The following is a 144,179-nucleotide window of genomic DNA, read 5'->3' as shown; positions in this document are numbered from 1 at the left end:
TAAAAGCACTTGACTGCATGGTTCTGAGTGTGTCTGTGTGTCCAGTTTGGCAGGGATTACAACAGCTCAGTCCTCTTCCCTATTTGCTGTTGCAGCTGCAGGACAAGCTGTTTCACTGCTGGGGGAACATTGCATCGCCATCATCCACGTCATCTATGCAGTGTTTATGCAATGTCCTTTTTTATTAAAAAAATATGTCATGAAAAAAGATCACACTTATAGCAGGACTTTTAAAAATCCCACCTCAGAATCCACATTTTGGTCAGCAAATGCAATGCCCCATTTTACGGTAAAAAGCAATATTTCATTATGACAGATTGCCCTAATGACAGCGAAAAATGTATTTGTAGAAACTTCTTGATAATAAAAGACAAAAGTGATTGACAAAGTAATTTGAATGATTTAAAATAACATACAGTCAAGTTCAAATTGTGATACAAAGTTCGTCATAGGCTTTCAAAACACATATGAACCTGTAATGTGCATCCCACGGCAAGCAGCAATTCTGGGGAACGCTAGTCATCAAAATCACTTTTTGTCAAAATCAGTTAATATCACCAAAACCACCTGTCCATACTGTGTGTGCGTTGAAATACAGTCCAGTGTGAATACATAGGCTCTGTAAACGGGCATGTTGCTAGCTACAGTGGGACCCTTTTGTTTACATACCAGTTTACAGAGACTAGGCTATGTAATAACACTGCATTGTTTTTCAGCGCACACACAGCTATTCACTGAATTTAACAAAAGGTGGTTTTGACAACAAGCGTTCTCCAGAATTGCTGACCCTACCCCAACTCTACTCCAACAGTATTCCATTACAACATATCTTTTAATAATAACAATGAAACAGTTATTTGTAGATCATTCTTGACAATAAAGGCGAAAAAGTGATGAAAAAATCATTTGAATGATCAAAATATTATATGGTGATAAAAGGTTTGTCAAAGGCTTTCAGAAAACATATTTACCTATAAGGTGCAACACATTGCATGCATATACACAGAGCTCCTTCTTAAGTCACAACACATATACACACATACAGTATGCAACCCATACTCATTACTAGTGAACATTCCCTCAGCACTAGTCTACAAACACAAAGAGGGCCTTTAGGTATCCCATGCATCCATTTCTATGTCAAACCGACGTGTCTCTGTAAGTTTCCATTGGGGAGGGCCACAGCTGTCTCCGTGCTAGGATCCTCTGTCCACCTTCCATTCCTCCTCTTGCTATACGTTCTCTGTCTTCTTGTCTTGTCTTGTCTTTCTTTTTTTCCCAGTTTACACAGCGTCTTCCCTCGGTCCGTGCAGTCATAGTTCCCTCCAGCTCCACCACTGACCGGATCGCTCTGTCTTTCCTCCCTTTATCTGGAGATAAGAGACTTACTTTTCAGATAAAGCATATTATGATAAATCAAATGAGCTTTGTCGGTTTTGTGCATCTGGGTGTTAGTGTGTGTGCGTTTGTGTGTGTGTGTGTGTGTGTGTGTGTGTGTGTGTGTGTGTGTGTGTGTGTGTGTGTGTGTGTGCAGCTGTTTTGGATATAAATGTAATCTGTCAATTGTGTGTTAGTGTATGAGCTGAAGCAAATGTGCAGTAGGTTGATTGATTAACAGGAGGAAATGAACAAAGGCTTTTAGCTTTTCATATTTTTAATATTCAACATTATCATTCCCGATAGGGGAAGGTGGGGTGATTTGTGCAACTTTTTACTCAAAGTGATTTTAAAGTGAGGCCTTGACAGTTATGTCTCCAACTCAAATATGTACATATATTTCAGGATGTTGTGCATCCCTGGCAATAAAAACTTTGGATCTGGAATAAACTGTTTAAGAAATATAGCTTTCGGAAAAAAAGTTGTCTTGTCGCACAAATCACCCCACGTAGTGGGGTGATTTGTGCGTCATTGTGTCACAATGACAAAGTCACCATCATCATCTTTCTGGCCATCTGAACTCTCATCAGTGGTGTCGTTAAGTGGAATTGAGATGTCACTCTCTTCTGAGCTACTGTAGACAATCACTTTCTTTTGCTGACCAGCGTATACAGCCATGCCACTGGCACGACTCTCAGAAATGTACTTTGCACCAGTTGCTCCGTGCTTGTGGAACCAACTGCCACCTGACAAATGTGATTCCCCCTACATTTCTGCCTTTAAATCAAGGCTCAAAACCCATATGTACACCCTGGTGTTTCCTCCCCATTAACCTCTGCATTACTTACTTACCTCTGCACTACTATCTGTGTTTATGTGGATATATGGGCTTTACGTCTTTTATTTTGGTTATTGTTATTTTACCTTCATTGTTTACGTACTGAATGCACTATGTACAGCACTTTGGACAGTGCAAACTGTCATAAATGTGCTTTTATAAATACATTTTACTTACTTACTTACTTATAACTCACCCAGGCCCTTGCGCACAAATCACCCCATCCCCAGAATTTTGGATAATAGGCATGATGCAGCAATTTAGGGTTGACATTGTGCTAACTATATAGACTCAAAGTGTAGCATACCAAAGCACTAAAACATGTGTCAAATGTTTTCAAACGTGTCTATAATTGTTCAGACACAATAATCAAAAAACCTTGATCATGGAAATTTTACTTTGAAAGGCAAAACACCGTTTTTTGAGCTTAAATGTGCTTATATCTTATTCCTTGTGTCTCCCTTCTTTACAGGATGAGTCAAATGGATGGCTCTTCTTAAATATGTGGTCACATTTCCAATTTCTTCCACGGTTTTCTAGAAACAAGGGGTTTTGCAACTTCCAAAATGCACAAATCACCCCACCTTCCCCTATATCATTTCTTGATGTTCTTTTAATCAACAGTATATTAAAAAGTATTTCATTATAACTTTATTTCACACATTTTGCAGGTCTTGCCAGACTACGTTGTGTTTTTTTTAATATTCTGTTGTGTAGGGGTTGATTAAATGAAAAGAAAAATATTTTGACTTTTATGATATGAGCACCTTATCAACGGCTTTAAATAATATATAATGTGAATACAACATTTATTGAAACTGGAGAGGTAGACTTAAAAAGCTCTTGAAGGTTTCAGTCCAGAGAGTGTCTCTCTTTCCAAAGCCCACTATAGTTGAATATTGAATTTGTTTTAGGAGCATCCATGCCGGTTACAAAAAGAAAGGAAAACAAAACAAAAATTAAGTTGTAATTCTTGAAAGATACCAGTTTTGTTATTATTATTATTATTATTAGGGGGCCAAGCCCGAGCAGGAGCTGGGACCGCGTTTTGCACAGCAACGCGGTTCCCAAGCCCTGCGGGGCAGGGAACCCTATTGTTTTTGTAAGGATTTTTTTTATTATTATTATTTGTACCTCCCTAAAACTGCGTGCACAGCCCAAACCGTAAAGGGTGCAGACATGCCAATTGCATGACTAGATCCAGGTCCGCCCGGACTACGCATACGACAAAAATTCAGACATGCCGGCCACTAGGTGGCGCTACAACAAAGGAAAACGCGTTTGGGGTCATAACTCCCAAACCGAACGTCCCACAGTCAAAAACTTTATATCCACATATTCACTGGAGTCAGTTGCATCATTTGGCATAGGCCACGCCCATTTGCGATATTATAGATTTTTCGCAAAATCGTGAAAACTGAAAAACATATTTTTCGCTACTCCTCCCACAATTTTTGGACAATTGACACCAGACTTTGCACAGAACATCTACCGACCCACACGGAAAGAAATTATCACACAGAATTTTGATCCGACCATCGATAACGAAACGGTAGCGCTTTGAATATTTGTTGATTAGCTACGTTTTACGAAAAAATTAATAAATCCAAAATCATAAGTCGGATCAAGTCCAAATTTTAAACATATGTTGGAGCTACCCTTAATTGCGTTCAATAAAAAATTTGGAGAATTTCGCCACAAGGGGGCGCCATAAATTAGGAAATTTTATATCTCCTAATTGGCCAGAGGAATTTTCTTAAAACTCACGGGAAACCATCAAGGGGCATACACGAGTCTATAGAAAAAATATGGCCAAGAAATATTAATGTTTAAGGGACTTTTTAATAAAATTAGATTTTTTTTTTTCCGTCAAAGAAAAAAGGCGGGAATGTTAGCATGTCCATTGACATTACATTGTGCAATTAGCTCCGGCGGCCATTTTGTCAAGGCTGACAATCTGCTTTTGCTCATAACTCGCCAACCAAACATCGCACATTAAAAAACTTGACATCCGCTTGTTCTGTGAATTGAGCTGCATCGTTCCACCTTGGCAGTTTCGCGAAATTCATCCATAAACAGCGATACCTATAAAACTCCCGCACCGAACATCCCACGGTCAAAAACTTTACATCCACAGACTCTGCGAAGTGAACGGCCGGCGCGGCGGTTGACGACGAGTTGCGTCGGAGGCTTGGCCCCCGGTAAAAACTGCTTGCAGTTCTAGTTAGGGGGCCAAGCCCGAGCAGGAGCTGGGACCGCGTTTTGCACAGCAACGCGGTTCCCAAGCCCTGCGGGGCAGGGAACCCTATTGTTTTTGTGGCGATTATTATTATTATTAGGGGGCCAAGCCCGAGCAGGAGCTGGGACCGCGTTTTGCACAGCAACGCGGTTCCCAAGCCCTGCGGGGCAGGGAACCCTATTGTTTTTGTGGCGATTATTATTATTATTATTATTTTAATTTTTCTCCGAGTAAAACTGGTGCTGCAGCCCAAACTGTAAAGGGTTGGGACATGCCACTTGCATGACTAGTTCAGACCCCCGGCCTCCCGGCCTACACAAAAATTCAGACATGCCGGCCACTAGGTGGCGCTACAACGAAGGAAAACGCGTTTGGGGTCATAACTCCCACACCGAACGTCCCACAGTCAAAAACTTTATATCCACAGATGCACTGGAGTTAGCTGCATCATTTGGCATAGGCCACGCCCATTTGCGATATTATAGATTTTTCGCAGAATCGCGAAAACTGAAAAACTTATTTTTCGCTACACCTCCCACAATTTTTGGACAATTGACACCAGACTTTGCACAGAACATCTACCGACCCACACGGAAAGAAATCATTCGAAAGAATTGTGATCCGACCATGGATAACGAAACGGTAGCGTTTTAAATATTTGTTGATTAGCTATGTTTTACGAAAAAATTCATAAATCCAAAATCATAAGTCGGATCAAGTCCAAATTTTAGATATATGTTGGGGCTACCCTTAATTGCGTTCAATAAAAAATTTGGAGAATTTTGCCATAAGGGGGCGCCATAAATTAGGAAATTTTATATCTCCTAATTGGCCAGAGGAAATTTCTTAAAACTCACGGGAAACCATCAAGGGGCATACACGAGTCTATATAAAAAATATGGCCAAGAAATATTAATGTGTAAGGGACTTTTTAATAAAATTAGATTTTTTTTTTTCCGTCAAAGAAAAAAGGCGGGAATGTTAGCATGTCCATTGACATTACATTGTGCAATTAGCTCCGGCAGCCATTTTGTCAAGGCTGACAATTTACTTTTGCTCATAACTCGCCAACCAAACATCGCACATTAAAAAACTTGACATCCACTTGTTCTGTGAATTGAGCTGCATCGTTCCACCGTGGCAGTTTCGCCAAATTCATCCATAAACAGCGATACCTATACAACTCCCACACCGAACATCCCACGGTCAAAAACTTTACATCCACGGATTCCGCGAAGTGAGCGGCCGGCGCGGCGGTTGACGACGAGTTGCGTCGGAGGCTTGGCCCCCGGTCAAAACTGCTTGCAGTTCTAGTTATTATTATTATTATTATTATTATTATTATTAGGGGGCCAAGCCCGAGCAGGAGCTGGGACCGCGTTTTGCACAGCAACGCGGTTCCCAAGCCCTGCGGGGCAGGGAACCCTATTGTTTTAGTGGCGATTTTTTTTAGGGGGCCAAGCCCGAGCAGGAGCTGGGACCGCGTTTTGCACAGCAACGCGGTTCCCAAGCCCTGCGGGGCAGGGAACCCTATTGTTTTTGTAAGGATTATTATTATTATTATTATTATTAGGGGGCCAAGCCCGAGCAGGAGCTGGGACCGCGTTTTGCACAGCAACGCGGTTCCCAAGCCCTGCGGGGCAGGGAACCCTATTGTTTTAGTAAGGATTATTATTTGTAGTCACCTAAAACTGTGTCCACAGGCCAAACCGTAAAGGGTGCAGACATGCCAATTGCATGACTAGATCCAGGTCCGGGCCGTGTACGCATACAAAACTATTCAGACATGCCGGCCACTAGGTGGCGCTACACCAAAGAAAACGCGTTTGGGGCCATAACTCCCACACCGAAACTCCCACAGTCAAAAACTTTATATCCACATATTCACTGGAGTCAGCTGCATCTTTTGGCATAGGCCACGCCCATTTGCGATATTATAGATTTTTCGCAAAATCGCGAAAACTGAAAAACATATTTTTCGCTACTCCTCCCACAATTTTTGGACAATTGACACCAAAGTTTGCACAGCACATCTACCGACCCACACGGAAAGAAATCATGCTAATGCATTTTGATCCGACCATGGATAGAGAAACGGTAGCGTTTTAAATATTTGTTGATTAGCTACGTTTTACGTAGAAATTCATAAATCCAAAATCATAAGTCGGATCAAGTTCAAATTTTAGACATATGTTGGGGCTACCCTTAATTACGTTCAAAAAAAAAATTGGAAATTTTCGCCATAAGGGGGCGCCATAAACTAGGGAATTTTATATCTCCTAATTGGCCAAAGGAATTTTCTTAAAACTCACGGGAAACCATCAACGGGCGTACCCGAGTCTATATGAAAAATATGGCCAAGAAATAGTAATGTTTACGGGACTTTTTAATAAAATTAGATTTTTTCTTTTCCGTCAAAGAAAAAAGGCGGGAATGTTAGCATGTCCATTGACATTACATTGTGCAATTAGCTCCGGCGGCCATTTTGTCAAGGCTGACAATCTGCTTTTGCTCATAACTCGCCAACCAAACATCGCACTTTAAAAAACTTGACATCCACTTGTTCTGTGAATTGAGCTGCATTGTTCTACCGTGGCACTTTCGCGAAATTCATCCGTAAACAGCGATACCTATACAACTCCCGCACCGAACATCCCACGGTCAAAAACTTTACATCCACGGATTCCGTGGAGTGAGCGGCCGGCGCGGCGGTTGACGACGAGTTGCGTCGGAGGCTTGGCCCCCGGTCAAAACTGCTTGCAGTTCTAGTTATTATTATTATTTGTCGCCGCTAGAACTGCGTGCACAGCCCAAACCGTAAAGGGTGCAGACATGCCAATTGCATGACTAGATCCAGGTCCGTGAAATCTCAGCATACAAAAAAATTCAGACATGCCGGCCACTAGGTGGCGCTACAACGAAGGAAAACGCGTTTGGGGTCATAACTCCCACACCGAATGTCCCACAGTCAAAAACTTTATATCCACAGATGCACTGGAGTCAGCTGCATCATTTGGCATAGGCCACGCCCATTTGCGATATTATAGATTTTTCGCAAAATCGCGAAAACTGCAAAACATATTTTTCGCTACTCCTCCCATAATTTTTGGACAATTGACACCAAAGTTTGCACAGAACATCTACCGACCCACACGGAAAAAAAAATTGCTAAAGCATTTTGATCCGACCATGGATAACGAAACGGTAGCGTTTTAAATATTTCTTGATTAGCTACGTTTTACGAAAAAATTCATAAATCCAAAATCATAAGTCGGATCAAGTCCAAATTTTAGACATATGTTGGGACTACCCTTAATTGCGTTCAATAAAAAAATTGGACATTTTCGCCATAAGGGGGCGCCATAAATTAGGAAATTTCATATCTCCTAATTGGCCAGAGGAAATTTCTGAAAACTGACGGGAAACCATCAAGGGGCATACACGAGTCTATATAAAAAATATGGCCAAGAAATATTAATGTGTAAGGGACTTTTTAATAAAATTAGATATTTTTTTTTTCCATCAAAGAAAAAAGGCGGGAATGTTAGCATGTCCATTGACATTACATTGTGCAATTAGCTCCGGCGGCCATTTTGTCAAGGCTGACAATCTGCTTTTGCTCATAACTCGCCAACCACACATCGCACATTAAAAAACTTGACATCCACTTGTTCTGTGAATTGAGCTGCATCGTTCCACCGTGGCACTTTCGCGAAATTCATCCGTAAACAGCGATACCTATACAACTCCCGCACCGAACATCCCACGGTCAAAAACTTTACATCCACGGATTCCGTGGAGTGAGCGGCCGGCGCGGCGGTTGACGACGAGTTGCGTCGGAGGCTTGGCCCCCGGTCAAAACTGCTTGCAGTTCTAGTTATTATTATTAGGGGGCCAAGCCCGAGCAGGAGCTGGGACCGCGTTTTGCACAGCAACGCGGTTCCCAAGCCCTGCGGGGCAGGGAACCCTATTGTTTTTGTAAGGATTGTTATTATTATTATTTGTACCTCCCTAAAACTGCGTGCACAGCCCAAACCGTAAAGGGTGCAGACATGCGAATTGCATGACTAGATCCAGGTCCGTCCGGACTACGCATACAACAAAATTCAGACATGCCGGCCACTAGGTGGCGCTACACCAAAGAAAACGCGTTTGGGGTCATAACTCCCACACCGAACGTCCCACCGTCAAAAACTTTATATCCACAGATGCACTGGAGTCAGCTGCATCATTTGGCATAGGCCACGCCCATTTGCGATATTATAGATTTTTTGCAAAATCGCGAAAACTGCAAAACTGACTTTTCGCTACTCTTCCTACAATTTTTGGACAATCGACACCAAACTTTGCACAGAACATCTACCGACCCACACGGAAAGAAATCTTGCTAAAGCATTTTGATCCGACCACGGATAGAGAAACAGTAGCGTTTTAAATATTTGTTGATTAGCTACGTTTTACGTAGAAATTCATAAATCCAAAATCATAAGTCGGATCAAGTCCAAATTTTAGACATATGTTGGGGCTACCCTTAATTGCGTTCAATAAAAAAATCGGAAATTTTCGCCATAAGGGGGCGCCATAAATTAGGAAATTTCATATCTCCTAATTGGCCAGAGGAAATTTCTTAAAACTCACGGGAAAGCATCAAGTGGCATACACGACTCTATATAAAAAATATGGCCAACAAATATTAATGTGTAAGGGACTTTTTAATAAAATTAGATATTTTTTTTTTCCGTCAAAGAAAAAAGGCGGGAATGTTAGCATGTCCATTGACATTACATTGTGCAATTAGCTCCGGTGGCCATTTTGTCAAGGCTGACAATCTACTTTTGCTCATAACTCGCCAACCACACATCGCACATTAAAAAACTTGACATCCACTTGTTCTGTGAATTGAGCTGCATCGTTCCACCGTGGCACTTTCGCGAAATTCATCCGTAAACAGCGATACCTATACAACTCCCGCACCGAACATCCCACGGTCAAAAACTTTACATCCGCAGATTCTGCAGAGTGAGCGGCCGGCGCGGCGGTTGACGACGAGTTGCGTCGGAGGCTTGGCCCCCGGTAAAAACTGCTTGCAGTTCTAGTTATTATTATTATTTGTCGCCGCTAGAACTGCGTGCACAGCCCAAACCGTAAAGGGTGCAGACATGCCAATTGCATGACTAGATCCAGGTCCGTGAAATCTCAGCATACAAAAAAATTCAGACATGCCGGCCACTAGGTGGCGCTACAACGAAGGAAAACGCGTTTGGGGTCATAACTCCCACACCGAATGTCCCACAGTCAAAAACTTTATATCCACAGATGCACTGGAGTCAGCTGCATCATTTGGCATAGGCCACGCCCATTTGCGATATTATAGATTTTTCGCAAAATCGCGAAAACTGCAAAACATATTTTTCGCTACTCCTCCCATAATTTTTGGACAATTGACACCAAAGTTTGCACAGAACATCTACCGACCCACACGGAAAAAAAAATTGCTAAAGCATTTTGATCCGACCATGGATAACGAAACGGTAGCGTTTTAAATATTTCTTGATTAGCTACGTTTTACGAAAAAATTCATAAATCCAAAATCATAAGTCGGATCAAGTCCAAATTTTAGACATATGTTGGGACTACCCTTAATTGCGTTAAATAAAAAAATTGGACATTTTCGCCATAAGGGGGCGCCATAAATTAGGAAATTTCATATCTCCTAATTGGCCAGAGGAAATTTCTGAAAACTGACGGGAAACCATCAAGGGGCATACACGAGTCTATATAAAAAATATGGCCAAGAAATATTAATGTGTAAGGGACTTTTTAATAAAATTAGATATTTTTTTTTTCCATCAAAGAAAAAAGGCGGGAATGTTAGCATGTCCATTGACATTACATTGTGCAATTAGCTCCGGCGGCCATTTTGTCAAGGCTGACAATCTGCTTTTGCTCATAACTCGCCAACCACACATCGCACATTAAAAAACTTGACATCCACTTGTTCTGTGAATTGAGCTGCATCGTTCCACCGTGGCACTTTCGCGAAATTCATCCGTAAACAGCGACACCTATACAACTCCCGCACCGAACATCCCACGGTCAAAAACTTTACATCCGCAGATTCTGCGGAGTGAGCGGCCGGCGCGGCGGTTGACGACGAGTTGCGTCGGAGGCTTGGCCCCCGGTAAAAACTGCTTGCAGTTCTAGTTATTATTCTTATTTGTCGCCGCTAGAACTGTGTCCACACCCCAAACCGTAAAGGGTGCAGACATGCCAATAGCATGACTAGATCCAGGTCCGTGAAATCTCAGCATACAAAAAAATTCAGACATGCCGGCCACTAGGTGGCGCTACAACGAAGGAAAACGCGTTTGGGGTCATAACTCCCACACCGAACGTCCCACAGTCAAAAACTTTATATCCACAGATGCACTGGAGTCAGCTGCATCATTTGGCATAGGCCACGCCCATTTGCGATATTATAGATTTTTCGCAAAATCGCGAAAACTGCAAAACATATTTTTCGCTACTCCTCCCACAATTTTTGGACAATTGACACCAAACTTTGCACAGAACATCTACCGACCCACACGGAAATAAATCCTGCTAAAGCATTTTGATCCGACCATCGATAACGAAACGGTAGCGTTTTAAATATTTGTTGATTAGCTACGTTTTACGAAAAAATTCATAAATCCAAAATCATAAGTCGGATCAAGTCCAAATTTTAGACATATGTTGGGGCTACCCTTAATTGCGTTCAATAAAAAAATTGGACATTTTCGCCATAAGGGGGCGCCATAAAATAGGAAATTTTATATCTCCTAATTGGCCAGAGGAATTTTCTTAAAACTCACGGGAAACCATCAAGGGGCATACACGAGTCTATATAAAAAATATGGCCAAGAAATATTAATGTGTAAGGGACTTTTTAATAAAATTAGATATTTTTTTTTTCCATCAAAGAAAAAAGGCGGGAATGTTAGCATGTCCATTGACATTACATTGTGCAATTAGCTCCGGCGGCCATTTTGTCAAGGCTGACAATCTGCTTTTGCTCATAACTCGCCAACCACACATCGCACATTAAAAAACTTGACATCCACTTGTTCTGTGAATTGAGCTGCATCGTTCCACCGTGGCACTTTCGCGAAATTCATCCGTAAACAGCGATACCTATACAAGTCCCGCACCGAACATCCCACGGTCAAAAACTTTACATCCGCAGATTCTGCGGAGTGAGCGGCCGGCGCGGCGGTTGACGACGAGTTGCGTCGGAGGCTTGGCCCCCGGTAAAAACTGCTTGCAGTTCTAGTTAGGGGGCCAAGCCCGAGCAGGAGCTGGGACCGCGTTTTGCACAGCAACGCGGTTCCCAAGCCCTGCGGGGCAGGGAACCCTATTGTTTTAGTGGCGATTATTAGGGGGCCAAGCCCGAGCAGGAGCTGGGACCGCGTTTTGCACAGCAACGCGGTTCCCAAGCCCTGCGGGGCAGGGAACCCTATTGTTTTTGTAAGGATTGTTATTATTATTATTATACTTCGCCGCATAAAACTGTGTCCACAGCCCAAACCGTAAAGGGTGCAGACATGCCAATAGCATCATTAGTTCAGACCCCCGGCCTCTCAGCCTACAAAAAAATTCAGACATGCCGGCCACTAGGTGGCGCTACAACGAAGGAAAACGCGTTTGGGGTCATAACTCCCACACCGAACGTCCCACAGTCAAAAACTTTATATCCACAGATGCACTGGAGTCAGCTGCATCATTTGGCATAGGCCACGCCCATTTGCGATATTATAGATTTTTCGCGAAATCGCGAAAACTGCAAAACTGACTTTTCGTTACTCCTCCCACAATTTCTGGACAATTGACACCAAACTTTGCACAGAAAATCTACCGACCCACACGGAAAGAAATCTTGCTAAAGCATTTTGATCCGACCATGGATAACGAAACGGTAGCGTTTTAAATATTTGTTGATTAGCTACGTTTTACGAAAAAATTCATAAATCCAAAATCATAAGTCGGATCAAGTCCAAATTTTAGACATATGTTGGGGCTACCCTTAATTGCGTTCAATAAAAAATTTGGAGAATTTTGCCATAAGGGGGCGCCATAAATTAGGAAATTTTATATCTCCTAATTGGCCAGAGGAATTTTCTTAAAACTCACGGGAAACCATCAAGGGGCATACCCAAGTCTATATGAAAAATATGGCCAAGAAATAGTAATGTTTAAGGGACTTTTTAATAAAATTAGATTTTTTTTTTTCCGTCAAAGAAAAAAGGCGGGAATGTTAGCATGTCCATTGACATTACATTGTGCAATTAGCTCCGGCGGCCATTTTGTCAAGGCTGACAATCTGCTTTTGCTCATAACTTGCCAACCACACATCGCACATTAAAAAACTTGACATCCACTTGTTCTGTGAATTGAGCTGCATCGTTCCACCGTGGCACTTTCGCGAAATTCATCCGTAAACAGCGATACCTATACAACTCCCGCACCGAACATCCCACGGTCAAAAACTTTACATCCGCAGATTCTGCGGAGTGAGCGGCCGGCGCGGCGGTTGACGACGAGTTGCGTCGGAGGCTTGGCCCCCGGTAAAAACTGCTTGCAGTTCTAGTTATTAGGGGGCCAAGCCCGAGCAGGAGCTGGGACCGCGTTTTGCACAGCAACGCGGTTCCCAAGCCCTGCGGGGCAGGGAACCCTATTGTTTTTGTAAGGATTATTATACTTACCCCCCTAAAACTGTGTCCACAGCCCAAACCGTAAAGGGTGCAGACATGCCAATTGCATGACTAGATCCAGGTCCGTCCGGACTACGCAGACAAAAAAATTCAGACATGCCGGCCACTAGGTGGCGCTATATCAAGGAAAACGTCATAGCTCCCACACCGAACATCCCACAGTCAAAAACTTTATATCCACAGATGCACTGGAGTCAGCTGCATCATTTGGCATAGGCCACGCCCATTTGCGATATTATAGATTTTTCGCAAAATCGCTAAAACTGTAAAACAGACTTTTCGCTACTCCTCCCACAATTTTTGGACAATTGACACCAAAGTTTGCACAGAACATCTACCGACCCACACGGAAAGAAATCATGCTAAAGCATTTTGATCCGACCATCGATAACGAAACGGTAGCGTTTTAAATATTTGTTGATAGCTACGTTCTACGTAGAAATTCATAAATCCAAAATCATAAATCGGATCAAGTCCAAATTTTAGACATATGTTGGGGCTACCCTTAATTGCGTTCAATAAAAAATTGGGAAAATTTCGCCATAGGGGGGCGCCATAAATTAGGAAATTGTATATCTCCTAATTGACTTTTCGCTACTCCTCCCACAATTTTTGCACAATTGACACCCAACTTTGCACAGAACATCTACCGACCAACACGGAAAGAAATCATGTAAAATGATTTTGATCCGACCATGGATTACGAAACGGTAGCGTTTGAAATATTTGTTGATTAGCTACGTTTTACGTAGAAATTCATAAATCCAAAATCATAAGTCGGATCAAGTCCAAATTTTAGACATATGTTGGGGCTACCCTTAATTGCGTTCAATAAAAAATTTGGAGAATTTCGCCATAAGGGGGCGCCATAAATTAGGAAATTTTATATCTACTAATTGGCCAAAGGAATTTTCTTAAAACTCACGGGAAAGCATCAAGGGGCATACACGACTCTATATAAAAAATATGGCCAAGAAATATTAATGTGTAAGGGACTTTTTAATAAAATTTGATTTTTTTTTTTTCCATCAAAGAAAAAAGGCGGGATGCTAATCTCAGCTAGCATGTCCATTGACATTACATTGTGCAATTAGCTCCGGCCGCCATTTTAATCTGTTTTTGCTCATAACTCGCCAACCGAACATCCCACGTTCAAAAACTTTACATCCACAGATTATGTGAAGTGAGCGGCCGACGCGGCGGTTGACGACGAGTTGCGTCGGAGGCTTGGCCCCCGGTAAAAACTGCTTGCAGTTCTAGTTAGGGGGCCAAGCCCGAGCAGGAGCTGGGACCGCGTTTTGCACAGCAACGCGGTTCCCAAGCCCTGCGGGGCAGGGAACCCTATTGTTTTTGTGGCGATTATTATTATTATTATACTTCGCCGCATAAAACTGTGTCCACAGCCCAAACCGTAAAGGGTTGGGACATGCCACTTGCATGACTAGTTCAGACCCCCGGCCTCTCGGCCTACAAAAAAATTCAGACATGCCGGCCACTAGGTGGCGCTACACCAAAGAAAACGCGTTTGGGGCTATAACTCCCACACCGAACGTCCCACCGTCAAAAACTTTATATCCACAGATGCACTGGAGTCAGCTGCATCATTTGGCATAGGCCACGCCCATTTGCGATATTATAGATTTTTCGCAAAATCGCAAAAACTGCAAAACATATTTTTCGCTACTCCTCCCACAATTTCTGGACAATTGACACCAAAGTTTGCACAGAACATCTACCGACCCACACGGAAAAGAATCATTCGAAAGAATTTTGATCCGACCATCGATAACGAAACGGTAGCGTTTTAAATATTTGTTGATTAGCTACGTTTTACGTAAAAATTCATAAATCCAAAATCATAAGTCGGATCAAGTCCAAATTTTAGACATATATTGGGGCTACCCTTAATTGCGTTCAATAAAAAAATTGGACATTTTCGCCATAAGGGGGCGCCATAAATTAGGAAATTTCATATCTCCTAATTGGCCAGAGGAAATTTCTTAAAACTCACGGGAAAGCATCAAGGGGCATACACGAGTCTATATAAAAAATATGGTCAACAAATATTAATGTGTAAGGGACTTTTTAATAAAATTAGATATTTTTTTTTTCCGTCAAAGAAAAAAGGCGGGAATGTTAGCATGTCCATTGACATTACATTGTGCAATTAGCTCCGGCGGCCATTTTGTCAAGGCTGACAATCTACTTTTGCTCATAACTCGCCAACCACACATCGCACATTAAAAAACTTGACATGCACTTGTTCTGTGAATTGAGCTGCATCGTTCCACCGTGGCAGTTTCGCAAAATTCATCCATAAACAGCGATACCTATACAACTCCCGCACCGAACATCCCACGGTCAAAAACTTTACATCCGCAGATTCTGCGGAGTGAGCGGCCGGCGCGGCGGTTGACGACGAGTTGCGTCGGAGGCTTGGCCCCCGGTAAAAACTGCTTGCAGTTCTAGTTATTATTATTCTTATTTGTCGCCGCTAGAACTGCGTGCACAGCCCAAACCGTAAAGGGTGCAGACATGCCAATTGCATGACTAGATCCAGGTCCGTGAAATCTCAGCATACAACAAAATTCAGACATGCCGGCCACTAGGTGGCGCTACAATGAAGGAAAACGCGTTTGGGGTCATAACTCCCACACCGAACGTCCCACAGTCAAAAAGTTTATATCCACAGATGCACTGGAGTCAGCTGCATCATTTGGCATAGGCCACGCCCATTTGCGATATTATAGATTTTTTGCAAAATCGCAAAAACTGCAAAACTGACTTTTCGCTACTCCTCCCACAATTTTTGGACAATCGACACCAAACTTTGCACAGAACATCTACCGACCCACACGGAAATAAATCTTGCTAAAGCATTTTGATCCGACCATCGATAACGAAACGGTAGCGTTTTAAATATTTGTTGATTAGCTACGTTTTACGTAGAAATTCATAAATCCAAAATCATAAGTCGGATCAAGTCCAAATTTTAGACATATGTTGGGGCTACCCTTAATTGCGTTCAATAAAAAAATTGGAAATTTTCGCCATAAGGGGGCGCCATAAATTAGGAAATTTTATATCTCCTAATTGGCCAGAGGAATTTTCTTAAAACTCACGGGAAACCATCAAGGGGCATACCCAAGTCTATATGAAAAATATGGCCAAGAAATAGTAATGTTTAAGGGACTTTTTAATAAAATTAGATTTTTTTTTTTCCGTCAAAGAAAAAAGGCGGGAATGTTAGCATGTCCATTGACATTACATTGTGCAATTAGCTCCGGCGGCCATTTTGTCAAGGCTGACAATCTGCTTTTGCTCATAACTCGCCAACCACACATCGCACATTAAAAAACTTGACATCCACTTGTTCTGTGAATTGAGCTGCATCGTTCCACCGTGGCACTTTCGCGAAATTCATCCGTAAACAGCGATACCTCTACAACTCCCGCACCGAACATCCCACGGTCAAAAACTTTACATCCGCGGATTCTGCGGAGTGAGCGGCCGGCGCGGCGGTTGACGACGAGTCGCGTCGGAGGCTTGGCCCCCGGTAAAAACTGCTTGCAGTTCTAGTTATTATTATTATTATACTTACCCTCCTGAAAGTGTGTCCACAGCCCAAACCGTAAAGGGTGCAGACATGCCAATTGCATGACTAGATCCAGGTCCGTCCGGACTACGCAGACAACAAAATTCAGACATGCCGGCCACTAGGTGGCGCTACACCAAAGAAAACGCGTTCGGGGCCATAACTCCCACACCGAACGTCCCACAGTCAAAAACTTTATATCCACAGATGCACTGGAGTCAGCTGCATCATTTGGCATAGGCCACGCCCATTTGCGATATTATAAATTTTTTGCAAAATGGCGAAAACTGCAAAACTGACTTTTCGCTACTCCTCCCACAATTTTTGGACAATTGACACCAAAGTTTGCACAGAACATCTACCGACCCACACGGAAAGAAATCATACGAAAGAATTTTGATCCGACCATGGATAACGAAACGGTAGCGTTTTAAATATTTGTTGATTAGCTACGTTTTACGAAAAAATTCATAAATCCAAAATCATAAGTCGGATCAAGTCCAAATTTTAGACATATGTTGGGGCTACCCTTAATTGCGTTCAATAAAAAAATTGGACATTTTCGCCATAAGGGGGCGCCATAAATTAGGAAATTTTATATCTCCTAATTGGCCAGAGGAATTTTCTTAAAACTCACGGTAAAACATCAAGGGGCAAACACGAGGCTATAGAAAAAATATGGCCAAGAAATAGTAATGTTTAAGGGACTTTTTAATAAAATTAGATTTTTTTTTTTCCGTCAAAGAAAAAAGGCGGGAATGTTAGCATGTCCATTGACATTACATTGTGCAATTAGCTCCGGCGGCCATTTTGTCAAGGCTGACAATCTACTTTTGCTCATAACTCGCCAACCACACATCGCACATTAAAAAACTTGACATGCACTTGTTCTGTGAATTGAGCTGCATCGTTCCACCGTGGCAGTTTCGCCAAATTCATCCGTAAACAGCGATACCTATACAACTCCCGCACCGAACATCCCACGGTCAAAAACTTTACATCCACGGATTCCGCGAAGTGAGCAGCAGGCGCGGCGCTTGACGACGAGTTGCGTCGGAGGCTTGGCCCCCGGTAAAAACTGCTTGCAGTTCTAGTTATTATTTTAATTTTTCTCCGAGTAAAAGTGGTGCTGCAGCCCAAACCGTAAAGGGTTGGGACATGCCACTTGCATGACTAGTTCAGACCCCTGGCCTCCCGGCCTACAACAAAATTCAGACATGCCGGCCACTAGGTGGCGCTACAACGAAGGAAAACGCGTTTGGGGTCATAACTCCCACACCGAACGTCCCACAGTCAAAAACTTTATATCCACAGATGCACTGGAGTCAGCTGCATCATTTGGCATAGGCCACGCCCATTTGCGATATTATAGATTTTTCGCAAAATCGCAAAAACTGCAAAACATATTTTTCGCTACTCCTCCCGTATTTTTTGGACAATCGACACCAAACTTTTCACAGAACATCTACCGAACCACACGGAAAGAAATCATACGAAAGAATTTTGATCCGACCATGGATAACGAAACGGTAGCGTTTTAAATATTTGTTGATTAGCTACGTTTTACGAAAAAATTCATAAATCCAAAATCATAAGTCGGATCAAGTCCAAATTTTAGACATATGTTGGGGCTACCCTTAATTGCGTTCAATAAAAAATTTGGACATTTTCGCCATAAGGGGGCGCCATAAATTAGGAAATTTTATATCTCCTAATTGGCCAGAGGAATTTTCTTAAAACTCACGGGAAACCATCAAGGGGCATACCCAAGTCTATATGAAAAATATGGCCAAGAAATAGTAATGTTAAAGGGACTTTTTAATAAAATTAGATTTTTTTTTTCCGTCAAAGAAAAAAGGCGGGAATGTTAGCATGTCCATTGACATTACATTGTGCAATTAGCTCCGGCGGCCATTTTGTCAAGGCTGACAATCTGCTTTTGCTCATAACTCGCCAACCACACATCGCACATTAAAAAACTTGATATCCACTTGTTCTGTGAATTGAGCTGCATCGTTCCACCGTGGCACTTTCGCCAAATTCATCCGTAAACAGCGATACCTATACAACTCCCGCACCGAACATCCCACGGTCAAAAACTTTACATCCACGGATTCCGCGAAGTGAGCGGCAGGCACGGCGCTTGACGACGAGTTGCGTCGGAGGCTTGGCCCCCGGTAAAAACTGCTTGCAGTTCTAGTTATTATTAGGGGGCCAAGCCCGAGCAGGAGCTGGGACCGCGTTTTGCACAGCAACGCGGTTCCCAAGCCCTGCGGGGCAGGGAACCCTATTGTTTTTGTGGCGATTATTAGGGGGCCAAGCCCGAGCAGGAGCTGGGACCGCGTTTTGCACAGCAACGCGGTTCCCAAGCCCTGCGGGGCAGGGAACCCTATTGTTTTAGTAAGGATTATTATTTGTAGTCACCTAAAACTGTGTCCACAGGCCAAACCGTAAAGGGTGCAGACATGCCAATTGCATGACTAGATCCAGGTCCGGGCCGTGTACGCATACAAAACTATTCAGACATGCCGGCCACTAGGTGGCGCTACACCAAAGAAAACGCGTTTGGGGCCATAACTCCCACACCGAAACTCCCACAGTCAAAAACTTTATATCCACATATTCACTGGAGTCAGCTGCATCTTTTGGCATAGGCCACGCCCATTTGCGATATTATAGATTTTTCGCAAAATCGCGAAAACTGAAAAACATATTTTTCGCTACTCCTCCCACAATTTTTGGACAATTGACACCAAAGTTTGCACAGCACATCTACCGACCCACACGGAAAGAAATCATGCTAATGCATTTTGATCCGACCATGGATAGAGAAACGGTAGCGTTTTAAATATTTGTTGATTAGCTACGTTTTACGTAGAAATTCATAAATCCAAAATCATAAGTCGGATCAAGTTCAAATTTTAGACATATGTTGGGGCTACCCTTAATTACGTTCAAAAAAAAAATTGGAAATTTTCGCCATAAGGGGGCGCCATAAACTAGGGAATTTTATATCTCCTAATTGGCCAAAGGAATTTTCTTAAAACTCACGGGAAACCATCAACGGGCGTACCCGAGTCTATATGAAAAATATGGCCAAGAAATAGTAATGTTTAAGGGACTTTTTAATAAAATTAGATTTTTTTTTTTCCGTCAAAGAAAAAAGGCGGGAATGTTAGCATGTCCATTGACATTACATTGTGCAATTAGCTCCGGCGGCCATTTTGTCAAGGCTGACAATCTACTTTTGCTCATAACTCGCCAACCACACATCGCACATTAAAAAACTTGACATGCACTTGTTCTGTGAATTGAGCTGCATCGTTCCACCGTGGCAGTTTCGCCAAATTCATCCGTAAACAGCGATACCTATACAACTCCCGCACCGAACATCCCACGGTCAAAAACTTTACATCCACGGATTCCGCGAAGTGAGCAGCAGGCGCGGCGCTTGACGACGAGTTGCGTCGGAGGCTTGGCCCCCGGTAAAAACTGCTTGCAGTTCTAGTTATTATTATTATTATTATTATTATTATTATTATTATTATTATTATTATTATTATTATTATTATTATTAGGGGGCCAAGCCCGAGCAGGAGCTGGGACCGCGTTTTGCACAGCAACGCGGTTCCCAAGCCCTGCGGGGCAGGGAACCCTATTGTTTTAGTGGCGATTATTAGGGGGCCAAGCCCGAGCAGGAGCTGGGACCGCGTTTTGCACAGCAACGCGGTTCCCAAGCCCTGCGGGGCAGGGAACCCTATTGTTTTTGTGGCGATTATTAGGGGGCCAAGCCCGAGCAGGCTGGGACCGCTGTATGCAAAGCAACGCGGTTCCCAAGCCCTGCGGGGCAGGGAACCCTATTGTTTTTGTAAGGATTATTAGGGGGCCAAGCCCGAGCAGGAGCTGGGACCGCGTTTTGCACAGCAACGCGGTTCCCAAGCCCTGCGGGGCAGGGAACCCTATTGTTTTTGTAAGGATTATTATTATACTTACCCCCCTAAAACTGTGTCCACAGCCCAAACCGTAAAGGGTGCAGACATGCCAATTGCATGACTAGATCCAGGTCCGTCCGGACTACGCAGACAAAAAAATTCAGACATGCCGGCCACTAGGTGGCGCTATATCAAGGAAAACGTCATAGCTCCCACACCGAACATCCCACAGTCAAAAACTTTATATCCACAGATGCACTGGAGTCAGCTGCATCATTTGGCATAGGCCACGCCCATTTGCGATATTATAGATTTTTCGCAAAATCGCGAAAACTGTAAAACTGACTTTTCGCTACTTCTCCCACAATTTTTGGACAATTGACACCAAAGTTTGCACAGAACATCTACCGACCCACACGGAAAGAAATCATGCTAAAGCATTTTGATCCGACCATCGATAACGAAACGGTAGCGTTTTAAATATTTGTTGATTAGCTACGTTCTACGTAGAAATTCATAAATCCAAAATCATAAATCGGATCAAGTCCAAATTTTAGACATATGTTGGGGCTACCCTTAATTGCGTTCAATAAAAAATTGGGAAAATTTCGCCATAGGGGGGCGCCATAAATTAGGAAATTGTATATCTCCTAATTGACTTTTCGCTACTCCTCCCACAATTTTTGCACAATTGACACCCAACTTTGCACAGAACATCTACCGACCCACACGGAAAGAAATCATGCTAAAGCATTTTGATCCGACCATCGATAACGAAACGGTAGCGTTTTAAATATTTGTTGATTAGCTACGTTCTACGTAGAAATTCATAAATCCAAAATCATAAATCGGATCAAGTCCAAATTTTAGACATATGTTGGGGCTACCCGTAATTGCGTTCAATAAAAAATTGGGAAAATTTCGCCATAGGGGGGCGCCATAAATTAGGAAATTGTATATCTCCTAATTGACTTTTCGCTACTCCTCCCACAATTTTTGCACAATTGACACCCAACTTTGCACAGAACATCTACCGACCAACACGGAAAGAAATCATGTAAAATGATTTTGATCCGACCATGGATTACGAAACGGTAGCGTTTGAAATATTTGTTGATTAGCTACGTTTTACGTAGAAATTCATAAATCCAAAATCATAAGTCGGATCAAGTCCAAATTTTAGACATATGTTGGGGCTACCCTTATTTGCGTTCAATAAAAAATTTGGAGAATTTCGCCATAAGGGGGCGCCATAAATTAGGAAATTTTATATCTCCTAATTGGCCAGAGGAATTTTCTTAAAACTCACGGTAAAACATCAAGGGGCAAACACGAGTCTATAGAAATAATATGGCCAAGAAATAGTAATGTTTAAGGGACTTTTTAATAAAATGAGATTTTTTTTTTTCCGTCAAAGAAAAAAGGCGGGAATGTTAGCATGTCCATTGACATTACATTGTGCAATTAGCTCCGGCGGCCATTTTGTCAAGGCTGACAATCTACTTTTGCTCATAACTCGCCAACCACACATCGCACATTAAAAAACTTGACATGCACTTGTTCTGTGAATTGAGCTGCATCGTTCCACCGTGGCAGTTTCGCCAAATTCATCCGTAAACAGCGATACCTATACAACTCCCGCACCGAACATCCCACGGTCAAAAACTTTACATCCACGGATTCCGCGAAGTGAGCGGCAGGCACGGCGCTTGACGACGAGTTGCGTCGGAGGCTTGGCCCCCGGTAAAAACTGCTTGCAGTTCTAGTTATTATTATACTTCGCCGCATAAAACTGTGTCCACAGCCCAAACCGTAAAGGGTTGGGACATGCCACTTGCATGACTAGTTCAGACCCCCGGCCTCTCGGCCTACAAAAAAATTCAGACATGCCGGCCACTAGGTGGCGCTACACCAAAGAAAACGCGTTTGGGGCCATAACTCCCACACCGAAACTCCCACAGTCAAAAACTTTATATGCACAGATTCACTGGAGTCAGCTGCATCTTTTGGCATAGGCCACGCCCATTTGCGATATTATAGATTTTTCGCAAAATCGCGAAAAATGCAAAACTGATTTTTCGCTACTCCTCCCACAATTTTTGGACAATCGACACCAAAGTTTGCACAGAACATCTACCGACCCACACGGTAAAAACTTATGTAAAAGAATTTTGATCCGACCATGGATAACGAAACGGTAGCGTTTTAAATATTTGTTGATTAGCTACGTTTTACGAAAAAATTCATAAATCCAAAATCATAAGTCGGATCAAGTCCAAATTTTAGACATATGTTGGGGCTACCCTTAATTGCGTTGAATAAAAAAATTGGACATTTTCGCCATAAGGGGGCGCCATAAATTAGGAAATTTCATATCTCCTAATTGGCCAGAGGAAATTTCTTAAAACTCACGGGAAACCATCAAGGGGCATACACGAGTCTATATAAAAAATATGGCCAACAAATATTAATGTGTAAGGGACTTTTAATAAAATGAGATATTTTTTTTTTCCATCAAAGAAAAAAGGCGGGATGCTAATCTCAGCTAGCATGTCCATTGACATTACATTGTGCAATTAGCTCCGGCCGCCATTTTAATCTGCTTTTGCTCATAACTCGCCAACCGAACATCCCAGAGTCAAAAACTTTACATCCACAGATTCTGTGAAGTGAGCGGCCGGCGCGGCGGTTGACGACGAGTTGCGTCGGAGGCTTGGCCCCCGGTAAAAACTGCTTGCAGTTCTAGTTATTATTATTATTATTATTATTTGTACCTCCCTAAAACTGCGTGCACAGCCCAAACCGTAAAGGGTGCAGACATGCCAATTGCATGACTAGATCCAGGTCCGTCCGGACTACGCATACGACAAAAATTCAGACATGCCGGCCACTAGGTGGCGCTACAACGAAGGAAAACGCGTTTGGGGTCATAACTCCCACACCGAACGTCCCACAGTCAAAAACTTCATATCCACATATGCACTGGAGTCAGCTGCATCATTTGGCATAGGCCACGCCCATTTGCGATATAATAGATTTTTCGCAAAATCGCGAAAACTGCAAAACATATTTTTCGCTACTCCTCCCATATTTTTTGGACAATTGACACCAAACTTTGCACAGAACATCTAACAACCCACACGAAAAAAAATCACGTAAAAGAATTTTGATCCGACCATCGATAACGAAACGGTAGCGTTTTAAATATTTGTTGATTAGCTACGTTTTACGAAAAAATTCATAAATCCAAAATCATAAGTCGGATCAAGTCCAAATTTTAGACATATGTTGGGGCTACCCTTATTTGCATTCAATAAAAAAATTGGACATTTTCGCCATAAGGGGGCGCCATAAATTAGGAAATTTTATATCTCCTAATTGGCCAGAGGAATTTTCTTAAAACTCACGGTAAAACATCAAGGGGCAAACACGAGTCTATAGAAAAAATATGGCCAAGAAATAGTAATGTTTAAGGGACTTTTTAATAAAATTAGATTTTTTTTTTTCCGTCAAAGAAAAAAGGCGGGAATGTTGCTCATAACTCGCCAACCACACATCGCACATTAAAAAACTTGACATCCACTTGTTCTGTGAATTGAGCTGCATCGTTCCACCGTGGCACTTTCGCGAAATTCATCCGTAAACAGCGATACCAATACAACTCCCGCACCGAACATCCCACGGTCAAAAACTTTACATCCGCAGATTCTGCGGAGTGAGCGGCCGGCGCGGCGGTTGACGACGAGTTGCGTCGGAGGCTTGGCCCCCGGTAAAAACTGCTTGCAGTTCTAGTTAGGGGGCCAAGCCCGAGCAGGAGCTGGGACCGCGTTTTGCACAGCAACGCGGTTCCCAAGCCCTGCGGGGCAGGGAACCCTATTGTTTTTGTGGCGATTATTAGGGGGCCAAGCCCGAGCAGGAGCTGGGACCGCGTTTTGCACAGCAACGCGGTTCCCAAGCCCTGCGGGGCAGGGAACCCTATTGTTTTTGTAAGGATTATTTTTATTATTATTATTATTATACTTCGTCCCCTAAAACTGCGTGCACAGCCCAAACCGTAAAGGGTGCAGACATGCCAATTGCATGACTAGATCCAGATCCGTGAATTCTCAGCATACAAAAAAATTCAGACATGCCGGCCACTAGGTGGCGCTACAACGAAGGAAAACGCGTTTGGGGTCATAACTCCCACACCGAACGTCCCACAGTCAAAAACTTTATATCCACAGATGCACTGGAGTCAGCTGCATCATTTGGCATAGGCCACGCCCATTTGCGATATTATAGATTTTTTGCAAAATCGCGAAAACTGCAAAACTGACTTTTCGCTACTCCTCCCACAATTTTTGGACAATTGACACCAAAGTTTGCAAAGAACATCTACCGACCCACACGGTAAAAACTTGCATAAAAGACTTTTGATCCGACCATGGATAACGAAACGGTAGCGTTTTAAATATTTGTTGATTAGCTACGTTTTACAAAAAAATTCATAAATCCAAAATCATAAGTCGGATCAAGTCCAAATTTTAGACATATGTAGGGGCTACCCTTAATTGCGTTCAATAAAAAATTTGGAGAATTTCGCCATAAGGGGGCGCCATAAATTAGGAAATTTTATATCTACTAATTGGCCAGAGGAAATTTCTTAAAACTCACGGGAAACCATCAAGGGGCATACACGAGTCTATATAAAAAATATGGCCAAGAAATATTAATGTGTAAGGGACTTTTTAATAAAATTAGATATTTTTTTTTTCCGTCAAAGAAAAAAGGCGGGAATGTTAGCATGTCCATTGACATTACATTGTGCAATTAGCTCCGGCGGCCATTTTGTCAAGGCTGACAATCTACTTTTGCTCATAACTCGCCAACCACACATCGCACATTAAAAAACTTGACATGCACTTGTTCTGTGAATTGAGCTGCATCGTTCCACCGTGGCAGTTTCGCCAAATTCATCCGTAAACAGCGATACCTATACAACTCCCGCACCGAACATCCCACGGTCAAAAACTTTACATCCACGGATTCCGCGAAGTGAGCGGCCGGCGCGGCGCTTGACGACGAGTTGCGTCGGAGGCTTGGCCCCCGGTAAAAACTGCTTGCAGTTCTAGTTAGGGGGCCAAGCCCGAGCAGGAGCTGGGACCGCGTTTTGCACAGCAACGCGGTTCCCAAGCCCTGCGGGGCAGGGAACCCTATTGTTTTAGTAAGGATTATTATTTGTAGTCACCTAAAACTGTGTCCACAGGCCAAACCGTAAAGGGTGCAGACATGCCAATTGCATGACTAGATCCAGGTCCGGGCCGTGTACGCATACAAAACTATTCAGACATGCCGGCCACTAGGTGGCGCTACACCAAAGAAAACGCGTTTGGGGCCATAACTCCCACACCGAAACTCCCACAGTCAAAAACTTTATATCCACATATTCACTGGAGTCAGCTGCATCTTTTGGCATAGGCCACGCCCATTTGCGATATTATAGATTTTTCGCAAAATCGCGAAAACTGAAAAACATATTTTTCGCTACTCCTCCCACAATTTTTGGACAATTGACACCAAAGTTTGCACAGCACATCTACCGACCCACACGGAAAGAAATCATGCTAATGCATTTTGATCCGACCATGGATAGAGAAACGGTAGCGTTTTAAATATTTGTTGATTAGCTACGTTTTACGAAAAAATTCATAAATCCAAAATCATAAGTCGGATCAAGTCCAAATTCTAGACATATGTTGGGGCTACCCTTAATTAAGTTCAATAAAAAATTTGGAGAATTCCGCCATAAGGGGGCGCCATAAATTAGGAAATTTTATATCTCCTAATTGGCCAAAGGAATTTTCTTAAAACTCACGGGAAACCATCAAGGGGCATACCCGAGTCTACATAAAAAATATGGCCAAGAAATATTAATGTGTAAGGGACTTTTTAATAAAATTAGATTTTTTTTTTTCCGTCAAAGAAAAAAGGCGGGAATGTTAGCATGTCCATTGCATTACATTGTGCAATTAGCTCCGGCGGCCATTTTGTCAAGGCTGACAATCTACTTTTGCTCATAACTCGCCAACCACACATCGCACATTAAAAAACTTGACATCCACTTGTTCTGTGAATTGAGCTGCATCGTTCCACCGTGGCAGTTTCGCGAAATTCATCCATACACAGCGATACCTATACAACTCCCACACCGAACATCCCACGGTCAAAAACTTTACATCGGCAGATTCTGTGAAGTGAGCGGCCGGCGCGGCGGTTGACGACGAGTTGCGTCGGAGGCTTGGCCCCCGGTAAAAACTGCTTGCAGTTCTAGTTATTATTATTATTATTTTAATTTTTCTCCGAGTAAAAGTGGTGCTGCAGCCCAAAACGTAAAGGGTTGGGACATGCCACTTGCATGACTAGTTCAGACCCCCGGCCTTCCGGCCTACAACAAAATTCAGACATGCCGGCCACTAGGTGGCGCTACAACGAAGGAAAACGCGTTTGGGGTCATAACTCCCACACCGAACGTCCCACAGTCAAAAACTTTATATCCACAGATGCACTGGAGTCAGCTGCATCATTTGGCATAGGCCACGCCCATTTGCGATATTATAGATTTTTCGCAGAATCGCGAAAACTGAAAAACTTATTTTTCGCTACACCTCCCACAATTTTTGGACAATTGACACCAGACTTTGCACAGAACATCTACCGACCCACACGGAAAGAAATCATTCGAAAGAATTGTGATCCGACCATGGATAACGAAATGGTAGCGTTTTAAATATTTGTTGATTAGCTACGTTTTACGAAAAAATTCATAAATCCAAAATCATAAGTCGGATCAAGTCCAAATTTTAGACATATGTTGGGGCTACCCTTAATTGCGTTCAATAAAAAAATTGGACATTTCCGCCATAAGGGGGCGCCATAAATTAGGAAATTTCATATCTCCTAATTGGCCAGAGGAAATTTCTTAAAACTCACAGGAAACCATCAAGGGGCATACACGACTCTATATAAAAAATATGGCCGACAAATATTAATGTGTAAGGGACTTTTTAATAAAATTAGATATTTTTTTTTTCCGTCAAAGAAAAAAGGCGGGAATGTTAGCATGTCCATTGACATTACATTGTGCAATTAGCTCCGGCGGCCATTTTGTCAAGGCTGACAATCTACTTTTGCTCATAACTCGCCAACCACACATCGCACATTAAAAAACTTGACATGCACTTGTTCTGTGAATTGAGCTGCATCGTTCCACCGTGGCAGTTTCGCAAAATTCATCCATAAACAGCGATACCTATACAACTCCCGCACCGAACATCCCACGGTCAAAAACTTTACATCCACAGGTTCTGTGGAGTGAGCGGCAGGCACGGCGCTTGACGACGAGTTGCGTCGGAGGCTTGGCCCCCGGTCAAAACTGCTTGCAGTTCTAGTTATTAGGGGGCCAAGCCCGAGCAGGAGCTGGGACCGCGTTTTGCACAGCAACGCGGTTCCCAAGCCCTGCGGGGCAGGGAACCCTATTGTTTTAGTGGCGATTATTATTATTATTATACTTCGCCGCATAAAACTGTGTCCACAGCCCAAACCGTAAAGGGTTGGGACATGCCACTTGCATGACTAGTTCAGACCCCCGGCCTCTCGGCCTACAAAAAAATTCAGACATGCCGGCCACTAGGTGGCGCTACACCAAAGAAAACGCGTTTGGGGCTATAACTCCCACACCGAACGTCCCACCGTCAAAAACTTTATATCCACAGATGCACTGGAGTCAGCTGCATCATTTGGCATAGGCCACGCCCATTTGCGATATTATAGATTTTTCGCAAAATCGCGAAAACTGCAAAACATATTTTTCGCTACTCCTCCCACAATTTCTGGACAATTGACACCAAAGTTTGCACAGAACATCTACCGACCCACACGGAAAGAAATCATTCGAAAGAATTGTGATCCGACCATGGATAACAAAACAGTAGCGTTTTAAATATTTGTTGATTAGCTACGTTTTACGAAAAAATTAATAAATCCAAAATCATAAGTCGGATCAAGTCCAAATTTTGGACATATGTTGGGGCTACCCTTAATTGCGTTCAATAAAAAATTTGGAGAATTTCGCCATAAGGGGGCGCCATAAATTAGGAAATTTTATATCTCCTAATTGGCCAGAGGAATTTTCTTAAAACTCACGGTAAACCATCAAGGGGCAAAAACGAGTCTATAGAAAAAATATGGCCAAGAAATAGTAATGTTTAAGGGACTTTTTAATAAAATTAGATTTTTTTTTTTCCTTTAAAGAAAAAAGGCGGGAATGTTAGCATGTCCATTGACATTACATTGTGCAATTAGCTCCGGCGGCCATTTTGTCAAGGCTGACAATCTACTTTTGCTCATAACTCGCCAACCACACATCGCACATTAAAAAACTTGACATCCACTTGTTCTGTGAATTGAGCTGCATCGTTCCACCGTGGCAGTTTTGCGAAATTCATCCGTAAACAGCGATACCTATACAACTCCCGCACCGAACATCCCACGGTCAAAAACTTTACATCCACAGGTTCTGTGGAGTGAGCGGCAGGCACGGCGCTTGACGACGAGTTGCGTCGGAGGCTTGGCCCCCGGTAAAAACTGCTTGCAGTTCTAGTTATTATTATACTTCGCCGCATAAAACTGTGTCCACAGCCCAAACCGTAAAGGGTTGGGACATGCCACTTGCATGACTAGTTCAGACCCCCGGCCTCTCGGCCTACAAAAAAATTCAGACATGCCGGCCACTAGGTGGCGCTACACCAAAGAAAACGCGTTTGGGGCTATAACTCCCACACCGAACGTCCCACCATCAAAAACTTTATATCCACAGATGCACTGGAGTCAGCTGCATCATTTGGCATAGGCCACGCCCATTTGCGATATTATAGATTTTTCGCAAAATCGCGAAAACTGCAAAACATATTTTTCGCTACTCCTCCCATATTTCTTGGACAATTGACACCAAACTTTGCACAGAACATCTACCGACCCACACGGAAAGAAATCATTCGAAAGAATTGTGATCCGACCATGGATAACGAAACGGTAGCGTTTTAAATATTTGTTGATTAGCTACGTTTTACGAAAAAATTAATAAATCCAAAATCATAAGTCGGATCAAGTCCAAATTTTAGACATATGTTGGGGCTACCCTTAATTGCGTTCAATAAAAAAATTGGACATTTTCGCCATAAGGGGGCGCCATAAATTAGGAAATTTCATATCTCCTAATTGGCCAGAGGAAATTTTTTAAAACTCACGGGAAAGCATCAAGGGGCATACACGACTCTATATAAAAAATATGGCCAAGAAATATTAATGTGTAAGGGACTTTTTAATAAAATTAGATATTTTTTTTTTCCGTCAAAGAAAAAAGGCGGGAATGTTAGCATGTCCATTGACATTACATTGTGCAATTAGCTCCGGCGGCCATTTTGTCAAGGCTGACAATCTACTTTTGCTCATAACTCGCCAACCACACATCGCACATTAAAAAACTTGACATGCACTTGTTCTGTGAATTGAGCTGCATCGTTCCACCGTGGCAGTTTCGCCAAATTCATCCGTAAACAGCGATACCTATACAACTCCCGCACCGAACATCCCACGGTCAAAAACTTTACATCCGCAGATTCTGCGGAGTGAGCGGCCAGCGCGGCGGTTGACGACGAGTTGCGTCGGAGGCTTGGCCCCCGGTAAAAACTGCTTGCAGTTCTAGTTATTATTATTATTTTATTTGCCTACATTGTCAAATTTGTCTGTACATAATTTCCATTCCTATGTAACTGGATTCAGTTTTCAACTAAATATGATGCAAATAATTAAATAATTAAAATTATTTAAATATGTCACTCTTTGATCTAATGTTCACACAAAAAAACAAGTGCATTGTTTACACCTAAACCACTTTCTTTTTGTGTTTGTTCCTTTGTGTTGAATCAGAAGTAATAGTGGATATTAACTTTGAAGACTAGAATCAGAAAAATAATTCACAACTTATAGAACTTGTGCAAGTATAGTTTGAGTTATTTTTAGCTTGTTGTCTTGTAAAGTAAGTTTACCTAGTGCTGTGGCAGTGTGTGTGTGTGTGTGTGTGTGTGTGTGTGTGTGTGTGTGTGTGTGTGATTGCGTGAGCGTGTGTGTGGTGGGAGTGGTTTTTGCTGGAGCAACTTGCTCCTAATTAGCAGCGCGTGCCGGTAAAGAAACTCAGTGGAGCGACCTCTCCAAGGCGCAAAGGCATAGGCATCCGGAGGCCACTTCACCTGTGAGATGACTGGTGTGTGAAATCAGACTTACAGAAGTCAGTTCGGATGCTCAGTGCGCTACAGTGTGCTCTGCTGCAAAACTGACTGGCGGACTAAAGCTAGAAATTCTAGAAGTAAGTAAGAAAAAAACAAAACCACTTTAAGTTTTTCTGGTGAACTTTTACGCGTTGGATCCGGCGCAGCGACTTGTTGCCCGGCTGAGCTGTGAGGGGCCGTTGGCTGCTGTGTTGCGTGTCCGACATACGAGTCCGCCACAGGACTTAACAGGCTGCTGCAAGGATGATGTCCTACATAAAGCAACCCCATTACACCATGAACGGGTTAAATATGGCTGGTCCCGGGATGGATGTCCTACACACAACCGTCGCTTATCCCTGTAAGTATGAACTGTTATCATTTTTAAAAACTTTTTTTGTCTTCTTCTGCTTTTACTCTTTATCGCCTAGTGTTGTAGTAGTGTATTAGATTGTACATTAAACACAATATGATGCGTAAAGACAGCCGGGCTGTGCGTAACGCCGTGGCGCACAAAAATACATGAAAGATGATAGCAACAATAACAACTAGTTCTATCAGTATGTTGTTTAATAAATTGGATAGTGATGATGACATGGTGAAATCTACTTTAAAATGACAATTGCTTTACTGATTTGACTCGAAGAAACGTACAATAGTCTACTACTTGATTGATGAAAAAAATTAAATGTAACCTTTTTATTTCTGCATGCTATGCTCTTGTGGATATAGATTCGTTACGAAGTAGATACATTGAACTCTTTAATCAATCAAAATTGATTAAGATAAAATATTCTGTTATTTTCGGTTTCTCTCTTCTTTTTTTGCCTCAAAAGGTCTGCATATATAAATACATATATTGACAGTAGATAGAGATACTGAGTGTGGATAAATGAAAAATATCAATGGCTTTATTTGTAATCTCTTACTATAGCCTACTTGTTCAGAAACAGGCATTTAGCTGTGCAACATAGAGGGCAGATAGATATGACTTTGAGAGTAGGCCTACGTACTTGTTACATAAATAAAATCCTCTCCTCCTGCTCTTGGAAATGGAAGTCTGAGAACCAGTGACTGGATTTGATATAATGAGCAAATGCACTTTGTCTACACACATGCCATGAGCAGCCTGTATATAAGTTGATAAAGAAATCAGTTATAAACCGTATGACAATGTAGTGTGTGATTTCCATTCATGTTTTCTTTTATTGTCATCCTTATAGCTTGAAAAACAAAAAAACAAGCCAAATAAACACTTACATGACTCATTTTCCCTAACAAATGTGTATGTGAGTTATATTTCATGCCATCTTTTTGTGAATGCAAGTCAATTAAACCCTTATCTCTTTACTGTTGCTTTTCAGCCACTCCCCGGAAGCAGCGTAGAGAGCGCACCACCTTCACCCGCACACAGCTGGACATCCTGGAGGCGCTGTTCTCCAAGACACGCTACCCAGACATCTTCATGAGGGAGGAGGTGGCCCTCAAGATAAACCTGCCAGAGTCACGTGTGCAGGTACTGGGAAGCTGGCTGCAGCCTAAGATGGAGGCCATTGTCTGTTGTGGGTTACTTTTAGTGACAAACAATTAGAAAGGCAACAAAGCAGCATATTTCAGATATTATCTCCAGCATATTCATGTATGGTTCAATACTTTAGTTACATCAGCAGTCACACATGTTGTTTTCTCACCTCTGTATCCCACACCTTGCAAACCATTCAAACATAAAAGGCTACATATTCAGGGCCGTGCACAGACATTTTAGGGGGCAGAGAGGGCACTAACCCCACCCACACGCACTATTCCCACCCTGACACAACAGCTCACCGCTGCTTTCCATAATCTTCACTTGGCTCATAACATGGGACCCGTTTATATTCTACTGAAACACATTTTATCACCATTAAACTGCAGATTTGACATGTTTTCATGAAAGTAATGCAGTCAGTGTTCAGCTGTTTAGACTAGTTTAGTCAGTCACATTATATAAGTGGTTTCTTTGAGAAAGACAGTAAGGAAGGATGCAATTAAATTAATTAATGGAATTCAAACAGAATGTTCAGTTCTTTTTTTATATTTGATAGAATTAAGAAAATAAATATTTAGATTTATTATTATTTTATAATTTTTTCAAAATAAGGGCACTTTTGGTGTCACACTTTTAGGGGAACAAGGGCAGAGGTTCAAGCCCCCCTCGGGTCCTTACTATCTGTGCATGTGTCTGTACATATTGCCGGTTGTCTGACAGTTACCTTCTGTACTGACATGCTGTATCTTTTTCTCTGCCTCTCCAGGTGTGGTTTAAAAACCGCCGTGCCAAGTGCCGTCAGCAGCAGCAGCAGAGCAGTGGGCAGTCTAAGCCCCGCCCTCCCAAAAAGAAGTCGTCTCCGGTGCAGGAAGCCAACTCTGCCCCTGACCCTGGTTCTAACCAGCCTGGATCCTACAGCCCGTCCTCGGTCCAGACCGGCCCTGGCCTGGCCCCGAGCTCCGGCAATGGAAACGCGGCCGTGTCCATCTGGAGCCCGGCCATCTCTCCTCTGCCCGACCCTCTGGCCTCCTCCTCGGCCCCCTGCATGCAGCGGCCCACCGCTTACCCCATGAGCTATGGCCAGCCGTCGGCCTACGCCCAGGGCTACGCCAGCACCACCTCCTACTTCACCGGGCTGGACTGCAGCGCCTACCTGTCCCCCATGCACTCACAGCTGTCGGGCACGGTGGGAGCCCTCAGCCCCATCGCCGTGCCCTCCATGGGGGGTTCCCTAAGCCAGTCCCCGGCCTCGCTGTCCTCACAGGGCTACAGCACGGCCTCCTCCCTGGGCTTCACCTCCGTTGACTGCCTGGACTACAAGGACCAGCAGGCCTGGAAACTGGGCTTCACCACCATGGACTGCCTGGATCACAAGGACCAAAACTCCTGGAAGTTCCAGGTCCTCTAGAAAGCGAGGCAGGGCGGTGTCGACGTGTGGTGCAGGAGATAGAGTGAAGCAGTGCAGCCTGAAGACTTGTTATCTTTCATTTTCAGTTTCTTGTTTGTAAGATTTTTTGTTTGGTTTTCTAAAGGTGACCTCTGTAGAAATGTACTAATGCATTTATTTGAATGACTTTGGGGATGAGGGGACCAGTGACTGTAACCGACTGCAAATCAAACCTGTTGTCTTCTTCGTGGTACGTTCAATGAGAGAACAAAAGCCTTTAGAGAGTTTGTAGGAAATAAGACTGGAGTCACGCGTATAGAAAACACACTGAGCCATCTTTTCTTTTTACCACGACTGTGTGACTTGGGTTCCATTTTGTTTTAATCTGGCTTTGTCATAGAGTGAAAGGAGAGCTTTTTTGACAGGAAGGAGTTATAAAGTCCTGTAGGTCACTTCCTCCTTCAGGGTTGGATTATTTTTAAGTTATTTATTATTATTCGATGCTTCATTTAAATATGTAATTTGGTTAGATATTATTCAGCATTTGTGTTGCGTATTACAGTGTTATCCACTAGTGTCATAATCCCATTCTGTTTGATTGAAAACATTGTTCTGTTTTAGTTGTGTGACATATTAAAGTGATTTATTCTTTACATGTTTGTGCTTTGATTATCATTGACGTTCTGTGCTTTGAAACCCATATAGAGTTTAGGAGTTGTGCTGATTCTGACACAGGTTCTGTAGACAAATGAATTGAACCACAGCCTGAGGTCAGTCTGAAGAGTGGACAAGGTGTGGATGTAAGGTGGCCACGTTGTGCTGAGGTCTGGACCCGTGGTGTTTGTCGCATGGCCTGCACGGCTCTCACTGGTCCATCCTGGTTATTTTAGCTTATCTGATTCTGGGAGTGTTCCCAATCCTCTTACCTTCCCTTCAGCAATGCCCTAAGTGAATTAGTTAGGATTATTGCCCTGTCCTCCTCTGTCACTGTCTCACCCTCCTCACCCTTCCCTTCTTTTCTCCATCGTTTCTATCTTTGTCTTTCTTTCCTTTTTTGCTGTTTCTCTCTCTCTCTTTCCTCCACCTGTTTCCTCTTAGGTGATCTGCAGTCTGCTTCACTTGGCTTGTGTGTATCCCACTCATCCCGCTGTACAACCCACATATGTTCCCATCAAAATTCTAGAATCACTTATTAATAATCAGTTAAAAACATTTCTAACTAGTGCTTCCATTTTGAGCCCATTCCAATCTGGTTTTAGGGCAGGTCACAGTACTGTCTCTGCTGTGACTTTGGTTGTAGACAACATTGTTACAGCATTAGACAAGAAAAAGCACTGTGCAGCACTTTTTATTGATCTTTCAAAGGCCTTTGATACTGTTGACCACCCTTTGCTTTTACAGAGGCTGCATGACATTGGCTTTGATCATTCTGCATGTAGCTGGTTTAGGGATTATCTCTCTGATAGACAGCAGTCAGTTAAACTGGGAAGATACCAATCTGTGTTTTTAACTGTTACAAATAGTGTCCCACTCAATTTTAGGTCCAGTTCTTTTCACAATTTATATAAATAACATTGTTTCATCGCTAAAAAACTGTCACGCCCATCTATACGCTGACGACACAGTACTGTATTGCATTTCCGATTCGGTGCACCAATCTATTCAGAACCTACAAAGCTCTTTTAACACCCTGCAGGACTGTCTAGTGGACCTCAGGCTTGTTCTAAATACAGACAAAACCAAATATATGTGTTTCTCCAGAGCAAGAACTACAACTTTTAATGATTTTAATATTTTTACAAAGAATAGATTTTTAATTGAAAGAGTCACAGAGTACAAATATCTCGGCATCTGGTTAGATGATAAACTCACTTTTAATTTTCATATAAAAAATCTTGTTTGTCGACTACGACAAAAAATTGGCTATTTGTATAGGAACAAAACCACCTTCCCTTTATTTAGTAGGAAAAGGATTATTGAGGCAGTTTTCATGTCTGTCCTTGATTACGGTGATGTGGTTTACCGGCATGCATCACATTCATGTCTTAAACTCCTGGACTCTGTTTTTCACTCTGCTTTAAGGTTCATCACAGGAGATGCTTATGACACACACCATTGTCTTTTATATGAAAAGGTTGGGTGGTCCTCCCTTAAAGAGAGACGTGACGCACATTGGCACATTTTTATTTACAAAGCCTTGACCGGGAAGCTTCCTCGTTATTTAACAGAAATGCTGCAAATTTCAGATGGGCTTTATCAGACCCGCTCCACTGACATGCTTATGTTTTATGTCCCACAAGCCCGGTCTGAGCTGGGAAAGACAGCTTTTAGCTTCAGTTCCCCCGACTCCTGGAACAACTTACAGCAACAAATTAAACTAAATACCTTCATATCTTTTAACCAATTTAAACAAACTATCTTAAATCTGCCAAACTCTACCTGTAACTGTTTTAATTAGACTATATTGTACTTTCACCCATTTAATTTTAATTGCTGCCACTCTTCACCACTATGTAAATGTTTCAATTGTTTTTTTTTCTCTTCACCTGTTGTTGTGTATTTGATGTTTTTGCATTGAATATTGTTTATGTATTGTTGTTTTTCCTTTGAATTTGCTTTGAACTCGACATCATTGTAAATGGGGGTCACCCCTCAATTGGTCTCTCGAGGATAAATAAAAGTTAAATAAATAAATAAATAAAAATTCATCAAAATCACTACAATAAATAAAAATTCATCAAAATCACTACAATGCAGTTTAAGGTGAGACATAGCAGGCAGAAACATTGTTTTTTTCAAGCACTAGTCAATTTTGAGATTTTCTTTAGCTTTTTTGCTTCCATAACATGTCTTCATCCATACTTGTAGAAATAAAAGGTCCAAATTGTACATTCATGTGTTCATTTGACTAAACCTTGTCAGTTTGCGTCTCCTGTACAACCATCTTAAAGGCCATTATCTCACCTTTAGTTTATTTCGATACTCTGAACCAGAAATCTCAACTTCTAAAGCACTTGCATCTTACTAGCACTTACAATAACATTTGTTAATATGTTATTGTCTGATTTATGAAACATTTGTTCTTAAAAACATGCAGAAAAGGATTTTTAAACCCTGTACCATAGTATCTTTTAATTTATAAAATAAAAAAAGACTGTTCTGTAAAGACTTAGGACACTTATATGTTATACAAATTAAATAAATATGTTAACTATGGCTTTATCCAACATCTAGATATATGTTTTTTTAACATGATGCAATTTGGGCATAATCAGTTGGATATTTCAAAATTTGCACATTCATTCAAACATAAAATAAAATAAAAATTAGATACAAAAAATAATACTTTTAGTGTAAGCAATGAACTGGCAAAGTTTCATGATGATATCTATAAATTAAAAATGATATCCTATCCACCTGCAGTGTCTATTACAGTTGTTTTTCATGAATTGCTCCAGCTCGGAGACATCTCTCTATCAGCTCAGTGGTTCCCCTTCTTTCATCCCCTCCTGACCCCCACCCCCACCACTCCTTCAATGTCCCCAACTCCTCTGACAATTTGCTAATCCCCACATGACCTGATTACTGCCACGCAACTTCCACTACGACATCAAATATGTGGAAAATATTTCATCGCAGTGTGTGTACTTGGTCATCTTTTACAGCAAAATTGTGTGATAAATTTGTAATTTTAGAACAGTTCTCATTAACAGGTCTCACGGTATAGATTGTTAGAATCTGATTATATTTGTACAAGTGATATTATAAATGCTTTATGTCATTTTAATGAATAACGTATCATTCCTGAGAGATTTCTGATGTGATATAACTGTGTAAAATGTCACGAAGGTTTGGTCATTAATGCAGATCCTTTCTGCACTGAAATAAATAAACGGGTAGCAAGGGACATTTCAAAGCGTTTTCCTGCACTCAAAACGGGCCTAATCCCACTCTGTGCTCGGTTTAATCCCGCTGCCCTCCCTCTCGTTGCGTGATTGGTTAATCCCTGTGTCTGCCTGCCCTGATTGGTTAACCTCTCCTGCAGGGAGCAGTGCAATTCCTAATCTCCCCCCTCAGCACTGAGCGTTTCAGACAGACATTTGTGCTGTAATCCTAGGGAGGAGCAGATGTGATGGGGGATGGACGGCAGAGAGCAGACCTTGAGGAAGGTGAACACTGGAAAACAAAAACACGGAACATGGACGGAGGAGGAGGAGGAGGAGGAGGAGGAGGAGGAGGAGGAGGAGGAGGAGGAGGAGGAAATGATGAAAGAAGAGGCCACACACTGGTTGGTTGGTTGGTTGGTTGGTACAGGTCCGCAACAACGTTAAAATTCATCATTACAAGTAACTCACTTTACCCACAGTACAAACTACCAGCAAAATAATAATAATAATAATGATGAATTCATACCTTAACAGCTTTTTATTCTCATTTGTGCTAATTAGAAATCTGAGGATATAGAAAAATAAGGGGGAGCTCCTCAAGGCTCCATCCTTTGGCCTCTTCTGTTCGTCCAGGAATAAGGCTGGATTCAATCATTTATTTTCCTCAACATTCTACACACAATACCCCACTCAACATTCTACACACAATACCACATAATGACAACATGAAAAAAGTCATTTTTAAATGTTTGCAAATTTATTAGAAAAAAAACTACTAAAATATAATATGTACAGAAGTATTCACAGCTTTTGCTCAATACTTTGTTGTGGCACCTTTGGCAGAAATTCCAGCCTCAAGTCTTTTGGAATATGAAGCCACAAGCTTGGCACACCTATCTTCGGCCAGTTTCGCCTTCCTCTTTACAGAACCTCTCGAGCTCCGTCAGGCTGGATGGGGAGCGTCTGTGCACAGCCATTTTCAGATCCCCCCAGAGATGATCAATGGGCTTCAAATATGAGCTCTGGCTGGGCCACTCTAGGACATTCACAGAGTTCTCCTGAAGCCACTCCTTCAATATCCTGGCTGTGTGCTTTGGATTGTTGTCCTGTTGAAAGATGAACCGTCGAAGATGAACCGTCGCCCCAGTCTGAGGTCAAGAGCGCTCCTGAGTAGGTTTTCTTCCAGGATGTCTCTGTACATTGCTGCATTAATCTTTCCCTAAATCCTGACTAGTTTCCCAGTTCCTGCCGCTGAAAAACATCCCCACAGCATGATGCTGCCACCACCACGCTTCACTGTAGGGATGGTAAGGGCCAGTTGATGAGCGTAGCCTGGTTTCCTCCAGCACTTGGCATTCACGCCAAAGAGTTCGATCTTTGTCTCATCAGACCACAGAATTTTGTTTCTCATGGTCTGAGAGTCTTTCAGGCGCCTTTTGGCAAACTCCAGGCGGGCTGCCATGTGCCTTTTACTAAGGAGTGGCTTCCGTCTGGCCACTCTACCATACAGGCCTGATTGGTGGAGTGCTGCAGCGATGGTCGTCCATCTGGAAGGTTCTCCTCTCTCCACAGAGGAACCCTGGAGCTCTGTCAGAGTGACCATTGGGTTATTGACCACCTCCCCAACGAACGCCCTTCTCCCCCGATCACTCAGTTTAGAGGGACGGCCAGCTCTAGGAAGAGTCCTGGTGGTTCCAAACTTCTTCCATTTACAGATGATGGAGGCCACTGTGCTCATTGGGACCTTTAAAGCAGCAGAAATGTTTCTGTACCCTTCCCCAGATCTGTGCCTTGAGACAATCCTGTCTCGGAGGTCTAGAGACAATTCCTTTGACGTCATGCTTGTTTTGTAGTCTGACATGCACTGTTAACTGTGGGACCTTATAAAGACAGGTGTGTGCCTCTCTAAATCATGTCCAAACAACTGAATTTACCACAGGTGGACTCCAATTAAGCTGTAGAACCATCTCAAGGATGTTCAGTTGAAACAGAATACACCCGAGCTCAATTTTGAGCTTGATCGCAAAGGCAGTGAATACTACAAGGGATTTCTTATTTTTTTATTTTTAATAAATTTGCAAAAATCTCAAACAAAGTTGTCACTACGGGGTATTATGTGTAGAATTTTGAGATTTTTTTTAAATCCAGCGTTATTCTAGGCTGTAACATAACGAAACGTGGAAAAAGTGAAGCACTGAGAATATTTTCCATATGAGACACAAATCAGAACAGAAACTTTGGTGATGTCATGCACCTACATTCTAAAACCGGTTTACAAATTAAAATCCACCTACTATCCACTGCAGAGGCGGATCGTAGGCTACTATGAGGCAAACCAGGCAATTGCTTGGAGCCCCCAAAATGCCCTCTTTATATTTTGTCCCCATATTTAGCCTATTGTTTTTTATAAAGATCTCTTTACAATAGTATCATCATCAGGATGTATATTTACTCACGTTTTAACGGTCTTTCTGCCAACCGTGAACCCCCTTCAGACTGCACTACATGCACGTTTACGGCGTAAAATCGAAAAAAGTAAATAGCGGGAGAAGATAGAGAGATACGAGATAAACCTATCTATATGCTACCAAAATTAAGCGAACATATGAGAGCGGGTCACAAAACAAAAAGAAGGACCATAGGCAGTTGACTTGATATCAAAGCTGCCAAAGCTATCAAGCCTTTTTTCTTTACAGCGGGACCTTCGGCGGAAGTACGGCCGTCTACGTCGTTGCCAGCTGTGTGTTCACGTGATCGGCGATCGTGTAGGCTATTACAGAAGGGTTAGTGGCGATTGGAGCGCAGAATCTAGGTCTACTGTAGGCTACTGACTAAAAAAACACAACACATTGCCTGTATTTTAGTAACAATATATATTAGTTTAGGCTATATTTGGCTGCTCCTCCTTAAGTCAGCCCAGCCAGGTCAGGACAGTTTTGTTTAAATTTCGTTTTCACCTCCGTGTCCAACTAGCCTGGTCCAACCAGACCATCATACTTCATTTCATAGAAAGTCTGGAACTGCTGTAATTGGCAGGGAACTGTAGCCAACTATAGTTGGAACTCGGAAATTTCCAACTTCACTATATTGTAGTCTCTGGATCTACCGGTACAATTAGCTAGAGCAGGGGTCTCCAACATGTAGATCGTGAGCTACCGGTAGCTCGCGGGCAGGTTTTAGTAGCTCGCCTGATAGGTTGACCGACTGTGTTGTAAAAATATAGGCTATATACACTCAACAAAAATATAAACGCAACACTTTTGTTTTTGCTCCCATTTTTCATGAGATGGACTTAAAGATCTAAAATTAATTCCAGATTCACAATATTACCATTTCTCTAAAACATTGTTCACAAATATGTATAAATGTGTGATAGTGAGCACTTCTGCTTTGCTGAGATAATCCATCCCACCTCACAGGTGTGCCACATCAAGATGCTGATCTGACATCATGATTAGTGCACAGGTGTACCTTATACTGTCCACAATAAAAGGCCACTCTGAAATGTGCATTTTTTTGCTTTATTGGAGGTCTGGGGACTCAGAACCAGTCAGTATCTGGTGTGACCACCATTTGCCTCATGCAGTGCAACACATCTTCTTCGCATAGAGTTTATCAGATTGTCAATTGTGGCCTGTGGAATGTTGGTCCACTCCTCTTCAATGGCTGTGCGAAGTTGCTGGATATTAGTGGGAAGTGGTGCACGCTGTCGTATACGCCGGTCAAGCACATCCCAAACATGCTCAATGGGTGACATGTCCGGTGAGTATGCTGGCCATGCAAGAACTGGGACATTTTCAGCTTCCAAGAATTGTGTACAGATACTTGCAACATGGGGCCGTGCATTATCTTGCTGAAACGTGAGGTGATGTTCATGGATGTATGGCACAACAATGGGCCTCAGGATCTCATCACGGTATCTCTGTGCATTCAAAATGCCATTAATAAAATGCACCTGTGTTCTTCGTCCATAACAGATGCCTGCCCATACCATAACCCCACCACCACCATGGGCCACTCGATCCACAACATTGACATCAGCAAAGCGCTCACCCACACAACGCCACACATGCTGTCTGCCATCTGCCCTGAACAATGTAAACCGAGATTCATCCGTGAAGAGAACACCTCTCCAACGTGCCAGACGCCATCGAATGTGAGCATTTGCCCACTCAAGTCTGTTACGGCAACGAGCTGGAGTCAGGTCAAGACCCCGATGAGGACGACGAGCATGCAGTTGAGCTTCCCTGAGACGGTTTCTGACAGTTTGTGCAGAAATTGTTTGGTTATGCAAACCAATTGTTTCAGCAGCTGTCTCAGTGGCTGGTCTCAGACGATCTTGGAGGTGAACCTGCTGGATGTGGAGGTCCTGGGCTGGTGTGGTTACACGTGGTCTGCGGTTGTGAGGCCGGTTGGATGTACTGCCATATTCTCTGAAACGCCTTTGGAGACGGCTTATGGTGGAGAAATGAACATTCAATGCACGAGCAACAGATCTGGTTGACATTCCTGCTGTCAGCATGCCAATTGCATGCTCCCTCAATGCTTGTGGCATCTGTGGCATTTTGCTGTGAGACAAAACTGCACATTTCAGAGTGGCCTTTTATTGTGGACAGTCTAAGGCACACCTGTGCACTAATCATGATGTCAGATCAGCATCTTGATGTGGCACACCTGTGAGGTGGGATGGATTATCTCAGCAAAGCAGACGTGCTCACTATCACACATTTAGACAGATTTGTGAACAATGTTTGAGAGAAATGGTAATATTGTATATCTGGAATGAATTTTAGATCTTTAAGTCCATCTCATGAAAAATGGGAGCAAAAACAAAAGTGTTGCGTTTATATTTTTGTTGAGTGTACAGTATATATTGTTTAAGTTAAAAATCTGACGAAGGTAAATGCACCTCTTCCCATGGTCAAAACTTCACGAAGGGCTGCGATTTGCGGTAAATAAATGTTCACATGTGTCTCAAAGGGTTTCTCTATCAGCTCGTGTGTGTGTCTGTGTGTGTGCTGCTCTGCATGCGGCCATGCGTGACTACGGCATGCACGCGGGAGAGCTGAAGCACTGAACTGGTGGCGAAAATAAACGCAGCGCAGTTCTATGGGGATATTTAGCTGAACAGAAAGGTGCTCTGCAAAGCTAGAACAGTTTAGACTCCTCATCACCGAGGCAACACAACCTACTGTATCTATCAGCTCAGACAGGGCAGAGAAAAGTTTGAAGAATGTATGAGAGTGATGGACCAGGCACCTTTCAGTAAGTTTACAGAAGTGCCACACTGTTACTGTCTTTGACCTTTGGATAAATGTATTTAATCATTTTAAGGGGAAAACACATTGTATTTATTATTTTAACCATTGAGTTATTTGTAAAGCAGCATGCTAGTGTGGCCATACAAGATTGATTTTGGGTCAATATCCCTGTAGGGTGCCTTTTGGTGTCCCATGCACAAACTAGTGAATTACTGTCTTAATTTAACTTAAAAATAATATGAAAGAGGTTTGTTGTACTGGACAATGGTTTTCTATCCTTGACAAAACATTATTTGGCTCTAAAGATACATATTTTAGATTTTATTCAGTTTTGTAAAAGAAGATATGTGCTATTTTCCCTTGTCCCTCACAGTGAACATTAATTTACAATTCAAGTAAAATGTGGTCTAATCATAAAAATTATATATTTTTTTCATACAATTATATAGCCTACAATAGTAATAATATTCAACTAAGGTGTATTTATAATTTGAACACACATTTCTAATTTTAATTTATTTAAAAAAAAGATGTTTGTTTGTGTCCCTTAAAAATTGTCCACCCTGTCATGTTGGAGAATCCTTCCAATTAAGAAAAGTTCATCCACTCCAGGAACACCACAACACCAGTGATGAATGCATTTCATTGATGGGGAATGTAAAAGGCTGAGTTTAGTGTTTAGATTACTTTCCTACATACACATTTCCTTTGTAAAAGTTTGCTTACAGGTTTGTCCGAAGCTTAACATGTCCACCACGTCGGCATGAAATACACTATAACTGTTGATAATTCAATAGTTTAAAAATGTGTATGTTTAACTATAGACATTTCTCTTCAACAACCATACCAGCCATATTTACACAACTTCAGAGTCCACTATTTATGATAAAGCATAAAGGATATGGAAATTTAGGACTAAAATTTTCAAGTATTGTGAGGGTGGAAAGGCACCCCACAGCGATATTGACCCTTTTCCGAATTTTCAATGCTGCTTTATTTTTACGTTTTAAATAGGGAAATACATGTTCCAAAACTACCAATAACCTCTGTATTTAAAAAGAAATCAAGCAAGTAGGCTAATAATAACCGTTAATGAATTATAGGCTATCACATCACAGTAGCCTGGGCCAACCAGACCATCGTACTTCATTTAATTTGTACAGAAGGTCTGGAACTGCTCTATTTTTTTGGCGCTTTTCCACCGCATGGTATCAGCTCAACTCGACTCAACTCAACTCGCATTTTTGGCGTTTCCACCGCAATTTCATGGTACCTGGTACCTGGTAGCTGCTGCTTTTTTGGTATCGCCTCGCTCTAGGTTCCAAGCGAGCTAAGCCGATGCTAAAAGGTGACGTCGGCAGACGGCCGGCCACTGATTGGCCAGAGACTATTGTCTGGCCAATCAGTGGCCGGCCGTCTGCCGACGCGATGGGCCAGAGACTACCGCCTTCATTCTGTTGTTTATTCTCCCCAACTCTCCGGCATTTTTGAGTGTTTACGCAGCGTGCAGCCTTCGCTGGCTCTCTTTCATTTGATTTGCATCACAGATCCGATTTTTTTTCCATATATTCGCTAAGCTCACCCAGTGTTGGTTGTTGGGGAAGTTACTTTTAACATACGAGAGGAGACATGTAGGGCAGCTAGCAGCTAGGCTAAATAGTAGCCAGCTGGGACAGACATGATAGCGATCGATTACATTACAAGCCTCGGACTGAACTGATTACCTCAATAAAATATTCAGGCTGAGACACGGCTTGCATTTGAAAACACGTATCCTGAAACAAGCACTAAACAGTCAACTTTATCATGCCCGTGTTTACGTGATGTACGTGACGCATCCCTACAGCTGACTGTGTGGCAGAGTCACACATCGGGACAACAACCATCCCTTTTAATGGCCCGTAGCAATATTCTTCTACTTCTTTTAGCAAACAGATACAAGGGGGGTATTTCTTAAACATTTTTCATCCGTGTTTTTGGCAGTTGGTTCAGTTAATAGTGCAACAACTGCTCGTAATTTCTGCTTTGCTACTTTGCTCCGGAGTAGGCTTTCAGCCCCTTACGACAACACCGCCCACGTTCAGGAGGTACTATTTGCGGTGGAAAACGACCCATGCTGCTACCAAACCAAGTTGAACTGAGTCGAGTCGAGTCGAGTCGAGCTACATGTGCGGTGGAAAAGCGCCATTAGGCAAACGTTCACTCACTTGGAGGCGGGTGTCTGTTGCAGTTTAAAACTATTGGATCTGGGGGGCGCCCTTAGCTCAGTTGGTAGGGCGTCCCCCCCATGGGCCTCGGCCTGCAGCGGACCCGGGTTCGATTCCAGCCCACGGTCGTTCTCTGCATGTCACTCCCCTCTCTGCCCCATTTCAACTCTGTCTCTACACTATCAATAAAGCATAAAAATGCCAAAAAAAGGGCAACGACATTGTTTGGGGTCCGCGATCTGACAATTGTATGTGCAGTCATTCATAAACTCTTACAATAGATAAGAGATGAAGATAAATACCTAACAACATTATAGACTAGCAGGAGGGGCCCTCAGATTTTCAGGTACCCCTACCCGAGGTAGAACAAACCTCAACAATGATTTTTTTTATCTTTAGAATGTCCTGTTCATGAAATTGATTCTTGAGCACTTTTATCTTTGGGCGAAATATGTTTTTTTGGTTATTCTTTAGAACTACCCCAGTCCCTCAAAAAGAGCCAAATTAGGCCATTCCGAATAGGGGATATGTGACAAAAAAGACCATAACTTGGTAATGCTCACTCTTTTCTTCACCAGATTTGCTGAGGTACTAACCAGGTGTCTGTCCCACATCACCAAAAAGTTAGAATGTAATTTACCAAAACATTTATTGAAATAGAGTCCTGTATACATAGCTTTAGTCTAGGCGGAAATGGTACTTTTGTGGTGATAGGAAAAGAGGGTTCCTTTACTTTTCTCTCAAATATCACCAAAACATAAATCCCTGTCAAATATACCATTTATGTATTGTCTAGGATGCTATTTAACAATAACCAGTGGTTGTATGAAGATATCTATTACAGTTCACACTAGGACACACTGTTAGAGCATGCCCTAAGGAAGATTTTTGGCTATAGGGCCATCGCCAATTTTTCCTATGGCGCCCACGGCGGCCACTTTTAAAAATGGCCACCAGCAGCTCTTATAGTACCAGTAGCTTGGGTTGTAGAGCACCTAGGATCTTGATTATGGTCAATCCTACATTATCCTACATTTTCAAGGATGGACAAGGCAGTGGTGCTATTTAAACCATGCTAGAAATTACCCAACTTCATATATCTGGCATTCAGGGAACAAAATTGTGGTAAAACCTCCAAATATTAGCGGAGTTATGCATATTTTCATGAATTACAGAATCAGTTCATGAGTTGTATGCTGACCTTATATTGCTCTAGGTTCCGAAGGAGCTAAGTGATATAAACAGTTACCACAATGAAAGTACCAGGCAAGGTAAGTTGCAAGCAGTAACTTTTACTCACATAAAGTTGTAGGTAACACCCAAAACACATATGCATATACTGTTCATTATTTGAAAATAAAAACATGGGCCATTTAAAATAAACAAGTGTTGTCAATAATCCTTTTAGTCTGTATGTTTTGTGATCCTTCGGTTAATCAATCACAGTGGTCAGTGCTTCTCTGTTAAACTGTCTGTAACTGGTCCTGTGACAGTTCTTGGAAAGGATGTGTGTAGCAGTCCAATGGATGTGTGTATCCTGGCGACTGGTACGTCCCTACCACATGTGGAGTATTTCATGAGTCGGTTCCTCGTCCTGGAAGGATCACACCGGGAGCTCTGAATGGAGAGGGATCTTCACAGTGGATCTCACTAGGTGTAAATGTTATACAATAATCATACTGAAGCATAACAACATTGTTAACACCACATAATGTAGTGTCTACCTCCCCTTTTCTATGACCAAGCCAAAACCGTTTGCCATGATTCGTCATTCTATGAATGTGGTGAAGAAGGCAGTGGATATTCTGAATCCTGGTCAGGTATCAATCATCACTCTGGATCAACCTCTGTATGCAGTGGCAAAACAAATCCAGTGGACTTGGCCAGCAGCTCATGGTGAAGATAACTTTATTGTGATGTTTGGTGGGTTCCACATTGAGATGGCAGCAGTCAAGGTACTTGGCGTCATCTTGGAAGGTAGCGTGTGGACAGGAGCACTTGTGCAAGCTGGAGTTGCTTCAACAGGGACAGCCGATTCCTTTATGAAAGCCTGTCACGTGACGCCCCTGCCATGCTCATCAGGTCACAGCCAGCAGCCTATATCTTCTCCTGCAGAGGGCTTTCACCGAGTAAATAAATTACCTGGAGGAGGGTAATAATCCTCTGTCCTTAGAAGACTGGTGTAGTGAAAGAGCTTTGTCATGTCCCCAGTTCCACTTCTGGTCCATTGTCCTGCAGCTAGATTAAATTATCTATGTGCGATCAATAAGAGAGGCCAACTTCCTACTCTATATAGATGGCCTGACCAAGATTGTGCTTTGGTTCTTTGCTTTGGAACACATCCACTATGCCAGATGGATACCAGTCCACTTGTAGGACACACATCCTGATGTCGAGTAGACCAAACATGCACAATTGGCGTTTGCAAGAGAAGGGAAAGTGACTTTGAACATGTTAATGTTGATAGTGCCAAAAGTGCTGGTCTGGGTATTTCAGAAACTGCTGATCTACTGGGATTTTCATGCACAACCATCTCTAGGGCTTACAGAGAATGGCCCAAAAAAAAAATATATCCGGTGAGCGACATTTGTGTGGATGAAAATGCCTTGTTGATGTCAGAGGTCAGAGGGGGATGGGCATACTGGTTCAAGATGATAGAAAGGCAACATTAACTCAAATAACCACTCGTTACAACCAGGGTATACAGAATACCATCTTTGAACGCAAAACGCAACCAACCTTGAAGCAGATGGGCTACAGCAGCAGAAGACAGGACAATAAAAGATTAGAAAAGTCATGCCTGGTCTGATGAGTCTTGATTTGGTTGCGAAAGTCAGATGGTAGGGTCAGAATTTGGGGTAAACAACATGAAAGCATGGATCCATCCTGCCTTGCTCCATCAACTATGCCATATTAAAAGTCGCTTAAACCCCCTTTTTCCCCATTCTGATGCTCAGTTTTAACTTCAGCATGTTGTCTTTTGTTTTTATAAGCAATTGAACAGGTGTACCTCATAAAGTGGTCGGAGAGTGTAGAAGACATGGGCAATCCATTCTGTGAAAAGAGCACTGTAGATCTTCTTGTATTAGATACTAGGGACGTTGCAGATGAAGCAGTCATTGACACTGTCAACCAGGTTGAGAAACTTGGACGGGACCAGTATGACGCCTATGTCAGTGAACGCCTGATCAACCAGACAAAGCCAATCAAAGATCCCATCAAAAGGAACAAGCTCCCTTTATTCAGCCGGCCTCCAGTCCGAGAGAAGTCCAGGTCTTAACAACAGCTCTCATCCCTGAAGAGTGACTGCTCCCTGTTCTCTAGGCTTTATATTGTATCCCAGATACGTGATGGAAGTCTGGATGAGTTTCTTTTAGCTCGAAAAACCAGGCATGTCCACTGGCATTGTCACAAATGGGCAAGCTAAGAACTGGAACCAAGTCAGACTTGGTGGACTGTTTGGCGAACCTGATTTCATCACAAGAGAACAAATCCAACCCCATTGTACAGGTCAACATACTTGATGGGGCTCGTAAACATGCTACGACCTGGTGCTGCTGAGACCTTTTCTGAATATGCACAGAAGGTGTTCTCACCATACATCCTGTCTAAGCTGGAGCATGTCAGCAGAGTGGATGTTGTGTGGGATCAATATGTGAAGGTAGGGTATAACAGTGTATCAATATGCATAGTTGACACAGATGTGTTAGTACTGGCAGTGACTGCAGCCCACTCTCTCAACATCAATGAGCTGTGGGTTGCCTTTGGAGCTGGAAAGAGTTTTCAGCATGTAGCAGCTCACGAGATGGCAACGGCACTAGGTCCAGAATGATGTATCACCTTGCCGGGGTTCCAGGCCTTTACTGGATGTGACACAGTGTCATCTTTTGGTGGCAGGGGTAAGAAAAATGCGTGGGATACATGGAGGAGCTTTGAAGATGTCACAAAAGCCTTCTGTGCATGTGCTGCCACACCTGACTCCATAGACAACTGGATGGAGCCTCTGGAGCGATTTGTTGTATTGCTATATGACCACACCAGCAGCCAGGAATCTGTCAATCAGGCAAGAAAGCAGCTCTTCACCCAGAAAGGAACATCAATCGAGGGACTTTCAACACAAGCAGCACTGATGCAACACAAAAAGAGGGCTGCCTACCAAGCTGTTCACTGTTGGGGACATATGATGGTTTCAGCCCCTCAACTCCCATCACCAGGTGAATGGGGGTGGAAGTGGAAGGCCACAGGCAGATGGGAATTTCACTGGGCCGCACTACCAGGATCAATACAGGCCTGTTGTGAACTCCTCTGCTGTGGATGCAAAAAGTGGTGCAGTGGACATTGCAAATGTGCCAAGGCAGCACTTCCGTGCACTTTGCCCCTGTGGTGGACTGTGTTTTCAGAAATAATTATAAATGTGTTGATGGTTTTATTGTTATTTAATTCCCTGAATGCCAGTATGTATGTAGTTTAGCATGTTGTAGTAGCACTGCATTCCTCGTTCTTGTACAAGTAGAATTAGGCCAATTTTGTAAAATGATTTATATGCATATGTGTTTTGGGTGTTACCTACAACTTTATGTGAGTAAAAGTTACTGCTTGCAACTTACCTTGGTACTTTCATTGTGGTAACTGTTTATATCACTTAGCTCCTTCGGTACCTAGAGCAATGTTGACTTACTCAGAGTGGGTTACACGGATAAAATATCAACCTATCAAACAGGCTAAACTGATGTATTGTTCAGGCTTTGAAAAATATATTTACTTTAGTTGTATGCTGACTTTATATGCTTACAATATAAGGTCAGCATACAACTCATGAACTGATTCTGTAATTCATGAAAATATGCATAACTCCGCTAATATTTGAAGGTTTTACAACAATTTTGTTCCCTGAATGCCAGATATATGAAGTTGGGTAATTTCTAGCATGGTTTAAATAGCACCACTGCCTTGTCCATCCTTGAAAATGTAGGATTAGACACCATAATCAAGATCCTAGGTGCTCTACAACCCAAGCTACTGGTACTATAAGAGCTGCTGGTGGCCATTTTTAAAAGTGGCCGCCATGGGCGCTATAGGAAAAATTGGCGATGGCCCTATAGCCAAAAATCTTCCTTAGGGCATGCTCTAACAGTGTGCCAAAGCTCATGTTTGTATCATAAAAAGCACAATGCATTCACATATCTGCTGGACTATAGGCTATTAAGCCACCTATCCCCCATTCGGAATGTCCTAATATGGCTATTTCAGTGGAGGAGTACTTCTAGAAAAATCTCATTAGAAATTGAACTGTAATAGATATCTTCATACAACCACTGGTTATTGTTAAATAGCATCCTAGACAATACATAAATGGTATATTTGACAGGGATTTATGTTTTGGTGATATTTGAGAGAAAAGTAAAGGAACCCTCTTTTCCTATCACCACAAAAGTACCATTTCCGCCTAAACTAAAGCTATGTATACAGGACTCTATTTCAATAAATGTTTTGGTAAATTACATTCTAACTTTTTGGTGATGTGGGACAGACACCTGGTTAGTACCTCCCAAGTGAGCATTCCCAAGTTATGGGCTTTTTTGTCACATATCCCCTATTCGGAATGGCCTAATTTGGCTCTTTTTGAGGGACTGGGGTAGTTCTAAAGAATAACCAAAAAAACATATTTCGCCCAAAGATAAAAGTGCTCAAGAATCAATTTCATGAACAGGACATTCTAAAGATAAAAAAAATCATTGTTGAGGTTTGTTCTACCTCGGGTAGGGGTATCTCGAAAATTAAAGCCTTTTTTGAGCACTTGCCGCTAGACTTTTAGAGTTACTAAGTGAAATGAGTCATGCCAGTCTGATAGTGGAGAGAGATCAGAACTGAATGTTGGTTCCACACACCGCGGCTCGTCCAGCTCAACTGACAGACAGCTGAGCTGGACAGGGAGCGTCGGAGGTAGGCTATCCTCCGCCTCAAAACATAAACGTGTGAAAAAATTAATGAATAATCAATTAGAGCTTACCTAAAAATATGTGTGCCATGTTACTGTTTATTAGTGTGAATGCTGGAGCTTCCAGCATTCACACTATTGTTATCCAAATCTTTATTCCGCTACTTCTTCCGTACGTTTTTTGGACCTTCATACCTCCTTCAAATCTTCAGCTATTTTAACCATACAAATACCAAAATGTTCAGCTCTTTAAGGACATGTGGGGTCACCTTTCAGCTTTTTTCTACCTTTTAAACTTTTTAAAATATTCAGCTTTTTAACAAATTATTTTAACATTGAAGCGGATAGGAGCAGCATTCCAAACCGCTAAAACTTCCTCTGCTTTGAAACCTATCTCCTCCCGCATTTTTTCAGCTAGAGACTCCATTCAAACGTTAAACAATTCACATTAATTACAGCTATTAAATTCCTATTCAACTTTTTAAAATCTTCAACTGTCTTTGAACAAACACAGTTTTAGTTTTAAGCTTTTTTCAACCTCTTTCTAAATTTATAATGGGATCCGGATGGGACGGAATGTTCAGAGGCACAGTGGGGAAACCAACTGTTACAGTGTAGAACTGGTGTAAAAATACACCAAAACCTTCCACATAACTGCCTCTCACTCCCACAACTTAAACCCTGCGTGGATAATTTTTACATCAAAATGTAGGACATATTCTGCCGGTCGCATAGATGTGACTACTGAAGCAATCGGACCTACACAATGGTAGGTCTGGGCTTCCAAGCTAAATGGTGTCCAACCAACTGCCGCCTTGATAACTGAGACAGGAAATTTCTGGAGAAAGGCAGACTGTACCACACCTTTAAAATAGTCTGGTTCTCATATTCTTCACATTACAGACATAATCTTCACACTGTGTCTTCATCAGATTCTTCTGGTTCTAACAATAAAATAATTTTGTCAGTTAGACTCACGGTCCGTCAGTTAGAGGCAGCGGTTTGAGGTGACGTTTTGGATGAAATGACCTCTCTGAGGCCTCTAAAAGGTGGGATTTCTGCCTGATCACAGACCCTCAATAAGACATACACTCACCTTGGTGACTCACTCTGCCCATTAAAGGGCAATTTCACTTTTTTTTCTTGATTATTTTTTTCTTTTTTCCGCTTTATTAGACAGTTTGGAGAGACAAAGTTGAAATGGGGCAAACACTCTGCTCTTTGAAGGCCTATTTCACACATAATTTTTTTTTCATGTCTTTCAATTATAATTTTATCTAGACATTTTTAAATATTCAACATCATTCCTATAAGAGTTAAATAATTCACTACTGTTCATACTTAAGACTGTTTCTTACTTTTCCACATCGTCATACTCCTTTAGCTGATTCATATGCATTCAAGCCATCAAGGTAGTTTAGCTCCAAGTCTATTCAATTACTATTTCATAGTTTTAAGATTTTTATCCATGTCTTTCAACTTCTTCATAATTTCAGCAAGAAATGTTATTCAAACCTCTATATATTCAACTTTTCAACTCCTTTTAAACTTGTTTTATACAATTATGACCTTTATAAACTTCAACAACTTTATAAACCTTTATAGACCTTTTTCAAATCTTCATACTCAGCTATCCAGTTTAGCGTAAGCTGTTTCAGCATTCACACGCATTTTCAGCAGGAAATGCATTTTCTAGTTGTATTTAGGATTATAGCTCATTTGGACGCTGTTTTGACCGTCTGTTTTCATTTATTAGCGATATTAGGCTATATCTTCTTTCAGTTTCATTACTGAGTCGCCACGAAACGTGATTAGTGTTCTTCAAGATAGACCTAATTAGATTATAAAACAAGAGGTCTAAAACACAGATGATGAACACAGGACTGTAAAAATCTAATTCAATATCTAACCTGTAGAGGGCAGTTACGCTAAACAGCGTCTAAACGGCCTGAATCTTATAAGAAGAAGAAATTCTTTACTGCTTGAGTATACTTCACTGAAAACGTTTCGACGCACCTCGCATACACAATCGATCTTTGAGTAGACAGTATAGTAGGCCTAGATGTTGAGCATGTAGGATGTAGGACGCTACTATGGCTTTCTGAACACAGCCCTGTTCTCCATGCGCCGCTTTAAACTTTTTCTTTGAGGTGTTGAACTTAAAAACACCCAGGAAGCAACACACTTATCCTCCAAATGGAGTGCCTCAGTCAGATGTAGAATAACCCAATGCTTTATATCAGGGGTGTCCAAACTTTGTTCACTGAGGGCCACATACAGAAAAATCTACGAAGGGCCGGGCCACTTTCCAAAAATAACACATTTATCAGGACATGTAGCTGCTCTGATGTTTAGTTTCATAGTGTCTTCGTAAATTGTAATCCTTCTTCACGGCAACACTTTCCTTGCAAATTAAACAGACACATTTCCCCTCAGAGCAGTGCCCACATGATTGACTATTGTTAAATGTCATTCAGACACCCAGGTTGCGTTCCGAATCGCATACTTTCTACTATAGCCTATAGTATGTAGAAAAAAGATTTAGGATGTCCCGATTCTTGTGGCCAGATTTAGGATGGTTAGAAGTACCCGGATGTCCTACTCAGTGGCGCAAAAAGTGGGTATGCACTATATGCGGCGCATAGGGGCGCCGCGCTAGAGGGGCGCCAAAGCGATCGGGGGAAAATGATTTGGAGTCGGCATTTTTCTGTATTTAACAGCGTTTGTGTAAATGATATGATCAATAACAGAGGTACGTCAGTGATTAGGCGCCCCCCGCTCCTTCGCCTCCTCCTCCCCACACTATAAGCGCTCCAGTGCGCGCCCCCTCGAGCACGCGCTGGAGCGCGAGCGCTTTCATTTGAATCGTGTTGTCATCTGATGACAGGGACCTAAAGTTGGAGAGGCAGAAAAGAAAGCTCTCGGGGGCACAAAACCGAAAACGGGAAGATTGATAAGGAGAAAGATTGCGTGTTTTATATGGCCGATTGTATTGATTAATGCACACTGATTATCGGCCGCGACTCGCGGATTGTCACTGCAGATATACGTGTCACCTCAAGTTTTTGACTATATCTGTTTTCACAGTTTTTGAATGGTAGTGTAGTGATTAGCCTATAGCAGGTCAGCGCCCAAACAACACACTCACCTGTTTCCCACTATTATCATATTTTGCACCATTCCAGCGTACGACTGAGTTGTGTGAGTGAGAGAGAGAGAGAGAGAGAGAGAGAGAGAGGTCTCCTTACAGAGGCAATGTGCCAGACTCACAATTTCAGTTGATTAAAATGTATTAATAACTAAACATGAAAAGACTGAGGTTAAGTTTGTCACCAAATTCCCTTACAATAAACTATTATATTCTCTCTCTCTCTCTCTCTCTCTCTCTCTCTCTCTCTCTCTCTCTCTCTCTCTCTCTCTCTCTCTCTCTCTCTCTCTCTCTCTCTCTCTCTCTCTCTCTCTCTCTCTCTCTCTCTCTCTCTCTCTCTCTCTCTCTCTCCTGTAATACTGTATGTGTAACTTACACACTATTCAAACCGATCCTGAATTGTAATGCTTTGGGGGATTCTGAATTGTGATGCTTTGTGGTGCCCCCCCTTCCTTCCTTAGCCTTGTACATCATACTTAGCATTGCACAACATACTTCAAACACTATACATGTACATAAGCCCTGCAGCTCACCCGCAGAAAACATTTCCTTAGAAACATTTTTTTTGTCGTTACACTCATAGCTCCAAAGAAAAACCTTTTGTTCTGGTTTACACTACCTGGGAATCTTATCTACTGTCTTATCAGGACCTTCAAATATCTCTTTATCATTCATCCAATCGAATCCATCATCTTGTTCAGTGAATTGTAAACAGAAACTAAGACAAACTTAACCTCAACTTTTCATGTTTAGTTATTTATACATTTTAATCAAGTGAAATTGTGAGTCTGGCACATTGCCTCTGTAAGGAGACCTCTCTCTCTCTCTCTCTCTCTCACACACACACACACACACACACACACACACTCACTCACTCACTCACTCACTCACTCACTCACTCACTCACTCACTCACTCACTCACTCACTCACTCACTCACTCACTCTCACACACACACACACACACACACACACACACAGTTTGTAGTGTGGTTTTTCCAAATTAACCGTTTTTCTGAGCTGTTACGTTTTTCTCAGTAAATACCTTCACACGTTGTATGGGTAAAGTCAAGAAGGTTGGCTTACAAACTTGTTTGGCTCATTTTACTATTCATTTGAACTGAAATAAAAGTTTTCTTTGTCTTTAATTCTCTTCACCAGAGTACACCAAATTGCTTATTTTACATGTTCAAATCACAAAAAAAATCTGGGGGGGAAAACCCCAGAGCCCCCTAAAGGGGTTTGTTTTCGGACATGTCACCATTTTCATGTCTTATGAGTTTGCATGCCTGACACTAATGAGGCCACAAAAACCTAAATTTATTTCTGATGACCAACCTGTTCTTCACTGTGTCCTTTACTTTTGGGAGAATCAGTGCAGGCACACATGTCATGGTTGAGCCGATCGCCTGCTCTAATATGCAACTTAAAATGGAAGTCTGTAATTGGGGCGGGGGGGGGGGGGCGCCTGCTAAGTGCCTGCATACCCCTCAGAAAGTGGGTAGTTGCGCCCCTGGTCCTACTTCATGCGGCCAAGATTGTTAGTGTTGAAAAGTGCATCCTATTTGGGCGATTCTGACCCACAATCCAGTGCGCACGTGAAGTGACGTAACATCGACGAAGCCTCCATATGAAAACAAACGGGGATGCGACGGATATAAAAGCAAGAGGCAAGATCAAGGCGCAATGTTATAATGAAATAAGAGAGAAAAGTATGTCCCAATAGTATGCCTACTGCATCCTAACTAGATTCTTTTTATCGTCGGATGTAGTATGTAGAATAGAAAAAAGAAAGAGTATGCGATTCGGAACGCAACCCCAGTGTTTTCTGCTATTGCCTCCAATGTCCAGCTGGGTGAAAATAGTAGCCAGCTGAGATCCCTACCCTCCTAGGGGGGTTTGGGGGTATGGCCCCCCCCCGGGAGATTTTTTTAAAGTGAAATGCATGAATCTGGTGCACTTTGAAAGGAAAATTAAGAGGCTTAATCTGAAGAATTTTGTATGAAAACATTTTTTGAAAACACTGTGCCAGATGAATTAGAAGCTATTGAAGAAGGACACATGGATTTTCCACAATAATATTAATTTAAAATAAAATATTATGCAGGGTCCTCTGGGATGGGCTTGGTGCTCTTTTTCTTTTATGGGACATATTTCTCTCTAATATAATGAATGCATTTAAATTATTTAAAAATTTAAATGGTCATATTACATTATATTTTTAAAATGTGCTGCGGGTCAATCAATCAGTTTTGACACCCCTGCACTAGTGGGTTAACTAAAAAAATTAATAAAATAAAATAAAAGGGCCAAATTACGTTATACCTTTAAAATCAGCCGCGGGCCAATAAAAAGCGCGGGCCGTAGTTTGGACACCCCTGCTTTATATATAATAGGGTGTTGTGGAAATACCCCATACATATAAATGTTCCCTGCCTACACAGCAGGCCAGTTACTAACTGACAACCTTTCTTTTGGATAGCCACTGTAGAGTATCAGTAGTCAACGAGTGAAGTACATCAATCACACACATCAGTTTGTTTTAACACCTATTTATTACCACCATAATATGAGAAATTTGGAAAATACAAAGATCAGTTTATTTATACGTCTGAAAATCTTGAGGAATAAGAAAAATATAAAAGAAAACAAATATGAGGTTATATTGTGTATCACAAATTTTGAGAAAAGGACAGATTAAATGTTCAGATCTACATCGAATGCAAGAGACTACAGACCCTAAACATGCAGAGTATACCTCTCACTAGAGTGTCAATTCATACTGTTTAGACAAGTCTAAATCCTAGTGGCGATAAAGATAGAGAGAGCATAATGTGTGATGACTGATTAACAGTGAACAATTGAATAGAGGAACAGATGGTAAACCATCGCCCCCATGTGGCTGCCATTAGAATTGAAGTTGCCTTGTAAACCAGAGAAGCCCTTCCTGATTTTCTATAGCAAATCAGACCCCTGTAAAACAAAAAAAAGGAACCTGATAACCATGTCGGCAATATTAATAGTTTTCTCTTAATCTAATGATTTTGGAAGTGGTAAAGAGAAGAAATGTTTATCTATGAATTATATGCGTAAAAAAAAATAGACACCATATCCACAACGATAATCAATACTCTTAAGCAACCGAAAGATTCTTTTTTGTTGAGTACAAGTGGTTTCAGATCAGAGCGCACACATGCACACAGACAGACCAACAGAGGCCCATCCCCTCCCAGTGCAGGTTACAGAGGTGAGGGGGTGTTGGGTTGTAGAGGGATGAAGTGGACAGGAGGGGACGATGCTGTTCAAACCAGGCTCAGGCCTTAGGACTAGTTTTATTAGCACCCTGCTGTGGAAGTTGCAGCTCCCCTTAAGCAGACTAGCCCCTTGGACACGTCCCTCTGCTTCAGCTCTGTTAGTCACACAAACTACACCTCCTGGCCTCCCACCACCGAGGAATCCAGGTGAGTTTAAAGGGTGGCCTTCATGTTTTCAAGCACCACCCAAACCCAGTGACACACGCTTGAGTATGTGTGCACATGTGCTTCTGATCTGAAAAACTCTTTACATGCACAAAAAGGTACCCTAAAAACATTTGGTGAAGACAAGAAAACTATGAGAGACCAGACATGAACATATTTCTATCTCTTCATAATCAGGATTACTCTAAAGTCTACTGAGAGGCTGGGGAGGGATGGGAGGGGACGAATGAGGGAGTGAGGGCAGGGACAGGTGAAGAGAACCAGGACAGAGGGTACACATTAGGGAGGCCGTCTAAGCACGCTCTCCACGAATGCGACGTGCCAGCTGGATGTCTTTGGGCATGATGGTGACACGCTTGGCATGGATGGCACACAGGTTGGTGTCCTCAAACAGACCCACCAGGTACGCCTCACTGGCCTCCTGCAGACACACACACACACAAAGAGGTCACTGTTTAGAGTTGGGAAGAAAATACTTAAGTGGTTTTTGACACAGACACACAAAATGACTAATATAATATTAATTCGTACACACACACACACACCTGCAGGGCTCCAATGGCGGCGCTCTGGAAGCGCAGGTCGGTCTTGAAGTCCTGAGCGATCTCCCTCACCAGGCGCTGGAAGGGCAGCTTGCGGATCAGCAGCTCAGTGGACTTCTGGTAGCGACGGATCTCTCTCAGAGCCACGGTACCGGGCCTGAAACACACAACCAACTCCAGCTCAATGCCTCATTCCAATGTTTAGATTCTAACAGGTCCATTTTGCATCCTACCAGGTGAACAGGATTTATCCTGCAAAGGAATAATGCCTCTAAATTATAATTAGTTGAGTCATGAGTCAAGGCTGTCCCTTTAAGCCCAGCCTTCCAAAAAGCCCAGTCTGCTCTGATTGGCCCTGAATATATCTGCTGGTTTGTATTGTACTGTCAGTTAGATTCAGGTGTATCTGGGGATGTGCTTATCACAGGTGGAGGTAGTGATAAGTCAGGTTGGTAATGAGGGGGAGTGGCTTCTCCCATTATGATGTCATAAGGAGAGGGAAATCTGACTGGGGTTATTGAATACAGGTTTTCAGAAAGATGGAGAAAAAAAGAGAGAGCTGCTTTTTTGTTCCTACTTTGGGAATCTTTTTTAGTCAAATAAATGTGTGTTTGGAGGGGCAGTTACCTGTAACGATGGGGCTTCTTGACTCCACCAGTAGAAGGGGCACTCTTGCGAGCAGCCTTGGTGGCCAGCTGTTTACGGGGAGCCTTTCCTCCAGTGGACTTACGAGCAGTCTGCTTGGTACGAGCCATTACGACGAATCACCTGAAGGAAGTAACGGAAAATATAACAGCATAATTTGCATTGTTTATAATACGTATAGTTCAAACTTTTCCTCTCTGTTTTTTCGTACACCCTCAACACACGCAGTTATCAATTATATTATAACGGGTTGTTTTTTCATACATGACTTCTGAATTAATTGTGTTGTTTTGCACTCTAAACAAAATAAACTTCTAAGTTATCAGGCAAAATATATGTAAACAATAATAATATTGTGAAAATGTTCAGCCTAAACGTGAATGCTTGTATGTTTGGAGATGCAAAACTAACAAAAAGCAGTAAAGGATTATCAGACCGGTGAAAAATATAAGTGAATACATCTATTATTATATAATCGGTTGAATACTGAAAAGTTAGTGCCAGCTCCATATACCTTTTGGTAATTATTAGATTAGATTTAGGGTTTACAGTTTTTTGTTTGTTTTTTATTATTAGTATTTACTCTTTAAATCTGCCCAAATGTCTTCATGGGGGTCAGTCAAGTATAATATTTTTTTCCCTTCATTTTACACGACAATATTTATGTTTTCCTTTCATCAAGATACAAAAGTATTTCAGGTTGGTTCAGTCTCACTGGCTCGCCTGGGAAAACTTTAGGTCCTGTCTGGCAGCTGCAGACAGACGATGCCGAGCCAATTGACACTGTCGACCCGCCTACACCAATCACACAGCTGAACAGGCCATCATTCTGAAGTTAACCAATCCGCTTCGTCTCTCTCGAATTTCAGGAGCAATGGTGTTTCATTCTGCAGCGTTGATCCCGCCTCATACCGCAAGATTATGGCCGCAAACAGAAATTAACCTACTGGAATACAGGCAGAGCTGGACCGAAACTTTGACATTTTTCTACAAAAACAAAACAACGTGCGTACATACAAGTACCAACAATACATAGGAGACATGTGTAGCTATCAAATAAGCGTCAAGGCGAGTGAAGCGATGGTATACTGAAGCAAAACAGCGAAGTAGAAATGGCCTGTGAAAGTGGAGCAGATATTTCGGCAGTGGAAGTAGCCTACTGAGCCGTTTTTCTCTCAGCCTGAGCTTTCCTCTTCTCTAAGGCGTCGAAATAATACGTTATTTCAGCACCCAAACAACTTTATTTGTCTCATTTCACACACTAAAAGCTGAATATTACTATAAGTTTAAGAAAAAATTACAAAAATGTGTCTTACCGAGGGCGAATTTAACGCTTTCTCTTCGCACGGACACAAGTGTGATGTGGTTGTCTGGCAGTGTCAGATATTTACTATCTCTCACACAATGGAAGCAGAGAGCGCTGGAGCAAAATGGCGGCCGTGTCAATCATCTGTCTCCCACAATGCAACTGCTGTAAACATTGTAACTTCATTTCCTCTATAGTAACTTTTTTGTTCCAGGCGGTGTCCGTTTTCAATACGATGCGACAATAAACCTGCTACCCCCCCTCCCCTATATTTTCATGTAATTTGTAATAACTGTTGCAGTTTAATACATTTAATTACACTACACTGAAGAGGGATAATATAGCGCATAATATATAGTGTGTGGTGAGTAGGACCCCCCAAACACGGCTATTTATTTTGCCTTTGGAGAAAATACTAGTTTCTAATTGATAGTCTCCAAGTTACCTGCCTCACACTATTGTAGACCTATTGTAGGCTACGAAAGTAACATTGTAACTCGCCTTAACGGAATTGTATTTACTTTACGTTAAGTGTTTGTCTATTCATTTGATTAAAATGTGTTCTTTTTTGTATCATCAGTGTCACAGGCCAACATTGTCACATGATACAATGTTAAAGCAGCGTTCAGTGTCTATCTTCATGCAGATATATGCTATAAGCAGTCAATTAGTGACGTGGAAAAAAATTATTATTGGTTGGGACCAGGAACGGTTGTAACACTTTTTGAATGGTTGTGCAGAATACGTTTCATCAAAATAAAGTGTATAGGCTACCTAAGCCACGGAATGTCAAGACGAAAACCAATATGTAGCCTAGGTTTTATTGTGGTAGGCATATGCACATTATTGGAGATGAAACAGTAGTAGGTATGCATGCATATTCCAACCCAGTTAATGTGGATAAGATTCGAGCAAAGGCCTACATGCTGTAACAAGTCATGTTCACATTAGGGCTATGCCAAGCTACATACTAACGACTTTGATTGATTAATCATTTCATGTCAGACCCTCATGATTCTTCGCCCTTGAGCAGTCATTTGTGTAGTGCCCCCTGTTGGCCACATATAAAGTCCTTCTTTAGCTCATCTTGCAGAGTGCATACAGAACTCTGCAATAATGTGTTTGTACTCACATCACCTCAGCAGTTTAAAATTCAATCTTTAGGATGCCAGGTATAATGACCTGTCTGAACCAACACATCTACTTCTGAACTCTGCTTCAACTGCACACCTTACATAATTCATTTTTATTCTGGACAAATCTAGACAATGTTATTTAGCACCATTCAGCTGAAACATGATAACTTGTATTCTCTAGGCCAAAATGCTGCATCAATGTAACATCTGCAGAGCTTTTTCTCTAGAAGAAGCATGTGATGGAAGCAGGAATTAATTTATGCAGCAGTGAATGACGGTCTGGGGAGGACTTGGTTGTGTGTTGTGACTGAGGGAGTTTGAGCCAACAGTATTAGGATTTCAGAATAATTGGCAGTCGACTTTTATGCATCCAGTATTTCCATGTGTTAGTAGGCAGTCACTGCAGGTTGTAAGAATGGAGCAGGAGACAGCTGGGTTACAGCAAACATGCAGAAACGGAGGGCATGATGATGTAGGATCAGAGGGGACCAAGCACAGAACCATGTTGAGAGCCATAGGTAACAAGGGCAATGGAATGTTTAAAATTAATTTTGGATGATAAATATTTGAATTCGTACCACAAGAGCCGGCCCAAGCCTTCAGGGGGCCCTAAGCGAAATGTGAATAGGGGGCCCCTCTCCAATGTTAGCGCTGCCGAAGCTATAGACCTTTGTTAAATGTCATTCACACCCAGTGTTTTCCGCTAGTGTCTCCACTGTGCAGCTGTGCGAAAATATTAGACAGCGGAGATTCAGACCTTCCTAGGGGGATCCGGGGGTATGCCCCCCCGGGAGATTTTTTTAACCTTTTTAAAGTGAAATGCATGAATCTGGTGCACTTTGAGAGGAAAATTAAGAGGCTAAATCTGAGAAATTGTGTGAACAAATTATTTGGAGACACTGGGCCAGATGAATTAGAAGCTATTGAAGGACACATGGATTTTCCATAAAAATATTAATATAAAATAAAATATTATGGAGGGTCCTCTGGGTTGGGCTTGGAGCTCTTTTTCTTTTACGGGACATATTTCTCTGTAATATAATGAATGCATTTAAATGCAGTGAGAGGAACGAAGCAGAAGAACTCTGTTGTCCAGCTACTGTATCTTTTTTCCCACAGACGAGGCTGAAATAGGCTATACACTATACACAGTGCATGGGCAACTGAGGGCAGCCCCATTTCCAATTGTTTTTAAATAAACTCAATACACACTGTGCATGGATGTGAACGCGACATGATCAGATAATTTCGGATTACCTCCCAGATGAACCGATTACACTTTTAGGCTATAAATTATTTAGACCAAAATATTGTATTCTTTTTTTTGTATGATAACTCACATTTGCATAATATTATGTTAATATCAAACACACAAACAAAAAAAATTTTTTTTTGGAGGGGGCCCCCCTGGCGGTCGGGGGCCCTAAGCGACCGCTTAATTCGCTTATGCCTCGGGCCGGCTCTGTGTACCACCAGTAATGCATTTTCAAGTTATGAGAGGGAACTGGTGTGGTTGATGGTGTCAACGGTTTTGCTGTGTTTATGATAGAATCCAGATTGGTCAGGTTGGCCATAAATTACAATCCTGGTTTAAACACAGAAAGACATTACGGCCTATTTTCCCAATATTATTAAAATAGGCAATCTGTAAAGGTGGCCTTTACATTCAGATATACTCACCAAAACCCATTGTGTGCATTCTTGAGGTCTAACAGCAATGCATTTCCTTCCTTATTATAATAAATTGCACACAGCCATTCCTGGCACATTAACACCACCAATGATAATGTAGGATAAACTCTGAAATATATTTGACTTGAAGGACAAATGAACAACTTATATCCTTTACATTTTGATAGCTATATAAAGCCTTCTGAGTTCACATACATTATTCTACCTTGAATGTTATTATATTAACTGCTTCTGTTTTGTGTTCCTGTCTCCTAAACTAGACTGTCGTTTTTATTTCTGTCCATTCTCGTGGAAAAGCCAGGCTGCACCAAGCAGAGGTGTGTTGGTAACATCATGCACATATTGAAATGACATGGATTACAGCTATTGCTGAACAGTTTTATTTATTTCATATCTAAGTTTAGATAGCTCTAGTTTGAGACAAGAGTGTTTTCACATTCAAGTACACGGTGCCTTACTTCAACGCCCCATCTGAAAAGGAAGAGGCTTTGGATAAGGCAAGAGGAGCAAAACCTGCAAGCGATATAGAAGTCAAACAGTTACAGAGTACAACCTGGATTTAGACATATTTGAAACATTTTGTAATCCATACATTATGGTTAACCAAAAGGGCATGTAGTATAATACCAGATGAACGTACTATACATTGCTTTTCAGACTGAAAATGAATGGCCCCCAGGGTATCTTTAAAAAAAGAAAATTCCCTTCCTCACCATTTTAAAGTCAGAACAAGTGAGTTGGTACAAAACTAAATAACCCCAGTAGGTCACCTGTCAACCCTGATCTGTCAAGAATCATCAAAAGTGATCTTGAATCTACATATCACAATGTTTGTGCATTATGACAATGGACTTGACAGAAATGACAGAAAGCAAAATATGGTCTGTAGGAACAAAATTTAAGGCTCATGACCAAGTTGTTTTTTTCCATAAAGCAGCGGCAAAATGTTCTTCACCACGTTGTCTGAGAGGACAAGGTTTTTAAGCCTCAGTCCAGTTCAGGAAAGTACCGTGAATGCAATGAAAGGAAATGAAAATATCCTCTTACACAGCATCTTATCTTAAGGTACAACAGGCATTCGTCCATCTTCCCCTCTTTGCCCCTTATGTGCAACAACTGCGCCAAGTCTTTTGGTCCCTCTTCCAATGAAGAACAAACAAGTACCAAAACATTCCATTAAAAACCATTGAAATCAGTTCATAGCAAAGTTACAGAAAAATGGCACAGTCACAAAGAAAATAAGACGTTGATAACCACGATATTAACTGAAAGTAACACATTGCAGCTCCTTATCAAACCTCACAGTCAGTCAGTCAGTTTCCTCCAGAATGGTGGACAAATATACCGCCAACTTGTGCACATATTAGCAGAGGACTTCATGTATCTTCCTTCAATAACTTGTGCTGTAAAATCCAAACAGACGCCCATGGATGGTGAAGTACACAGAACTGTTCTGTAAGAAATAGAGTGCATGCATTTCTAAAATGCAAAACCTTAATCCCACTTGATGCTCATACCCAACGCCTCACCTAAAAACAAAACAAAATACAACTAAAAATCCCTTTTTTCTAGTGACTCTATTCATGTACACATATATAGTATATATATTTTAAATTTTTGTGGTTCCTGTTAAAAGTACCTTATGTCTTTCATATCATATACATTTATGACTGGCTACTGTCCCAATCGATCAGAATTAATATGACCTCTTGGACAATAATTTAAGGTACATTCAGGACTTTATATATAAAAAAAGACTTACAATTTTTCTTTCATTAAAAATACACAGGAGCAAAAACGATTGGTGATACAACAGTCCACTGTCCTGCAGAGGCTGCTCCACCATAGCTCAACAGAGTCTTCTACATAGCCAAATATCATTTCACAGGCCCCTCCCCCTCCCCCATCCCCCATAAATGCTTCATTCTGTACGGATCTCCGTGTCTGGCCTCTGCATGGCCAGGTCAGTCTGGAGATAGGCTCCCTGGCCCAGTGCTGTGGAGTACGCTCTGTTGCTCTGGCTCCCTGGAAACCCTGGGGCGGGATAGGAGCTGGAGCCTCCACGTTTAGGGACAGGGGCCTGAGGCTGAGGTACTGGGTGGTAATCGTCTAAGTTATCGTAGTGGGACAGAGGCGGTTTCTGATACGAGTAGTCTCTGTCCACTTCCTGTTTGCTGTGGCTGTAGTGCTGCTGCTGCTCTCGGACACTGTGCGATCGCTCCGGTTTGGAGCGGGCCAGTTGTTCCCTGGGGGCCGATGGCTGGTTCTCTGTACTGTGGTAGCCGCTGGATGTTTTCACTTTGCTCTGGTGGTGGTCAGAATCGGGACAGTCGTAGCGCGGTGTGAAGCTCCTCTTGTTGGGATAGTCCTGCTGCTGCCAGTGTTTAGACGGCCTGTCGTCTGCGTGCTGGCCGCTCTCCTGCTGATGAAGGGAGTGAGACGATTGGTATTTCTTGGAACTGCTTTGCTTGGCTGAGCCGTCCGACCTGTCTCCCACTGCGCTGCCCTGGACGTGCTTGTCGGTCTCCATGTACATGAGGACGTCGGGGTCTGACAGCATGTGTCTGGGGAGGTAGCGGCCATCTTTGCTCTCCACTGCAACCAGCACAGCTTTACCCGGGTCAGATTTACTGCGCAGGTGCAGCGTTTCATAGCCCGACATATCTGCCGGTGCAAACAAGCCCACGTTGTCGTACTGAGATAGGACCGGGCCTTTGATCTTCTGCCTGGCTCGGCTCTCCCTGCGGATGGAGTGCATACGGAGCCTTTCTGACTCCTCTGGGTCCCAGGCCAGGTAAGCAGCGGCCTCCTTGGTGCCGTGAGCGGGGGGCATGTCCCTGCTCACAAAGCTGTGCTCCTTCCCGGGCGGGAGAACAGGACGGGCAATGTAGTGGTAGCCAGCTGCTTTTCCTCCAGCTCGAGCAGCCACAGCTCCAGGATCTCTGCTGTTGCCGTGGGAATGGCAGTGTCGGACTCTGATGGTGCCGTAAGGGTCGATGTCATAGTAAGGCCCTTCCAAAGGATTTGAACCAGAGTACGGACTGTAGCGATACTGAACACGTCCATTTTCAAAGTAAGGCTGCAGCTGGGTGACGTGGTAGTCGGCTTGTGACGACTGCTGCTGCTGTGGAGGAGGAGGAGGGGGAGGAGGAGGAGGCTGCTGGTAGGCTTTGCACTGATAGATGGGCCGGTGGTAGAGGAACATCTCGTCTTCCGGAGGAACTTCTGTCCTTTGGATGGGCACTGAGCGGATAGTGGAAGGAACGTGAAGAGAGTGCACCCTGCGGATGGTGGGATAGCCGTGGACTCTATCATGGCTGTAACCCTGATGCCCCGGCCCTGGGGACACGTACACATTGCGAGTGTGCCCTCTGGACTTCATAGAGTGGTGTTGGGACCTGGGGCCTAAAGTGCTGTATCTGTTGTCTACTCGGGCACTGTAAGGGATCTGAGGCTCAGATTTGGACACAAAGGACAGGTGTGGGGGCACACTGTCTGGCCGGTAGTGGTGAGGCATGGACTGCGGGCCCAGAGGAATGGGCCTCTGGTGGTAGTATGCAGCTTCTGGAGGCTCGATTAGCAGTGGCTCTCCTTTAGCGTGGTACAGGTAGGCTGGCTGGTGGGTGGAAGATTTACGAGGAGAGGGCGGATGGTGAGGCAGAGCCTCCTCCAGATGGCCAGGTGTGGGGCCCTCACCTAGTAGATGGTAGGAGGCTTCACTTTGGCTTAGTGCTGCTGTGGCCAGTTTGCTCTCCATGGTACGGACAGGAGGGGCCGGGGGGGCTGGTCCGTGCGAGCCATGGTGCTTTGCCGGCTCTGTACAGGGCTGTACGGGCTTTATGGCCTCCCAAGGCTTCTCAGCAGGCTCAGCAGAGGTGGGGGCCACTCTGGCGCTCGCCTTGGAGAGGGGCTGGGGTTTGGTTTGGACCGGAGTCTGAGATTGAGAGATTGGCTGTAGATGTTGATGAGGCTGTTTCTGAGGTTGGCTCTGCTGCTGAGTTTTGGTCTGATGCTGGGGCAGTGAGACAGCCTGCCTTTTGGGCTTTTGAGGTATCGGACGGGGCTGGTCTGATGGTTTGGGAAGGATAAGGGCCGGCGAAGGCTCCTCTGGTTTGACCTGGGACAAAACACAACAAAAGAGACTTTCAAAATGCAGCATTTCAGACGGACACTGAAATAGGATATTCAGAACTAGCACTGTGGAAAAAATAATGGGATGTTGAACACTACATGAAATTGAAAACAGTTTCTAGTAGAAACCCAAATGAGCATGTGACCATTAAAACACAAGAAATAACCATATTTCCTAAAAGGTTGAACTCTCCCTTACTGGGAACCCACTCATGTTAAGCTCTATTTAAAATGACTAATGTTATTACTTAGATCATGCTTACTGCAACTCATCACAATATAATGACCTCAAATAATGTAGAAGTAAAAAATCTACACGTGTAAACTCACCACAGGAACAGGTAAGACTGCAGTGTCTTTGCCTCTGCCCCTGGGGCTGGTGGCTGGGCTGCTACTAGCTGAACTACTGTGGACTTGGACTGCTCCTGTGACTGACTGTTGCCTCTCTGGACTTTTCCTGCTCGGAGAAGTCAGGCCAGATGAACTGGGGAGTGGGGCACACTTGTAAAGAGGAGTGTCTGTGGTGGAGTCTGCTTGTTGCTGTGTAGGAGATGAGACTGGCGAGGCCTTGGCACTGTCTAATGCCTCTGTAATGGCGCCTGGTAACTCTAGTGGCTGAGTCTTGTTAGGACTGGAAGTAGTAGGATAAGATGAGACTGGGCTGACAGTTGGAGCCAGGGAACTTCCTCTCCCTGCTTCCTCCTCCTCCACCTCCTCCTCATCCTCAGAATTGTGGGAATGAAGGAGCAGTGGAAACGGCAAGTCCTGGAAGTCAGAGTCCTGTGGTGACTCTAGTGGAGACACCGGTGTGTGGGGCTCAGAGCAGCGGGACTGAGACTGACTCTGGACCTGCTGGGCAGACTCAGCCAGGGCCAGGGCCAACATGCGGGCAGCGTTTTTAGGAGGGGGAGGAGGAGGATGGGTGCTGGTGGTAATGGGAGCTGTAGAGCTGAGGGAACGGAGGGTGAGGTCCTTCAGAGAAGAGTCCACAGCTACGACTCCTAGCAGGGACACAGAAATACAAAAGGGATCTATATTTGAAGAATGAATAAGCAAGAGAGCAGTAGGTGAAGCAAGGTGACGGCAGGCAGACAGGCAGGCAGGTAAGGTGCTTCAAGTTTAGGAAAAGAGGGGAAAAGTTAAGCGTGGTGCTCGGGCGTTACATGAAAAGATTTGTTTAAGATGATATCCAGGCAAAGCTGAGAAACTAAACCTAGAAAAAAAAGCATGTAATTTAATTAATAATTAATAGCACAATGTATAACTTATTTTAAATGTACTGTAAAATCCAGTGTATAAGACGCACTTTTTATACTTTTTTTGACACATACATTGACACAGGGACAAGCGAAAACAAAACTCGTTGAAAGACTCCACCAGAGCATCATGGGATAGCTAATGTGCCATTCAGCATCAAAGCTAACAAACATGAAACGATCGATAATGGATTAAATTTGGACAAAAAGACCATCAATCTTGGATCTCAGAGTATGGATTTATTGTGAACCAGTCCCTGAAAAGAAACACAAGTTCCAGGCTGGATAAAAAAGCTACTGTAAAGAAACGAAAACGGTTAAATTCTCAAATTGTGTCTGATAAACTGGTGCGTCTTATTACCCTGGAATTAACTGTACATAGTGTCAATTAGCAGTGGTGGCAAATGAGAAAATGTGCCATAACACACTTGAAAAGGTAATTCTCTGGTCCTTACCTGGGAAGTCTTGGCTTGTGGCAGCTGGCTCCTGCTGTATGCTGTCCACTCCCTTCAGCTCTCCACTGTCCACACTGTCAAAGGCTGCCAGCTTAGACTGGAGCTCCATTTGGAAAGCTTCACTTAGCAGCGGCTCGGTTGCCCTGAGCAGCACACTGCCCATGAGGGGAGGAGAGTCATGGGCTACTGAAGGAGGAGATGACGGTTGTGGAGTAGAGGCCTGTCCAGCTGTATTCTTCTCAGGTATTTCTGTAGAGAAAAGCTCTGAAGTGGCAAACGGTGTCAAACTAGTGGTCTTCCCACATTTGATAGGCGACACAGCCTGCGTGGGTTTATCAGTGTAGGAATAGGAAGTGGTGAGTTTCTTGTTGTCCGCCTTGAAGTCTGTGGTCAAAGTGCCCAAGAAGGAGGCCGAGAGGCCAGGGTTCCTCCTTAACGTGGAGCCCTCTGCCCCAGCCGGTGAGTCATCCAGGGGGAAGGCGTAGGAGGTGTCAGGTCCACTGCACTGGAAAGACATGGGGTCAAAGTCCAAGGAGGCCATGCCGATGTCTGGCGGGCTGAGGTCTACGTCTTCCCCTGCAGAGCGTGGAGGGGAGATGAGGGCGGGCACACAGATGGGCCCGTCGTCTGCATCACTGTCCTCTGTGCCGTCCAGGTTGTCGTAGGAGTTGCAGTGCTGCCGGCTGTCCAGCAGCTCACCGTTAAAGGAGGCCGACAGGGCATCGCTGCTGGAGCGGGGCCGCCGAGGACGGTACACCTTAGACTCTCCTGAAGGTAGCGAGAGGAGAAAAATTGGATTATTAATCAACAATGCATTTTAAAAGGCTAAACCTTTGTGTTAGCGATGCACATGACTAGTGGGTTGAACGTTTAAATGCTCACTGCCTCACTAGTCTGCTCCAGAAACACTAGTCGATTAGAAAATAAATTGTCCAGCATGTGGAAAAGTAGCATGTGCTATAGAACATCAGATGTGTGAGAATGAACGTGTGGGTGTATATAGGTGTAGGTTATGTGTGAGAACTCATTCGTAAGCCGTGTTACTGGTCCTTTCAACAGATATAATGCGGTTCACTGGCTTTACGCATGGCGGTGGAGAAGAACTTAAATCAAAAAACAGGGTAGGACAAGTGGGATTGGCAGTCAGAAGCAAACAGTAAAGTTTAACAAGAAACTTATAAAAGACAAGATTCTGTCTGCCCTAAGGGCCTTAACGGCTATGTAATTGTCTTGAAGAATGTTAAGGTTAAGGCTAAAGGGCAAGCCCTTTAGCCTTAACCAGCCATTAACCAGCCTTAAAAGCCATTATGCTGAGTCAAAGTGATGTGGAAGAAAGAAATGATTACCTTCAACATTGTGCAGGGAACTCAGTGACTCCTCACTCTTGGCTGATCTTAATGTTGTTGTGTCTCCTCTTCCTCCTGAAAGCACAACCATTTAAAGGCATCAGCATTCAGGCTTGTTTAGCTAAGTAAGCTCTTCTCAATGTAGTACTGTGAAGAGATTGAGAAATGTACTGTTTTCATTCCAGTTGTGGATGGATTACTGACCAGCGAGAGCCATGGCCTTCAGTTCATTTGGCTCACTGGGGTTGCGGTGCAGCTTACGCTTGGACATGGAGGAGGAAGACTTGCCCAGGTTGAAGAAAGAACGCCAACTACCCACAGGAGACTTCTTGGATTTAATAGGAGGCCTTTTCCTTTAATTAGAAAATAGTGGTGGACAAGCAGGCAGGGAACAGTTAGTTTCACCAACTTATAACACAATCTTAGTAACAGATCCTTCAACACGGGACAAAGTAGTCACATTCATCTGTTTTGAACTGAATTTTTCCAATTCTACGGGTTTTAAGTCATATCACTATTTGTAAGATATCTCTGAAACGGTAGGCAGTCGGGGCCCAGCCTGTGAGATACTGGCAACCTGGTGGAGAAGGAATATGACTGCCTGCAGTCTTACCAGCAACCAGGAGAGGGAGATACATCCAAGCGTTATAATTATGACTGTCATTTAAATAGTGCAGAATCATAATGGTCCAATACAAATAAACTCCATGAAAAATAACAATGACAAAAAAAATCTATATTAAGAATATGGCAAGCAAATAAAATAAAATAAATATGAGTGAAAAACAACAACAGAATGACTAGTTAACAAACCTCTCTGTAGGAAACTCGATGACGGTGTGGAACTTGCCCTGCAGGGCGGCTGGACCTTCTCCCACCTCAATGTACTTGCTGTCTTCAGTGACTGGAGAGTTGATCTGAGCCTGGGTCCGGGCCTGGGCCTCCTCCAGAGTCAGCAGTTTAGTGGAGGGGGATGAAACCAGCAGGGATTTGGGCCGGGACAATGAATTGTGACCTGTTGATGTGAAACAGTATGTATTGCTAAAGTAGAAGCAGCTTTGGGGCTAATGGAATGACAATTTGCCCAGCAGTGTTTCCCCTAGAATTTTTTTTAGGCCCGGTGGTAAGAGCTGATAAAGAGTAAGCGTGCCGCGTGCGTACCAAATTTCTAGAAGAAATTGACCAAAACGAACCCCATTTGGGATGAGCCTCTTTTGACAGCCTGTTAAAAATTAGGGCATAGGGTTATGCTTTCACATTCAGTAGGCCTACGTTTGTACATGTGGTGTTTCTCACAGGATTTTTAGATCCTGCTGGGTGAGAATGGACATTCTAGGGGGGTCTGGGGGCATGCCCCTGCAGAAGAAACCTTATCCTTTTTAAAGTTAAATGCATCAATCTGGTGCACTTTGAGAGGCGGAATCTGATTAATTCTGTGCTCTGTAAACAACATATGCCCTGCCTATAACTATTTTCTGTAATAATTTGGAGACACAAGCCACGTAAACTATTGAAGAAAAATACATGGATTTCAATAAAAAAACAATAAACACTAAGATCTAATATAGACAGGTCCTGTTTAGACTCATTTCTGGAATAATCTGAATCACCTCACCTTGAAGCTAGCCTATTGAAAAATGTTCTTTATTTTTTTTTAATGCAAATAGCCTTGTTGAAAATAAATGAATTAACATAGGCTACACATCATGATTAGCCTATCAACATGTGTGCTACATAAGGCAAATTCCCTATTCCGACCATTATATTTCATCTAGCCTATTTCTCAATTTAAAACATACAAATAAAGTAGCATTGAAAATACAAAAACAGAAAGCTTGTAGGCCTACAATAGCCTGCTGTTTTCAAGATAACTTGACAGTTAAAACAATAAATAAATTAATATGTCCCTTGAAAATAAATGAATGCTTTTCTGAGAATGTCAAAGGCAGTAGCAGTGTGGCACTTCGGTAAACTTACTGAAACGAGTGCATGCCGTTTTTTTCAGCGCTGTCTCAGCTGTTGATACAGATTGGTTGTGTTGCCACGGCGACGTAGCGATTTTAACTTTCTAAACTTTGCGCAGCACTTTTTCCTGTTCAACGTCCCTGTTACTGAGTCCTTAGTATCTCCATAGAGCAGGCGCTGGTTTTATTTTCGCCACTAGTTCAACGTTTGCTTGCTAGTCATGCTCCTGCTCATTGTCTTCCGTGTTTTAACAAGTGCGCACCCGCACCGAATACACACGCGCATCGCGCCGCGCGCAGACACACATACACACACGCAGACACACAGATCAGCTGATGGGATGATCAAACGAGAGGTTGTAAAGACAGGCGCACACGAGGGGTAGACCGACAGTGCCGCGCAGACGCGCGCATATTATTATTACGGAATCAATGAAAAATTGATAATAATTTTTTTTTTTTTATTATTATTTTTTTTTTAAGTTAGGCTGCTGTTGGCCTGGCGGGGGGTCCCGTTGGCCTGGCGGCCCCGCCAGGCCTGTACAATGGTAGGGGAAACACTGCCCAGAGTTCTTACCTAAGGGATTCCTGTACGTACCTGCTCCCTCTCGTATGAGCGAGCTGAGCTTAGAGCTGAAGAGAACATCCACGTGGTTGAGGATGAACTCCACCACCACTGACTGGATTCTAACCTCCATGAAGGCCGCTGTGCCGCTGAAGCAAGCAGATTCTATCTGTTTGGACCTGCGGCAGCCAGACACAATCAGTGAGAAGGGAAACATTGCATTTGTGTGAAATGATTTTGAGATGCATTTCCAGTGTTAGATTTTGTACTGAGCAGCATCTTCCCACACACAGCTGCTTAATCACTTCCATTCAGACAGAATGATCTCATTTAAAACAGGAGACATGGTACTTCCTGTTTCCCAGAGCCCATTAAGGCTGATTCAATTCTGACAAAGTGGGGGTAGTATATACAAACACACAATCTCAACTATATATATATATATATATAAATGTAAAGAGCAATAGAATACACTTGAGATGTACTTTGTTATAATAAATCATTTATGGGACAACTTTAACTTGATTGTTAATGCTACAATGACAAACATGCATACAAAGAGCACTGTATGGAGCAGAGCGGCGTCTCACCTCAGCAGGTTGGGCGCCCAGACGATGGCTAGGTTCTTGCTGTGCATGTTGGTGATGTAGCTGTACGCTGCCAGATGGGAGAGGTGCCGCATGAGGAACTCCAGGGTCCTACAGATCAAATATTCATTTATTCACATTTAATTGGCTCCCACTGGTAATGTGCAAAACTAATGGCCACGATAGAGCTGCTCTTCATCTACTTCTACTGCATCAATATTTCACCAAGTGCTTGAAATCCTGGAGGAATGTCACTTAGAAATGAGCATTTGTATGCTCTCACAAAGAAACAGGAAATCCATTTCATCATTACAAAAAGCACAGGTCGTCCGGGGGCCTATTAAAACATTCCATTTAATATAGCGTGGCACTACGGAAACCCTTGATTTTAACATGACCAAACAACAGATGTGAGTGCACAACATGAGTGTACACATGGTTAAGCTGGCAGTTCCTGAGCCAGCCAGAGGGGGGCAGCGGGCCTCTACACTGACCTGTAATGCGGCGGAGGAAGCTGCTGGATGACATCATGGATTTTGATGAGTCGCTCTTCGTCCGTTGCTGCTGATACAGCATCCTTCATTGTGAGAAACCGAGGGAGAGATAAACAGTGTGACGTGTCAGTGGATCAACATTCAGATAGTTGAGCGGTCATCCCAGGTTCAGGAGGCTCCACAGAGCACACAGAGGACATCAGTCTGGAGACAGCTAACCCCCAAACCGCTCTGTCCAGCTGCCATAACAACCGCCAAACATTGACTTCATCTTCAGGGACAGATATGTTGTGCTGGGAGAAGATTTTTTTTATTCCAAGTCACACAAAGTGGTTTGTTACATTTGTAATGATAGGGTGTGTCAAGTACAATGTTATGATTTAAGGGGTGTCTGTGACTCATAACTGTACGGATGAATCTGAAAGATTCCTACAAGATAAATCGGAGGAATTTCCTTTCTTTTCTATAGAAAAATCAAGCAAACCATTCTGTCCAATCATATCAGTGTCATATTTCGGAGGGGCGTCGCTGAACTCAGAAACGCCAAACAACCTCGAATGATCAAGTACTGTAATAGTTAGCACTTAGCAGAAGAGTACCCACACTTCAGTGTGAAAAAAAGTGCAGAGTGAGAAAGTGTTAGGGTTTTTGCTTACAGAGAATTTCTCATAGAGCTGGTAGGTGAGCAGGGGGTTGGGCAGCTCTCTGAAGTAGAGCTTACACAGCGAGCCAACACAGTGGATGTCCTGGATGTAAACATCCTTGGTCAGGTCGGGGATCTGCTCAGAGTCAAACTCATGCCTGGGAGAGAGAGAAAGAGGGCAAAGGCAACACATTTATTTATTCTAGAAGTAAAAGAATCAATGAATAAATACTATAGTTTGAGACACGAAAAAGGTCAAGCTGCCTCTCAGAAGGGTTTAAGAAGAGACAATTGATATGACAAGCCAGTTATAAAAGCGTAGACTACCAACGTACAAGTTCTTATCCTGGTATTTCAGTACATAGTAAAACATTCTGTTGAGGAACAACTGTTGGAACAACATGGAACGATATGTTTTTTTTTTTTTTTCATTTTACAGACGAAATAATCCTTGATGGAATTCCGATGTTATCATAGCTGTGCGGGGATTAGCTTTGTGAGCTTCTCCTATGACAAAGGACATTTCTGTCGAATGGGCATGCACAGAGCGGAGATCCTAGATACACACTTGAATTAAATATGTTAATAAGGCTGTGTGTGTGTGTGTGTGTGCGTGTCTCCTACCGCAATTTCTGGATATTTGAGGCGATTCCAGACAGGCGGTAGATGCCGTCTGTCACACCGTGCTTCTCAATGAACTCTGTGCAGCTCTTGAGCACCTGGGGCACTGCCAAGACAAGAGAGAGCGTTAAGGTCAACAACAGGATGACTTTTCTTATTGGTGTGTGAAGACCAGGGTTGAGGGTGGAATCATTTGAACCTTGTTAAGTAGAAATACACATCAGAGAGCTTACATTTTATTTTGGTGCTTTTGGTTGTCCTTTGACCTATTTTCTACACCAGCTTTTCTGGATGAAGCTAATAGTGTGATAACATGTACTTGTCTGAGTGACCAGTCACATAATATGGATGGCTTCAAAGCACAATGCCACTGATTGTGGGAGAGATGGAAAGGCAAAAAAAAGAAGAAGAAACGAAACGCAAGAAGAACACTATAATTCATACAGACATGTTGTATATCTGTGTGTGTGTGTGTCTATGTATGGGAGATAAGGATGGTGTGTATGTGTTTCGGGAGGCTCTCGGGCCTCCCACAGCTCACACATCATTCAGAGGACGACAGAGAGTGGGACACTCGCTGAAGCAGCTGTTCAGACAAATTCCACACATAGCGAAGAGGAAAACAAGGCAAGATTTCAGGAGACTAGTTGGCAATGTGCAGCAGAGGAGGGGAGACTAGTGAGGGCGGATACACCCTCTAAAAGTCCTTCACACAGGAAGACTTTGTTATGAGCTCCTCTTATCAGAGACATACACAACATGTGTTTGAATGTAGAGACACAACAAAAAACACATTCCTCTTAGATTAAAACGACCTCTAAAACGGCATTCAAAGCATTCAAGTGAAGCTCAAACTGCTGTAAGTGCAGTAAGAAGAAGTAACTGTCTTTTTGCCACTGGGTACAGATGAATCCAGTGGCTAACTTGTGCATCTTGTGCTCTCCAGCTCTGTCCCCATTACGGCGGTGGCAGAGTGGAACTGAACACATTTAGGCTGCAGAAATGTTTTGGGCTAATCACCGGCTAATGAACGTACCGCCTCTGTCCAACCTCCACAGTTCAGATGTGAACGTGCAGTGTGGAGAAGTTCCTGTAATTAAATCCAGCAGGAATAACTTGCTTTGACAACTATGATTTTATATGTTTATTCAAAACCTTTACAATTTATAAATCCTTATTTTAATGGGATTTGAGGACCATATTTTCCAACATCTTTTTAAATTTTTTTACAGAATTTCTTGGACATAAATCTTGGCAAAAATTTGCTTATAAAGCATAATCCTTTACATGCAGTAGTTCTATATAGCAGCAGAGTCACAGTGCTCTTCTCATAAATGACACATCTTAATCATTAACTGTTTCTCTGGCTCCATAAAACCATTGTTATCATTAATTTCCTACATGTCATGGAAGCAGTCATAACACCTTGACTTATCCAGATTCAAAGTGTGACAGAGTGTGGGCTTATCTCTCCATGTTGTGGTGAGGCATGATTTACAGAGACCAAAGGGCTGACTCCTTCATCCTTTAATGTGTGACTGAGACGCTAACACTGACCCTGGACAGGACTCAGTGTTAGCTGAATGTGCTGGTTAAGATGGGAACCCTTCATGTCCAGACAGAATATGAACCATTAACATCACTAAAAGTGTATGTTAACATGAACTCAAATGAAACTATTGATCAGGCTTTCACAGCACAGCAGCATCATTAACGCTGCTAGGAGCTAATGTCACCGTATAATCAGGACACCATTATCCTTCCACTCTGTCATTGAGACCATCACATCAGCCATGCTGCCAGACACCTTGCTAAGAGCTGGGGAAATCAATGTGGTTGCAGCAGATAAATGTAGAAATAGACATTAACCCACCAAATATATTTATTACAACTAGGAGAGCTGGCAGAGCTGCCGTTTACATACAGAATGTATTTGTTTTGGAAGATACGATGATGACTGGTTGGGCTGGTTAAACACTGGGCTCTGGCAATTATGATGACACTGGTATACGGTACATTAGTGACAACATTAATTAGTAAATACTTACGGTATGTTCCATCATTTGATTTGATTGGATCAGAATGGCAAAGAACCAGACAAGACTGTGTTTTGAACTTGTAAAGTATGTTAAGACTTCAAATGAAGGCTTGTCAGTCGGGGCACACTCACTTCCCTGAGTCCTGTTGTTACTGTGAGGTTGCCAACCAACCAGCAGAGACTCCAGGAAGTTGTCTGCATAACACCCTGTAAAACCACAACTTGTTGCTGTTTGACCTAAGTGTTTACTGATTTTGAACACAAGCGTTCTCCAGAAGGGCTGACTCCACTTTTAATTACTGAGTAGTGGATAAGGGGTAGGATTAAATAAGCTTATGCTTATTCCTATTGATTTTCTTAAGTTAATATTGTTTTTTTGTTTTATTGATTTTTTAAAAACTTTTATGTATTCGTTTTACGTGTTCGAAATAAGCCTTCAGTCATTCATTAATACATTGAAATGGATACAGGAAGTAGTGTAGCTGTCCGGTGTGTGTGTGTGTGTGTGTGTGTCTCACCATCGTGTCCTGAGTTGAGCAGGTGTTCTCCCAGGTCACAGCCGAACACCCTCTCCCGGAGGATGCCGCGCTGCTTCAGCTTCTGCTTGGTCGGCCTGGACTTCATGAAGGTTCTCAAGAAGGTGATCAGCTTCCCGTGCTTCTTAGACACTGAGGAAGGAGGGACCAACACACCTCAGATATAATGCACAATAACTGTTTACTACTCTACAGTGAGCGTGGCTTTGACACCGGATCAGCTTTCACACAAAGGTCTATCTGTGCGCTAGAGTGAAACCCCATACGAGCTGCTCAGGGTTTTACCATTGTGTCCTTCGGCTTCAATTCAAATGCAAACCCCTTCCTTTATGCATGTGTAGTTTCCTCCAGGCTAAAGCTTGCTTCTTAAATACCACCTCCCAGGCAACTACAAAGGAATCCTCCACAATCCAATACCAGTGTCCTCCGCTCCCCTTCAAAGCAAGACAAAAAAGAAAGAAAAAGGGAACAGACGACTTAAAAACCCAAACCGCATTAATCAGATAGTATGTCTGGGAAACGGGTCGTAAGCTCCTTAAACTACATTCCAGTTGTTGTACTTTCTTGCTTCACAGCGATGTGGAAAGGCTATCAAGTGAATCAAACAATCTCCATTTCTTCAAAAGGGGGAACAATGGAGCTGGCCTCCAAATCCACACATTTGTTTAAAAAATATTCACTGGAAATCACACACTGTCAGCCACTGGAGTGATGACAGTAGCACAGTGTTTTTCCCATCTTGGGTCAATTTACTTTTTCCTTTGACTGAGAATTTAGCTCAGTTTGAGCTGTCTATCAATCCTGGTTAAACTGACCAAAAATGTATATGAAACAGCTTCAATCTTAAGTTTTTCGCTGACAGACAAGCGCCATAGTGCATCACAAACATGGCTTTCACACCAGCCATGTCTGGTTTGATTGAAACCAACTGGGGTTCGTTTCCACCTTTAATGTGGTTTGTTTGTGCAGGTGAAAAAAATCGCAATCGCACTCAAGTGGTCACCAAAAGCGGACCAAACAAGCGTACCGAGACCTTGCTGAAGAGGTGGTCTCGGTACGCTGGCAAACGAACTCAGGTGTGGTTAGTTTATGGTGATAATGTGAGTCTGACCCAACTGCAGGAAGCACTGCATAACAAGGGGCGACTGGCTCAGTTGGTAGAGCGGGTCGGCTGATGATCAAAGGGTTGGAGGTTTGATCCCCGCCCTGCCACCTGTGTCATGGTTGTTGTGTCCTCGGGCAAGACACTTCACCCACCTTGCCTCGTGTGAATGTCGATAGTTAGCCTGCTATCGGTGTGTGAATGGTAACGTGGGAAAGGAAAACAGGTCTCCCTTGCAAAAGAGTCTTCGGTCTCAATGGGATTTACCTGTATAAATAAAGGTTAAAAAAAAATAAAAAGCTCCTGTAACCAGCTGCACTATGCATTATGGGATGAGGAAAATCTGTAGTTTTCCAGCATGGAAATACTGACAGTTCAGGAACTGCCTTATTGCTACCGACCCAGAGCTGATAAGTGAAAAGAACATTCGCACGTGGCTTATGCTGCTGCATTTTGGTTCACTTCACCAACTGAGTCAGACCAGAGGAAACGATAGGTGTGAAAGAACCATCTCAAGTTCTTACAATTATTAAACTATATTCTAATAAAAACCTCTCTCTATAAAGAACAGGGTCCTACTGATCCTGATATTTACAGAATCTTTCCCAGGTGAACTCAAACCTAAGTTCCCATTCACACCGAGTTGGACCAACATCTCCTCGTCTTGTTCCTTTACTGTCTCAGTCCTCCCCAGCTACACTATCCTGTCTGAATAATGGAGACTTACAAGAAAAAAAACATGGAGCACTCAGCAGCAGCCACAGGTCCACTCTCCTGAAATCTGACACATTTGAACTGACAGCGAGCGCAGATAGCTTTTACTCAAAAGAAAAAAAACAACAAAAAAAAACAGGATGTTTACGACAGTGTTACAAACATCCATTTCCTAGCCTATCTTATCCGTGTACATTGTGTCCTTTAGCCTCACCATCTGGAACTCCACTAAATCATTGAAAAACAGAGACGAGATCGCACCGACACATCTCCTGTCTGAGGTGCTCTGGGCTGAAGTGGAAAAACGGCTGCGTCACTCCAGTTCCTTTTTCAAATTTATATTCCAGGGCACATTCCTTCTACTGATTATAAACACAGTCACCCTCACAAGCCCGTCTCTCCTCTCATACGTTCCATCCATAGTCTTGACATCATATTTGTTTTACCTGCTCCAGAGTTAACACACAGGTTGCAACGTAAACAAGTAAGCATTAAGAATAAATAAATTAAATAGATAGACTCATTGTTGGAGAGACGTATTTTGAAGCAGTTGCAGTGCCTTGCTGAGATCTGCTAAGGATTGCAATACAACTGAAAGTAGGCCAGTGCTTACCAAGCTATCTCTGGAAACAAAAGAAGCAGCGTTAAAAGACAGCTATGGCGGATTTGTGTGTTTTGGGAGATAACAAGAACACTATAAAAGTGTTGTGGCAGCATCTTTACTCTCATGGATGCTCCAGGCTAATTCAGCCGCTAATAGCATAAGACCCTCTGACCAAACAGTTGGAAGTCTAGTAGCATTATGGGTAATGTGTGTGGGTTAAAATCATGACGTCATTGGTTCTGATGCATCAATATTAATGATAATGTCCTTTCCACTGTATGACAATGTTATAGGAATATGACAATGTTGTGGGAGTGCAGTGTTATATATTGGTGGAGCAGAGAGACAATGAGGTTCACACTCGGTAGTTGGTATCCATTCTTTGCACCCTAGTCTACCAACTACCCACTCTACACAGATAGCAAGATACTTTACTCACACGGTGTGTGTAGTAGGCCAACATTTTGTACTTTGTCAATTACTGTTTTCTACAGCTGAATTCGTTCGGACGGATGCTCAAATGACCAAACCCCTTTTCCAAGACAGATTTATAACTACCTCACTCCGTCAACGACTTTAGAGTCCCAGAGTCTCTATTGTGTGCCAGTTTAATGAAGCAGCACAATCAATTCTGTCAAATCAACAGCTCCCCTCTGAGCCAGCATCCGCAAACATGAACATTCGTTCCATTTCAGAAAAAGTGGAGCTATAATACAACTGTAGGGGAGAAATTCCTTCTGCACTACTATACCCACAGTAAAAGCGCTGAGGCGGCTTTGTTTACTCACTGTTGAGGCATCAAAAAGAGCCTTCTGTATCGTGTAGAGGAGGAGGAGCGGGGCTGACTGTGCAACTGTGTTGACTTACCCTGGCTGACACGTCGCTTTTATTAAAGGAACCCACACTGACTGTAAGACGTGAGGAAGAGGAGAGAGCAATGCCTCTCCAGAGAATGGACAGAGACTCCCATCTGCTTACTGTCAGCGCAGATGACAGCCTGAGGGCCGGCAGCTCTACCAGCACGCTCAGCACTGAAACGTCCTCTGACACACTCACTGCTGATGGCCAGCTGGGTAAAAGGCAGTTCATTTAAGGATAGTGGCATTAATAAAGCCTTGAAAATAACGTTAAGTGCCTCCAATTACGGGATTTATAGTTTGGGGTTGCTTAATGGGGTATTCCAAAGATTTACTATTGTACTTCATGGCTTTGAAAGTCTTGCAGACCCACATTTAAAAAAAATAATGGTCAAAATCGGTGCGGCAGAGTATGATACAGTATCATAGTATCATGCCCTGCAGCCCAGCAGTATTCCAACATGATAACGACCCTAAGCGCACCTCCAAGACGACCACTGCCTTGCTAAAGAAGCTGAGGGTAAAGATTATGGACTGGCCAAGCATGTCTCCAGACCTAAACCCTATTGAGCGGGCATCCTCAAACAGAAGGTGGAGGAGCATAAGGTCTCTAATGTCCAACAGCTCCGTGATGTCATTACGAATGAGTGGAAGAGGATTCCAGTGGCAACCTGTGAAGCTCTGGTGAACTCCATGCCAAAGAGGGTTAAAGCAGTGCTGGAAATACTGGCCACACAAAATATTGACACTTTAGACCCAATTTGGACATTTTGTACTCACTTTTGTTGCCAGCAATTTAGACATTAAAGCGGCTACGAGTAACATTTAAATATCTTTTAAACAGCCTCATGTTTCCTCTGATAATCATAAATTACCTTTAACAGCAAACGAGACCATCAGTGCAAAGAAAGACGTTTTTAAATAGTTTTTATTACTACTTTTGGTCTGGTCGCACACCCAGTCCGATTTTCGGTTCGCTCGTGCAGGCTCTATGGTCACATATCCATATTGGTCGCAGATTTCAGTGTGGCGCAGCAACGTGATTTGAGAAGCCAATCCCTCCAGGTGAGGGAAGGGGAGCGGGAGCCTAGTTTGAGACAGTTATTTGTCGTCATAATGACTGATAACGGGGCTGAACCATCAAAGAAAAAAATGAAAATGCAATGACGAAAAGCTAAAAGGGAGAGTGATATAGGCTACGGGCGGGACGAGGGCGTTGCCAAGCAAAGTGTATACAATTTCACGAGAGCGAAACTAGACTGCAGTGTTCACTCCTAAATGAATGAGCGGTTGGTACTAACACAAAGTTTACTTTGCTTCACCATCATCAGATAACCATTATCTGAAATAGTCATTATTTACATCAACAACACAAACACATTACCTCATAGTGATCCATACTAACTGCCGTCTCTCGTTCATTCGCTTTCTGTGAGGACACGTAATCTTTCAGCTCCGAGAGAGAGTAGTTAGGTGACACTGCTGCATCAACTCATTGCAATCAGGTGTGTGTGGCAGTGACTGGCATTAGTTGATGCAGTGTCAAAACCACTCTCACGGAGCCGAAAAGAGTCCTCACACAGACATGCACTATATTGCGCCCTTCTCAGTTCACACTCGCACGCCTGGCACGCGCTAGAAAACAGCTTTGCGACAGCGGGCGTCGTAAAAATACTACCGCTTTTGTCCAAAGGGGACGCCAACGTGCCATCTTACTCGTAGTAGCTTTAATGGCTGTGTGTTGAGTTATTTTGAAGGGACAGTACATGTACACTGTTATACAAGCTGAACACTGACTACTTAGATTGTATCAAAGTGTAATTTCTTCAGTGTTATCCCATGAAAAGATATAATGAAATATTTGAAGAAATGTGAGCGGTGTACTCACTTTTGTGAGATAGTGACTTTTTGTCCCGACCCCCAACAAGTGCCACAACCCATAAAATAACACTGAATCACTATTGGATGACATCATCAGGGTTGAAGAGCTCCTCCAGTCACACAGAAGACATTACAGGATGAGCTGTAATAATCATGACTAGTACACCAAATGTTCACGTGTAAAAGTAGTGGACTGCCCAGCTAACACAAACAACTGAGATTCATTGGTCTATACATTTCTTCTGGAAATTTGAAGATAGAAAAACAGATGGTGTACAATTGACATCTGACACCATTGGAGATAGGGGGTTTGACACTTAGGCCTATGAAGGCCAATTCTCCCTTGCTTGTATTTGCATATGCAACAGAAAAGAATGCAGATAAGACAAAGCTAAACAGAAGGGAGGGTTTTAATGCCTGAAGAGGACCACTGACAGGTTTCTGTTGCAGCCCTGAACCGGCTGTGTGACTATGACCAGGCTTTTCCCCCAGAGCACACACTGAGAAAGGCTGGGACATGAGGAGAACGAGATATGAAAGAGAGCAAAGCATTACAGTAAGGAACAATTACAGACGTTATGGCAAAACATTCATGCTCTCCTTCTCCACTCCAACCACAAAAACCAACCATCTCTTTCCATTCAGTTAGTGAGGAGGAGAATCTTTTCAAAAGGACAAATTGGAGGAAAAGTTCCAACTTCATAGCAACTGTGCCATGGATTTAAAGTAGAGCAGTGACAGCACAGAGGGCCAATCAGCAAACACTAACCTAAGATACAACTGACTATGTGCGTTGTTGGTGTTCCCTGAAGACACACAGCCTTTAGGAGGGCGTGATCGAGACTCCTGAGGGCTTTACAATGCAGCTAGGCTCTTTCACTTCAGACTGTTAGACCCCCCCGAGACACAACAGACACACGGCCGTGGAGGCAGCTGAGCGGGGAATTCAAAATGCCCTCCATTCACAGCTATAGTTTTAGAAATAATTACGCAAATGGTTATCCCTGGGACCCAGCAATGCAGAAAGTGAATATTGATTCTTTGAATGTCTGCCAACTTATCTACAGTATACTATTGCCTTCACTTAGGTTCTAAAGACGTACTTGGCGTTGAAAGTAATTGCATATTCCTTCCAAAATATTGCTTTTTAATCTTATAATTAAAAACGAGAGACAAAGTTGATGAAGTTTTTCCAGAATATATTATCTTTTACAGCCACACAAGCCAATGTAATGACCATTGTTGATGCGCTTACCACTTGCTGTCATACAGAAATAAGGCCATTTATCCACTGAGGTGCTTATCAGTGAGATGATGTTTGTGTTACTTATCAAACTGAAAAAACAGGGCATTACACTGGGAGACACTGTTTACACCCATTCACAACACATCCTGGTGTTTCTGGATGGCTGTTCAGTCAGTGTGTGAACAACAAAGCAGTGTGTGCCTATTAAATGGCTCTGTTTGGACAACAAGAAGAGGGCCAGAGTGTGTGGTGATAGTAGGGGCAAAATGCCTTATTGTTCCATTTCTCGATGCACGCTGAACATAACTTCAGTAGAGGGAGGAGAGGAGAGGACAGTCAGCTCAAACAATTATTCTGCTAAATGGTATAATATACACTACTTCAGAAAAATGGAAATTCAGGCACAAAAACTTTCAGTATGCAGGCAAGATGTAATAATGAAAAGTAAGACTTTTCTGAGAAACATAACTATGACACTGATGTGAGGACTGCTTTATTATACAGTGTATGTCCAGTATATTCAAAAGCCTAATAACTACGTATCCTTTGAACTAGCATATTTTCAAAACAAATAATTTAAAAAAAAATTAGGTATTCCAAAAGTACATTTTAAAAACCTTTCTTCAACCTGGTTAACCCCCGAACCCCAGCCGAGGTATTCTGACATGACGAGTGGTAAAACAAAATATATATTTTGACACATGGGGATTCGGGAATGAGGCAAATATTATTCATAAGTAATTAGAGAGAAAATGGAACAATGTGGAGTCACATGAGGAGGGGCAATATTTTCCACGCTTCTTCTAGGCCTATAGGAAAACTCTTCCATCATTCAAAGTGCAGTCTCGTACTCTCCTTACATTGTCGATCATCCCTAATACAATACCATACCTAGCACAATGTAAGCTGTTAACAGTGTTTAAACATGTAGAATATGCGAATATATGAAAGGTAACTCAACAAAATGCAACCGCATTCTCTTACCTTGGCTCCATAACGCTGGACTTGGCTTGAAGCTTTATGACAGGATTTCAAAAAAAGTCCAAAGTTCAACTAACTAACCATTTATCTTTGTCTCCCGCTAACCGTAGGCTACACCTGTACGTTACAAAAACAGCGACAGAACCTGCTCGGGTGAAAGGCGAAAGAAAACGGCGAAGTCCCTTAAACCAAGTTAAAAGATAATAAAAGTTCAGAGATTACAAGCAGCAAGCAGAGGAGCGCCGCTCTCTTTGCTCTGTCAGCGAGTATCCTATCCACACGCTCCGCTCCGCTCAAAGCTAACCCCACACGTGCTGCCTTCAAGGGCCCCCGGAAATATGGAAACTATCACATGGTAAGCCCCGTCGAAATAAACTGTGCTTATTAGTAAATCGTATACGCAGTCAATATATAACGGAGCTTATTTTTTCCAACTATTAGTTGATACATTAAAGCAAAAATTGACCTTTTTTTCTTTCAACTTTTTTGTTTGAAAAACACCAAAACTTCAGCATATAGCTCCTCCTAAACTGCCATGTGTCCCAAGGTCACAGACTGTAAGCCTGTTTACACATCGGTATTGGCCACAGTCGCACACACCCTTTATTCTTTTACCTTATGCATAGGTCTACTACACCCCTATCATCGTGGTCAAATGTATACATTGCTGCCTTGGTTCTAATATTTCCAAGAGCATTTGAAGACAGCATGAGAGTCATGCAGCCAAGAGGCAAACTGGTGGTTTACACAGTGGAAAACTGCACACACACATATGCAAGCACACACGCCCCTAACAAGAAGTATCCCTGTGTTATTTTCTCTAAACACCTTCCCAATGTAATCATTGCTTAATGTATAATTGCATACTTATGTGGATAGACTAAGTGTGTAATTGTAGGCCTGTAGGTTCAAAGAAAATTGAAAACAAAAATTCTTGGGATTAGATTATGTTGAGGTGGAGAAATGATGTTGATTAGAAGTAGTTTCGAAACAAAAATAAAACTTAAAAATTACATTCAAAAAAGCCAACTGGTCTACAGTACAGTATAGTGTCAGGTTGAGAGAGACCCTCAAACTCTGCTGAGCGACTTGACCCAGAGGTGTCAGAAGGATTCAGACCGGCTTAAACAACATATAGGATGGCCATGCCTTGTCTTGACTTTAAATCAGCTCTCCCCTCTGAGGGGCCCCTCTACCCCCTAAAAGCATTAGCTTATTAATGCCTTAACTAGCTTAGGCCCTAAGGAGACATGTTGAGTCAAAATAAAGTCCATCTAATTTACTGTACGTCCGCAATCACAAGACAGTCAGCCTTCCACTGCATGTGATCGCCTTAACTTGACGTGCATCTGCCATGTTACCACCAAGACAAACAACTTCTTGGACCGGATGACAAATTTCTCTTCGCATGTATAGTTTCAGATTCTTTCCATCTTTAGTGATGGAGAGTAACTTAGGTACATTTACTCAAATACTGGACAATACATTTGTAAGGTTCTTTATTATATTTCAGTTTTGAGGCTTCTTTCCTTCTATTTTCACCACAATTTGATGATGTAGTATTGAAATGTATACATCTATGTTGTTTTGGCACTTTTACTCAAGTAAAGGATCTTTTTTTCCCCACTTACTTTCACTGAGCATGTATGGTATTCAACAAACAGGGGGAAATGACTGAGAAAGTCAAACTGAGTTCAACTCAAAAGGATTTCTTTGCGTGCAGCAAGGATCACATTCAAACCGGTAAAACGGTAACTTGAAAGTACAAAGTGGAAACTTCCCTGAGCGGATCATGAGGAAGAGATGTAATATATGTCATGGGGCTGAATAAACAAGATACAGTGAGTTTAGAGTTTTCTCTCCTCCAGTTCATTCACCTACCTTGTATACAGTATATGGTGCATTTTACTTGAATAGGTTGTGGTTTAAGCTCGTCATGATACCTTTAAAATGAAAACTAATTGATTCAACATTTGTGGCATAGTTAGAACAGTGGGAGGCAGGTGGGCTGTCACTGGCAGACAAAGTGAAGCCCTGCCTTTCACAGTAAAGACTATTAGCATTGTGCTAAGCATCTATTGGTCTCTTCAGGAAGCGCTGCCCTGATGTCATCACCATAGCATATAACAGGATGAGAGCTTTTTTGTTAGATGAGGTGTTATACAGCTGCTATTTTGCATGGATCTGAATAGTTTATTTCACTCCCGGGATGTGGGAAGAACAAGGAAGTGTGTTTTGTGGTCGCGTGCCAAGTTCAACATACAGGAGCACAGGGAACACCATGATGTCTGAATCATAAGCATGGCTGTAACACACACACAGCATGGAATGGTTTGTTTTAGCAGTGACACCAGATGACAATACAGTTTACGATACAACTACGCATTGTGAACTACAGATACTCCCGAGTTGTCAGATTGTAGTCACAGAGCGGCCTCCCCAAACAAAGGTGCGGTCTACAAACAACCGTCTCTTATTGAAACTACAGAGCAACACGTCTTTGAATAGTTTCACAGGAAATGAATTGCGAACCTCTGGAAAAAAGGAGGACAAATCTGACTCTGTCCCACACATTCTCTCTCTCTCCCCCACTTCCCCTTCCTCTCTGCTTCACATAAGCAGCTGTCTTGGCTCATGTGTGCTCCTCACAGCTGCCCAAATCACTGGTCCCCAGACATGACGAAAGGCCTTCCACTAAGGAGAGCAACAGAGGGGGCCTCTACATCTGGGTCAGAGAGTGGTAGGTCTATTGGGCTGTCTGAGGAGGAAAGAAGGCTGTTGACTGTTGGGTCAACTCTTTGTTTTCACGTTCATGTCAACAAAAGAGTATTTTTACTGGGAAGAGATTCTAGTGCAACCGACACTAGCACATGGACCAAAAGGATAAAACTCCCTAGCTTCTATCGTCTTGATATAAATGGGGAGCAGGGCAGCATGTTAACAATTTCCATGTTTTTTTACCGGGGAAACGGCAAAGGTTAGTGGTTGGTGAGCAGAATGGATCCAGGCAGAGCAAAGCATATTTTCCCAATGTCGTGTGGCTCCCTGCAGGAATGTGCTCTTTCGGTCACCATGGAGAGGGAGACAGAGATTCTTACTGTTGCGGGACAAAGCTTAACGCTCAATGGATGGTTTTACAGGGCCCCGTCATTGTAAAAGGATTAAATAAATCAAGGCCGGTCCAGACCTAGCACTATGGCACCCCTGCCCTGGGAGCCTTTCAGCTTCCAACCAAACAGACACACACGCACACAAACACAGCTGGACCCCGTCCATATACACACAGGGAACGTTCAGCAGCTTTGAGAAATGCTGTAGTAACTTGGCTCATTTGCATACACCTTCAGAGGCAAAAGAAGAAGAAAAAAAAAAGAACATGGGGCTGTTCTCTGCTGAAAGCAACATTTGAAAAGTGGGGTTTCCTCAAGACTTCTACACCTAATCCCAAATCCTTTATACACAGTCTTTATATTCCTTTTCTAAACAGATGGCATGCAAAATGGACCCAGGAAGATTCATTCTGACTAAAGATCCAGCGTAGTGCAGGATAATAAGAAGATTATTGCAACACAAAAAGACATTTTAGGGACTTTGAGTAACATACCTGAAAGGAAATTGTCATTATTTGCATCACACATAACTTTTCTTATACAAGCTTATAGCAAGTGAAGTGAAAGCACACACAAACACACACACTCACTCGGCTATTTACACATTACTGTGTCAGCCACACATGCTCAACAATTATTGCACAACCACATGTGGCTTAAGTCTAACGCTCCATCATAGTGTAGAGATAACAGTCACTGTTTCCACTGGGCAGCACAGTTCGGTTCGGCACGGCACGGGTCAGCAGGGCACGGTGACCCTAGATCTGGCTTGCGTTTCCACTGCAGACAGCACCCTTACTTGGACACAGTGTAGCACGCTGAATAATTAAATTAATAGGAAAAACGCCACACAATAAACAAAGAGCTGCACACTGATATTTTTTTCTCTAAACACCTCTTGCGGAGGTGACTTGACACAGCGGTGTATCTCTCACACTGAAATGATGATTCTATCGACCAATCAACAGACTGCAGTGTGTAGCTTGACCCTTTTGGGACGGCTTGGTAACCCAATGAAAGGGTGACCAAAATGGGTGTGACACAATTTGCTAATTTTGGTACCCTTTCCATCTTTTGACTGTGGAAACACAATTTAAATGCATGCTGAGCCGAACCAATCCGAGGCTGTAGATAAGTGTGTTAAAGGTCAAAGACAGGTCACAGTGCACAATATTCTTATGTGAACAGTGAAACTACAACTCCCAATCTTTCATCTACCATGTCTAGGTATACAGACTAGTGGTATAAGAGTCACACTGTGCAAACACATCACTCGGGTTGTGGAGTTAGTGTTTTGGTTGGGGGGGGGTAGGATTTTGTTGTCTACCTGAGCTTAGGCTGTAGTGGTTTAGCGGGTCGGCCACCCATGCATTCTCCTGTATTACACTCTCCATCTCCAAGTCTGCATGCAGCCCGATGGACAGATGGACCAACAGAAAGATGGATGGATGGATGGATGGAGACATGAGAGAAGCAGCAGAGGGAGAGAAGCACTTCAAGTTAGAGAACAGAGCGTGTTTTCATAGAAATGATACCTTGATGCTTAAGCAAAAAACTGTTTTGTGAGACAGTAAGAAAATGTTTCATAAGTATATTTAATTAAAGAAACGTTGCATGCAATAACTAAAGTATATCTACATGAATGTACCTGTATTGAACTTTTAAGTCATAATCCTTAAGATTCTCATGAAACCAAACAGCATTTTTGAGAGTATTTATGGTCAACAGTTCTTCAGCGATAGCCATTTAGTGTATTTGCATTCTGGTATGGATGTTTTCGCCTACGTAGGCACAAGGGATTGACAAGAAATTATTCAGGACGAAATCCAGTGTCACTGTTTGTAATTTGACCTGCCTGATATGGGCCTCATGTTTACTGTTAGCTATATGACTGTATCACAGCTGTGTTAAGTTACTGCTAATGCTGCTGAGTTCACATAAAAAAAAACATTGCAACTGGTGGAACACGTGGCGGCTATGATGGCAATGATTTAGTTCTCGCTGAAGATCGGTTGGAGTCAAGAATGCCTTGAGAAGAACTTTTTTTTTCGGATCAGTTTACAATATTTCTGAGGGTATTGGAAACAAAGTGAACAACCACAGCGAGCTGTAAGATGAACAGACCTCTGATTCCTCAGCAAGCTAACCAACTCCTGTTATTGTTTCCTGCTGTTGTGTGGAAGCCAATTTTACTAAGCGACTTCTTTGAGAAAACAATGTTAAGTTTATTTGGCTGTGCTGTAAACGAAACGATGAACCAGATGCTCCTCTGTTAAATTTCATACAAATAAGCTGCTCAAGAAGGGATCGCCAACCCCCAAGGATCCTGTAGTATCTACATGTAACTACAGTAGCCTCACTTATTTTCAAGAGAACCAGGACTGAAATCTTAAGGATTATAACTTTAAAGGAATAGTTCAGTATTTTTGAAGTGTGGTTGTATGGGGTACTACTTAGGCATAGTTATTCTGTAACATTATGGAGATGGCGATCAGTGAAGTCACTATAAAGAGTTTGGGGGGAGACGTCGCTGTAGGGGGCCAGGAGAATTTTTTTTTAATGACGTATATACATGCCTAACTAAAAAATAAATAGCCGTTCAATGGTACGCGAAATGTAGATCTTTTTCACCGCTTTAGTTTGCCGCCAGACAACCGTTTATTTTTGCACTTTTTTATCAAGAGTAGATTTTATTAATTTTTTCGGTAAACATTCATATATGTGGCGAAAAACAACGCTGACTTCCACTACTGCGATGTCTCCCCCAAACTCCTTGAAGTAACTGCGCTGATTGTCAGCTCCATAAAAGTAACCGACTAACTAAGTACATAATACAATCCTACTTCAAATATACTGAACTATATTCAAACTCTGAAGAACAAAATGTCATAATGTCCAAATGTGAAAATGTTTATGTGGTGCACGTGAGTAAAGGTGGAGTGAGTGGACGGGTGAATGAGGTGTGTATACCAACACGCACAGGGAGGGAAGAGACTCCAAGAAGCAGGCTGCAGGCCAGAGCAGGGGGAGGAGGCTGAAGCAGAGGAGTCACAGTCAAACACATGCACATACTACTTTACATCCCTGTACAGTGAGGTCATAACAGTATCCATGATGCATTGCAGTGGAGAACAAGCAGTGCAGTTTGGTACACACACAGACAGGCAGCTGAAACACCATTACATTTAGTTATTTGTTTAGATCCATGGAGTTGCATTCATATCACTGACAACAGGGCATCAGCAGGTTTTTAGAAAACTAAATATTATTGGTTTTGAAAGTCCTGGTTTACACAGTATGTTCTACACAATAATAACCAAACACACAACATATTTCTGATTGAACAAAGCTAACAACAACTCTATACAGGGCATCTTAATGATATACTTGACCTGCGGATACTCTGTAAAAGGACGATTGACAATAATGAGAACACATGCAAAACACAAAACAGACACAAGCATTGCATCATTGCTCTAAAGTGTGTGTGTGTGTGTGGGGGGAGGGGGGGCAGGCAAGTATTAAGTCATGGACTGTGTAATGTGTTTGTGCGTGCACTGCAACAGTTAACTCCACAACGCAAGATGCTTCTCTGATCAGTCACACAGTTTTGAGAGGCCCAACTCTTTGGGGTTTTAAAACTGGTTTGGCACAACACATAACATGGGTGACCCCCAGAACCCAGAACTGTAATTATATAAGCTATTCTGATATTGGATATGGTGGGGTCTGTGTTTTCTTTCACTGCGTCATCACTTATTTTAAAATATAGAGTCTCAGAGGCTTATGATGGTGAGGAGCCCTTTCTCTAAAAGCCAGCCACTGACAGTTAGTATTATTGGTCGAATCAGTCTTTGGATATCGGAGAAGTGGTGTGGAATTGTAAAAGACAATCATGTTTGATCAAAAGGGCTTCAGACATAGCGACATGACATGAGCAGTTATTTGTGCTGTTTGTAATTCAGTGTGTGTGAACAAGTGAGGGCAAGGTCTGTATCACAGCCGACAAATGTTGCTCAGCGTTTTCTCTTTGATACCCAGAGCGTGTACAATATATATTTGTCTTTGACACTCTCGGGAGTGTGCTAAGAGCTTATCTGTTTGCTCTGGACAGCAATAGATTAGCACAGTTATTTCCCAGTGCATTTGCATAGCGCTGAGTCAATATAGCATGATTAGTAGGCCATTTCAGAGGGTGACGTGTTTCAATGCTGGGTAATATCCTTCACTGTTACACGTTTATGAATTCAAGTTATGTTCTATCTTTATTGATGAATAGTATGTATGTATTATAATTCAGTCCTGTCTCCTGTGAAAGGCAAATACCTCTAATGGAGCTCTGTATATTGGCTTTATGTACACTTCCACTGCTTTGCACTTTATCAAATGTAGGAAACGGTGATGGTGTAAATTTATTAAACCGGAAATCCACTATACAGTTCTTCAATTTAATGACACACACAACAACTCTGCCAGACCTGCAATAATATTTTGGGCAAAGTGTGACATACACATACACACACACACACACACACACACACACACACACACACACACACACAATCATTCATTCCAGACCAACCACTTCCTGAAAATACAGCTGCATCATCATTGAGACATTTACGGCCATCAGTGATTACTTCCTTCCAACACATTTCCTTTGAACGCTTTAAGAGAGGAGTACCTGCTTTTGGCACGCTGTTGGTCATGGACTGCGGCACTTTGTCATTTATGAGCTCCACACACTCGCTGGGAAAGAAACCGACCTGGAGAGAGTAGAGGACGACGTACAATCAGATTTAGATAATAAAATTAAGTCAGAGAGAGAGAGAGACACACAGTGCAGTGTGCACACTTTTATGGATGACACAAATCCTCATGTGACGTTAGTGTGAGGAGCACTGTGACAAAGGTGACACTATGGACTTGGTTTGGGCCTTTAACGAGATGACCTCATCGCACTGAAGCCACATGTTAAGTGTACCTGCTGCTCTTGTGAAAATCACAAGACTGACATAAAAAAAATATTGAAAATGATGTGACTGTCAACAAACCAGCACAAACAATATACAAACGACTGCCTACCCCAATGGACGAATGCGGTACTGCAGGTGTGTTTGTTTGTGTCACTTACCCAGACACACGTCCTCTTTGAGTTTCAGGGGGCTTTCACACCTAATAGTCCGCCGCACAAGGGTCCGAACTAACTAACTATATATTTGATCCGCTAAGGTTTGAATTCACATTGCATTTTTGTGAGCACACTTAAGAACTTTCCATGACATACCTACATCCTGTGTTTATCACCTTTTACACGGGCTGCGTCCCCCTATACTGGACATTGATTGGTTATTGGTCTGTAAGTCCGAACCATCCATAACCTGCCTTCACACTATATACTGTAATCCGGACCGAGACCACCTCTTTTAGTCAGACCAAGGTCCGCCTGTTTAGTCCGGACCGTGGGAGGTTTCACACAGGTAATTTTTGTTTGGATCAAATGGGAAAGTCTGAAATTCCGGACCAAACAAGGCGGGTGTGAAAGCACCCTTAGTCAGCCATTAGTATGAATCTAGAAAGGGAGTTCAGAGGGAGAAGCTGCGTGATCCAGAGGAGGGCAGCGGTCTCAAGTCAATGACAACTGCTGTGAAATACAACTAACTATTTATTTTAGGGAGTCAAAACCGACAGAGGAGGACAGGGTTCTAGGTCTAGGTTCTGTGATTTAAAACGTTAAAATGATGGGCAGTTTTGATAGTGAAATAAACTATATTTTCAGTATACATAAACTTTCAAAGTAAAAGGTCAGAAAGAGCTTCCTTCTTACATATTTGGAGAATTCAGAGACTTGTGCTATTACATAGCTTTAACTATCTCTCCTCTTGATCCATGACACAACACACAGGAGGTTAAAATTATGCGAATGAATGTTGCAGTTTTGAAGAATTTTACTGCCATATTCTACGTGTGTTTATGTCAGGTAGCTCAGACTGTCAGCATCAGTGTTTTTGTTTAGTAATAGTTGCTAAAGTATACACTTGTACATAAGCCTATATTTCATTTATTTTCATCACTAGAAGGTTTCGACTTTTGTAGAGTTGTAAATCCCATCAGCGCTATGTTTAGACATCGCACTGAGAAGCAGAAAAAAATATTTTCAGCAAAACTGACGGTTGCAATTTGTAGCCAACAGTAAACCCAGCAGCACACATATTCGATCTTACAAACTGAGAAGTAAACTATGGCTCCAGCCTGCAGGGTGTTGAGGACAAAATGCATCTACTGTGCGCCTGACAAACAGGCCCAAAAACATACAGCCGGGCTCAAACTTACTTTAGCTCGGTGTGAAAGAACAGTTGTTGCAGCAGAGTGACTTCATCCAGCAAATACATGCAAGCACACATTCCGGAATAAATGCTGTATTTCTAGGGTTAACCCGCTGTAGTAACCCCTCCAGAGTTGTATCCTGTCTGTGTGTATAACAAACTGCTGGCCAGTGTTTCGGTGTCAGATGAGCCTTAAAACGCATAGCTTTGTTTGTCTAACTGGACTTCCTGGATCCTATTTCATTTCTCAATGGGACCTTAAACAAAAACGCTCCCACCAACACAGCCGCTGTGTTGTTTTAACACAGGGCTGATTTCTGTCCGAACGCCTGCTAAGTCAATCTGGCCTGCAGTGTTTTATACATAGGTGTCTGAGTGAAGCTTATGCACACATACATAACATGGACCGACTGTCCTGCTCAATTATGATCAACCTCTATTTCAGAATAACTTGTGATACTCAAGGGGCTGTTCATTTAACAGCTTGTTTCCTCATAGCCTGGGAAAAGATTTATCATCAAAAATGTAATTATGTATTATTCATTACCAGTGTTGGGAATAACGCCGTTTAAAATAACGGCGTTAGGTAACGCCGTTCTTTTTTCAGTAACGGGGTAATCTAACTAATTACTTTTTCCGTCGTTACAACGCCGTTATCATTACTGAACGTTAAATGCGGTGCGTTACTTTGAATTGATTGAATAAACTGTGTAATCCGAACGCACCTCTGGCTCCATACTACCCAAACTGCTAGTGAGGAGACCGGTGTGTTTTATTCAGTGTGGATGACATTATAACTGTCAGTTAGCGCCGTCATGTCAGTCAGCCGGAGCGCCTGTTTAGTGAAGTTTCTTTTTCTTTCTCTCTCTGTTGTGTGAGCGTGCACGCTGCCGCAGTAACCACCTATCAATCCACGGTTGAAACGCGCTCTCCCTGAGTTTGTTTGCATCGCCCTTGTGAGTAAGTGCATGGAGTTTCCCGATCTCTATAAATTATAATTTATGCACGTTATTAAACGGCCGCGATTCGCCGGTTGCAACAGCTGTTTAGCGTGTCATCACGAGCCAAATATTGCTATTGTTCTTTTCCTGGGATCTGTAGCCTACTGTGCATGTTAAAGAAGGAAATTACTCCTCCTCTCATCGTCTCATGCTTCATAGTCTGACGTTTTTGGCCTTAAGTGGTGTTTTAGCCGACACCCCTGAAGTGAATCCAGTGATAGCCTAGCAGATCCTCTAGGCTATACTTCTGTTGAGAACAAAATACTTGAAGTGCAGGATAAACCTCTTGCTGTGCAATACATATTGAAGGTTATGTAGCCTACAAGTAGGCCTACCTGTCTGTTCTACTCATTTCAACTGCTCAGAAAAATCGATTTTTTTTTTACATAGGCCTATAGCAACTTTTTTTTTACAGTAGGCTAACGCAAATAGTTACTTTCCCTGGTAACTAGTTACTTCTATTATAAAGTAATTCAGTTACTAACTCAGTTACTTTTTGGAACAAGTAGTGAGTAACTATAACTAATTACTTTTTTAAAGTAACGTTCCCAACACTGTTCATTACTTGAATTTCAATTTTTTCCCACTTTATTACGGATAAGGGCAAAATAAGCCCTAAGCAAACAAAGTGCTAAGAATATATGATGCTGAGAGATGAAACTGGGAGAATTAAGGTATATTGTAGTAAAAAAATAAAAAAATAAAAAATCTCCTGAATAGCACAAGTTTGAGTCTGTTCTAAGGTTGCTCTGAGCGCTGTGTAGGAATATGAATCCGGTTAGAGTTACAGGGGGGGAGGCACACGCCCTGTAATCTGCTCAAAAGCTTCACATAAAAAGAGGATTTGTATCTTGCTTTGTCTTTCAGCAAACTGGATATTTGAAATCTGCTTCACAAAGCAGTGTTCTCTGCTTGTCCTTGAAATACCACCAAGTACAAATCTCATCAAAGGGTTTGCAAACAGTGGAAAAGATTGAAAACTAAAAAAGTTGGAATGTGTGGGTTTTGAAAAGTGTTTGATGAGCTGCATGCGTACCTGAAAGCCATGCTTGCCCCTCCACCATGTGGTGTCTTCTTTAGGGGGCATGTCAATCACTGACACAATGTCACCAACCTGCAGAGAACAAGGGATATCAAGGAAAAGTCTGATTGTCCATAGGAGACATCAGTAATGGCTTAAAGTGAAGAGAGTGTATAGAAGGGCATGAAACTCCAATCATTATTATCTAAGGAATTCTGATGGAATCGCAGTATATCCAGAGAGAGAGAGAGAGAGTGAGAGTGTGTGCGAGTGTGTGTGTGTGATCTTGTTGTCACCTCGAAGGACAGCTCGTCTGAGGCCTGGGCGTTGTAGCGCTTGATGACGTGGGCAGCAGCAATAGCCGGCACATTGATGGACGACTCTTCATGGACCAGCAGATGATTGCCCTTATTGTCGACCTAGTACACACACACACGTCCAAAATTGCTTCAAACATCTACGACAATATTCTTGTAAGCAGAATGCCATTGTATTTCTATAGTAATCTTAATCTTTTATAGCAAAGTAGGACACTGAGGCGCCAGAAATCTTTCTATCATCGTTTGTCTACTTCTTGTTTGTTGATGCAGTTCTGCTGTTTGTAATATGTCACTGCAGTGTTTGAGACTAAACAATTCAACTCTAACAATTCTTACAGAAACCTCTTCATGACTATTACATTTGGTTAAAAGGATGCTAACCGGCTGTTTTTTAACTAGAAAAATAATACTAGTTTAATCATATATGGTACAAAGGCATTTTGTGAATTATCATTTCATTTACAGGTAAGATCAGTGAATCGCAGAAATAATATCTCGTCTATAGCAAAGTCTTAACTTTAGGCTCTCCACAGATAATCCACTGAATTTTTTTCTCTTGCCTTCAAAGAGTCTTCTATATGTGCACTTGTCAAAGCCCTACCTCCATCCATGTGAGGGCGGGCCCACAGTTGATCTTGTTGTCAGCGATGGCTGAGAGCCGTGAGAGGTAAGCCAACAACATCTGGGAAACTGACTAACATGGAAGAAAACACACAGGCTAGTTAAATAGGCATTACATTGACTTCTTATAGGTCTATATGCTACTGTAATAATCCACTACTAAAACATTGAGTATTAAACCTCGCTGTTACAATGGGCGTTAATTAATACCATGTGTTGTGTTTCTGAGCAACAAAGGCGGCTACTTAAACAGTATGTGTGCATAGAGTAGTGAACTACTTAAGACATTTGCAGCTAGGACTTCATATTACAAGGAAAGTTTAGTTTTATGGTGCCTGACATCTGCACATTACAGCTAATGATGTCCCTAAACTTAACAGAGAAGAAATGGAAGTTTGAGCTGAGATCGTCTCATATAAACATGCAGTTCCATCATTATTCACTAATGACCCAATGAATCCTATAAACACAGCTACTGATGAAAGTACTGGGGTATACTGCAGGCAGCTATTATTCTGAAATAGTACACACACACACACACACACACACACACACACACACACACACACACACACACACACACACACACACACACACACACACACACACACACACACACACACACACACACACACACACACACACACACACACACACACACACACACACACACACACACACACACACACACACACACACACACACACACACAAGAACTGGTTTTACCAGTTTGGTCTGATACCTAACCTCTGCATTCCTTTTAAAGCCTCAATCAGACAATAAGGGTTTCGGCTCATTTCACATGAGAGCTGAGGAGGGAATAACTGTATTTGGAATGCACAATTTGAAATTTGTCAACGGCCTGGTAGATTATATTGGATATTAAAGCAGGTTAACTGGAATAGGTTTTATCTGGATAACTAATACCTTGTTAAGTTTTAGAAGTCCAAGTCCCTGAATGCTGCAGTGTGCTGGTATAAGTGAGTGTATTGATGTGTTTTCAGTGCTTACCTCTGACTGATCAGTCAGACTCTCTAGTCGAGGCAGCTCAGGCAGTTGGGAGAAGCGTCGGTCATAGATGCAGAGGTGCAGGTGCTTATCCAGGACACGGAAATCCTCATAGCTGCGCTTCACAATCCAACTCCGACCCTTCACAACCACAACCACAATATATGAGTGTAACCAGCAAGAGGCAGAGCAAGAGAACACACTCATTGATTCAAGTGAAAACAGTTACAAAAGTAATTCCAGTTGTGCGATAAGAAGCAATTAATTAGGGCTATGCCCGTTAAACATACTCCAACCTGGTGTACTTTTGTGTATGTAAAAGAACAGATTCCCGATTAAGCATAATGAATGCATTTTACTAACTTCCAGTAAATGCTCTTCATTAATTTCAGGACAATATATAGTAATCAAAGAGCTGAATCAGTTTGGGATTGTTTTAAAAGCTAAAGTATTAGTGAGTTCAGGGGCTGGTGGGAGCATCTACATATACATTACCTTTAAGAACCTGTTTAGTATGTTAGTGCAACATTTGGTTGGCTTTTGTCATTGTGTCAGTTAGGAAAGGGAAAAAGTGATCTACAAAAGTATTAAAGGTAGCTTAACATTACTGCAAAACATCTGTCCTGCTCCTAATTACAATGACAGTGTGGCCCAATGTGGAAATTATTTTGTTTTCTGGTGTAAAAAAATGTCCTGTATTCAACAACACAGTACTTTCTGTACCCACTCCACTAACACTCCATTTAATGTTCTCATCTACTGTTGTTAACAGCGTTTTAGAGTATCATTTCTTGTTTGTACTTTTTAGTTTTTTATTCTTTATTTTCCTTGGAAAGCACTAAAGAAAGCTACACATGCAATGTTAAAATCATTATTATTAAAAACTACACTTTACTTTAACGTATCATAATCAAAAGTGCCATCTAAACAAACCAAAGCAGGCTTCTTCGTTTTTCTGAGGTGGTTAAAAACATTATTATTATTATTATAGAAAGTGCCAGAGTAAAGCATGAAAGCAGCCCACTGAAACCTCTATCTACAGAGACTACTGGTTTTCCTTTTATCTTTTGGAGTGTTCTCTTTTGTTATGTCCCCACAGACACTGTTCTTTTCATGCCTTCAATGCAATGGCACTGTCCCCAAAAAATACAAATCAAAAAAGACATCAGTGTCCCATGGACGTGTGTACTTAGAAGATACAAAGAACACCAAAAGCTTACTCAAACGTTCCTAATAGAATTCAGTGATTTATTGCCAACAGTGCAAGTGCAATCCAATAGACTTCAATCCACCACACACACCACAAACTTAACTTTTCTTTTTTCCCTTACATCTAAGAGGTCTTCCATGGATTTGTTGTTTCTTTTTTATCCGGGAAGACGAGACTCCAAACCTCAAAACCCCACTGAGAGAAAACGAGTGGTGGAAAGAATCTTTGCTTTGATTTGGCCTAGAAAGATCCGTGTGTAGCGAGGCCAGGGCATGTGCGACTGGGACTGCAGTGCACTGCTCAGCCCACTGATTCTAGTCTGTTTCAAAAAGCCTGGCTGGTAAGGAGACGTGCAGGGAGTGCTCTGCGGGCTCAGGGAACTCTTTATGATTCCCTGCCCCACTTGCTCTTAGTTACACCCCCTTTTCTGGGTTTGTGGAACTGAACCAAATTGCACTGTGCTGCTTTCTCCGTTTAAAGCTCCGGGTGCAGAACTCTTTGCCAACTCTTTGCCATCCCCCCCTTTTAAAATACAACCAGTGTAGATTTAGCCGTTTTCCGATGGCTGGTATAAGATGGAATTTCCAAGTCCACAGCCGCATACTTGTGTGGCATTGCCAAGGTCGAGCAAAGGAAATATGATCTGTAGAGGGAAGTGCATGAAACCCGAATCAAAAGTGTCACTGGAGGAGTCTGGTGCAAAGCTTCTGAGCAGCTGGTGTGCATGTGTGTTCTACTACCCACTGCCCAGGTTAATCAAATGTCTTGCACAACTTTGTACATGTCATCATACATAATGTGGCTGTTACTTTACTCTCTGACACCTCTCCTTAAAAATAAATATTAAAAGATGAGTTGTTTTACTTTGTCAAGACCTATGGAACACAACGACCATGGATTGAAGAGAAAATATATGCAACCCATCCGGCAAGAGAACGGCATACGCAATAAATATCAAAAACTTCAGCCAAGGTACCATTATAAAATATGTATGGGACTTTGTAAAAGCGCAAGGTTAGGAGGAGAGCTGACATTCTGAAGCCCTTGCTATCGGACATTCTTCAGATTGGAATCACTCACCCATCCTGGCATTCATCCACAGCTTTTTTTGATTAAGTTCCAAATTCCCACATAACTTGGATTTTTTTTTAAACAATGAGTTAGGCGTTTCAGAGATGTCTGACTTTGAGCCAGTGCACTGCTCTGATGGAGGACTGTGCTGGATATCTGAACAGGTTGTACTGAACTGCTATTTGTGCTTTGGAAATCACCTTACCAAGTTGAGAGAAACGATGAAAGGACACATACATTTTTTATAAACGTCTGGGCGTGCGTGTGTTTGCAGATGAAATTGAGTCTGTATGGTTTGCATATAATTACAGTATATTTAAGTGTAAGCCTGCTGTGGGAGTTGAGGTATGTGCTCAGCTTTATCTGGATTTTTGTATTACTGCACCACCACATTCAGAGGAGTCAACTGTCTTACTTACCTGGCAGTAAATATGAACCAAGTACACCAGCTCCTTGGACTCATAACCGTTTCGTGTCACTTCACACTGTTCATCGCCAAGGGACAACTGTAAGACAGAGAAACAAAAGGGGGGCAAGGCATGAGACAAGCACTTTCCACAGAGAAATCAGAGAGAATAGTGGGGACTGAGAAATCTGGCTTCAACATCTTTAACAACACAAATCCTTTGACAGGTCCATTATTAAAACCTCATGGGTTGGACAGTACTATACAGTATGCACAAAACCCACAAAGATCCAATTTCGATTTATTCATTTAATTTAATGATGGAGCTTTGACTGATTGAGCTGCAGCTTAAATGAAGTGCTGGCAGGAGACAAAATCAAAACTCAACACAAGCTGTTATGTATTTTATTAACTTTGAAGCTACTTATAAAAAGGACATTTCTAGGCAATATAAGGAATTTCCCCACGTTGCCTTTTACTTTAGATGTTCACTTTCAAGCCAAAAGAGACAATGCAGGGATGAAAGGCTGCTTTTAAGCACAGTTCTGCCCTGTACTACATGAACAAATGTGGCAGCACAAAAAGAGTGAAATAAAAGGGGGACCCATTCACAAGGTTCACTGACAGAAAGTGTCTCAAAAATCAATGGATACTGTATGAGATGATAATACTCATAAGGTTCAAGTGGAACAGTGCAGCGACCACATGTTAATGAAATATAGATGGAGGAACAAGTGTGAGGCTGGGAATGCTGTTACAGCCAGCATCTGCTCAATAGCTCAACAGGATGATAAGGAATAAGATGCTGTCGGATGTCTCCTTCCACAACTTCATACCTGAAACCTTACTATCATGTGTGTTCTAAAAATCAGATCTCAAATAGATATGCCCTCTTTACAGAGAAAAGTTTAACTCAAACCTTCATGGAGTAAATTGAAGTTACAGGTACGGTTGGGAGAAAATGCTACTTTGATAGACAGCAAACATTGCAATGAAATAAAGGATGTGTGCAATAGATAAGCACTGCAGGATAGTGTGTTTCAATATTATATATAATAGTTTCATTTGTTATGCGGTGATATACATTTGCGTGATGTCTGTATCAATTTCGAGCTCCAAAAAAATTGCGTTTTAAATGGGTTGTGAACTACAACCTACACTCCTATTATGTCACAGTACAGTTAGTTCCATCAAATTTGCCTGGTGCTATTCCTGGTGATGTGGAAAAATTTGAGTGGCACCTTCCACATACAAAGCAAAATATCGCAATATGCATCTTATCGCAATGTATCGTGAGGTATCATTTTGTGACCCTTGAATCATTTTTTGAAGTCCTTGCCAACACCCAGCCCTAATTTTCTGGCCATAGGCTATACAGTAATTAGATTCATAATATTTGCAAAGTGTGTCCTGCATTTGTTTGTGAACAGTAGTTTGTAGGCAATTAGTTAAATTACATCTCCGAGTAACGACAGTTCAGTTGTCTGATACTCAACTCTATTGACGTCTTATTGCTTCTACTTATTTCCAGATACTGACGTTTAAGAGTCATAGGAGCTAGTATGTGTAAACATGAAATATTCAATGTTCCCACTCTTGTCAGTCCCAGACCACAGTGAGCTGCACTCACCTACCAATATGTATTTCAGGTTTATCTGGATATGGGAAGAGCTGAGTCTATGTCACTGATGTGTACAATGTAGCACATAGGCTATGCAATGAGATCTAGATTGGAGGAGGTCTGAATCAGAAACAGTGGTTATATTGTTGGAAGTCACTGAAACTGGGCCTGGCAGTACCTGCTGTCAGGACTGGCTATTTGAATGTGTCTCTGTTTCTCAGCTCCAGGCGTGTATATGTTTGGTAATCCACTCTCTCACACACACAACTGAATTGAATGTTTTACATTTTCTATTCCATACCTTTTAGTTTGTAAGGTAAAATGTGTATGTTCATACAGAAAAAAGGACAGAACAAATTCTTCACGTTCACAATAGCAAGAGCAAAAACTGAGACTGAAGGCATTCATGTGCTCTGAAGGTCGCTAAAGAGCTATTATCATGGTGCCAGTGAAGGGAGAAACACACATGGAACTGTTTTTGTTCCCATTAAAGAGGGCTTGATTTAAAGACAGTTGTTAATGGAGGGGCAGCAGTAAATAGAGCTTTCACACAACTACAATGTCCTTTTCAGAAACACAAACTAGTATGACAGCAAATGACCTAATTACCTCTCTATGGTCCAGTCGCAGCATTGGGCAACCCAGAAATGTTCTGCACATATTGCAAAAGCAAAAGCCATTCTCTAAACAGAGCATCCAGTAAAAGCAACAAAAAAAAAACTTTAGCAGGGAGGCCATGGAGGCAGACTTAAACATTTCACTAGTGGGTTTAAGGTTTAAGACCTATACTTAAGGAAAAGGACAGCTGCCCAATGACCTACTGTGACCGAGGACACAAGAATCATTGTTTTGACTGACCGGGATCTCTGTTGCTGCAACAAGCCAGGAAAGGAAGGAATCATGCAGGAAAACATTGTTGTTTTAATATAATATATAGAACATCTTAAAGACAGGCTTAAAGTAGCAGTACAAAACCCATTTTGACAAGCAACTACCAACATGCTAACACACTCAACTACCTAAGATGGTGAACAGGCTAAGCCTTATACCTGTTAAAACATCTCAATGTCAGCATTATCGCTGCAAGCACGTTGGCATGCCAGCATCACTAGTATAGCTGTGGGCTCTTAATCTTGTTTGACAGACAGAGGGTCCAAATTAAAGCCTCTTTCACACTGTTCCCAGTAAATTACCAGGAATTAATTCCAGGCCCCACTAGTTATTTTCACTATTCACAACTGCAGCTCTATTCCTGAACATTCCCACCTTGCACTTGTCCACACATGACATGGCAATGCTGATGATAGGTGAAGCAAGATGTCCAGTGGGGGCAGTCATAGCTCAGTAGTGTCTACACTGCCAAAGTCAACATGAGGAAGAAGAAAAAGGTTGAGCTAGACTGGATAAAAGTCGATCGTAAACGGCAGCTGATGGTCAATCTCGTCCTCTGCTCGGACAGAGAGGAGCTCTCTTGATTTGCCGTTTGTCTAATTCCCAGCCACTGTTGAAGAATAAAGTTTAACAAACAAAAGACATTGGCTTTCAGTGTGGTTTCAAGGTGCTGCTGCTGTTGTCAACAAATCGTGGATTGAATATGTCATCTGCGCAGGGTTTGGTCACCCCGACTTAAAGACGTACCCACAGGGCCTTCCCGGCAAATTCCCTGTAATGTTACAAGATCTTTTGGGTGGGAAATTGCCAGAGAAGATTTGTCGTAAAGTAGATTCTGGCTTTCATTCACACATGAACCCTTCCCGGGAAAATGCCGGAACATTACTGGGAAAGGCTGCATGTGTGAAAGAAAGGAGCTTAATACTGTCCAGTATAGACATCTTCCACAGGGTCTCCTCAGGGCTGCATCCTGCTTTTATTCATCTTGTACATAAAGGCCTGTAAGAGTGATCTGTTGGTTCCCTCTGATCTATTGCCTAGCATTATGAATCTGTGTTGTAAAGTCAATAGATATTTTCCAATTATATCAAGTCAGAGGCATACTGACAGCTCAGGTCATCTTACTGGACCCAGAGCAGCTTTACACTGGGAGCTTAATTTGCTTCCATCCGGATGAAGGCTTTACCTCCCTAGAAGGGGCGTTAACAGAAACGAGGTCATACTTCATTTAACCACCAGCCCTACAATATGTGCCCTATCTATCCCCGTCTGATATGTGAATGTCAGTTCTGTATTTATTAGTCGTCACTAAAAACAATTGACATAGAAACGACTGATAAAGATATGAGGTCATTTATTGGCTTTTTTAACAAAGTGTAATCGGCTGGATTCACTCTGCTTTCTCCAGGTGGTTTTATGATAAGTCGGCAAAGACAACAGTGACATTTTTATTCATTTTCTCTGTTTATTATTACCGACTGCCTTATGTAAGCCAAACATAAAATCTCACGCCGGCTCTACTCTTCAGCACACACACACGCACGCACGCACGCACACGCACGGCTCGACAGGGTTTTTTTTTAAATACATTTTCCTGTGACTGCAACTTCGACACAACATCTGGCCTACAACCTGAACCTTTTCAGGACCAACAACTCGTAACGTAAAATTACAACAATAAAGATATTGAAATGTATAGAAAATTCATAAGAACTCTTCAACACGACCACCAGGGGTTGACATGATGTTCAAGATAAATGAAGTCCACTCCAGTGCTTTAAAGTGAGTCATTATTAACCTCAGTGGTTACACCTCCTTAAATTGACACATTATACAGTAGGCTAAAGGAGAGTGCAGCTGTTCATATGGACACTCAAATAAGATATGTCCAGAGTCCAGACATGATATAAACACAGACCTATAGCTGCATGTCTTATGTCCTACACCGTCTACTGCACATCTGCTGACAGAGCCTTAAGAAACTAAACATGGCATTTATTAAAAGAAAGCCAGCGAGGAAGCATACTGTCATTTGCTCCCAGCTGATAACACAACTGTACAACAACCAGTTAAAAAACTATTCTAAAGTTGGAACTTGCAGAAAAATGATTTAAAGAATAAAGTTTATCCAATTTACACCTTAAGATGAGATCCCGCGCAAGACTGACTTTGTCTAACATTCTAGGCTCGTTTTTTTTTTGCAATGCATTCAAAACACCACAGTATAAATTTGATTTCAGTCCAACCTGCACTGCACAAGCACACACATTGTCCCTGTAGCCCCAGCAAAAAGGGCAGCAATCTTACCAATGGCAATGAAACTATCCTAAGAAAAATCCTTGTGACAGCTAGAAAAATCAGAAAAAAAATTGAAAATCACTGTAATTGTAGCTTTATCACTGTCCAACGAATATATACATCAATGGGTGGTCTGCACTTTGTTGTTTATTTTGTATGGGCAGGCTCATTCAACATCTCAGAAGTACCACAAATCCCATCCATGGTCCAAGACGGTCATTTCTCCAAAAGGGAGCAAGTCACGTATGGAGGTGAAGTTGCACTGTCCCTCTCTAACAAAAGGTCTGTGCTGAGGAAAACAAGCTGAACACTGTGGCCATATTTTGGACACAAGCACATTGTGATGAGTCCTGCAGGCACACAAGGACAAGGGGGAAGCATTGCTCTGATAAAGTGCATTTCACCAGCAGAATACAGATAGAACCAAATAGCACAGTCAAAGGATACAGAAAGACTTCATACTCACAACACAAGTGTGTATTTTCCTCTCTGTCCTTCCTGGTTTTAGTTCCTGTACTCTCATTCCATGTATGCCCCTCCTGAACACTCCAACACCTGTCTCACAGTCTCTATTTCTCTGTACAAGTGTGTGTGTCTCCCAAGTGTACAGTCCAAACAGGGCTCTGTTTTGCTGGTCCCAAAACACAATTCCCCCTCGGCAGGACAGAAATGTCAAGCTCTCTCCACTTTCTTTCACGTGTAGTGTTAAGCTCTTCCCAGCGGGCGACACAGAGACAGGGAGGCAGCAATATTAGCAGCAGCAGTGGTGGTGGTGGTGATTAGGTGGGTTCCTCAACGGGACAGCTTTCATCTCCTCCATTTTGACCTCTCAAACCATCCTACCCATTGTGATGGTCCATCCTGATTTTCTCTCCCCGTCTCACTGTCTGCTCTCTGATGATGACTGTCTGTCTGTCTGTCTGTCACCCCAACAGAACTTTAACAGCCAATCTAATTATGAGCAGATCACACTGAGAGGGAGCGGATAGATTTTAAAAAAGAAGAAGAAGAAGAAAAAAAAGCGCTATTTTCTTTCTTTCTCTCAGCCTTGTTCTTCTGCCGACCTCACAGTCTGCTTCTCTCTGTCCCTCCGCCACATGCTATTCTCTCCTGTGTGTGTCTGACATGCTGGCTCACCCCTCCCCCTTCTCTCCTCCTCTTCCCCCTCTCCGCTTGGTACGTTCCCAGGACAAAGAGCAGAGATGGAGGGAGGGAGAGAGAGAGAAATAAAGAGAGGAAAAAAAGAGCTAGAGAGGGCAGGAGGTAACAAAAAAGGAGGGGGGGATGGGGTGCACTTGCAGGAGAGCAGTTTTCTTTGCTTCCACATGTGCAGTCCTCTCTGTGCTGTCCTCTTGCACAGTCGCATGCTATTCAAAGTAGTATTCAAATGTCTTTATTGGGGAAAACCCCTTGAGTTGAACCCATTTAGTTTTGAGGGACCCTCAACAACATAAATGTATAACTAACAACATATTTCTTAATACACAAAAGGAAAACAATGGAAACAACAAAACAATAATCCATAACAGATAGGCACACACACACACACACACACACACACACACACACACACACACACACACACACACACACACACACACACACACACACACACACACACACACACACACACACACACACACACACACACACACACACACACACACACACGATTAAGCCTATCAGCTCCACAAAACTCTCTGTATCAGTATGGCAAACTGGTCGCCTGACACTGGCGTCGAGTTCAGAAAAATCACCAACATTTTTTTTCAGTAGTTCATTCAACTACTAAAGAAAAAACCTGGATGAACAGAAGGCCGTATAAAATCCATGCACGATCACACAGTCTTAACTCATGCACCGACTGTTGTTGTAATTACTCAGAATTCCTCATGGGGGCGACAGCAGTTATGCACTATAGCCTAACATTAATCTTGCATAGGAAATGTATAGATAAGAGGTAATTTACCTCCTTTGTGTTGGGAGAAATAACATCCAAGGACTAATGAACTACCAAGGACTAAGTGCTGAGGAAATCTGCTGTTCTTGATAGTAGAAAATATATAGAGAGGCCAATGACAAGTAATCAATCAGCTATGTTGATAAGGAATGCTTTGCAAATGCAATAAATAATGGGAAAGTACTTTAACTCTAGCGGCCACACGCTGCGTCTGAAAAAAAAATCACTCTACATACATTAATTGACTGCAGAGCATGGTAGCTCGCAGTCTGCTGCACCACACTTGCAAAGTAGAAATAGAGTCTCCAAAAATATAACCTTAAGAAACGCCTGCTCTCAAGTTACAGCCAAATACCGCAAATGGACGATAAAAAGGGCAACAAAAATGTAGGTTGCATCGGCTGGGATGACTTCATATGTGCCATTTAGACACGAGATGGATTAAGAGATACCAATTGCTAGAAAGTTGAGCGGATATATACGCATACAGCCAGCCACACAGAGGAGAACATGGGAGCCAAGAGAGGCCACAAAGACACGAGGATACAGAGCTGCAAGGGAACTTCAAAACTGTCATTCTAACCACACCTGCTGCTAGCATACATTTACAGCGGAAATGCGGCAAGTGTGTCAATTTGCCAACAGAAACTACTGAGACAGAACGGTTTCAGCATTCCTGGAAAAGCAGTGATTGAGACGCGCCGATCCTCTCCGTAAAGCTGTGCATGTGATGAAATCACTCTCTACTACGAGAGTCTGCTTATGAATATCAAATGATAATCCAACGATGACCCACTTCATTCAAGCTTTAGCTTCGGCTATGCAGTAACTGGTTGGAATGGTTTCTCACAATCCACACGGGGTGGGGAGGTCAGATGTGGTCCAGGAAAAGTAACAACCCTCCTGACATGACAGTGTTAGAGATGTACCTGGAGATTGATATGAAATATAATGGTTAAGAGTCCATTCAGCCAGGGAAACACACTGCAGTGGCCATACTTTCTAAGTTTGGTTTGTTCAATTATTTTCCGGCAGCATTAATGCTCCTCATCATAACTGTGTATGCTTCATCAGCTTAAGATTTTCAACACAGCTGTAAATTTAGGTGAATTCTCCTACTTAGGGCCTACACTGACACCCATGATCAACTTCATTCAGGCTTTCATGATTACAATGTAATCTTGGACATAGCAGCTTCTAGTAACACATGCCATGCCAAGCCGTTTGAGTGCCATGCAGCATTGCTCTCTATGTGCAGCGGGCTGTGAGACGATAGTACAGGGGCCGTCTACAAAGAGAAAAATATTCAATACTTTCACTCTGATACAGTGCAGTTATTAGTGGAGCTTAGAGGATTTCTTGTATTGGTAAAAATGTGGTTGTAGCACGTTGTCTGTGCATTATGAAAATACTTTGTGCTGAACCGTTCAGGATAGGTGGATGAACCACAACAACACATTCACCCTGCACCAAAAGATATGGTCTCAAAAGTATACTGCTACGATTATCCTGACCTCAGCCAACCAAACCACTCTGTTTAATGACTTGTGGTATATACACTTGTGTATGTCTTTAAAAGGTGGAGTCAGCGATTCTGGAGAATGCTTGTTGACCAAATCTAGTGTCAAAACACAGCCTAGGCTCTGAACTGAAATGTAAACAAAAGGGGGCCACCGTAGCTCGCAACATGCCTGTTTACAGAGCCTAGGCGGTATATTAACACTGGATTTTCTGAGCGCACACACAGAAGATGGAGGTTAGGGCAAATTCACAAATGTTGACAAAGTGATTTTGACGACAATCATTCACCAGAATCACTGATTCCACCTTTAACCGTGGTGGAAAAACAGAGCTCAACCCATTAGCCGTGACACCATCTTCACAGCATGGTATTGTAGTCAGACTGCAGAACTAGAAGGGTTTGGAGTGCTGGACTGCCTGCAGGGCTTTGCTGCAGTACTTCAGTGCCGGAGGAAGAGGTGTGAAAGACCTACATCTAAAATCATTACTAAGGCTATAAAAATGGATCTGTGAGGGATGGAGTAGTGCAATGGGATTTAGACACAGAGAGAGGTGGCTGTGAGGGGATGAGATCATGACTTGGAGCAGGTTCACAAAGAAAATCCCATTATGAGAGAGATTTGTTTACTGCAGTGGGCATGCACTCACACACAGTACGGACATACACACCATAGTCTGTATGATACACATACGTGAACTGATACTCTCTCAACTCTCCGATGAGCGCTCGCTAAGTGGCCTAAATGAGTTTCCACCGCAGCGCAGAGAGTATATTGTCAATATGTGCATCCCACAAAATTAGCCCACACTCAGCACACTGCTGTTGTCTCATTTCATGGTTAGCTATAGCTACAATACACACACACACACACACACACACACACACACACACACACACACACACACACACACCCCAAAAACAGGTCATGTATGACCTGGACTGTATCCTTTCAACATGAACTGTATCTAAATGGACATTCTAGAATGACTGGAATGCAGAAAAGCTCTCGATGTCAAAAGGATATTGCAATTTGGCTTCTTCTATCTCAACCTCATTTTTCAGGAGGCCAGAAAAAGGGGGTGTGGGTGTTTCCAAACGTGCTCTCAGCGCCCCGGGATTGAAGCAGCCAGCTCAGCAGTTCAAATGTTCCCACGTCCCAGGCATTTCCTCGCTGGAGCCCCACCACCCCCCCCCCCAGGTTGGGTACGAGAGGAGAGGAACATTTGTCAAGAGTGAAGAGGTAAAGGGGGAATAAATCAGTCTGGTCCGAGCTGCAGATGCCATAAAAAGCGAGAGCATACGGAGCAGAGTACGGGCTGCTAATGTTTCTTGCTGAATGTCAGTTTAGTGGACAAATCACAAACAGTGATGGGAAATATGAACATCAGTCTGCGAACATGCACGCACATCTGTATACAGCGGCCGGGATGCGTTTGGCAAACGCACACATGCTGTTTTAAACATGTTGATAGGGTTTTCCCAGCTATGCAGCATCAGTGATGTTGGCCCCGGCAAATCATAAATATGACCACTTTAGAGTGTGTGACTCAGTCTTTCCACCAGGGATAAATCAAAGGGGGTGGGGCTAACTAAGGGGGGGGGGGGGGGTTGGATAGTTCACATGACAGATTTCTGTATTTTTGTTTTGGTTCTCACTTGTCTAGCGGTTTTGAAGTGGACAGGGCTTAGCTGGAAACGGTCAGTGTAATTCTTTGCATGAATCAGAGTTCAGCAATATGTTAATCAAAACCTGATGACAGTTGTTTGGTTTTGAAATCTAAATCACACATACTAGTAGAGCTATTAACTGTTAAACTCTAAAATGACATAACAAATTAACCCTTCAAACACTACAGGAAAGTTTTTTTGTCCAAACTTTATATTTAGTGCTTTTCAGGGGCTTTCACTTGGCTTTTCTTTCTGATATACTGCAGCTTTCTTTGACTTCAACAGTCCAACATGAAATCTTTAAAAAAGGCAACATCACATCTATGACAGGGGACTGTAAGTCATGGGTTTATTTCAAGGGATCATAAGACAAAAATGTTGGCAAGAGACATCATTCTAGTCAAGGTGTTTAGGAAATACAGCCCTAGTCGTGTTTTGACACAGTAGGCAGCAATACTTTTTCTAAAAGATTCATAATTGTTTAAAACTCTCACAACCTGATGTTAGGTTAATCTCATAGTCAAGTTATTTTCTTAACAGTCGATTGGATTTAATGAAACGATGTTCCAACTGCAGCAGCATAATTCCTAACCAATAGTGTAAGAATTAAACTGACTTACAAATACACAATATAAAATTGAATCAGAAGTATATTTGTGAGTAATCAAGCTTGTTTTACCAGCCAGAAATCATATGTTTAAACAGCCATACCACTTATAATATGCATTGCATTCCCTTCTTGCTCTCCTCTAATAAGGACCATGAGACACACACAGAGAAAGAGAGGGAGGTTGGGAGATGTGTGTGTGTGTGTGTGTTCTGGCTGGTCTTTTGTTTCCTCTAACAAGGGCACAATGAGTGTAAGCATTACATCATCCTGTGCTCACAAAGAGTGGAGAGAGGTCTTCTGAATAACACGTGGTATAGAGACATCATCATCTCTCTGCAGGCCATGGCTCTGTCCACACTAAGGGTGATACAGTTCAAACAATTATCCTGTTCCTCTTTGGATTTTTTAAAATCAATTGGAAGCTCTTTTGTAATGAATATACTCTGTGGATGCGGCTGTTGTGCCTTTAAAAGGACAGCCTGCCTGCCTGGGTGGGTGTGTGTGTGTGTTCTGCCCAGTTCTGCCTTCAGTGTAGTGCTGCTGCAGTTGATGGATTGGGTCCCACTGGGGGAGGGAATTCATCTCTATGCAACTCTCTAGGTCCTTTGTGCGTGAAGGGGGCGAGTGGGCAGCATGAGCATATTGTGTCATTAGCAGGGCGGATGGATGGATGGATCGGGGTTCATACTGCTTTTCAAGAGGACAATTCAAGAACTTCTCCAGCACTTCCAAGAAAAAAAAATTCAACCTTTTCAAGAACACCAAAGCTTTTAATATACAGTATATAGGAAAAGATATGTAAATATATATCGTTATGATTGCATACGTTGTACTAGATGTTAAATGTAAGGGTGTTGATATAATGTATATTGACAACAACCTAATAAAGCTATTAAAGAAAAATATGTATTTCCATTCATGTAAAGACCACTTTAATCCAATAAAAAGAGGTGTGTTATGTAAACCTTGAAAACACAAGATTAAAAAAGAAATCATGGATGGATGGACGTTTGGACAGCATAGACAAAACGAGGAGCCCATCCCCTCCCCCTGTGTCTGTGTGACATCAGAGTCTGAAGGTAGAAGCAGCTGAGACACATCAGCTGTACAGCAGCACACGGTGGTGAGGTGGCCCAGAGAAAACGGCCGACAGAGAGAGAGAGAGAGAGAGAGGCGTGTCAATCCTTATTACATGGGTGGCTGCATGCATACACACACAGCCAGCCTACTGCACTCATTCTCCCCACACTCAGACAACAGCCCCTTTAAATCTGCGTGCACTGCTGTCAGTGTGAGAGATAGGGCACCCCTTCACAGCTGTTACACTCAAATTGATTGGCCGGGATTGTTGTCCAAAGCTACACCACACACACACACACACACACACACACACACACACACACACACACACACACACACACACACACACACACACACACACACACACACACACACACACACACACACACACACACACACACACACACACACACACACACACACACACACACACACACACACACACACACACACACACACACACACAATTCTAGTCACATCAATGTGTTTGGTACATAATAGATCCTACGTACGTGGTGGACATTAAATGTGTGGCCGCTGGCTGTGTGTGAGGACAGAGAGCTTTAGTGTTGGAGGGCAGTGCACAGTGTTTACCTTTGACCTGAGCACCACAGTGGAAAACCCTGTAAGCTAATCAATGGAAGGGAAATGAACCATGGTGGATAGCAGGTTGATGGTATGCTGGGAGAACTGTGCTGGATCTGCATGAAACCTTTCACTGACTTTTATATAAAAAAAAAGTAGGGCTGCAACTAACAATTATTTCCTGGTCAATCAATATACAGAAGACATTATCCACTTTAAAAAAACAAACACAGCCCTAGATAATGTTTGTTTTCAAGTGGCTTTTTTCATTCCAACGTTTCAAGTCTACAATGATGTATAACAGAGAAGAAGCAGAAAATCTTCTCAATGAAAGAGCAGACACTTGCGAACGTTGAGAACTGATCAAAACGATTAATCAATTATGAAAACAGTTGCCAATTCAATTTCTGTGAGCTGGCTTGACCGTTTGACTACTCATTGGCACTTCCATGCGGCAATCTGCATTGCATAATGCATTCATAAATGGCTCTATAATTAATCAAAGAAATGGAAGTAGTTTAACTGCTGGTGTAACTGCAAAGTCCATTCTCTGTGTCTGTGCACTGGAGAATAAAAGTTTCCACATCATACTGGCGTTGCATACTGGACCACGATCAGCCCCAAACTAGGTGTGATGTCCCAGAACTATACTCCTATACGTCAAGGTTTTTCCTGGCTCAAAATGAGGCAGAGGTGGTACCATCCTGATGCCTCACCAAGCCAGAAGCAAGCTACAGGCACCAAATATGACAGTGGAGGCCGCCTCCTAATTATCTATGCACAGCCTTCCTACACATTTTCCATTTTAAAATTCCATAATTTTTCAGACTCAAATGTCCAGACTTCTAAGTAGATTGTTCAGTCCATATTTCACATCTGAATACAAACAATGGAATGCTTAGTGTATAAATAAATGGTTCTGAAACCAGCCCTCAGAGAACTTACATCGACACATGACAATCTTTTCATCCAAACTCAAGACCAAGTAATAACTAAGGTTTATTTATACACTTTTGATTAAATGAAATTCCATACTGTGTAGGAACTCTGTATCCAGGAAAACCCTCAACTGAGATTTAAGCTGAGCACAAAGAACCTGAACCCAAGTGAAAACTACTTTCCAGTGATAAACTCCATTACCAACACAGTGAAGCTCAAACGTCACAGTTAGGAACAAATACCAAAACACATTTTGAATAGAACCGGCCTTTCTGAATCTGTATAATACATAACACAGTAGTTGAAAACTGTGACAGTTTCTGGAAGGCAGCAGCTGGTGTGGTTTTGAACTCTCCATTAAAAGTAAAATGTGTAAGAGCTGAGACCTCACTGAGACAAGGCGGGACACAATGCTAAGCTGTGGATAAACCATATAGAGGAGCAGGGCCGACTGGCACAGTGGGACAGCGCTGTTCAAGTCAATAAAGTTGTTTTTGCTGCTGTGTGGATGCAGACTGTACCGTGCACTAACTGGCCTTCAGGGGAACAGAGTGGAAGAGAAGGGAAGCTGGAGGCCATTCAAAAAGAGACATCAAGTAGGGCAGAAGCCATGGACAGTGAGAAGGAAAAAAAACTGTCTGGAGGAGCGCAGCATTTCTACTAGAATAAGTGAAAGTGTCTGCTTTATTAGATACACATGCTAGTTAAGGCAGACAGCCATCTCCTGTGTGGATACAGCTCAATATAAACAGCATGTGGACGCACACGGTCAACAGGTTCAGTCACTGTTAAAGTAGTATTGGAGCGTTACATTGTTGGGTTTTGTTCCCAGAAGCAGCGGCTCTATGGTATCGTAAATACCTGCCCCTCCCCCCCAGGCAGTATTTATACAGAAAAATACACACGTTAATAAAACATACAGTCCACAGCAGCTATATGAGGCAAGACACCTCATCCATGAGCCAGGTCAGATGTCTGGAATCAGCTTATCGGAATGACAACTACATAACTTTTTTTTTTTACATATAAATCTAAATTATTTTAACTATTAAAGAATTTTGAATTTGAAGACCATAGCTATGTGATATAGCACACATTAAAAATAATTTGGCAATTAAAAAGTTGAGTTCTGATGTTCTTCTGTATTCAAAACAAGTCAAAGCAGTTCAGATAAATCTTTATGCATTTTTGTAATATTTTGTATAGCATTGCTGTGTTGCTAAAGCCTTCCTAACCTTACACATAACAAAGAAATGTGTAATAATTATGACATCGTACAGTGTCGTATCAGCCGATATCCAGACCCCAGATGTTGGAATCGGATCCTACTGAAAAATAGTAGATCGGTGCATCTCTACTAATAACAGCTCAGTGCAACATTGATGTGTAGAAAAGTTGTTTGGAAATACTACTGTCAAGATGTAAGTCTACACTAGTGAGTGAGGGAGGGAGGGAGAAAGACAAAGGCAGAGAATGTAACATCACAATGCCTGCACCTACAGAATAGCCCCAGACAGAAACCCCATCACACAATAAATCAAATGATAAAAAAAAACTAAAAGAAACATTGACTCCACAGACATAATCAACCGTAATAGACTATCAGTGTAACTGATCCTGAACCATGGTTAGACTCAGTGACTGTGCTCCCATTGCACACAGCAGGAGGTGGAAACCCAGCTGTACTGTTTAAATCACCTGCTAACTGTACCAAGACATTATACATACAGTGGCTTCAGAAAGTCTTCAGATAACGTCACTTTGAGCACACTTCATTGGGTGTAGATAATGAATAGAATTGCCTGTTTTGCCCATCAGTGTGTACACTCAATAACTCATTTTGACAAAGTGAAAATGTGTGTTTTAGTAACTTGCATTACAAATCCAAAACTGATGTCTCACATTTATAGAAGTATTCAGACAACCTCTTATTCAGTAATACACTTTTGGCAGCAATGACAGCTTTGAGTCGTCTTGGTTACGTTTTTTTTTTAAAGCTTTGCACATCTGGATTTTGGAAGTTGATCTCATTCTTCAGTCTGTGAATATGTCTGACGAATGTGAAGGGCAGCAGCTTTAGTGAACCTGCAGTGATGTCTGTAGGCTGTGTGACAGGAATGAGTCCAAGAGAGTTTAAAGCTCCCATATTATACACTTTTCGGTTCTATTATACACCATATTATATGGTCTTAGTGGTCCCTAATACGTTTTTCTTTAATTGTTTGCTGGAAAAAACTTGCAGATAATTTATTGTACTATGCTGATGTTCAGCTAATCTCACAATGGCCTATTTTTTAAAAAGAGCTGCAGCTCCCCTCGTAAATATACAATCTTTGAGCTCCCCCCGCCCCCTGTCCGGAAGCGAAGCCAGATACGCCTCGCCCTCTGTCTGTCAGGGCCGTGGACCAATAAGAAATAGGGGTGTGGGCTGCACAGTGGAAGCTTCTGGCTTTCCAGTTTTTGAGGTCAGAAACGAGGAGAATTCTGACTGGAGTATATTGGGGGGGAGGGGTGGGGGTTTCAGAAAGGGGGAGAGTGAGAAAAGGAGAGATTGTTATTTTTTAAATATTTTGGCAGTCTCTAGGCACACCGTGGACCCATGGATATGTTAGAACACATTTAAAAAGTGCATTTAGCATAATATGTGACCTTTAAGATTGATTTCATCGCCCTTATGTTCCCCTGTGGCTCCTGTCATATTTGGGTCTTATGTATTGCACTTTAAGAGAATCTGAATAATGTTATAGACGACCGAGTAGCCTAAAGGTCAGCCTATTATCAATAGCCCAGAGTGAACTAATGTTGCAACATGTGATAAACTAAAAGCCTATTAGCTCTTGTCATTATGTGACTTTCCTGCAATCAATTATTTTTTTCTGAAACTAATTCATTAATAATCATCATAAACTTGATATGGGAATAGGCCGCTTTAGAGTGCCATTAATGACAACGAAGTGAAGAATGTAACAAAGTTAAACTGCAGATATTTATTTAAAATAATCAACTGCTGTAAAGTTACAGCCACCCTGACGTTGCTGCTTCCTTTAGTTTTTCCCACACTGCTCTCACTGACGTGTAAACAGAGTTTTAGGAATTTTAGTGTTTCTTTTAGTATAAAAGACTTGAGTAGGCACACTATTCCATTTAACATGTCATTTTTAGACACTCATAAAACAACAGCTCTGAGTTGACACTTTAGTTGGTCCCGCTGGGAGCTGAACTGCTACTCGGAGCTGAAAGGAGCACAGTATGTTATCCAGCTACAGAGAAAAGTAAAACATAAATGATACTGTGAATGTTCAGACTGGGGTATCGGTAAGAATGACAAATACTTGCATCCAGTCAGTTTCTGTGCCAGTTAAATTTTTACATTTTGCACATCAGAAAACCTTGATGATATACAGACCAAGCTCAAGGTTAGAGTATGGTGTGAGTGTGCTTGACAGATAACATTAACAGTAGTTTATTAGCAACAGCTTGGTTACTCTCAAGGGGATGAAACTATAAACTGTAAAAATGTGAAAGGACGCTTTGTGTACTTTAAGGCGTTGTAAGGGTAAGTGAGCTAATAAAACAAAAAAGGTATTATAATCTAATGATTTACCCACCAGCAATTCAGAAAGTGTGAATCATTCAATGTTAAATTGTGAAATGATTCCAATTCATGTAATTTAAATGGCTGAAAATAATCCCCCATGTGCCAAAACAACTAAGAGGTTATCAGGTAATAATATCCAAAATGTCAGTTTCATAAGTGCCACGCAAGTGCTGCTCTGAATGCAGGCACACTGCGACTATGAGATCCTTATGTTTCCACAACAGAACCTAGCATGACTCATACTCTCCTTTGGCAGGGTTTTTTATTATGGAAATAAAAGAATGTGTCTTCCAGCAGCAGGCCTAACGCCAACCTGAGCCCAAGTCCTAACTCTGTGTCAGCCACTGCGCACACACAATCTGCAAGGCCTGCTGCTGCACAATGCAGCACTACTCTTAAACACAAATCTATTCCTAAACTCTAGCAGGTAAACCTAGGTGTCGCAACATTAACCAGCTAACAGATGATGAGTGAATGTGTTCATATCAGAATGCATCATGAACTATCTAATCATGGAAAGCTACACACTTGCTATCATGCAGCATTGCAGACTCGTCAGTAAATTGCCACCAAGGAGACTGAAGAAATTGTATTAGTAGAAACACTCACTGAGCAGCCCATTTTAATTCTACAAAACATGTTTAAGTATTTATATCATGCCAAACAAACAGAAGAATACATTTTGTGACCCATTCTTTACAAGCAAACATGTTTGGTTGAGGCAAGAGTCTACATCAAATATACTGATTGACACCGGGAACCTTTACAAACAAAGACAATGTGGGTTTTCTGCTTGGGGTTCTGTTCACTCCCGGAAAGAGATACGAGCCGCGCTGAATACTAAAACTATAGCGCAATAAACAGCCAAGCAATGCAAAAACACTGGCATACTTAAAAAAAGAAGCCTGAGATCCACAAAGGGTAAGACAGTCATGCTGCTCTGACCAGCCAGCACTACACAGCTGGGATAAGACAAGGAGAACCAAACAACAACCGACCAGTCATATTAGCTGGATGGTTGCCTTTTATGTATGTGGTGAATGAATAGATGGATCCTGTGGTGTAACCTGAGTTGAATCAACCAATACCTGAGGATGAGGTAGATGCAGGTTGAATAGCAAACTCTGGCTCTAAGCAACGAGCAATACATTTAGCTGACTGCTGCTGACCCCTGCTGGTCTCTTAACATAATGGCAAACCTGTCTGAGAAAGGTCCGTGTGAGGCTCATTCTAAATTGCAGTGTTCTCATTTAACTCTTTGGTCTTTACAAAATAATCACACACTACACTATTGATATACTTTACAAAGAGTGCACACAAACTGTAGCACAACAGCCTCGACAATGCTTGTTTTCAACAATCTATGAGCAAGGTATGCATATCACACCAGTTTTGGACCAGTTTTAAGATATTCATGTTACTAGCAATTTCATGGTAAGTAAGAAAATATAAAAAGGCATGAATCACCCAAATCTAAAAAAAAATAGTTTTAAACGGCTACTGCAGCACTTTTGGCAATTGGCAGGTGGAAAAGTGGCAGTTGGACCTCAGTGAGATGGGAATTCAAGAAGATATCAAACAGATGCAAACCATCAACCCTTTGATGACATCAACAGCAAAAAGGATGAAGTCTGAGTGACGTAAATTGGTAGATAGATGTGACTCATACTTTTGCCTTTATTATTTTCATTTCTTCCCCGACAGTGCAAGGGGAAAAACTAGAATGAAGTTCAAAGCTACTTTCACACCATGATTGACATCCATGGTGCTGTAATTTCATACAGCCAGTTCCAAAACATTTTTTTTTAAAGCAAAATGATGAAGCAAAACACACTGCTTTGATGGTGATCATTACATCTCCAGACTTAATTCTTCATATTATGTAGTCTCGCAAAGCCAGACCAAACTACAGCAAGTAGTATGGTCTGGAAGCACTCCGTTTAGAGCCGTCTATTCGGGGGGAAACTGGGCTGGCCTGTTTTTATTTCTTTAAACCAATCACAATCATCTACGGCGGGGCTAACCCCGGGAAGCAGCCAATGGAGGCGTAGCGTTGTTTGTCGACGCCAGCGCTTAATAGACGCTGGCTGAAGTGGTCAAGCCAGACTACATATTATGTGACACTGTGTTGACACATTATTGCGGGGATGTATTTAAGGAAGAAGATATTTTTTTTTACCTGAATTGTGCCAAAGTCCACGTTTTCGTAGTGGAAGTGAGCGCACTCTGCCAGCTTGGGGAAGTGGCCCTTGGTGAAGCAAAGTCTGGAAACATAACATGCACATACACAGTTTGGTTGGCACCTCATCCTCCAGTCATGATAACACCTCAGAGTGAATGTGTGACTAGCTTCAGAAGGAGAGTGCCATGCACAGAGAGAAAGGAGGAGCAAGACGAGAATATACTATGGGAATAGAAGGGACTTAAGCATAAAGTGTTAAACAGCCAATTAAGAGCAGAGGTGAGTGAGTGAGTGAGTGAGTGAGTGAGTGAGTGAGTGAGTGAGTGAGTGAGTGAGTGAGTGAGTGAGTGAGTGAGTGAGTGAGTGAGTGAGTGAGTGAGTGTGTGTGAGTGAGTGTACTCACTTCTTGACATTCTTGACCTTCATGCTGGCTGTGCTGCTGCTGGAGGAGCGCATGAGGGGCTCTGCCCTCAGCTCGGGGATCTCAGCACTCCTCGCCTAAAAAAAACAGCAAAACAAATCAAACAAACCGTAGCAATCCAACGGGTGCATACAAATCAAATCTCTGACACAGTTGGACATTTTTCCATTTAAGCTTTTGCCTCGCAGCAAAGACTCAAATAGCAAACAGCCTTTTAACTTCAAGTGCAGTCAAGTCTGTTGGTTCTTAACATCCCTGTGATGACCTGAATACATGAGAGGGTGAAGTGGTGCAGTTGAACTGATTTAAAATCAACTCCAATCTTGTTTGGAGCTGAACTTTAATCGGCCATTCCGGCAAGCGAACATAGCCTCTTTTCCACTTAGCAGTGCACTTCTGTTCGGTGATTTATTTGTGTTTTTCCACTGTCAAATGTTGGAAAGGGTACCAAAATAAGCGAACCGTGCCGCACCTATTTTTGTCACCCCTTCGTTTGGATACCAAGTCGTCTCAATGGGTCCCAAAAGGTTGGTGTTACTTGATTGACAGAATGATAATTGCCGTGCGAGGGATTAACCACCGCTTACAGAAAAGTGTCCTTGTTTATTGTAGGTGTTTTTCCTCATTATTGAATTAATCAGCGGGCTACACTGTGTCCCGCTAGCAGGATGTCACAATAGTTGCGTAGCTGCCATGGCCAGCAGCGTTCAAGGGCTCGGACCCATAGACTGTATATACTCTGACCGTGGCTATCACTGTCTGGCAAAAACCCCGCCGACCAAGTGCTGGTTACATTCAGCAGTGGAAACGAGGCGTCGCTGGATTTCATATCTAACCTTTATGGAAAGTCATCAGTGACAAAGCACATAACGTTTGTTCAGAAATGGTGATCAAGAGGCTAAATGAAGCATCAGATTACCAAGGTCAATATGTAAATTGTTCTCATGTATTATGACAATGTTCTGTAAGCAAACCAGTTTTAATACATTTTATTAAAGCTGTTCTGTTGAGCAGACCAGTTTAAGACACTATTCTTTTTTATTTACTCCCTGAATAAATAAAGTTTAATCCAATCCAATGAATTCCCGAATACAGTTTTTCTAATACTGTATACCTGTCTGTTCTCATTTACCAAACCCTTCCTATTTAAAAAGGTTAGAATATATCTGATGACTCATCTGTACCTCAGTGTGTTCACATTGACGCATCAAATGTGACATGGCTTCTCTATGTAACCCGTCCTTCAGCAGCTGTGAACTACGCTCACAAACCAGTGACCACTATATGTGAGGTAGATGTTTTTTTTGCCTAACACTGCAACAGTCAGCCACTCTCTGTGGTCGGCTCGCTTCATTTAGTTTAAATGAGAGTGAAAATCAAAAGCAGCTGCGGTCAACAAAACATTTACCGAGCCGTGGGGGAATGTATTTCAGCGCAAGAAGATTATATCACGGTGCATATATCCATTGTTGATTAATCTGAGACTGAGAGTGGCTTGTAGGGAGACACCTGGGAGACAAAATAACATGCAGGAGGAAGATTGAGAAAGAAAACACATCAATGAGAAAAGTAATTGGAAAAACTCAATGAAGCAATAAGGATCCGTATAAAAGCTGCATCCAGTGTTTCTCCCGGCTCAGGCTGGGACTGCATTTGTTACAACACTGTTTGTTACTTTGGGGTAACAAAAGTAAAAAAGGGAAGATGTCGATGATATCCTAGTTGCACATTTTTACTGTTATTTCTTACAGTTGTATTTAAGAAGTAATGTATTTTATGTTTGAGACTCTAAACTGGGGTACATGTTCCTAAGTGACGGATTAAAGAACCCATATATCTATTGGAACCAAACCAACTGAAAAAGGGGGTTAATTTAGCTGAACTAGAAACAAATAAGAGTCTAAATAGCCATTTTATTTTTTCAAATTTCTATCATTTTGAGGTGGTGATTTTCCTTTGGTGCCTGGATAAAACCAGGTACCAAATCTGTCTCTATGGAGGAAAAGCCCTGGCATCAACAGAGACGCTGGCTCAGTGAGGTCTCAATGACATGAAGTAAAAGGTGGAGCAGAGCTGTGACTGAGCTTGTGACTGCAGCCAAACGGTCAGTGACAGTGAAGGCTGCTGGAGGGATTGTTTTCCTAAAGAGTTGAGACAAGTGTACACAACCTCTGTCCAAGGTGTTAACCGGAACCAGGCAGACAGGCTACGGCAGTTCCTTAACCACGACACCTCATTTTAAATTGCTCCAATATAGCAGAGCTGCAACTGTAAGTGGAAGATGAAATTAATTTGGTATTTTCCTTTAAATCCTGATTTATGACAATATAATGTTTTACAGAATGTTTAGGTTCCTATTGACTTGTGTGGAGGATGGAGCTTCTGAATTGTATTTTATTTTCTAGTGTGGATTACATACTGGAGCGGTGTTGTCGGGTAGTCTCTGTTTTTGTTTAGAATTGACTCTGTTTCTATGTATTTTGGTTAATGTGTGGATGTATTGTTTTGGTTGATGAGGATGAGATGACAACGCAAGGTTTGGTTTGTGGTTAGTTAATGTGTCTGTATAATTCCATGTGAGATGGGGCATGTAAAATACAAATATAAAATATGAATTATATTATAATGTTATAATACTTGAATATATTTGGGGGTGAAATAAATAAACATTTGAAGACTGTAAACTGTGATGGCCATTGTTCACCAATTTTTGACATTGTAAAAATGCAGTGATTCACAGTAAATAAAATAAAAAGCATTGGCAAATGAATTGATGAAAATAAGCATTATAGTTGCAGCCAAGATATATAGGGCAGTACAAGCTCAGCCAGAACTGTTTGAAATATGGAACTGATGATTCTATAATGTTGTCTGCCACGAACAGTGTGTGTGTGTGTGTGTGTGTGTGTGTGTGTGTGTGTGTGCACAAGAGTGTAACAGAGAGTGTGTGTGTGTGTGTGTGTGTAACGGAAAACAGCCACGGGCTAATTCAAAATGCTTCTCTGCTTGTGCAACTCCAAAGTGGAAAATGAATGTGAAAGCTTTGAACTTGCTCAAGGCAGCCATTTCTGGGTCTGTGTTCTGAATGCTGTGTGCGATGGGAAATCTATAATAAGTGATAATAATTGTATAGCTCAGTTGATGGTTGGTAATGTGTTGTACCATTATGGCTCGCCCTTCAGTTGAAACATACACGGGGCAACAGGGCGTTGGTGTGACTGCTTTCACTGAGTTGCTTAGCTCTTCTCATCACCTCGTGGAACCACCAGAGAGATACATAATGCATAGCCCTCAAGTAGAGAGTCCCTTTCATATGAAATATTGAACAAAGAATAGCAGACATACGGTATTAAAATATTAAAAGCTCCGCCTGTGATCAATATTCATTAGCCTGGTGATATTGTTGTTCTGTCTTTCTATCTCTGCCCGATCGAAACAAGCGCCTGCGTTAGGGGCTCCCACTACACGCCGACCACGGGTGGCTCGCCATGTTGCCATGGAGACGGCCTCATTTTCACCGTTGCTGTTGATGCAAGAGGCAAGACCCCGAACCAGAGATGGGAGGGAAAAGGAAATAATGAATGATGCTGTGTGGTGAATGAACACCGGTGGCAGGTAGATGAGTATCTAATGCAAGGAGTTTGGAGTCGGGTAGCTTCAGGATGCCAACAGTCACCCAGCATTAATCATGGATGTGTGATAGTGTTTCGGCAACAGAGCAGACACAGTTCGGATAGGCGAGAGAGAGAGAGACGCAACTAATCAGTCCACCGGGTTGAAAACAGATGCTGATAAGAATGTGGCAGACAGCAAACAGCTGATGGGAGCGGTGAGGTGTTATCACTGGATCTGACATGACAGGGATGACACTCAATGTGGAGTTTTAGTAGACCTGGGATGAGGGCAGGACATTGAATATGTATATTTCTGTGTCCATGCAAAAGAGAGAACATCAACATGATAGTGTGAGAGTGAGTGTGTGTCTCACCATGGCACTGATGGTCTCTTCCCAGTCAGGTCTCTCTCTGGGGTGGATGTAAGCCAGCTCAGGCACAATATCGTCGTCCTCCAGATGTCGTCCAGGCCTCAGGCCCCTACAACAGACAGACATACACAAATTTAAAACTAAATAAATATGAATTTCACTTGGATGGTGTTTTACTCCTGGGCAGCAACCAACTATTATTTTACGACTGGTTTATTCCTACATCTTTTATTAATCAATTAATCTTAAGGCCAGGACACACCAGCCCGATAATCGCCGTCGTCAAAAAAAAAGACGAATCTGTTTGGTGTGTGCCGTGACGTCGGCCGACGTAGAGGTCGTCGGGCTTGTTTTGAGCCTGTCGGCCGCCGATTGAACATGTTCAATCGGCGGCCGACCGTCTTTCATTTGGAGCAATTTGATTGGTGGAGGGCTAGCGAATCAGTGAAGCCCGGAAGTGAGGCGGGTAGCACAAACAGCTAACAACAGCTAGCCATCGTTTTAATGTGTTTGTTCGTTTCGTTTTGAGAGTACTCACATGCATCAACCCTTGTTGACTGCTCGACACCATGCTCGACACTCTCTGCTAAAAATTGTGCTCTTATGGTCCATAAATATAAATACGTATTTCTATCTATGTTTATGCTCTAGAGAGATGTCCAATCATTTCCGGCTTTCGTATTTTTTCGGGCCACAATACAGATTAGCGCCGCCTGCTGTTGTGGAGACATTACGTCCCGCGAGGGTACGGAAAATAAACAGTCGTCTCGGTGTGTTCTTTAGCAGCGACGGGAAGCTGGAGCTTCCTGAAACGGCCGACTCCATTTTTTTTGACGACGGCGATTATCGGGCTGGTGTGTCCTGGCCTTTATGATTTAGAAAAGATTTTTAAAAAAAGGGTAAACGTGAGGGGCGAGTCGGCGACTGTGGCAAAGTGGGTAGGGCGGTCCTCCACTGGGTTGCAGGGTCGGTGGTTCGATCCCCCGTATCCCCGCCTCATGTCCAAGTGTCCCTGGGCAAGACATTGAACCCCAAATTGCTCCTGATAGTTAGCTTGCATGGTAGCTGTCGCTATCGTGAATGTCTGTGTGAATGGGTGAATGTGTACACAAACAATGAAAATCACTTTGGGTCTGTGAAAAACCAGGGAAAAGCGCTACAAAAGTGGAGTCTATTTACCATGTGACATCTTGAAGTTTCTGAGAAAGAGCCAAAAACTGTTTAGGTAATCGATAAAGTGTGAGTCATTTCTTTAAGCAAAAATGCCAAAGATGCTCTATTAATCGCCTGAGCAATTAATCACTTCAGCTCTACTTAGCCTGAAGTCAAAGCATGTTTAAACCTGTGTGTCAAATTTAAAGTCAGCACTTGAGATTGAAAGTAAAGAAATCATTAAATAGAGTAGGGTGAGGATCATTGGGTATTTCTCTACAATTACAGCTGAGTGCAATGGATAAAACAATACAAGACACATTGATAAAGGTAAATTTAAGGACAACTTGAAGTTGATGAGACGTCTCTCCACACAGACTTCTCATCAACTTCAAAGACTGGCCTTGTTTCCAGAGAGGCTGAGGGATTTGGAGAACTGAGATGGAAATAAAACAGCAACGCTTCACAAATTGACTTCTCACACACACACACACACTTTTATCCATCACACAGAATGTATCCAGTGCGGCTTCATCGACATGACCACCGTTTTAGGGAAAGTGTAGCGGCTGTAAGATGACAGCGTCTTGAGAACGCTCACACTACTTCTCTCTGTTGAGATGGTTGGTGTTAAGGGCCACTGGGCTAGGAACTGAGTCACAGTTCTCCGTTCTCCCTGCGCTCTCAATCTATCAAACACTGTGATTGTTTCACAATTACAGATAACAATCAGCAAATTACCTCCTAATCAAATGTTCAAAATCCTCACTGTAACCTTTGCCAAGACAATCCTCATTTAAATAGCGATACTTAGACAATAAACCCTTTAGCGCAGGTAATGTAGCGCTGCTGGAAAATACAAACAAACGCTGTTACATTGTCTAAATTAAGTGTATTTCCTCCAACCGCACTAGGTCCTGAACAAGGTACTGAACCCACACACACACACACACACACACACACACACACACACACACACACACACACACACACACACACACACACACACACACACACACACACACACACACACACACACACACACACACACACACACACACACACACACACACACACACACACACACACACACACACACACACACACACACACACACACACACACACACACACACACACACACACAGTCTGAGTCCCAATGGAACTTGTTAAAGCCAATGAGGCTGAAAAATATCACTGGAGTTCTTTAGAAAGAGTGCAGGAACTTTCCGACTTCATTAGACAATATTCAGTTAGGGGTCAGAGACGAAGTAAGAGAGGGCTACAACAGGAGTGCACTAGCAGATAAGCATGCTTATGTTCATAAAACTGGGAAACCGGGACGTTGGAATCTGACACAACACGTCTGTCTCAAAGTGATAATCCAAATCAAAATCTCTTGGGTATTTAACACTTATCCCTGTCGGCTTTAACACGGCTTTAAAAAAAATTACATGTGGTTCTTATGAAGGATTCAGATCAGTCAGACTAAGAGCAGACTTTCAAATACATATTCATTCAATATCAGAATTCAAAATGTAAGATTGGAATCAGCATATCTGCCGAAGTAGTACAGAGCACTAATTTAAAGAAATTATTCTTGATAATTTCTTTACAAAAAAGCATCTTGATGCTGATGCACAAATGTTATTCCATAGTGTAAGAAAGTGTCAATCTTTGGCAACATAGGATCTAATTTGTTTGGTAAATGTCAATGATGTGAAATAAGTTGTGAGAAAGCCTCCAGAAATGCTGGGAACGACTGACAGACATCCCATAGCCACAATGCCTCTAACGACATGCTTTAAGCACCACTTACCAGGGAAGGCTTGAGAAGTACTGACACTGTGAAGCACCTTCAGATGCCAGGGATAAATGCCAAGTTTTAACAGTGAATTTCACTCTCCCTGTATCACCTTCTCTGAACTGAAGTGCTGTGCACTCCCGGAATTCTCAGCATTCCTTGGTGAGGAGGCTGTAAGGAAAAAGGAACTGCTCCTTCCAGCACCTGCTCAAAACACTCCTAACAACACCGCAGACAGAAATCTGTTTGCCTCAACCTCACTCCTGCCTGCATTCCCTCCCCTTTCCTTCTAGCTATAAGGAGAAGATGACAGGGGAGGGAGACTTCCTTTAGACTTCCCTAACTTCAAAGCCTGCAGAGTCAAATGTTTCTCTCCAACTCTGAGAGACAAGAGAATGAACCAAACCCTGTCGATTCTGCTGCATAAATACACCAACCGCTCCACACTGGGCATACGTTCAGATACGGACTGGTTCAACAGATTCAGAACAAAAGCACAAATGTAGAAGAACTATTCCCCGCTACTAAAATGACCTCTTGCAGAAATCTCATAACTTTCTATCAGGTCCTTGTTCAAGTCAAATACAATTTTTTTAAATAGTCCAGCATCACAAATTACTTTTTGTCCCAGGGGGCTTTTCATCTCTACATCGTATGTCTTAATCGGTACTTAAGACACTGGATTCAAATAAGTAAAAAGACCCCCCAAAAAACTTTTATGCAGAAAATACCATCTCAGGACTGACAACAGGAGGTTGAAAAAAATAAATCAGTATTAAAATATTTGTATCACAACATGATTACATTTAGTTTGTACAAAATGTAAAAGAGATACACATTTTGTAATATAATAGTATTCGCACATTCAGTCCTGCTCAACCTTTTTCAAGATTTTGCTGTACACATTAAAATAGCTGAGAAAATAAGTTGTTTCCGTTTCCCTCTACATTTGTAAGGATTTCAATTGACATTGTTATCAGTGAGATCTTCAAATGAATAGTTTAAGGATCATTTTAGGGAAACTGTCTATTTGCTGCTTACTAGCAGAAAGTAAGATGTTCTGATGGCTTTCACTAGCTTCAGGACACTTAATGTGAAGCTACAGTAGGCAGCCAATTAGTTTAGCTCAGCATCAAGACTGGTACAGGGGAGAGAATGTTTGAGCTTTTATACACACACCTGTCTGTACACACTACACAGGTGTTCAAAGGTTACTCCACGCTGAAGTATATTTGTGACAAATATCAACACTTTAAAAAACAACAACTTAATAACCTCATATATTAATCTCAATGAGTGGTCCAATCTAGATATGCCATTGGAGCTTGTTGGCAATTGATCTTCATAAGCTCTTTCTATTACTAAGCAGGTTGAATTTTTTTTTATAAAAAAGGTGTGTGGGTAAATTTTCAACCGAGTATAATTTCAAACCTCATAAACTGTGCAAGTATATTTAAGAGGCAAGGAATGAAATAAAACAGCCAAACCCAGTCAACCAGTGCTGGCAGTTTGGGTGGCTGTGATCAATGCATGTTTTCTGTCCTGGACTGAACACACATGGATACATGCCACTTTTAGAAGTGCCAATAATACCCTCCAGAGAATATTATGGCACTGGTCTGATGAAAGAGATATCCAATGTGTGGTGACTGAAGGCTGAGGGGGTGTTGTACTTCATGTTCGGCTCTAAAAGGATTTAACAGTGTTTTGATTCAGTTGAAATGGTGTTTTGTTGTCATTAACTGTTCCACAAGGAATACACTCCTGAATGAATCTGCATATTTGAATAGGCTTTGTGAAGAATGAAGCTCTGTGTGTTTCTGCTAAAATAAAGCATCTGTAATTAATCAGTTATGTCCAGTCTTTTATTTACAGCTGTATTGTTTTGCTTATGCTGGCCACACAGGTCTTAAATACGTTTCTTACTTAGCCTTCACTTCACAGAATGTTTGAGCGGTTATGCAGGTATGATATTTACTTTAAAAGACCCAAAGCATTTACGATCTAATTAAACCCGTCATTGCAGCTACAGAAAGCACTGCTTGACATCATTGTTGCTTGCTTTTTTACTTGCAGTGGGAGAGATACATGAAGTTCATGAAGTTCATGAACAGCAGGAAGCCTAGGCCAAGATATCCAACATTACAAGAAAGACCAGTCATGCTTTCCTTAGGGTAGACAGAGTTTCTACACACTGCCTCTGGCTGTAGCTTTGACAGCAGAAGTTTTGAAAGTGAAATTCAAGCTTGGTTTTGGGGTCGTTAAAGACATTCAATCAATGGAAGGTAATGGCTTTGTTGACCTGCAGCACAGCAGGAGGAGAGTGGAAGTTTCTGCAAGGTTAAAGTTACATATAATAACTTTTTAATATGACATATTAGGCTATTACCCATTTCGCAATCATACAAGCCAAAGTATGAAAGTATTACATTTTACACATGTATAATGTCCTGTCAGTCTGTACATTTTTATTGTACTGTTTTTATCTGAACAGGTCTGTCTTGAGAACCCATGTCTAAATGACATTACCTGTATAAATAAAGGTTACATCAGTTGCTTTTAAACACACTGGTAATTTTACAGTGGCTAAAGTTTGTTTTAATTATTTTTTTCTTGGATGTTGGCTCAATATTATCCTCACTCTTTTACATGCATGTGTTTCTCCATGGTCAAGGATGGTATTTTCAAAGAAAGAAATGCTAACTGTATATTTTTTTATGAGTGAAAGTCTTTTCTTTTCTGCATTAACAATCAAAGTAATGTCCTTGTGTATGTTCCAGACTGTTGGCTTTGCAGTTCTCGTGTGTTAGAGACTACAGACAGCTGGTGGACATAGCTGGTATACTTTAAAGCACATTGTATCATTGCTTTAATCTTATCATCTGAACTGATACTGAACTGAGACTTACAGGCTTAAGGGTTGTGTCTTCTGGCCTGTCGGTGAAGCTATGATTTGATTAAGCAGCTACAGAGCAGTAAGCAGTTTGGGATTTATTTGGGGTAATAAGTAAATATCAAAACATTGTCAGATATGACTCATTTACTTTCCATCTTTTAATTCGATTATATTAAAGTATTATTCAGTCATGTACATTTTCCAGTGTTGTCTGTTTTCAGTCTGCCTTTACGATGCATTTAACAGAAACAGCTATTCTCTTAGTTTACAATGATCTCTTAATTTAGGGGAATGTTCTTTATTGGTAACCTTAGACCCGAGTCCTGTGGGCCATGATTGAGATGCTCATGCAGTGGCTGGGTAAATCCAAATCCAAATTATGTAGATCACTAAAAGTTTTCAGACTTTTCTCTACCCCAAAACAACCAATTATTTTATTGTATCTCATTTTGAGAATAGATCAAATTTGGAGTTCTACCAAAAGTGTTCGGTTATACTCAGTGCAACACTATCTTGTCTAAGAAATCAATTTCACAATTTAAACCTAATTGGTCAGAAAAATGGTCATTAGATATTTCCCTCAGAGTGAACAGGTTGAGAAATTATTATTAAATAATATAAAACTCATCACAGTAGGAAGGAAAATGCCTTGGAAAGCAACAAGCAGAAGGAAAACAAACAGGGAGGAAGCTATTAGTAGGCAGCGCACGGGATTTCAACCTTATGCATGTTCTGGATCTCGTCCACTGGCTGGAAGTCTCTCCAGTCGGCCAGCAGTGTAGCTCCTCTCCCACTGAGGCAGTTTATCTGCCCTCCATATGCCATAGCAGACAAGACAAGAGTCAACTGTCCATCCTTCCTCATTTCTGTTCGGATTCTACTATCCAGCTATTTACACTGCTAACTTCTTGAATGGGTGTTTTTCCAAGAGGGAAAATTCTGCCCAAGAAATGTTACCGGGCAAAACTATTAGCTCAGACAGCAATGCATGCAGAACTGAAATATGCATTCAGGTCTCATATCAGAATCAGAATCCTTGAGGCAGTGGGACGAATAAATGTCCCTGAGGGAAGGGAGAGGGCATCCGATAATCCTTTGTGCCGTCTTGACCACTCTCTGTAATCTCTTCCCGTCTGCTTCGGTGCAGCTGGAGAACCACACCGTGATGCAGTAAGTTAGGATGCTCTAGATGGTAGAAGGTCACCAGCAGCTTCTCACAGATGTTACTTTTCCTGAGTACTCTCAGGAAGTGCAGACGCTGCTGTGCCTTCTTGATGACAGCTGAGGTGTTTGCAGACCAGGAAAAGTTATCAGAGATCACGGTGCCCAGGAAGGTGAAGGTGTGGACCCTCTCCATGCAGTCGTGTATGTAGAGTGGAGATGGATCTGTTCTATGTGTCCTTTGGTCTTTGTGGTGTTCAGTCATATCACTCTGTTATTGACACAAATGTACAGAAACAACTGAACACTGTCATGGTCACGGTGTCTAATGGTTATTTTTCCCATTAGCGGAAAACAACAACTTTACACTAATAGCATCTCTCTCATTAGACCCTCGCTGTCTGGTAAGTTACTACATCTTTCAAACCCCACACTCCCAGTTTGTAACGCAGGCTCTCTGTTTTCTCTTGTAATCACCAAACTGAATCTGAAAACCCCCTGAAGACATCACTATGATGCCAGCAAGGTCATTTTTCTCAAAGTTGACAAAGCTCCTCTAGAGTCAAAGATAACAGAGACATTATACATCTGTTTTCACACGCTGAGGGGGACTAAGCATGACAACATTTATTATCTTAGTGTGAAGAATTGGATGGAGTAAACTAAAAGAAAGAAAATCAACGTGAGACGTCATTGAGCTTGTAGTCCTTACACTCCGTCCTAAATCAAAAGAAAATATTTGTATTGCTTAGCTTATTGCCAAGTTATTTACCAACAACAACATATGACTTATGTTCAATCAACTGCCTGTACAAGCACACAGACTGCTACATCCCTCACAGCCTTAAATTAGCCCGTACGTGATCGGTTTAGTTACGGACTCATCAGTGCTTGTTTGCTGGTGTGAGCCTCCTCTGCAGCACAGTACTTTCCCACTGGATTAGGGACTCAACAACAGTATACAGTTTTTCAGCTTATTCATTCTCTTTTTCTGTGTCACCTCCCGGGGGCCTTGTGTCCCCAAAATCCACCCTTAACTGTCCCGAATGTTGATCCACTGATCCACCACTACCCACCAGGATTCACCAGACAATTTCTATAATGCACTAAACCTGAACAAAACGCCCTCCCTGTCGCCGCTGTGAAAGAAATGAGCTGCTGCATTGGGCAAAACAACAGACTATGCCCACTCACTCTCATATATAGACACCAGCTACAAGCAATTTAACAGAGGAGAAATGTATCTTTCCCTTTTACCATTTCATTTTCTCCTTTTCCTTTTTATTCACCCTCTCTATTTTTTCCCTTCTTTTCACTCACTCACTCTCAGTAGTATTGTTGGACTGCTGTCTAATGTATGCTAAGCTGCTGCTGCCATGGTAACCCCGGTGCAGGATTTAGACCCAGTTCAGTACTGGAGGGGCAATATGTGATGGAGAGGCTGAGCAGCCTCAACTTTAAACCCCCCTCCACCCTACAAAAAAAAATAATTAACAGCAGCGCAAATTCGCCAAAACACAGACCGACGTATAGAAGTGTATAGCCGGTGACAGACATACACACAAACACACATCCCTAATCCGGCAGTGGGAATAAATCCACATCATGCTGCCTTAGCAGTTATGTAGGGGAGAGAAGCCATTGGCTACCTGCTTGGATGGCACAGAATACATGTACGTGCATTTTTCAGAGCACACTGGTGACGTCGGGGTGTGAGTGGTGACTAACAGAAATAGTAGGGAACTGAATGAGTCACAGCCTTAATTCTCACCTCTGATTGTACAATGTGTCAAAAGGAAGTACCCGGGAGCTGTTGGAGAGATTGCATGTCCCTCATTCCCATCAAGGGAATGTAACAACTGCAATGTATAAGAGATGAGTGCTCTCCCAACAGCACCTGGTGGTCGATGAGAGAGCTCGCCGTGCTCGGGGGGGCATATAGAGGAGCCACCTCCCCCCCACCCCCAACAGCGAAGATCAATGACTGTTTATCGTGTGTGTGAATTTATCATCTGTGACAGCGATGTTTGTCAGAATTCAACTCTGTGAAGCATATGTATTGTATACAAGCCCATATGTTTTTTTGTTTTTTTTTGTGAATTTAAATGCTTGAGTGTGTGTGTGAGTGTGTGTGTGTGCGTGCATGTGATGACGGTGCACAGGCATGTGGGTGTACAGCTGTAGCGCTGACGTAACTAGCTGAAAGCTGATCCACTCTGTGCCTGGCTGGAGGCAGTGGTCGTCAGAGCTGGGGGTTGACTGGCTCTGTCGGTAATAGGAAATGTGAATGAGGGGTTTCCAGCGCGGTGACGGTTAGCCATGGCTGTCGTCCAAGTTGCTATGGGGCTGATGGGGGTTAATTAGGGGGTGGGGTGGTGACTGTGCAAACTCACCCTATCGGCTCGGCTATAGCAGTCAGGCACGTTGTCTATGCGCATACTCTGGTGAGATTTCTCCTTGAGGTATAGAAGAAGCCAATAAGCACCCCCTCTCCACCCCCCCATGTCAAAAACACACACACTCCAGCACATGCACACACACCTGCACATTCCCCACGGACAATGCTACAAGCACAAACTTCATTCTCCAACTGTCAAAACCTTAGCATTTGCATCGGGTACAGTGACAGTAAGGATACAGTGTCTATGTAAGACACACACACACACACACTCTCTCCATACCCTCTACTCTGACTATAAACAAACTAGCATGCTCAACAAACCAGAGTCTTAGGTGTGGTCCATCTCTCCTGACAAACACTCTTCCTCCCCTCTTCTCTCTGGTGTAAAACCTTCCCTAAGGTTGAGTGGGCCTCATCCTGGGTGCTCTTACCTGTCCGAGATGTCATGGCCGGACGTGGCTGTGGCTCCCAGCAGTCCTAGTGCTGCACTCCCCACCGCTGCGGCAGCCCCGCTGCCTGCCTCCATGATACTGACTCACCGCAATGAGCAGCCTGCCAGAGGAGCAGAGAGGGAGGGGAGGGGGAGGAGGGAGGATGGGAAAAGGTAGATCAGGAAGGAGAGACTGATGTGATCAAAGAAATCACATGTAGAGGCAAGAGGGAGGGAAAATAATGATGAGAAAGAAGACAGGGCTGTGAAAAGAAGGAATATGAAGGAAAATGAATGGGGAAAGTGGCATAGGATGAGAAGGGGGCGAGGGAGGGAGAGAGAGAAAAATCATTAAGTATGTGTGCAGTCTTCAGAACAAATAAGTCATGCTGCTGACAAAGCTTTGCAAAGCAGGATAACACCTCAGTGTACTGTTAACACATTCTGGCTCACACAGTCCAGTGTGAATCAACAGTCTGCTATCCCGTTGTGACTGTGTTCTGAGGTCTCTATCCTCAACCCACAGTCGCTGGACAAATCAGTTTTTTGTTGAGGCAGCTCTGCTGTCATACAAAAAAGACATTATTGATGCTGCTCTATGCCAGTTTTAAGTATATCAACTGTCTATTTAAAGTTCAAGATCAATAAATGCGACCAAATCACATGCATCCTGAAAAACACAAACTTGTCATGCAATAGAAAACTTACTGTAAGATGTATGCACCCACAGACTTTGCTCTGGAAAACACAAGGCATTATGTTCCCAGAATAGCTTTAAGTCAAAAACTTTAAGTTAAACTTGTAGCGAGACCATGTCCCATAAATTATGCTAAGGAGTGTTACATTAATTTAATTTTTTGGTCGACAAAAACAAAATGGATATGATTGAACAAGCACACATGACATGTAATTAGAATGTTGTATTTGTTTAACATTGCAGAAAGAGGCGTCGATTTCTGTCAGACAACAAGAAGTATCATCTATCATTTCTGTACTCAGCCATAATCAAGTGAATTTCCCAAACTTTTCTCAAGACTTTAAATGACCCAATAAAAACAGCAGAGGGGAGAAAAGTCCATATAGCCTGTTTTTCTGTCGCAGTCTGAGTCAATGGCGGTGTGCTTTAACGCCAAGAGAGAGGTGTGTGTGTGTGTGTGTGTGTGTGTGTGTGTGTGTGTGTGTGTGTGTGTGTGTGTGTGTGTGTGAAGAGAGTAAGAGAAAGCATGGATGGAGAGCATCCTCACAGGCCACACTGACTGAAGCAGCTGCTTTTATATGTGAGGAGGAAGACTTGCCTGGCATACTGAATCCCCAGGGCTCCTCCATGGTGTGCCATTTAGTTTAAAAAAAGCATCATACATAATATATAGAATATCTGTTCCACGGACACATGCATCTATTCTAAAATGCATATATTCTGTAACAGAAATTCCTCTACACTGGTTAAGTTTGAATATTTAAGAAAGTTTTTTTTTTTTTTCAAAGGGATATTCATTGTAAAAATAACAAAGCATCAGTATGAATCATGAGTGATTCAGCCTCCCTCTGGACAAGGGAAGGAAATAGAAAAATGTTACCTTTTGTTGCACTTGAAATATGTTTCGGAGGCATTTTGGATCATTTCCACTGCAATTTATCAAATGTTTTGTTTGTTTTGTACATTTGTGATCATCTGTGGCTTAAACAGATCCACACAGACTGTCACTGGATGGAAAGATTTGTGTGCCTCTAACCATGCTCAGCAGTTAATCTATTTTAAACCAACACAGTATTGACCACATAACTAAAGCACATGGCCATATCGACTGCTATGAACAAGTGAGTGGTGTGAAACAAGCCTGAAGGCACACACACAGACTACATGTTGAAATGCATCTCATGTCCTGTGGACAGTCCTGCTCTTAAATCAGCACCAAACAGCTCCCGAGTCATACAGGCAAGGACACACGCTGGAGCCATCTCACATTAACTCCTGCACGCATGGAAATACCCACATCTCTTTTGCCATGGTGTGTGGAGAGGGAATGGAGAGTGTGCATTAGTTTAAAGAGGGAGTGGGTTTGTGTATGCCAGGCAAAGGCAAAGCAGGCTGAGCTTCACACAGATACCTGATGCAGCAGAAAACCCATAAAATGGCCGACCTTGGGAGAGGACAGAGCCTCAGCTCCGAGGAGATTAAACATCAAGACTGAATGATAAGTGATAAACATAATTCACTCTCATCAGCTTGGGCAACATATTTAACTGATGACAAAGTTGTTAGTCCATGTTTCAGCAAGGGCTTGGTCATCAAATCTGTAATGGGTATAATATTTAGATACCTCTAGTCTCAGAATGCAGCAACAACAAAAAAATATATGGATTTATATTCCGCAAAGCCTGTGTATTACTTGCTCGCTGTGATTAAACCTCATGCTATATTCTCCCAGGGAAACAGAGCAGCTCCAATGTCCATTAATGAGCCCTGGGAGTGCACACAAATCCCTCTACATGCTATCAATACCAAGAAGGTAAAGTTCACTTACTGTACATGACCTCCTCCCATTCAAGAGAAAAAGTACAGACATAAATGCTACAACAAATCCCTAATGCAGTGACTTTATATCAATGACTTTAGGCTTTAGAGGTGAATACTTTTGCCGTCTTTGGATTATTTCCCTAATGCCTTACGCAAAAGCAGTGTGAGTTTAAAACATGTCACTGGACCCAAACAACAGATGGTGTGGGACAGGGGTGAGCGACCTGTTCTTAATTGCTGCTACCGTTTCCATCATCACACACTAAGGGTGGCTTTATACGGTAACGGCACAAACGCAAAAGGTATGTTTATGTTTGCGGCCTATCATTTACATGATAACAGCAAACGCAGTCTTGAAAACGGTACACTTTTGAAACCAGGTTCCAGAGTGGAATCTTTTCAAAACGTAACTCCAGCATCACCATGTGAATAGCAATGCCGTTCCCTGTGATAACTATGACTTCACGGCTACTCTCCGCACATGCGTAGGCCTATTACACACGCGAGTTAGAAGTTTAGAAACTGCAGATGTCACATAACAGTAAGCTAACCTGGTCTTGAGGATCATTGTAGGACCTACAGGTACAGTAAGTGTGTGAGGAGCCAGCTTTTTAATTTAAGCTATTTTAGTGTTTAAGTTTAAACTTGGAAGTATTATAGATTTTTTTCAGCAATTAGGTTCTTTCTGTCCTTGGCTGATGCAGTGACCCTTCTTCACACCTTGTTTCATCCAGACCTCATTACTGTAACGTTTTGTTATCCAGCCTGCAGTGTGCAAGTACTGAAAGTCTTTTTAAATGGTTCTCCCTGCAGGTGTCTCCATTGTGAGAGGAGGTTGTGTGTCGCCTAGCTGCCACACAGAATGTGAAAGCACAACCCAATGCAGTCATTTTAAGCGGGCTGTCCCAAATGGGGTTCATTGAGGTCAATTTCTACTAAACATTTAGTACGTGCGCATATTCTCAGCTCTTGCCCCCGGGCCTAAAAAAAGTTTTAGTTCTACACTGCATATGTTTCAAAATTAACCAGATCTGTAATTTTGTCATTAAAAAAGGTGCCACTCAGTTATGTTCACACAAGATCTATTGCAGGTCTGGAGAGAGTTCCATCCTCTGATTGCTCTTCCTTAGGATTCTACTAAGTGTTCTGTTAAGTTTTTTGTTGTTGTTGTAAGATTTCACATCTCTGAATAAAGTAAAACTGACTTGACCTAGTTTTCTTGAAAATAATGAAAGTGTAACAGACTGACCAACAGCCTCATGCTGCACAGAGGACACAGTTGCTTTAATTTTGAGAAGTACTGCGGCATTTGTCGGTCAATCGGTCTCATTATTAGTGCTGGAGTTAAAATTGGTCCATAGCATATTAGGGGTACAAAGTATTCACAAAATACTTAATTTGTCTTGTAGCTCATTATTATTAGGTAATTAAATCCAAAAATGTGCCCAAACGCTTGCCATTCTTGAAGGTGAACTACATACTCCAGTGTGCTGCACTAAGAACCTCATCCTCAACTTTTTAATTCTTTTTTCGATTTTGCCTCGACTCAAATCAATTTGTTTTATCCACCGTCACCCATCCAAATAAGTCTTCTGCAGAACATCCAGTTAAGTCCCTCCCTCCATAGAAAACACAGACCATTCAAACATGTTCATGTGCAAATTAGGCCATTGCAACTCTTGGGTACTTCATGGCCAGTTCTTAGAGCACCTAGCAACAGCATTCAACTTCCCGTGGAGTTTGCAACCCTTTCCTGCAGTGTGTCCGAGTGCCTGGCTGAATGTCAGCAGCATGTCGCCATTTCATGGTTCCTCATATGGACACAGCACAGTAGCAATTTGTACAGCTTGTTCGGCTGAAATATCAAGAGGGCATTTAATCAGTGCAGCGCTTCTCCACTACAAACTGAATTTAGCTCCTGACATGACGACATTATCAGCCACCAACATGGGAGGCCGCTTTTTCATGGGCCATTCACTCTCATTAGATACATTTACATGGTGTAAGTGATTAAAACAGTACATTGATTAAAACTAATCTTTTCAACACAATGCATTAGCATGTAGCTTAAAACAGCTGTGTACTGCAAACTGCTTTGCATTCATCATTTCCTTTCCTTTTTGACCCAGTAAATAACTATTTCTAACGTATGTATTTTGCCCACAACTGTTTGTATGTAGAATCATTCAAGCCAACAGACAGACTGTGGATTATTCCCGCCTGATTATATTAGTGAGGCTTGTTATAGTGCTTCATTTAAAATGTTGATGTTTGCTCATTCAGTTCATGATTCCACAAATTACTTCTATGCATGCACAATATTTCACATTAAACCACAATATTCCAGCAGGCTGATGTAGCCTTCTTCTACTACTAGCTTTTGTACATACAAGGGTCTGAGGTAGAACTTACCTCTGTCTAACAGGATGGATGTAAGCAAGAAACATCCAATGGCAGAGCTTTAATTGCTGCTACACACACTGCTTATGCTGGATGGAGGCCAACTACTTGTCTACACACACTGCTTAGTGAAAGCAGCATCAGTGTCACACAGGATGCATTCAAGCACAGTATTAAGTGCAGGTCATCTGTGTGTTGGCAGCACTCAGAGCCCAACACATAATCACTGCAGCAAAGCAAGTAAAACTGCTTTAAACAGCTTAAAGCTTAAAAACACACCCTGGGTTGCAATTACACTCTTATATCGCACATGAAACGCCAGATGTTAAAATGTTTATCAGAACCATTGAGAGACGCATCAGACAGGTGATCAGAAAAACAGCGCTAAGATCACATGCTTAATCAAATGATACACCTTTGAATTGGCAGACAATCTTGAACTGTTCATTTCTGACTTTAACATCAACCATGGTGGCCAGGACATTTCAGGACATTTCAACTAGAGGCTCTCCTCACTTCAAAACTATAAGCAACGGAAGAAATTATTGTTTTAAAGCTAGTTTCAGTCAACAAAATAAGTATAAAATAAAATAAGAAAAATCACAAAAACTGAACTACTCCTGTTATTTTGGACATACATATTTTATAAGTCAGGTTTTTTAACTGTCCTCTTTTGCAAATTTGTCCATTTTGCAGGAACGGTCAGGAGTAAAACCTGTGAACGTAGGGGTGGGACACTTTAGCAATGTCCCATAGCGTTGTTCAATATAAATATCTTATTTCCAAAGATGATGAGGTTAATGTGGGACCAGATTTATCTGAGCTAATGTTTATTTTGTGTAGCAAGATGTTGCACTTGTTCTCAGGGCTGCATTGTTCCCTTAACCTCCAAGACCGCCAGTAAATAGTTTGATGTGAAATGTTGCACAATCTTTAGAATCGTTCACCATTTATCAATGATAATAAAAAAATATTAAAGATAGATCAAAAGTGACATTGATGAGCGACGCGACAGCCATTTCAATGACTGTGTGACACTGCCTATGTGTAGGCTACAGCTTTTTCTGTATCCCACTTTCATAGATGGGTTACATTTAAGTATGCATAAGCTAATTCCTACTCCCTACAGGCACTGCACTAGTAGTCAAAAATTCAAAACAAACATGAACTGCTGTATAGCTTAAAATGATCAGAAAGAAACTAAGAAATTATATTGAAATGATTTGTATGAGAGGTAATTGTCAACTGAAATGTTAAGATTGTTAACGCTGTGCACAGACTCATACACGGTGCCCATCTCTCACTCTTTACTGTCACTGTGACATTTGCGCTGACAACCAGTGTTTCTGTTGAAGGAGACTAGAACCAAACTCAACATTCCTCTGTGTGTAGCCTCTTCAACATTTGCAACAACCTTGAACCTTTCTGCTACTGCCAGCAACATGCTACAGTATGTGGAGACGTATTGTATGAACATTTGAAAAGGTACAATGTGATCAGCAGTTGGCAGCAATGACATTAATGTTAAGCAGCCTGCATTTTGCTAATAGATAAGTGTACTTTGTCTTAATCATGCTGCATTTAGTCTTTATTCAGTATTCATGCAGTGGTCTTTTTGAAGCAGTAGAGCGAGTTGCAGGGACGCCTGCTGATTAGAGAGACCAAACCAAATATCTGACAATTAATGAACAAATGTCACTATGCTTCTGCATTGAAGAACTATTGCAAACAATATGGTTAAAGCCACTGTGAGTGACATTTAAATATATTTTAAAACAGCCTCATGTTTCCTCTGATAATCATAAATTACCTTTAACAGCAAACAAGACCATCAGTGCAAAGAAAGACGTTTTTATATAGTTTTTATTACTGCATTTGGTCTGGTCGCACACCCAGTCCGATTTTCGGTTTGCACATGCAGGCTCTATGGTCACATATTCGTATTGGTCAGGAGTGAACTAGACTGCAGTGTTTACTCCTAAATGAATGAGCGGAACTAAAACAAAGTTTACATGGCTTCACCATCATCAGATGACTATTATTCATCTGAAATAGTCATTATTTACATCAACATAAACACATTACCTCATCATGATCCATACAAACTACCGTCTCTCGTTCATTCGCTTTCTGTGAGGACACGTAATCTTTCAGCTCCGTGAGAGAGTAGTTAGGTGACACAGCATCAACTCACTGCAATCAGGTGTGTGTGGCACTGACTGGCATTAGTTGATGCAGAGTCACTAACCACTCTCACGGAGCCGAAAAGAGTCCGGTGCCCTCACACTTTCAATACACGGACATACACTATATTGCGTCCTATTCATTTGACTCTCGCACGGCCGGCACACGCTAAAAAACAGCTTTGTGACAGCTGGCGTCGTAAAAATACTACCGCTTTTGTCCAAAGGGGCCGCCAATGGACAATGTTACTCGTAGTGGCTTTAAGAGCAAATATAAATGCAATCAATGCATTTTAAAAAACAATTACATTTGTCATGCTTTATCTGCATGACTCACATTAATTAAAAGCATACGCGTTCATGTTACACAACTCTTTGTTTCAACTGAGTGACTGACTGACCACCAAATCAATTCCCCCTCCAGCAACATCAGTCACCACTACCTGTCCAATAGGATTGTTGTTACTAACATGTCCCACCCATTACTAGCAAATGTTTTTTCTTTCTAGTTACTAGCAATACTTCTCAATCTTAAGGCTGGTGTTAAGGCAAAACAACTGGTATTCTTATATAAACCGAGTTAGCAGTTTTAGTCCGACAACAGTCCCTGTAAGTTGACACTTTTGTACAAATATTTTTTTTTTTATATCTCAGATTTAAAGCCAAGATTGGATCCTTAGCTGAAAGCCGATCCTGAATGGTCCTACTAACAGTTGTTCTTGTACTCTAACCAGACTATTCCACCACAAAAACAAAAAAAAATTGGATAGTTCTCATCGAGCAAAGTTAACCATGTGCAGAACCATGTGAAAGAAACCAAGGCCGTCATTAGCGCAGAAACACTTATCTTTGAGGTCGTTTGCTCTGTGCAATGCCATGCTTGTGTGTTTGGCATGAGTGCTCTGTTGGTCATAGAAGTCTGTTTACCATGGCATGTGGTTGGGTCTCCAGAGATGATGCAGAGGATTTGAGAAACTAGACTACATTTGGGTTAGCATCAGGAAAGCTAATCTCGCAGGCAGCGGAATATGTGTGGCTGCCAGCAAAAGGGGGATCAAACCCACTCTACCATGAATATAGTACGGGTGTATGGGATTGAGCCTGAATTCAATTGGTTTTGTCTATTGACACATTTTGCATAGTTCAATTGGAAATAGGTGCAGCTGTGCAGAGAAAATAGGCCTTGGAAATGTAGCAACTCAAACCAGCAATCCAAACTGGGGCAAATAAAATAAATCTCTTCTGTGTAAATAGCCCAGTGCTTCATTCATATCAACACAACATGACTCGGGGGGATTTGATGGACCAGTCACCCGTGAATAATGTCTGTTTGATTCACATAAATGGATGACAAGCTATTTCTGCTAACCGAGTCCGACTGGGGACATTCTGTGGTGTCAAATGAAATCATGACGCAAGTTTTTGTCCCCAATGAGGCTGACCTCATCTCAGTGATAGTTAGATCACTGAGAGATAAACACTTCGACCAATGGAAATCCTGCCTGGGAGATGAGTTCACCAAAATAAAATGTAGTGTGTGCAGTTGAACGATATCCCTCCACACACCCACAAAAGTATGCACTGGAAGCCTGAAAACAGACCATTCAGTTTTAATTGATATTTTGGCCTCAGCAGGGAATGAAAAGGCTGGCAGGAGAGACAATTCTAAGAAATATGATAACTAAGATATGAGTCACTTGGCCTTTTACAAATGTATCCATAAATGACCTTGTAGCAGCTTTGGCAGCTTTTGAGTAGAGCTGGGTAATAAAACTTGGGTGATAATTAGCAGGCTCAAATTTGATAAGCCCACTCACAGCACCACGTGTAGTGAATTACTTGAAAAGATAATGCAATAGCAGATGAGATGTGAATCTCAATTAGAAATTTGAAAAATGACCAGCCTGCAGGCAGAATTGAGTGCATGCCTTCATATGCACTCTCCTGAGCATCTTGTTTTTTAGAAAGAAGTAGACGACAGACAGATAGACAGACAGACAGAGAGACACAAAATGCCGTGTTTGAAGTAGGAGCAGGCTGACAATTGATAGTGGAAAAAAAAGGTTATTGGAGGCAAAAGAAAACATTAATAATAAAACAAATATCACAAGTAACAGGACATAGCCGTTATCTGTGAATCCACCACAAAAAAAAGCTAAACTAAACTTTCTTTTAATATTCCCATTCACTTTAGCTTGTTGACTATCAAATATCACACACCTTAACCTGAGCAACTACTGTACTTAACTGCTGTTGTTGATCAGGCTATGGGGGATGTGATGTTACTGCAAACTATGGAACAATTTCCAGAGCCAGTACCTTAACCTGAGTATTTACAGTCAGCTGGTTTGGTATGGAGTGACAGTGAATAGGGGGAAAAAAACAGTAAGTTCACAACCTCTTTCATAAGGGTTTGGCTACCTCAGGTGTGTGACAAAGCAAAGAGCAACGCTCTATGCAAATTATGCTGACAGCCTGTGTTTATCAGCTGACACCAGCGCAATAACCAGCAGAGGACTGTGTTTACTGTAAACTGCAGCCCACAGGGTCATTCTGCAGCACAAAACA

At 42.2% G+C, this 144,179-nt stretch overlaps 3 protein-coding genes across 7 annotated transcripts; 1 reads left to right on the top strand and 2 right to left on the bottom strand.

Moving 5' to 3' along the window:
* Positions 1 to 31,302: 31,302 nt before the first annotated feature.
* Positions 31,303 to 33,974, top strand: crx (cone-rod homeobox; the record flags this gene model as incomplete). Of its 2 annotated transcripts, none has more annotated exons than XM_080040729.1 (3): positions 31,303 to 31,386; positions 32,366 to 32,554; positions 33,333 to 33,974. In XM_080040729.1, the coding sequence occupies 3 exons, from the start codon at positions 31,303 to 31,305 to the stop codon at positions 33,972 to 33,974; spliced, it is 915 nt and encodes a 304-aa protein (XP_079896855.1). The 2 variants fall into 2 exon arrangements, with proteins under 2 accessions (XP_079896855.1, XP_079896856.1); XM_080040730.1 differs by having other exon boundaries at positions 31,303 to 31,399; positions 32,403 to 32,554.
* Positions 33,975 to 56,928: 22,954 nt separating this feature from the next.
* On the bottom strand, positions 56,929 to 60,510 carry h3f3c (H3 histone, family 3C). Its single transcript, XM_080041733.1, has 4 exons — positions 60,375 to 60,510; positions 59,041 to 59,181; positions 58,417 to 58,570; positions 56,929 to 58,292 (listed from the first exon to the last, which is right to left on the bottom strand). The coding sequence occupies exons 2-4, from the start codon at positions 59,166 to 59,168 to the stop codon at positions 58,164 to 58,166; spliced, it is 411 nt and encodes a 136-aa protein (XP_079897859.1). The 5' UTR covers positions 59,169 to 59,181; positions 60,375 to 60,510; the 3' UTR covers positions 56,929 to 58,163.
* A 4,603-nt stretch (positions 60,511 to 65,113) lies between these two features.
* Positions 65,114 to 107,034, bottom strand: arhgap32b (Rho GTPase activating protein 32b; the record flags this gene model as incomplete). 4 transcript variants are annotated; one of them, XM_080041399.1, is made up of 21 exons in its annotated part: positions 106,584 to 107,034; positions 101,321 to 101,407; positions 98,624 to 98,761; positions 97,593 to 97,685; positions 96,968 to 97,090; positions 96,687 to 96,764; positions 93,008 to 93,089; positions 91,304 to 91,357; positions 89,651 to 89,725; positions 77,811 to 77,960; positions 75,258 to 75,360; positions 74,647 to 74,791; positions 73,991 to 74,073; positions 73,500 to 73,607; positions 72,922 to 73,088; positions 71,194 to 71,395; positions 70,585 to 70,733; positions 70,381 to 70,455; positions 69,035 to 69,802; positions 67,654 to 68,324; positions 65,114 to 67,309 (listed from the first exon to the last, which is right to left on the bottom strand). In XM_080041399.1, the coding sequence occupies exons 1-21, from the start codon at positions 106,638 to 106,640 to the stop codon at positions 65,114 to 65,116; spliced, it is 5,604 nt and encodes a 1,867-aa protein (XP_079897525.1). In that variant the 5' UTR covers positions 106,641 to 107,034. The 4 variants fall into 4 exon arrangements, with proteins under 4 accessions (XP_079897525.1, XP_079897526.1, XP_079897527.1 ...); XM_080041400.1 differs by having other exon boundaries at positions 72,943 to 73,088; XM_080041401.1 differs by lacking the exon at positions 91,304 to 91,357.
* Positions 107,035 to 144,179: the final 37,145 nt, after the last annotated feature.

The sequence above is a fragment of the Ammodytes marinus genome (assembly GCF_949987685.1).
Source record: "Ammodytes marinus genome assembly, chromosome: 14".
NCBI lineage: Eukaryota > Metazoa > Chordata > Actinopteri > Uranoscopiformes > Ammodytidae > Ammodytes > Ammodytes marinus.
The sequence above is the reverse complement of the archived record's forward strand: the minus strand, read 5'-3'. Positions and strand labels throughout refer to the sequence as shown.

Coding starts and splice junctions, on each gene's coding strand:
- h3f3c (XM_080041733.1), bottom strand. CDS start 59,168: ATGGCTCGTACCAAGCAGACTGCTCGTAAGTCCACTGGAGGAAAGGCT. Junction 58,571..59,040: donor AAGAAGCCCCATCGTTACAG/GTAACTGCCCCT, acceptor TGTGTGTTTCAG/GCCCGGTACCGTGGCTCTGA. Junction 58,293..58,416: donor CCGCCATTGGAGCCCTGCAG/GTGTGTGTGTGT, acceptor GTGTGTCTGCAG/GAGGCCAGTGAGGCGTACCT.